Source organism: Gavia stellata, chromosome 2, assembly GCF_030936135.1.
Source record: "Gavia stellata isolate bGavSte3 chromosome 2, bGavSte3.hap2, whole genome shotgun sequence".
Lineage (NCBI taxonomy): Eukaryota > Metazoa > Chordata > Aves > Gaviiformes > Gaviidae > Gavia > Gavia stellata.
The window spans coordinates 23,958,929-24,079,516 of NC_082595.1; the positions used below are offsets into that span (position 1 = coordinate 23,958,929).

At 41.6% G+C, this 120,588-nt stretch overlaps 2 protein-coding genes and 1 long non-coding RNA gene across 3 annotated transcripts; 2 read left to right on the top strand and 1 right to left on the bottom strand.

The window, feature by feature from the left end:
* The first annotated feature begins 6,244 nt into the window (after positions 1–6,244).
* Positions 6,245–47,885, top strand: AHCTF1 (AT-hook containing transcription factor 1). Its single transcript, XM_059828373.1, has 35 exons — positions 6,245–6,365; positions 7,593–7,846; positions 11,853–12,033; positions 12,823–13,030; positions 14,328–14,444; positions 15,462–15,546; positions 20,250–20,400; positions 21,475–21,607; positions 21,695–21,876; positions 22,352–22,413; positions 23,352–23,480; positions 25,512–25,602; positions 25,690–25,779; positions 25,942–26,082; positions 26,864–26,968; positions 27,725–27,818; positions 28,980–29,103; positions 29,273–29,329; positions 30,271–30,417; positions 31,175–31,362; positions 31,535–31,679; positions 31,775–31,906; positions 32,236–32,383; positions 32,470–32,620; positions 33,127–33,234; positions 35,006–35,201; positions 36,018–36,215; positions 38,090–38,519; positions 40,394–40,496; positions 41,410–41,516; positions 42,159–42,343; positions 43,489–45,319; positions 46,087–46,220; positions 46,691–46,797; positions 47,439–47,885. The coding sequence occupies exons 1-35, from the start codon at positions 6,245–6,247 to the stop codon at positions 47,629–47,631; spliced, it is 6,828 nt and encodes a 2,275-aa protein (XP_059684356.1). The 3' UTR covers positions 47,632–47,885.
* Positions 47,886–74,582: 26,697 nt separating this feature from the next.
* Positions 74,583–76,150, top strand: LOC132319131 (uncharacterized). Its single transcript, XR_009484448.1, has 3 exons — positions 74,583–74,652; positions 75,127–75,188; positions 76,113–76,150. It is a non-coding gene; the product is annotated as an uncharacterized LOC132319131 (long non-coding RNA).
* Positions 76,151–79,942: 3,792 nt separating this feature from the next.
* On the bottom strand, positions 79,943–91,437 carry SCCPDH (saccharopine dehydrogenase (putative)). The gene is made up of 12 exons (XM_059832755.1): positions 91,207–91,437; positions 90,836–90,948; positions 89,852–89,932; positions 89,254–89,383; positions 87,604–87,653; positions 85,944–86,074; positions 85,296–85,413; positions 84,007–84,126; positions 83,838–83,894; positions 83,202–83,313; positions 81,563–81,644; positions 79,943–81,097 (listed from the first exon to the last, which is right to left on the bottom strand). The coding sequence occupies exons 1-12, from the start codon at positions 91,406–91,408 to the stop codon at positions 80,992–80,994; spliced, it is 1,302 nt and encodes a 433-aa protein (XP_059688738.1). The 5' UTR covers positions 91,409–91,437; the 3' UTR covers positions 79,943–80,991.
* Positions 91,438–120,588: the final 29,151 nt, after the last annotated feature.

The following is a 120,588-nucleotide window of genomic DNA, read 5'->3' on the forward strand; positions in this document are numbered from 1 at the left end:
CTGTGGGGAATGCTGAACCCCGCGTGGCGTGTGTGGCTAAATGTGGTAGTTCAAGTGCCTTCTTAGTCTGGACGGTTGTATCAGTCTTGGCTGGCAGCTGCCACAGGCGTTTGGGCACACAGGACTGTATCCTGTTCTGCTGAGGACAGCTCCTCGTTCACTGACTGCACCAACTCGTTTTCCTGCATTGATTTGCCTGGGGTTTGCTTTCTTAGGACAGTGAAATGAACTTAATCAGGCATCTATTAACTTTGTTTCCTGTACCTAGTAAGCTGTCAGGTACGGTTTTAGAGAAATAACGGTGACAAGGCTTTGCTGGTGTGGTAGTGTTTTCCTTATGTGGTGGAGAGAATGCTTAAATCGGTAGGAGAGAGTCACCAAAAACCGGGGCCTGTTGCACGTGTTGCAAATGCTTTTGCAGTTCAGCTTGTCAGGTTGCTGCTCGTAAAAGTACGTTTCAGAATGAGCTATTCAAAAGCCATGTGGGCACGGTGCTGGGCAGCCTGCTCTAGGTGACCCTGCTTGAGCAGGGGGGTTGGGCCACATGGGTTCCAGGGATTGGAATCCTCTTTGTTGTGATTCCGTGATTCCGGAACTTGTGCTGAGAGGGGCAAGCGGTGTGGTACGCTGGAAATGCCTTGTTAACTCCTGTCTCCCTGTGCTGGAAGGCTGCGTGTGTGTTGTGTACGGAGACACTTGGCACCTCCATCCGTCTGTCCAGGTAGACCAAGCAATGTGAAAAAGAGCGCAATTTCAGAACTGGCTTTAGGAACTTTTGCTAGCTTAGCCACGTTAGGCAGGGACTGCAACTCTTGAATGGCAGTATAGTTGTGTTAGAGAATAACCATAGGAGGTAGCTGGGTAAACTGGCTCTAGTGTCAAATTCCGATCTGTGTTGGTTTGGTTTGCTTTCTCATTTAAAGGGAAATCAAGGCTGGGGTCTGCATCAGATACAGGATCTTAGCTGTTGGGGGCTGTTGGGCTAGAGGGCTGAAATTCTTTCTTCTTCTCACCTTCTGCTGTAGATCCGTGCTTCTCGGAGAGCTTGTGGAGCATCCGCACAACCTCTGCAAGACAATGTGTAGGCTGCACTTGAGTGCAATAAGCCTGACTCTAGAATTCTGATACAGACGGTCTCTGTTGTGCTAGTGGCTTTTGAGACTAAAACTTTGGTTTTGGATTAAATGTAGGGGTTTTGCCTGAAACATTTGGGGGAGATTTTCTGCCTAAGTGGGAAGAAATGATCCAGTGGTACTCACCAAATCACCTGCTAACTCGCTCACAAAATCCTCTTTCTGTAGGAGTAAAATCCGCAAAGTGCAAATGCACTGAACCTGAATACTAAGTTGCAGAAAGTGTCTTTGCCATCTACTGCTACCCCAGTGCTTGTGAGTTGCTTCCTCGTTTTCTGGGGAAAATGTCATTGAACCAGTCGTCAATAATAATAATAATTCAAAAAATTTTATCATTGTCATCTTTACCTGTTATTCAACAAAGTGGATGTTGCTTTTCTCAAAAGAACTTTGTTTTTCTTCCATTTCTTCTTCTTCTTTGGCTTCTTCCCATTCTTTGTCCTCTTTCCTTAGAAAGTGTGATCTGAATAGTGTCACACAATGTTGTCTGTTCTCTGATCACCAAGTAACACTTCCCTGAAATCGCTTTAGCTTCCACATCTGGCTGAATGAAAGAATGACGCCTGTCAGCTGCAGCCTTTCTCAGTGAGATAGTAGGTCTCTACGTGCAAGAGGGAGTTAAAAGATGTCTGAGTGTGTCTTGGGTGCTGTTCTTTCTAAAAGTAAAGGGTTTTTTTAGCTCTCCTTGCAAACAAAGGGTGTAGTTTCACACATGTATGAGCTAGCATAACAGCATACTGCCACAAAATGGAGACGGAAGAATTCTCTCTCCTTCTTCCCAAAGCATTGTCCTGCCTCCTTCCTTGTGCCAACTTTTAGGCTTGCTAGTTCTCTCTGCAAGCCAGTTTAAGGCTCTAACCTGGTGGAAAACGATCTACTTTTCTGGGTTACTTTCCTGTCTGCTTAGGGTGTTAACTTGGCTCATCAAGTGCTCTAAAAAGTGTTCGAGTCAGTGCAAGGTAAGCCACAGGAATACAGTAGTAGAAAAAAGGAGCAGATGGAGAGATGGGAGGCAGCAGCAAGGCCTCTCTTTTGGTGGCAGTGAAGTCAACATGTTTTGTGAAATCATATCTTCAGCTGTGACTGACCGTATTTTTAGCTTTCTCTTCAGTAAGCCCATAGCATTGTTGGCCTTTGAAACTGATTTTCATGTACTACCGTCAGTCAAAACTGACATCCCAGAACTCTGACTTGGCTGTATATGATTTTGCTTGAATGTGTAATTTCTCTCTTTTTTTTTTTGTTCTGGAGCTTTTTAATCCAAAAATCTATCATCAGTCTATGACTTGTGGCATGTTCCTTTCTTTGGAAATAGTTCATGATGTTTGGCAGTCATAAGTACCTAAGATGAAGAAGAATGGTAATTTTGGCAACCTGTACACAGACCACTTTTGTATAGGATAATGCTGGGAGGTTGGATTCTGGTTTATTCCTGAACATGGAGTAATCCTGTGCTGCTTTACAGTAATCTGATTTCTGACAGACAGAAATAGGTATATGATTGTAGTCATTGTTTCCAAAGACAGCAGAAATGCAGTTAGTGTTGGATGTATCTCTTAAAGGAGAGGCTTCATGCCTTTAACCTATGTCTGTCGAGCTATTTTCCCACTGTTTTGATTTGCCAATAATCCTTTGTTTAATTTAGCAGAATGGTGCAAGTAAACATCCTAATAACCAGATCGCTATATACATTGTTCATAATTTATCATGGAGTTTATCATCCTTGTTCCATATGGCCAAGCCAGATGTCTAGAAAACAAAACGTTTAAAATGCCCATTGGCTTACCAGAGGAAACGTGGGTATGCCTGATGCTCTAGCATTTTCACATGCTTTTATATGTAGTTAATAACTGCAGCATGGTTAACTTTAAAGTTACATGAATGGTCCAGTTGTTGGAGTGTTACTTATTTGATGGGTCTTATTGGTGGTATTGGACTGATAAGCACATTTGACGTGTACTGTAGACAGGACTACGTCGTGTCAAGGTGTGATCGTTCCACCAGGGAAGCGTACTTTCTGATTTGGTGGGGAGTTTGGGGTGGTGAGTGGTTTGTTTTTAAACTCAAATCTCCCCAGCAGAGTATCTTAAAATTTGATTTCCAGTTTGACCACACAAAGTTCTGTACTCTTGACCTGTCCAGGTAGGCAGTGGCAAAGGCAGCGTGACTCAGGGTGACTCTTGGAGAGCATGCAGATAAGAAGTTTTCTTGAATGCTATGACCTGCCCTACTGGAAGATACTTTTTCACTCTTTTTCTTAAAACTATCTTGCTACTAGTATATTATATTAGTAATCATGAAGTACTTACCACACAGATTTGTTTTTCAGACATCTCTGTGCTTATTTACAAAAGAGATTTATTTCTTTTTTCACTACGATGATATATCCTCTTTCTGGAATTTTGTGCTGTTTTCTAAAATTCCTTAATATATGTTGTCATAGTCAGTGCTCTCTCTTAAAGCCAGATTGACCAACAGAATATTTTAAAAGAGGCTACTTTTGGGGGGGAAAGGGTGTGTGTTGATTGTTCAATGTTTTCATTAATGATCTGGATGATGGGGCAGAGCATACCCTCAGCAAGCTGGCTGATGATACAAAACTGGGAAGAGTGGCGATACACCAGTGGGTTGTGCTGCCATCCAGAGGGACTTTGACAGGCTGGAGAAATGGGCTGACAGGAACCTCATGCGGTTCAACAAGGGGGAGTGCAAAGTCCTGCACCTGGGGAGGATCAATCCCATGCACCAGCATATGTTGGGGGCTGCCCAGCTGGAAAGCACCACCCTGGGTGTCGCGGTGGACACCAAGTTGACCGTGAGCCAGCAATGTGCCCTTGCGGCAAAGGCGGATGACAGTACCCTGGGCTGCATGAGGAGGAGGGTTGCCAGCAGGTGGAGGGAGGTGATCCTTCCTCTAATCAGCACTGGTGAGGCCACACCTGGAGTGCTGTGCCCAGGCCTGGGCTCTCCAGTCTCACAAGAGAGATATGGCGGTACTGGAGAGAGTGCAGCAAAGGGCCACAAAGATGGTTAGAGCGGACTGGAGCACCTCTCCTGTGATGAAAGGTTGAGAAAGCTGGGACTGTTCAGCCTGGAGAAGAGAAGGATCAGGGGAATCTCCTCAATGCATATAAATATCTGAAGGGAGGGGGTAGAGAAGACGGCGCCAAGTACTTTCCAGTGGTGCCTGGTGACAGGACCAGAGGCAATGTGCACAAACTGAAACATTTGAAAGATGCTATTCACCAACCCAGTATATCTGTATTACTATTTGGTATTCTGGGTTACTCATAAAACATTCATTAAATCATTACAATTAAACTAAGCTGGAATGCTGGTCAAATTGTGGGGCTTTTTACTCTCTGGAGCCCCTGGATGCAGGGCAAAAGTTCATCCCGCTGTCACTTTGAAATGACGACAAGTACCAAAAAGCAAACCCAACAAAACTAGTTGCAAGTAAGTTGTCCCACTTGGAACTTGATCTGTGCTAGTTGTGAACGCTGGCAGAGTGGTCAGCTGGCTGGCTGGCTGCAGCAGTGTCCTGCAATACTGACTTTGCTATCAGCAACACTTTTTTCAAAGTGTTGACTTGTGCTTAGTGCAGGACCCTGACTTAACATCCTGTGTTTCACGCGCTCATTGTTTTCATGCTGGCAGAAGATACTGGAACATATTCTCAGATAGAGTGCTTGTGACTTGAAATGCAGTAGATTGCAATGCCCAGGCTTTAGAGCTTTCTCCACAGAAGTACAATTGACATAAATTGTATTTACTTACAAACATTTCCCTTTAATGACTTTGTGTTGCTCCCAGAGTCTAGTCTTGAAAACCGGCTGTAATCTCCTATGCTGTAAGGAAAATAGCTTATTAGTTTACGCTGGAAGAAACAATCGTAAAACTTTATTTGCAGGAGAACATCTATGGTACAGTTAATGCAATAGGCTTTGTGTGCACATTTAAGTGGCTGGTTGTACTGGGTTGTAGCACAAGGTAAGGGTTCTCTTTGATGCCTGAATTGGTCAGCATGTGTAATGCTCAGGAATAGTGAACTACGTGTGATATCTTCCTTTTGCGACTTCATGAAGAAAGCAGTGCTATTGAACAAGATAATTCAATCTGTCTTGTCTTCCGGAGGCTTTTTCAATAACCCACAGAACTTGCAAAACATAGTTACTTAAAGTAGTTCATATTTCCATGTGTATGGAATATCTCTTATTTAGCCAACTATTTAATCTATTTATCTATTTAAACTATTTAATCTTGTAAATCACTTCAGCTTTTAAGTTTTTCCACAAAAAAGTCTTATCTTGACATACTGAAATGTGAACTCTTTGTCAAGCGCCTACAGAAGTATGGAAACTGTTTGAAAGGCCTAGAAACTTTTGTAAACTACCGTAGAGAAGGGATAAGGCCAGGCAACAGGAAGGAAAGGACTGGAATAAGGAATATGAGGCTTTAGGTAGAGAAAAAATTAGTGTTTTGAAGTGCTGTGCTATGTTTACATCATAAGTGTATGGAAAACTGCTACGTAATTGATGAGCTATGAAAGTCTGTATTGCTTGTGATGTGAAAATACCAATGGTACATTTTGTAGAAGCATTTGAGAATGAAGGTAGTTAACACTTTAGTATTCCTTAATGTTCAAAATAAACATGTAAAAAGTGAATGAGACACAAATCATGTGTGAAATCTACTAGAAGACAACTGACCATAAATAATAATGTACAACATCACGGGAAAGGACAAATGGAAACTTATACCTGTTACTGAGAAGCTTTTTAAATTTGATATTTCTCAGATAGCATCTTACTAACCTATGCGAGCAAGCTTGAACTCAGTGTATTGTTTTTTTTTCCTCTTATTTATCTTGTCAGTACCTCTGTGTCACTATTTGTTGGTGATCCCATAGGCATCAGAAAAGCAAAGGATCCTCCTTTTGCTCTGCTGAGAGTTCAAAAGCTGTCCTGAGTGACATTTTTCTAAGGAAAAGAGCTACAGGAGATGTATAGGAGATAATTCACTGCATACTGATGAAACTTCTGTCAATCTCAAAACTATTTACGGCTGACATGAGTCTATTTTTGCATTTTTTTCTTTATTTACAGTGAAGAATGCGAGACCTAACGGCTCGGGCAACGAGCAGTCTGCTGCTGTTTCCAGAGGTGACTATTCAGGCACTTGGGGAAGATGGCATAACCCTAGATTCTGTGCTGTGCGGGAAGCTTTCTGGAGGTGAGCATTTTCCCCTAAATTTGGTGGTGGTATAAAGCTGTTATGGCCTGGAGGTTACCTGAAGCATAGGGTCATAGTATCAACTGTGTCAGGTTGGCGCTGTTAAGATGCATCAAGTTTGGAGAGAACAAAAAGGATGTTGTAACGATTGAAAATGCTAATATGAAAACACTAGTATAGTTAAACTTTGAAATTACAACCCCGTGCACCGGTCTTGTGCTATTAGAATAATTTACTTAAACCTGCTGAGTCAGTGAGCCCTCCTCAATTTCTACTTAAATACAAGGCAGGTTTCCAAAAAGTAATAGTGTTGGTTTGGGCCGTATTTATTTGCACCAGCTCAAGCTCTATGACCGTCATAACATCACACGCAGAAATAGTTCTCCCACAATGTTACAGCGGCAAAAGCCCTTGCTTTTTCTTTTCTAGTCTGAATAAAAACAGAAGGAAGAGGGCAGCACTGTTAAGCGCTGCAGCCGTATTTCCAAAGTATTTAATAGGATGCAGATGAGTAGCCAGCGAGAGCTGCTGGAAGTGGCTAAGCAGATTAGGTAGGTGACTTTCCAGGTGATCTGAAAGCAGAGCTGGGTGCCGAGCTGGATGTCGAGGCTTCTGTCAAGACCAGGTAGAATCTATCTGCCTAACTGTCAATGCAGTAATGGAGTTAATACTTCCTTGGAGTTTGAAGCAGTTCAGTGGAGCAAACGCCTTAAATTCTTTCTGTGATCGGCACGTGTAAAAGTTTAAATTTACTAACGCAGTGCCTGTTTTAAGACAATTTCTTGCTGAAGTCCAAATCCCTGCCCAAAGGAGGCACGCGTCAAGTGACATTTGTAAACTGGAAATGAATTGGCTTAGATTTGTTATATTTGAAGTATGCTTTAAGACTTGTATTCCCGTCGGTATTTAGATGATTTCTAACAAAACCAAGCCAACTATGGTACAAAGACTATAGATCAATATATTGTGATCTTTATCCCAAACGATCAAAATTCTTCAGTGTGGGAACGACAAGTACAAATGCAAAATAAAAAGGTGGTTAATGTTAAGATGTATTGCTTGAGGATTTCAATGGGTGATTTTAGAGAACTGACCAGAATTAGGGAAGTCGGTCTTCCTCCGTTAGGGCCTTTTATTGAAGGAAAGGGGCAGTGACTGTGACTTTTTTCAGTTGTTTTGAGTCTTGTGTTGGAACGTTGCTTTCGTCGGCTTTCTTTTCTCTTACAGGGAGAAATGGCCTAGCATGGTTGGCGTGTGGTCCTCAACTGGAGGTAGTGAACTCTGTGACAGGAGAGAGGCTCTCTGCATATCGTTTCAGTGGAGTAAATGAACAGCGTCCCACTGTTCGTGTGGTAAAGGAGTTCTACTGGCAGAAGAGAACTGGACTACTGGTTGGGTTGGAAGAAGCAGCGGGAAGTGTTCTCTGTCTGTACGACCTTGGAATATCGAGAGTGGTTAAAGCAGTTGTTCTTCCAGGAAGGGTACGTACTTTTTAAGCGGCGAAAGGAAGCTTTTATGTTGTTAGGTGCTGCATAATCCTGCTTCAGGAAAAGCTTTGGAGCACCTCTTAGTAGGAGGTGTTTTGTTCTGTATTGCATTAACGTACTGTCACTTCAGAGAATCCAGTCGAGAGACCCTTAATGTAAAATCTTGGGCTTAACGGTACCATTATCTCTGAGTCTACTGAGAGTAAACCAAATTTCCTGGTTTTATTGTAGAGCACATAGTTACCTAATTCTCCGCTTCCACAAAAAGGCATTGCAAAATACCTTTTCCTGGCCAGCGTGAGAAAGGGAAAAAACCCACTCTTTCAAGCGTCCGTAGCATGCATTTCCTAAACGGTTAATTTCTGTCAGAAATAGTGTCTTTAAAATAACCTCAAACTTCCACAGTTGTGCTGTAAATGACTGAGACCCATTCCCATGAATCTCAGGCTAGCAAGCAGGTCTGACTTTAGAGCAGAACACATTTTTGTGTTGACTTAAGTAGGAAAAACGAGCCTTGAGTGAGGTATCTGACAGACTGTTGAAAGAGTGACTTTCAGTCTGAAGCCCTTGAATCTCTGCTCATTGAATATTGTGTTTGTGTAGGTGGGATGCACTGGTGTGATGTTACTCATTTTTTTCTGTCTTCTGTAACCCATAAACTCAAGTGTCATAATGTCCCCTAGCCTCATTGTCTTAATGTAAACAAGAATCAGCGTCAGTTAATAGAAAACTCAGATTCCCTGTATTTTTCTCACCTTAGAATCTGCCACAAATAAATACTTATCTATTACTCAGCTTTCCGTAACGTGATTTGGTTTGACTTGCTAGAATACAGCTGGAGGGAGTTTGGTTTGTTTGTAGTGCTACAGCGTGATTACTAGCAGTAAGCATTTGTATTGTGGTGATTTCTAAAGATATGAGTTGGGTTGGTGCTCCGCTGTGTTAGTTTGCCTATCATCTTGATAAATCTTAGAGTTTGAGATGGAAGGACAAGCTGTGTGCTGACATCAGTGTATAATCAGTAAGTAAACTATGTTTGTGAAAAAGGTCATAGCTTTGTTAAGTTTTTTTTCTTTGACCTACGTAAGCAGGGAATAGGAAAAGGAAAGGTTAAGAAGGATCATGTCACATACCGAATCTGTGTCTACCCAAGTGATTTGAAATAGAGCGTAGTTAGACCTGCCAGTTGTATTGGGGAGTTCTTCTATACCGCAAGACAATGGTTCAGGAGAAAATACGAAGAAGCCTCGGGGGGAAAAGTTGGCTGTTGTGTGATAAAGGTTATGGATTTTGGAATAAAGCCAAAGCTTACCTGAAGTTCTGCTCTTATGCCCTCAACGCTCTTGATGACAAGCATGTTTGGCCTGTTGCTTTCATTTTGCTTCCTATCTTTTTGCTATTAGCTTGGTTAGATCAGCATAGACAGGCCACAGGTATTGCTAGTCGGACTGTTAACTTCTAAGTTGTGAGTGGGAGTAAGGGTTAGCAAGAACAAGTAGATAAAACTTGCCCCTGGCCACTGTCCCTATGCTTTGAATTTATTCTGTAAGTCATACTTCCAAATTATACATTATGTAACATGTGTTTTTAATCTGCCTGAACCTTTCTCTGACTTTCGTAATGATGATTTTTAAACCTAAATTGCAGATCTAGTCTCAACATCACGTTCTGCAGTTTTTGTTGTTACTGTTTTAAGGCTTTGATGAGCACCTTAATTTCTGGACTGTTTTCCGTGTGGGTATATCTTCAGTGGACAACTAAGTTCTACAGGTTAAGCCTAACTTTGAGCAACTCTGGTCCAAGGTGTCAAGCCGTTAGTGTATTAATACGGGGTATTTATAGTGACTGTATGACTGCCTTTTAGTGTAAGAGTAGATGTGTAGTCATTCAGAGAGCAAAGGAATGAGTTAAAAAACCCAAACTCACAAGCTGAGGAAGAATTTAGGCATAATTTTTTTTGTTTTTTTCTTTCTTTTTTTTTTCTTTTTTTTTTTTCTGGAGAACAAGTCTTATGAGGAGCAGCTGAGGGACGTGGGGTTGTTTAGTCTGGAGAAGAGGAGGCTGAGAGGAGACCTTATCACTCTCTACAACTACCTGAAAGGAGGTTGCAGAGAGGTGGGTGTTGGCCTGTTCTCCCATGTATCTAGCGATAGAATGAGAGGAAATGGCCTTGAGTTGCGCCGGGGGAGGTTTAGACTGGATATTAGGAAAAATTTTGTTACTGAGAGAGTGGTCAAACATTGGAAGAGGCTATGCAGGGAGGTGGTGGAGTGCCCATCACTGGAGGTGTTCAAAAAACGTGTAGACGTGGCACTTTGGGACATGGTTTAGTGGGCATGGTGGTGTTGGGTTGATGGTTGGACTTGATGATCTCACAGGTCTTTTCCAACCTTAATGGTTCTGTGATTCTGTGCTCTCTAACTGCCCTCTGGATATACAGGTGAAATGCCGCATGAAAGAGTTAATGGAGTATTATTTGAACTGGATTCTAGTAAAAGCAAATCTGAATTTAAAACATTCATTATATTGAATTGGTTTCTAATGGTTGTATGTTTCAGAAGTATGGAAGGGTTCAAATTTCGCTGGTTTGTATGAGGCAGAAGGGTAGCATTCAGATTCAGTGAGCTGAGAAAAGCATCCTTTCTTCTTTCCCAGAATGAGTTGGCAGTAGTCTGGGAGAATATGAAAAGCCAGTGCATAGCGCAGTGGAAAAATATGCAGTTTCAGGAGCTTCTATGTGGAAAACTGAAGTGTTAAAACCAGGCAACATTTTTGGAAGACCGTATGCAAAAATGGAAGAGATTCCTTTGGGGCCAGTTGTACAATGAAAGAAATCTTTAAGAAAAAGAAGTTAGAAAGAACACTTGACCTTTGGCTAATTCTGCAGCAAGATATGTACAGTATTTTGAAGACTGGAAATTGCATTAGCTTTCCTATAAATCTGACAGAAACCCAAGTTGTCCAAATTACTGTAGGTACTTCTAAGATTAGAATTCTCGTGACCAAGATGAAAGGTAAATTCTGTGGTAGATTTCCAGGCAGTGTAGTCCCAGCAAGTGCTTGATATGGGAGAGGAGAAAACTTTGGGGCTTAGGGGTTTGGTTATTTTTCCCCACCTCTTGGGGGGTGGGGGGTGGGGTGGGGGAAATGTATTAAAAAATGGACTACCTTGTGATGCTCACTTCTTTGTTTTATTTTCCTGTCAAACTGTGCTGTTGATGTAAAGGTTCCTGGTTTTCTTGTGCTGCTTTTTGTAAGAAGGCTGAACCATAGCCTGTGTTCTTTTGTTGTATAGCTTTAGTGCCGGAGTCTTTGTGCGCTTGTATCTCTGCTCTAGCAGTCAGTATTGTCCTGGGACGTGTTGCAGGTGCTGAAAGGTCTGTCTTCCCCTTGTAATAAAGCTGCGTGCAGACTGCTCCGCATGTTCAAGAGCAGTGTGCGCTTCTTCCTTAGCTGGTGTTAGCTCTTTCTCTAACAAGCTGCTGTTCTTTTTGCCGTTGTTTTAGGCTGGCTTTTAAAATTTCTGTTAACATTCCTAAAAGTGCTGGTGTGCATTTACACCTTTTCTTACTTTATCTGGCGGTTATTTTTATTCTAAATGAGGACTTGTGTAAATTTTGCTAAGCTACTATCTCCCTTCAACACTTTCCAAAAATGTTTCATTCCCATGGAAAATGGTGTGTCTACCATGCAGCTTGACCGCTGCCTCATCTGACTTACAGCCATGATCTCTCCGAATACCTGTTTGGCAAAGAAGGCGTAGACTGTATCGCAGTGCTGATGGGCTGTGAGCAGTGGGAGAACTAGGTGTAGCTTTGTCTTTCTAACTGAAGTCCCTTAAATAGGATGAAGTTTCTTGCCTATAACTGGTTTTCTGTGTTTAATTCTTAGAGTTAATTATGTCTAAGTAGGGAGTGGCAATTGGTAAGCTGTAATATTAGAATGGACCTTTTCAGCTGAAGTTAATTCAGTTAAATATTAACCTGTTGCTTTCCTGCAGGTAAGTGCCATAGAACCCATAACTAATCAGGGAGGAGCCAGCGCGAGCACTCGGCACCTACATCAGAGTCTGCGATGGTTCTTCGGAGTGGCAGCCGTGGCTACAGATGTTGGTCATCTACTTCTGGTTGACCTTTGTTTGGATGATTTTTCTTGCACTCAGAATGAAAGAGAAGCATCGGGTAAGCTTGCCGTTTTTAAGCTTGAATTTAAAAGTCAGAAATCTTGTGTCTTTTAAAGAAACTATATGCATCCCGCTTTGAAGATACTCGTGTGCAGACATTCATGGCTACTGGTTACAGGTGTCGGTTTGACATCGTGTAGTGCTGAAGTGATTAAAAATGGGAGTGGCTTAATACGCCTTCTAATGTTATAAATGCCCCCCTCCCACCAAGATCCCTATGGCACTATGATTCTTGCCAGTGAGGTGTAGGAATTTTCCCATCTGAGTCAGTGCAGCTGCCTGATAGGAAGTTGTGTCAGAGGTGCCCTATTTCTTGGGGATGTTCTTCTGCTTCTGTTAATTGACTTGGGGCAAATTTTAGGCTTGTTTTTTGAAATCAATCCGACTTATCAAAAGTCATGCGTTTGGATGAACGAAATCTCTGATTGGTGTATTCAGACTGCATGGACTGTTTTGGCTATTACAACAGTGGCTTCAGGAGCTGATGTCACTTCAAATAGCTTCGCCATGAGGCCCAAACTCCTGATTTACAGAGTCCAAGAAGAATTTGGCTATGAAGGCTACACTTTTACCTGGTTTTGAACGACGAGTGAGAACAACTTTCCGATCAGAGAGTTGTTGCGTTCTTTGAAAACGTACAAAATGGAGATAGCAAAAAACAGTGTTGCATAAAGGGGTATTTTGCCTGGGATGGTGGAATTAGGTTATACACCTTGTCACGTCAGTGTTTAAAATGCAACCTAAATGGAATAACAAATTCATTTATTGCGTGGTGTTGTGTGTGTAGATCTGGAAGTTGTCACTAGAATTCCTGCTGAAGTTGCACAAAGAAGAGAAACTGTGACCAGAGAAGGGAGACATCTCTGTTTGCAATTACAAAATCCTTCAGGAACAGCAATATCAACCCTGTGCTACATAAGCAGAAGCAATCAGCTCGCTGTGGGTTTTTCAGACGGCTACCTGTCACTATGGAATATGAAAACTTTGCAGAGGGAGTAAGTAGGCCTTTACACTTGGCCGTGCCTGGAGGTGCAGGGCTCTCAATTTTTTGCTTAAGGAAGTATGTTAATTTAAAGAGAACTTTTTTGGGGACTGAAATTCTGAGTATAGTCTGGGAAGGTTTAGAAATCCTCTTCTGAAATAACTGTTAAGTCATATATGGACTAAATGGGACCGCCTTCTCCCCAATGGACTAGGATTGTTTTCCGTATTGTGCCTGTGGATTGAGGAATTGTGGAAAGCACGCTTCTTTGGGTTATGCCAAGCAGTGAGGATGTGATAGAGCTGGTTTCCGTAAGACGGTTTGTTCTATCAGTAGTATTCAGTGAAAGCAGGAAATGTGTGTATTTCGATGAAACAGATTTTAAAAATTATTTTTCAGAAGAAGTTCCTGCAATTAGGGCATACGTTGAAAGGCTTAAGTACGTTAATAATGTGATTTTGCTGATACTATTCCTTGAAGTGTCCAGGACGCAACTAGTGAGACATGAAAAATTAGTAGCTGATCTGTGGCTGAAAATATATTCTTTCCTATATTTCAGCCTTGACCGACATAAGGGATCAACCCGTTCCAAGGCAGTGATGCATGTGAATGAAAGTTTGCTTGGAACCCCTGGAGATGAGAATAAGGGATGTGTACATTTATACGCAACAGAAAAATTAAGAGATGATTTTAAATCTGCCAAAGACCAATCCCTCTTTAAATATTTGACGAAATTCGGATAGGGATTCACTTAGGCAAGTCTGCAGTGACTTCCCAGAAATGTATTGGATGCTTAAATAGAGAGTGGAGGAATAATGAGGTGGCAAGAATAGATTGTGAAGGTACAAATAAGGTTGAGGAGTCTGGAAGAAAAACGTTTTACATAGTCTAAGTAAAGAAACGAGAAACTACTTTTGTTTGGTCCTGTTTTAAATTTTTTCAGAAGATATGCTGCATTTTAAGTTCGATACTGAAGTAGGCTACAACAGTAGGAACAATGTTTTGCCTAGCACCTGAAGTAGTCCTTTATGTTCCTCCTCCTCCAGCACAGGAGGACATAAACCCCGGTTATTGCATTTGATGAACAGTAATTTCCTCACCTCTTGACCGTTGCATAAAAAGTAGTCGCTTCCTTGACTCACTTGTTTGAGATGGATGTATGACCTTCTGTACTTTGAGGATAAGCATGTAAGGTGCTCTTTTCTCAGAAGATGCTTCTACCCTTCTACGAACAGTTAGGGCCAGTAGGCTCACTTTTTTTCTTTTTGTTTTACTTTTCCCATTTTTTTTTTCCTTTTTTAAACCTGTAGGCACCACTCTCAGCTTGAAGGAGGAAGGATTCCTGTCTACGCTGTTACTTTTCAAGAGCCTGAGAATGATCCTCGCAATTGTTGCTACTTGTGGGCTGTTCAGTCTACACAAGAAAGGTGAAGAAAAACTTACTGTCAGCCACTGAATTAATTTTTTTTTATATACATGTATTTGTTCACATACAGTTAATACCTGTATATTTGTTTTGTTTGTTTAGCTGTGCGGGAGATTCTCTCAGGTAGGGAAGGTGTTAAGCTTACAATGCAATTTTTACAGAATTCAACAGACGTGAAGGAGGGACCTAGGAGTTCCTCTCTTCTGAAAGAAGGCAAAGCAACAGTGGCTGTATTTTTGTGCTTGCATTCTTAAATGATTTCCTTTGTTGCTTGATGACTACTTCGTGCTTTGTCCGATATTCACACCATGGTATTAACACAGTAGTTGAGGCTGCAGACCTAGAACACTAACCGTGCCGACATAACAGCCTGCTGCCCCTAAAGGAGGGAGGTGATGGTATTGCCCATTACCTTGTGCCAACTTTAGCAGTCTCTGGAGCCTTCATGAGCCAGTTCAGCTCACCTGGCAGAGAACGATCATTGTTCAGCAGAAAAGTCAATGGCTTCCTGCTGGGCTAATGGATGAAATCGGTATGTGGAAGGGTGCAGCGTATGCAAGAGAGGGACTGGAACTTTGGTGGTGAGGGAAGGGGAGAAAGATCTCTCTCTCTCTCTCTCTCTCTCTCTCTCTCTCTCTCTCTCTCTCTCAGCATCAGCAAGCTATTTGATCAGCTCAGCTGTTCACAGGGTGGCAATCTTTTTAAGTTTGACTTTAAAGCAGTTTTGATTGAGAACTCTTCCCTGTGAAGAACTATTTCCGACAACTTTTAGCCCGTACAACACAGTAAAGCTTTCAAAGGGCATGGTTAGCATTTGCCCCTGAAGCGGTTAGTGTCAAAATGTCCTCCTTTCTGTTTCAGCGGCCAAATGTGACCAATTATCATGTCTTGGGAAGTGCTGTTTGTCTCTTCAGCAAGAGCGCGCTATTAAGAAAACTTCAGTCTAGATCTAATAAAATGGTAATGAGGACTATAAAGCAGCTTTGTAATCAAATTTCATAATTTATACCTTTTTCAGTGAAGGTGATCTTGTGAGTTTACATCTGTTGCAGTTAGCATTTGGTGACCGAAAACGCTTGGCATCAGGACAGGTCATGTATGAGGTAAGACGTGCATGTATGTGAAAGGATGAAAATGGTAGTTTTCTCTAAGTGAGGATCAGTTAAGTTGGCAGGGGTAATATTTACCATCAAAATTCAGAGGTGACTAAAAAACCGTAATCTTTGGCTGCGTCTTCTTGGGCTTGGCCTTTGTCCATACTTTTTGACAACAACTCACGGCATTTCATACTGCGGCGTCGTGTGTTCCAACTAGATTCATCTGCAAAGAGCCCGTATACATTCAGTTGCTGAGGAGGAAGCAGCTTTTACAAATAAAATTAGTCTTCATTTAAACACCAGATTAATGGCATGTCAGAAGAGAAGATAGGGCTTTGAATAGCTTTGTTTAACCAAACTGCAAGCTTCTGTCTGTCTCCCTTTCTTAAAGTAAGGTCATGCAGCTTCATTCTTTTCTGATCTTTGGGTATATATTTTCTTGTTTTTCTTTTGAGCTCTGTCAGCAGGACTTCAAATGAAATGTGTCTGCAGTGTCTCTCTTAAGTGTTGCTCCTGAAATGTAAGCGCTCCAAAGATATCTCCTTCTACTTTTTGGCTGGGTTACCTATGAAATCTACTCTTAAAGCCAGCCAAATACGTCAATACAGGAACCGGTGGTATGATTTGGTCAAAAGAGTAGACGTAAATTGTTAGAACTGGCTCCAAAGATGATGTTGTGTTTAAAATAGAGATGAGGTATCATTATATCTCAGAGATGTAACAGGTAGGAGACGCATCTGTATAATGTATAATTCTATTCGGTAGTATGCTTGAAACTCTCCCAAAATCTTTTTGAGGGGGAAGCGATCTTAATTCCGAGCAATTCTTTCCTCCTCTTTTGATACTTTCTCTTGCATGTTCTCAATAGGTATGCAATGAAATAGGGGTGATTCTTGCATCGTGGTACTCCGTTTCAATAGGGACGGGGCGTTTTGATTTTTTTTAATAAGTTTAAATGTTGACCTTTTTCCTTATATATGGGAAAGCTCCTTCCTCATCTGTAAATGTTGCTGTTGAACAGATGAAGGTTAGGCGTTTGGAAAATGCATTACCAGTCCTGGTGACAAGGTATAAATATCTCCAAGTCATTCAGCGTGGTCTAAATATGGATGTCACCTCCTTATCTTTATGTGCATTTTTTTTATGACACCATCGTACGATGCTCTAGAGGAACAGAGCACCCGGATTGGTGGTGTTTTTTTTTATAATTTTAAAAGAGCTTTCATTGGTGTTCACTTCTGCATCTCTTGTAGTGCTCTAAGGACTGTGGCAGGTTGACAGGAGAAAGTTTCTTTAATCTTTCTCCAGTTTCATTTTTGAACTTCTGCTTTATCCTCTTCTAAAAGTTACTTGTAGGTTTAGTGTTAGCAGTGGCAATGATAATACCTTGCATTGTGGGCTGCTTTGGAAAAATACCCAGTTGTCTATATCCATTTCTCTCGTGGCTACTTTGTTGTGTCTCAATATTTTAATGTTCATATGTGGGGCTTTTTAGTATTTGGCAATTCCTTGTCTTGGCCATCTTATTTTCTTGAATAAGAGGTGATGCATGTCAGTTTTCACCTCAGAAGGTTGAAATGTCTAGCAGCTTTTGAATATGGCTCTTATAGAAATTCCAGTTGACACTTTTGAAGAAGTGCATCAAGTGATTAAATCATGTTGTTGTGATTGTGACCTGAGAAAGCTGTGATGTAGTTAATGTAAGACCCTGTATAGACAATGCAACCAGTCTCTTGATTTGAGATGTGTTACTCCCTTGCCATTTCTGCTTCCCTGTGATGAGTGTTGTGGAAGATTGAAACAGGAACCAATCTTACAAGGCAGTTGAAGAGAGAACTGAAGAGCTGGACTTTCTTGGGGAGAGAAGACAGGTTCTTCAGCTACCTTCCAGATGAGCCACTTACACATGTAGCTTCATACCAAGACCTGGTAACACCTACTGCCAAAAAAAACCCCAAAACAAGTTCCAGACCCCTCAAAACCCCAAAAGTTGCATTAGGACAGTATCTGTGCTCTACAGGGGACACTTTTGGTCTCAGAATACTTCCTTGTAGTCACAGATTGCTCAGTACTCCATGGCTGTCTGCCTGCATGACTGAGTCAAGTTGGTTGTCCATCTTCCAGGGCAGAAAATGTAAGAGTTGCTCCCGAATGCCAGGTCAAGTTTGAGTAAACAAGGGGGAATCTACTGTTGATCCTTTGTTCATTGAATCACATCTGTCTGGTGCACAGGGCTTATGAGGAGCGGCTGAGGGAAGTGGGGTTGTTTAGTCTGGAGAAGAGGAGGCTGAGGGGAGACCTTATCACTCTCTACAACTACCTGAAAGGAGGTTGCAGAGAGGTGGGTGTTGGCCTGTTCTCCCAAGTGATGAGTGACAGGACAAGAGGAAATGGCCTCAAGTTGCGCCAGGGGAGGTTTGGATTGCATATTAGGAAAAACTTCTTCACTGAAAGGGTTTTCAGACATTGGAAGAGGCTGCCCAGGGAAGTGGTTGAGTCACCATCCCTGGAGGTATTTCAAAGACCTGTGGATGAGGCGCTTAGGGACATGGTTTAGTGGTGGACTTGGCAGTGTTAAGTTTACAGTAGGACTTGATGATCTTAAAGGTCTTTTCCAACATAAACAAGTCTGTGATTCTGTGACTTGTGTACTATAGCAGTGCTTTACTTTCTAGGAATCAGACTTGATGCTATGAAACAGCACATCTTTGCCTTTGTCTCGTGGTAAAAAGTCACAAAGGGGACTTGTGGAACATGTGGCACTGTCTTTTTATAAATCAGCGTCAACCTTCGGTCTCCATTGCCTTCAAGGCTGGTTTAAGTCTGTGCTAAAGTAAGGAACCTAAGGGTATGTTTAAGTTAAGCTTTCAAAGATTGTTTTTACACAATCTCAGCAGTTGCTAAATCTCGTGCATCCAGTCATGGTGGCGGAGCACATCTTTACCTTTGTCCTACACAATGCTTGCGGGTGGACAGAGACTATAGTCTCTAATTTAATATCAGAGTCTGACCAGTGCATCTCATCTGAAAAGTGTCTTCATATTTTACTGGTCAATAAAGTTGTTACTTAACATCTTCCATACAGTGGAGTTCCTTAACTTATATTTGCTTGCCCCCGTGTGGAAAATATAAAACATGCTGTTTTGCTTCAGAAGTGGTCTTAGCCAGGAATTGTTTGATATTATTTTCCCCTGCTCCTCTGCCCCATCTTTGGGTGGGACTGGCTCTTCATATGTGAGTAAAAGTTGAAATGTCTAGCAGGTAAAATTCATCTCTGATTGGTTTATGGAGTTTCTGTGCTTTATCTGATGAAACAATCCTTTGGAATGGTGGACTTCTTGTTTAAAGAACATCTTTCATTAAACTTGGTTTTAGTGATTATTCCTTCTGCAATAAAAATGACGTTCTTTGCGTAGGCTTCGTGCTAGTTTTTCAAGGAGATGGTTTAGATTTTTCTTATCTACTCTGCACGTCTTGTTATTTCCACCGTTATTTGATAAAATAGAATGAACTGTGCCTGCTTCAGAGCAAATGTTAGCATTTTTCTGTTCAGTAATGAAACATTTTAAAAAAAAAAAAGCCAACCTTGGTATTTATTAGAAGTATTTCCTCAACCCATTAAGAGAAAACCTGTTTCTTCTCAGATTAGGTGAATTAGACTTATCATATGAGAATGTATTGTGTTGTGCCAGTTCGTTTTAGAGCTCTGAAAGTGTAGGGAACTTAAGTAGGATGTGGTATGATCGATTTTTGGGTTGGTTTGTGTTTGGTGGTGGGTTTTTGTTGTTGTTGTTTTTTTGTTTGGTGGTTTGTTTGGTTTTTTCTGAATTGTAGAGGAGCTGTTTGTCCACAATACACACATTCATGTGTTGCATTGTAGACAGTTTGAAGGAATGCTGTATTTGAAGAGGCAGTATTTCAGTTAATGCTTGCTTAGAAAGTGGCGGTATCAGAGGTTCAACACAATCCTGCTGGAGTTTCTGTATATCCCAAAGTGGTTTGCTGACTCTGTAGGAATTGGTGATCCTAAACGCATTGCCCATGTGCATCCCACGTGCTCTCTGTTTTCGCCTTTTGCTGTTGGGTGTGCTCGGTGAAGGAACTGAGGGATATTTCACCCATTAGTCTCTGACCAGATTAGAGGAGGAGCTGGTAAGAGCTTACGTGGTTTGAAAGGAGATTGTTAAGCAGTAAGAAGTTCTCATAGCTACTAGAGAGAGAGATGCCTTTTCACTCTAGTGGTGAGCCTATAGAGAACACCTCTCAAAAGAGCTTTAGCTGCTGTAATGCCATGACTTCTCTACCTCCCTCAGTTCTGTACTCAAGACACGGAGCAGAGAGCTTTGCATGCATATGACGTGTTGCGTTATTTCGGATATCTCTTTGTAGATATATATTTAGGTTCGTAAAGAAACCTTGATGTTGCAAGGCATTCTGCAGAACGTGTTTAGAAATGAATAATGTTAGGGAAATGCTAACTTTTGAAAGCGTGCAAAGCCTTTGCAGCCAAGCTTACCCGTTATGATTTGGCACTTAATTCTCTTGCATGTCAGCTGTAGTTTCTATTTGCCATCAGAAATAAGCGTGTGGGAAATATAAGCTAGAATATGCATATTATATTAGAGATATATGTTCTTTCGTATTTAGGTATAATGTACGTTTTTTTATCTCCAAATGACCTTTTCTCTCTCCTTCCATTTTTTCCCCAGGGTTTGGAATACTGTGACGAAAGGTACAGTTTAGATCTCACGGACGGAGTCTTTCCCCTGAGAGGGCAGGCCAGCAATACCAAATTACTCAGCTGTCAGACTGTAGAAAAATTTCGCAACCATTTTGACAGAGAGGATAGCGTTAACGAAGGTTTGTTCTGATGTCCGCGTTTGGCTATTCTAAAATAAATGGGTTTGGAATCTAAGCGATGAATGCTGCTCTGTACCCACAGTCTGCAAGTCGTAAATATCTGTATAGACTAGCTTGTTGGGCTTATTTAAAAAGAAAAACTGGGTGCTTAAGTTATGTGGGACTCCTTTAAAGGAAAAAACAGCCTTTATTTTATGCTTGCTGCCATGCCATAGCGATGTATGGTGGGGTCATGTCAGTGTTTTATTCTTCCAGCTGTTGCCTTTGAACAGTAAGATCATTCTCTCCCTTGCTTAGGAATGTTACCTTTCTGTCTCCTTTTCATGAAGTATGAGGCATGGAGAAATACCTGTGGTTTTTCTGATGGTTTCTAATGAGCTTTTTTCCAGAATCTGTTCAAGTTAAGTTCTAGGCACACATGAGCTTCTGCTGGATGTGGGTTGAGGCTGGCAATGAAGCTGTCTTCTGAATGATGAAAATAATTGTTATCTTCAAAGGCAGTTTCAGGGGCTAACAAAACTGAAATGGCACAGAAGTTCACAATGCAACATAGTAAAGTGTGTGAGGATCCCTAAACGGTCATGATGAATTCAAGAGAGAACCATTTTGCCAAACAAAGTGTCGTCTTGTTCCTTGCCCCATTAGGGTAAACGATCTACCACATACTTTGCTTACATCTGGAGAATGCGTTCTCCCCAGAGAAGAAAGACCATTCCACTTACTGAGACAACTGGAGTGCAGCATTGTGAATGTTTTATGTTACAGTCTTTATTCCGCTTCCCTGTTTGTTGGATTTGGGTTCTTTTTGTATTTATTTTTGTGTGCTAGTTGTGTTCTTTCATTCTGAATATGCTGGAGAGGAGCTATTCTTACTGCTGGAGAGGCAGTACGACTCAAACCTGTCACAGGGATGTTTGCTACTCCGTACATCCCTTTTTTTTTTTTTTCTTATTAGTAAGTGGTGTGTTTCAGGAGTGATAGAACAGAATTAAGCCAAAATAGAAAGTGGTGTTTTAGAAATATCAGCTGTATCATATTTTCTACAAATAAGAAACAATGTCTTGTCTTTTGCAGTAATATCTCCTGACACCAGTGTATCAATCTTCAGTTGGCAAGTGACTACATATGGTCAGGGAAAACCATCTACTTATTTGGGTGTATTTGACATTAATCGCTGGTATCATGCTCAAATGCCAGATTCGCTAAGGTAGATTTTCATTAAGTTGTTCTCAACGTCCCTGCAAATAATTCATTTGAAAGTCGGCGTTCAGCTTATGCACTTGTTTTCTTTAAGGCCAGAAGAGTTCCTTCATGATTGCCCCTATTTTGCACTGTGGTCACTGGATACTGTAATAAGTATGACTTCGCCAAACCTCATTTTGGATATTCTGGTACATGAGCGGAGTCTGAGTCGGGGACTTCCTCCTTCTTATCCACCACCGGAGCAGTTTTTTAATCCAAGCACCTATAATTTTGGTAGGTATTTCACCGCTTTTAACAGCGAGAAGCTTGAATTGGGGTCCAACGCCATTTACTGGTTCTCTTGTTCGTTGTTTTTCACTCAACAACCAAACCAAACCAAAAAAACCCCAACCCCCCACAAACCCAACTCTGATTACATTGTACCAGCAAGGTATTTCATGTTGTGAAATGCATCTGACATTCTGCTGAGTTTTGGGGTTTGGTGCTTTTGTCACGTAGCCTGTGAAGTGGTGATGGTTACAAAATGAAATGACTTTGAACTGAAGCTCAAAGCACAGCACCTTGATAGCACTAGAGATGAAATTTCTACACGCAGTAATAATTTTTTAAAAAAGGTTTGCCTGCGATCTGACGAAGAAAATGGGTACTCAGTTATATCTTTCCAGATATTGCTGTTTAAAAAAAGTAAAGTGGTCCTAACATAACTGTGAGAGCGTGGAATGTTGTCAAACGTTCCTTGTTTCTGCAGATGGTTCGTGCTTGCTGAACTCCGGAGTCGTTCATATGACTTGCACCGGCTTACAGAAGGAGGTGATCTTTTACTGTATCTTTATTGAGACTGTCAGGAGATGTACCTTTTCTAAGTTTTCTCTTGCACTGCTTTCAGTGTCAGAGACCATTCTATGCTCATCCTGCCCATCCACACGCAGAATCGCAATTGTACCCTGCCAGTTTTATGCCAATGGTAACGTTTTCGGTCCACTCTTGGGACTGTAAAACTACCGTTGTCCCCTGTTGAAGCACGATCAGGGATTGAGTGTCTAGAACGGAATACAACGTTGCTGTAGGAGCAAGAACAAAAATGTTGTGGAAGGCGGCGAAAGCTGTTACTTCTTTATTACCCATCAGTGGAACTGCCTGCTTAGGCTTGAGTTAGGGTTTGGATCCCTGATTAACCTGAAAAAGGAGGACAGAATGGAGAAAATGAAAAATTATTTGACTGTTTAAGAAGCAATGAATTCTTTGTTCTCCCAAACTTGGCCAAATCATAACTTCTGAGCCACTGCACAGATTGTAACAAATAATTTTGAATTAAGTTTGAGCTCACTAAACATTTCCAACGTAAACCAGCTTCTGCACAAACAAGCATAGCAAGGGTCTTCCACAGTGTGATTTAAAGTTGTGTGTCAGTTTTGGCTTCGATAGAATGCATTTTGCGTCAGTGTTCGGGGAAAAAGAAAGGCCTGTGCATTGACAGAGAAGCTAGAAAATACTTAATTAAGCATTGCAAGGGCTGATATTTTGTTTTACAGGACTTTTTTTATAAACTGTAACTGTTAGTTTGGCTGCCGTCTTTAAGACTCTACATAGTAATGCTTACTGAGATGGCTAACCTAAAGTGTATTACTGACGCAAGCTTTCTGACAGTTTCAGTGAACATTTATGTTACTTCGCGTAGTGGTTATCCAGAACCTTAGTGCCTGAATAATAACGCTGTCTTAATCTGTAGTTTTTGATTGATGTTTCAGACCTTGAATTTTTTGAAGAAATCTGGTCCTTTGATAAGTGAAGCCATTCACGATAGCTACAATAGGTGTCTTGCAGCTGGCTTGCTGTCTCCAAGACTAGTCGATGTCCAGCCATCCAGTTTGAGTCAGGTGAGCGCACATCAGGGAATCAAGGGGGAAACACACCCATCATGTCTGACGGGGCTCCAGAGGCTACAAGACACGATAATCTGATTTTCCTATTATTTGCAAGTTGCACTGAAATGCAGGTGGTTACTTACTTTAGTGAGCAGAAGTAATAGCAGTCCTAGATCCAAGCTACTGAGTTTGACTGGGAACAGCCCTAATAGCTCTGTCTTTAGAGACCCATCTATTAATTCTGTGCCACAGCTACGCACAAGGAAGCATCTTTCCCTCAGAACAACCTTTATCCCTGTCAGTTTCTCAAAGCATTAGGTTCAGTGCAGTAGCTGACGATGGGGGTGTCTCGCTGGGATGTGAGCTGTTGCAAACATCAGCTTGCTGCACTATACCCGATCATTTGCTTCCAAGGAAGTGGGCTGTGGTAAACGATTACTGTTGTCAGCTCTACCTGACAATTTCCTCACCGCTTCCCTTCATTTTCCCATCATCAGTCGGCCGCTTTTCTGCGGCCTCTCAAAGCAGATCTTCGCCTCTGTAGCCTTTGCCTTGCGCTCCAGTAGCCCAATTTCCCCCGCTTAGACGGCCCTCTTGTTGCTTCAACACCTTAGCCACCTTTATCTCATGACGCCCTCTCCCTTCGATCCTCTTTATCCCACCATGGTGACTTCAGCCCCCTCTTTCCCAGGTTTTCCATTTGCAGTGCACCACCCCTGCTCTCTCATCTCAAGAGTTTCATGAGAGATGGAGCCTTTGTGATGAACAGCCCATCCTCAGCCAGGCAGCATCTAAGCGAAATAATCAGCTGGCTAGTCATCATACAGTGGAGCAATTAGTAGGAAGGGGAGAGCGGTCTTCCCACTGCCCTCATCTTCCTGTCTACCGGATTCTTTGCCAGATTTGTGGAAGTGTCTTAGGGCAAATAACACTTCTGCGCAGTGTGGTAGCTAAAATAAATTTCTTGGCCAGCTGACCTAGCCCAGAGACTGCTTATTTTGCAAGCCTGATGTAGACTCTTACATTCAAATTAGATGTTCTGCTGTCAGCTCCAGTTTGGGAATAACTTGGGAAATCGAGGCATTTTTTAATAACCTTTGCTGCATTGTGACTGTGTCGTTCAGAGACTTGTTAGGCATTTGAGCAGGGTTTTCTTTTGAATGTTAGTAAGGCAAATTTCAGAATTAGGGTCAGGAAGCCTGGTCTGGAGTTTTGTTTGCCACCCTACGTAGTATTTGGTGTGTTTCCTTGTCTGAAAGCAGCTTTCAGAAACAGAAGGAAGTATCACATGTGTATTCTAATGTGTAGAAATCACTTTGAATGCAATGATTTTACCCAGAAGGGAAAGAGACTTTTGAATTACGGTTCAAACAAAGAAACAAACAAAACCCAACCAGTGAAATTTTATGAAGGATCATTTCAGCTGAAAGAAGTATCAACACCAGCTGAAATAAACTACTCCTTAATATTGCATGCCTGTGCGTACCTGTGCATTATCCTTCTGAAGGATTACCAGCACGTTAGAATACAGTATTTGAACAGCCTAAAATTTAAAATGGTTCACTTCTTTTCTGTCATTTGAGAAAAGTATAACTTCATGTTCTGGGTGTCAGTACTGCTTCATGTCTTCGTAGTCTAGAAAGCTGCTTGACCTGAGCTTCACTGTTCCCATGCAAAGAGGGTATTTGTTCTGTCCCCTTCATGCTTTCCTGATGGCGAGCTCATGCGCACAAAATGCGTAATGGGTATTAGCAGAGGATGTTACTGAAAGTAGTTAACTGGAACTCGGGAAATTGAGACTATAATGCAGAGGCATGCAAATAAATGTGAAATGTCAGAGGAAAAGTTTAATGTGTTCCTCAGACCAAGCAGCAGTCCAGCCTGTGGCTAGAATTCAGAAGAAGAATGTGGAATTAGTTGCAGGTGTACTACTTGACTTGTGCTGTCTGCATGAGTATACCGGTAGAAGCAACCATTTGCTGTTGATGGTTCAGCTATTGAAAGTATGTAAGATTCTCATTTTACTTTGTCTGTTACATTTAGAAGGAGCAGTTAGAAGCGGTATTGTCAGCTGCTGTCCAGACAGGTTCTTTAGAACTTCTGACTGGGTGCATTAAACAGTGGGCATCTGAAGGTAATACTTCTTTACATTGTTTTTATGTTATATATTGGTTAGTTTGAAGTTGTTGATTTGTTTCTTTTTTGTTCTCTCTTTTTAAAGAGCAGCCAAGTTCTGCTGCTAATTTACGGTTTGTTCTTGAGTGGACATGGAACAAAGTGATCTATACAAAAGAAGAATTGGACCAAATATGTGAGTACTAGTGTAGTCATTCCACAAACATAAAATCATTCCTTCTAATTGAGCTTATCCAGTAATCTGCTGGTATATGGCATTGCACGCGGTTCTTTAAGTGTGCTTTGAAACTCTGAAATTGCTCTGTAGGCTAATGCTTTAATGTTTATTCTTGAAAAGGTGTTCCGCTCTTTGATGGCTCTTGCAACTTCATTGACCCACAGACGTTACAGTCTCTTCAGCACTGCCAGTTGCTTTTGAGCAACCTTAGCACAGTCTTAAACTGTTTTCTAACAGAAGCACAAGAGCTGACTGAAAAAGGTTTGTCATAGTATTACTAAATCTTTGGTATGCTTTCTTAAGGTTTGGAATTATACTTGGGTTGTAATTGTGGGAACGTGAGCTTTTGTTGGGTTTGGTGATTGGAAGACGGTTAAATTTAGCTGGGCGAAGGGCCTTAAATCTGAGAAGCTGGGACGACCACTCAATATGCGTTGAGTTCAGGGTAACAGTTTGTTGTGGAGTTCATGCAAGCGGCTAGGGGAGGCTACGCTCAGCAAGAAGCTATGTAAGCACCTGGGTTGAAATTGCAGCACCTGAATGTGGTAATGCTCAACATGATTCTTTTTAATTCTTAGCCAGCAATTCAGAATTGCATGCAAATATTGTATTGCAAATTACTAAAAAAGATAAAGGAAGCGCAAATGAGTGACTTGTGAAGTAAGTTACTTGAGTTTTTATAGCTTTTTAGATCATAAGTTGTTCTTGGCATATTGAGAAAAAGACAGACTGTCCCTTTGCTCTAGTAAAAATCTCTGCTACTTGAAAACCAGGTGTCGTCTTCCTGCGTGTATTTAATAGTTCAGGCTTAATTTTGTTTTATGTTAACCTTTAGTGAATCTGGTTCTTTGGAGGGGTTGCTTTCTCTTTTGGTGGTGATTGTGGGTTTTTTCTTCAAATAAGAAAGCGATACAGAGTAGAAAATGCAAAGACGCGAGATTTCTACCGTGTCATTTTTGTATTTTCTATGTAGTATGATGAAGGGAGTTTTGTAAAAAGGAAAGGAATTGCATAACAAAAATCATCCTATGCCTTTTTTCAGGTTTTGCAGACTTGACAAACAAGAAGGTGGTAACTAGCCTCATTTCTTTGTATGCACAAGTGGTCATCTGGTTCTGTCGAGCCAGTCTCCTTCCAGAGGGTTTAGGTAAGCATAAACCGTAAGACATTTGTACCAAGGAGACTGTCCAGTAAGTGATTCCTAGGAACACGTGCTTAGCCACGCTTTTGTAAATGTTTTGTCAGCAGCAAGTCGTGTTGGTTCAGTGACAACGTATGCTGCGAAGTTCTGGTGGTGAAATTGAGATTTTACAGGTTTTTCAAATACATAGCGTAGAATAATGCAAGCAGTTTCTTTCCTGGATGTTTTTTAGAAATAGCAATAAGGCTCTGATTCAAGGAGCTGCTTGTGTCCACAGCTTGAAATACTTGTGATTTTCGACAAATTACTATTAGGCAACAAACGCCTGTTGGAATGCTTGTTTGTACAGTAAAAGCACTACCTGCATGTTTTGAACTTTTTATGTATTGCTTGAGGAAAAAATACGCCTTGGAAATGCTTCTTTATTTGGATGGATTATAAGCCCTAATTGTCTTTACAAATGCTCACATGACATGTTTAAAAAGCCATTCCCTTTGAGAACTGGTGTTTTTTATAGTGAACTTCAGCTAACGCTACATGTTCTGAATGCTACATCAACTGCAAGCTTGAAATGGCGCTTGAGACAAGAAGGAATTGAGTTTTGTCTCTTACATCTCTTCTGGCAAAGGCAGAAATGGGCTTGGCTTCTTTCAGAGTTGGAGGCTTCTTGATGCTTACCTTGTGTCTGTCTTTTTGGTCAAAAATTTTAGTCGAAAAACGTGCTATTGTTTCTTTAACTTGCTTTTACGTTATTGCCTGTAGATGATGATATGCATTTGTCTCGAACTTTCTACAACTATCCTCTGATTCAGAGCTATTATGCTGGTCAGCGACAGAAACTTGAGCGTTTGTCAAGGTAAGACTTACTGCAAAACTCTGGAACACTTCCACTGCAAATTCAGAAGTGGAAGGGAACGGCTTTTATCTCAGCCGTTGTATTTGCTGTGCTTAATGCATTTGCCGGCCATACTCGTAACGTCAGTGATGCATGTGTTCTCTTGAGCCCAGGGGTTACTTTCCCGTGGTAAAATCCTTATATATCCCTCGGCTTAGTACCACTTGTTGGTATCTTCGTTTTTTGTAGGGTACTTAATGCATTGGCTAATCTGTATAATTTGTTACTACTGGAAAAGATCACTTGACTAGGCTAGGATCAGTCGTCTCTGGTTCAGGAAAGCACAACATTCACAGAACAATTGTTTTGGACACAGAAGAAAGCATGTTTAAAAAGAAAAAAATCATCTCTTTTATGGGCTAGTAATAGATGGTAATAATTGTATTGGCCTAAAGCTCCTACTCGCAAGTACCTTTGTGTAATTTCGTAAGATAGTCAGAGTTACGTGTAGTTGGCACACCTAGCACTCTATTGGCTAGTGCATAGAAGTCCTTTCCTAACGTAAACTCTCTTTCCTGGACTAGCTTACTAGCATATAGGTGATAGGCCTTGGATTAGACGATAATAGATTTTTCTTTGGAAATGCAACTGGAAACTAAGGAAAGACCTAAACAAGCTTAGGCTATGGCACTGTGAAGAAGAGGCTGCAAGATGAGTTAAGGTGGAAGCTGCAGTGTATTAGGTATTGACTGTAAAGTTCATCTTTCTTAGCTTAATTCTCAAGTAACTTGCACACAGGCTTATGTGATCCTTAGAAGCACACAAGCTCTGGTGTGCTTTTGGCGCTTGCTGTCGTCGGGAAATTAAAGGGTAGCGTCGCAGTCAGCAGAAGGCTGTGATGGACTTGTGACGAATGTAATTGTTAAAAGTTCAGCCATCCGTAATTGTAATTCTATTTTGACCTCCGTTAATAACTGAACATGATCTAACGAACATCTTTCACCTGACTCAGAAATTTCTTTCACGTGCATTTCAAGTCCTAATCGTGCCTTTGTATGTCTGTTACTTTCTTTGACTCCTGGGAGCTTTTTTTGTTTGCTTTTGACTGGAGGAAATCTGTTACACTGCGAGGGTGGAATTTGTGGTTTACTCTGTCCAAATCCTTGCTACCTTCTGTTCCAGAGGAAAATGGGATTCTGACTGCTTGATGATTGATGGAATGGTTTCCCAGTTAGGAGACCAAGTTGAGAAGTTGTGGCGGAGAGATGAAGGAGGAACTGGGAAATATCCACCTGCTAGTTTACATGTGAGTGTTATGTTCACAGAAAACAAGAATGACAACAGCAACAACAACAAACCCTCACCCCCACCCCCCACCCCCCACCCCCCCCCCCCCCGCAAAAAAAACCCCACCCAAAAGGCAGTGATTTATGAAAGACAGGAGTTTTTTAAAAACTTCCAATTTTTCATTTCAGGCACTGCTGGATCTCTATTTGCTAGAAAGCCTTGAAGAAAGCTACAAGCATGCAATTGTATCCTTTCTAGTTATTTTTATTACACCTTCAGTATATGCACGTAAATGTTCTTAAATGCTTGTCACCTACGTGTTTCATAACATTTTCTAATTTATCCTTCAAACACAATGCAAGTGAAAACATTTAGTTTAGAATTAAGTCCTAGACAGAAGCATTGTTTTATTTCTTTGTACTGTGCATTTCTTTTTTCTTTTTTTTTAATGTTTTGTTGCAAAGCTTTTGTTCCGTTAAATGTGCACACACACAGAATAGTAAACAGAGGGAAAAGTCATTGGGCAGGAACTTAATTTCTAAGCTGCGGAAATATCCAGAATTGCTTTTGTTGTTTGTTGCCTAAGCCGAGAGGAGAGCCTAGAGAGCAAGGGGTTTAAAAACTGTTGTACCCCAGAGCTGTCTTATTAGAGTACGTCCCTAAAAACGGCTGTCAGAAAGCAAAGATGACGCTGCCAGTGAGTGATCCACATACTGGTGTAAACCCCAATTTAATCATTCCGAGCTGAGTTGTATTGTAAGGACACCATAATTTACATTGGTTTATATACTCTGGAAATAAGGGAAAAAACCAACTGTAGAATTTGTTTGCTGTAATAACTAAGCGTGGGATGTTCAAATGTTTTGAATGTCCAACTGGTAGCTCCACCGACTAAAGAGGGATCCTGAGTTTCTAACTGAAGCAGTTAAATACGCGAAGTTAACCTTTTTGAATGCCTTACAGAAACTAAAGAGCCTTTCTTTCTGGTTATTTATTCAGAATGCAGTTTTGTGGTTAGGACCCTAGTGTTGTCAGGTTAGAATAGCTTAAAACGGCAAGACTAAGCCATTAGTATTTTCCGCTTCCTACCACTTGCATATCCTTACTTCCTGATGTTTTTCTAAATGTTACGGGATAAATTTTGGTCTTAAAAATTTGTTAGCCTTAATTAGATACGTGATACCAGACAATTTACTTGCTGCTAGATGTCATGCATTCCTTTCCGAACAAAACAGAAACTCTAATCGACTCCTTCCCAACTGCCTTTGCTATCCCTTGGGGTCTTGTTAAGCTTGTTCAAGGTTTCTGGCTTCTAGATCACAATGATTATGAAGTAAGTATGTTACAGTTTAGCGAGACATACATTGCAGTACAAAGCGATAATCTAGAAAGCAATTTTAATAAATCGGTGCTTAGCTAGTAACAGGTGATAAAACATCAGAAGCTTTTTTTGTAATACTGCCACGACATCTTCAGCAATAAGTTATGCTTTGAAATGTTTGTTTCAATTACTTTGACAGGCAGTTGGTGAAAAGAAAGACAAAGTCCACTTTAATAATGCTTGATATTTGACTTTTCAAAGCCATCCATTTAGGCTGTTTTCAGCAGACCAGTTGAGCACTTTCTCCAAAACAGTGGTTTAGGTACTTTAAATATTAAAGCTAAGATCATAGCAGCCAGAGTTGAGACAGAAGACTGCAAAAGTGACTTTTCAACCTAATCCGTGTTCTTTCTGATGCTGAAGGTTGTTCTTTGCCTGTCACAGCATTGATGTAATCGTTTTGTCTGGGAGAAGTGTATTTAGTAGTGTATTTATAAAAAGCGGTGTTTGTATGCAGAGATTTGATGAACCTAGAAAAGTGTGACCTACTCCTTTTAAAACACTCACTTTGTTCTGTATGGCTATCTGAATGCTCTAATGCTTTTTCCTGCAAATACTTGTTATTTACATGTCCCGTATCAGGTATTTCATTGGATAGTCACCTAAGTTTATTTAACACCCGTTCACCCTTCCTTAAGAAATTTTTGAATATTTTTGTTGCCTGTGTGTATGTATGTATCTTAGTAAACATGTTCTCTGACTTCTACAGAATTCACTGGCCCTGCTCTTTCATCCAGCTACAATCAAAACTGTGTCATGGCAACATATGAGAATTCTTCAGTCCCTCATGTGCCAAGGAGAGCATAGGCGAGCCCTCAGATACGTACAGATGATGAAGCCCTCAATGTCAAGCAGTAGTGAAGCGCGGCTTTTCCTCACTGTGTTGTTGTCCAATAGGTAACGAAATATATCCCCCTGTTTTGGCGCTCAAATATTGTGACAGGTGGAGAACAAATAATACAAATCATGGTGCCCTAAATTTCCTTTAAACTTTGAATACCACAACTTTGGGGCGTCTTTTTGGCTATACTATTAATATTCCTTTACGTCTCAAAAAAATTAATTGCAGGTGCATGGTGGAGGCTTGGGGTCTGTTGCAGCAACATACCACTAATTTAAACCCAGAAGAGCTGTTAAAACACATGTTTGAAGTCTGTCAGGAGGTGGGACTAATGGAAGACTTACTGAAGCTACCTTTCACAGGCCCTGAACGAGTAAGTGTGGACAAGAAAAAAAAATCTTAATCGTCTCTTTGAACAGAGAAGAGGCAGATTCATAATGGATTTTTGAAATGTGTTATTTCTCATAGGAGTGTTTGGAGAAGTTTTTACAGACCACTGCTGGTGTTCAGAATCGCGAACTTCTTTTAGTCCACCATCTGCAGTGTGCCAACTATATCCCAGCACTACAGTTGAATCAGACAATGAAGGTTAATCTCATGGTAAGCGTCAAGTGTGCAAGGTTCTTTTCGGTGTTACGAACCGTTTTTGATAGTACTCAGCAATGCTTGGGGTTTCATACCGTTCTTTGAAATACTAGGAATAAGCTTCTACACGTTAAGTTACAGCCGAACCTAAAAGTTGAACAAAATATTCCACTACTCCAAAGCGTGTGCTGATGGGTAGCACTTGCTGCTGTTCTGTGCGGTGGATGCATTTTACTGTATCTGCAGAGGCCGTTTATTCACTCATTAGAAATAGCACAGGCAGTTCTGTGCAACGAACTTGTTGTAATTCGTTAACGTTTTGCTTTACGCTTTTCATTCATCAGAATGATCGTGATCCTCGCTTGAGAGAGAGAGCGCTTGCCAGAAATTCTATATTAGACCAATATGGCAAGATCCTTCCTAGAGTTCAAAGGAAGCTGGCTCTAGAGAGAGCCAAGCCTTACCATTTGCCTTCATCGGTCTTAAGAGAAGGTAATTTTTCGGGGGGGAAATACAGTGGACAGCTAACCATCGCTTGGATTCCACGAGGCTGAGAGTTTTTCCCTCTCGCTTTACAGTCGCAAGACCAAAGCCATTATCAACAGTAACAAAAGAAGCTAATGCAGCAAACGTGCACACAAGAGCAACTTTCATCAGTAACGTATTGTCCAAAATTGGAGAAGTATGGGCAGCAAACGAGCAGAAAACCAGTTTCTCACAGCATGATAGGTAAGCAGCCTTCTAACAAAGTTTAGTCTTGAGCTACATGTTTGGAGAGAGAGAGAAAAATCCATTGGAATTGCGTTAGCGTTTTGGAGGGAAGGTGCGCCTGAACAGAGCTTTGTCTGGCTTTTTTGTGCATACAATATGTAGCATTTAAGAATCAATACACCATAAGTAATATTTGGAGAGAGTGGTTTTCTGCTACGATAATCTTATTTATGCAAACAGATATATTTACATTGCGGTGAATGTGCTTACAGAATTTAGGGTTGCTGAAACTAAAACTGTGATTACCATTAAGATATTGGTGTGATCGAATAGTAATGTTTTACCACTTCCTCTGCAGTTTCTGCCTTTTTTACCTAAAAATAGGCAGAATTATAAAGAGTGGAAAGGAGGCTAGTAGTTGTCAGATGATTTTCCTGCAGGTGGTATGGTCAAATAAACTTGGATTCTGGTATGTTTGGACTTCAGGGGAATGAAAGTCATTTACATTTTCCTTTTAATTCTAGTCCTGGAGTGACAGAACCACCAGTCATAACACATCCTCTCCCTGATGCAGAGTTGTGCAATGCATTTGTTGGGACACCAGTTAGAAAATTTTCAGGAAAATGTTCCAGGTATAGTAGGTCTACAGAATGACTTTCAAAAAGGTGTTGCTTCTCATATCTATATATATATGTATGTGTGTGGGTGTGTACACTTCCTGTGCTTGCAAAGTGTTCTGTTTGCATTTAGTTTTGTGTCTGTTAAAGAAAAGGTCAACTTAGGGACACAACTAAGTGGAGAATTTGAAGTGGTCCCAGCATTGAAATGTGGATGCATTTTCTTCTGACACGAGAATGACATCACTTGTGCAACTTAACATTGGATTACTCTTGCCTCAGAGGCAGTGATTTAGGAAATTAAGTACGAAATGTAAAGTAATAGTTAAAAAAAAAAAAAGTCATAGAATCATAGAGTGGTTTGGGTTGGAAGGAACCTTAAAGTAGTTGTCAGATGATTTTCCTACAGGTGGTATGGTTAAATCAGAATCCACCCTCTTTCAGCTTAAAGCCATGACCCCTTGTCATATCACTACATGCCCTTGTAAAAAGTCCCTCTCCAGTTTTCTTGTAGCAGCCTTCCAGTACCTGAAGGGGACCTATAAGGTCTTCCTAGAGCCTTATCTTCTCCAGGCTGAACAACCCCAACTCCCTCAGCCTGTCTTCACCGGAGAGGTGCTCCAGCCCTCTGATCATCTTTGTGGCTTGCCTCTGGACTCGCTCCAACAGGTCCATGTCCTTCTTATGTTGGGGGCCCCAGAGCTGAATGCGGTACTCCAGGTGGAGTCTCACGAGAGCGGAGCAGAGGGGGAGAATCACCTCCCTTGACCTGCTGGTCATGCTTGTTTTGATGCAGCCCAGGGTACGGTTGGCTTTCTGGACTGCAAGCATGCGCTGCTGGCTCATGTTGAGATTCTCATCAACCAACACCCCCAAGTCCTTCTCCTCAGGGCTGTTCTTAATCCATTCTCTGCACAGCCTGTATTTGTGCTTGGGATTGCCCCGACCAACGTGCAGGATCTTGTACTTGGCCTTGTTGAACTTTGTGATGTTCGCACAGGCCCACCCCTCAATCCTGTCAAGATCCCTCTGGGTGGCATCCTTTCACTCCAGCGTGTTGACCACACCACACAGTTGGTGTCGTCGGCGAACTTTCTGAGTGTGTACTCAATTCCGCTGTCCGTGTCGCTGACAAAGATGTTAAACAGTGCCGGTCCTAGTGCCGATTCCTGAGGAGCACCACTTGTCACTGGTCACCACTTGGACATTTAGCTGCTGACTCTCTGAGTGCGACCATCCAGCCAATTCGGTATCCACCGAGTTTTCCAGTCATCAAATCCATGTCTCTCCAATTTAGAGACAAGGATGTCATGCTGGGATGGTGTCAAATGCTTTTCACAAGTCCGGGTAGATGACATCAGTTGCTCTTCCCATATCCGCCAACGCTGTAACCCTGTTGTAGAAGGCCACCAATTTGTCAGGCACGATTTGCCCTTAGTGAAGCCATGTTGGCTGTCACCGGTCCCCTCCTTGTTTTCCATATGCCTTAGCATAATTTCCAGGAGGATCTGCTCCATGATCTTGCTGGGCAAAGAGATGAGACTGACTTGCCTGTCGTTCCCCAGGTCTTCCTTTTTTCCCTTTATAAAAATGGGGGTTATGTTTCCCCTTTTCCATGCCTGTGACTTGTTCATGGAACTTATACATCACCCCAACAGTGAGGGTTCACATGTATTTCTTGTTCATGGAATGTTTTTGTTATGTACCGTCTCAGATTTCTTGAACGCAGCATGATTCTTTCCATTGATTTATTTCTTTTCGTATTTTAAATTGTGTACCTTAACAGATTGCTGGGTTTGGTGGTTCGTCCTGTTCCTTCGTGTTCTGGAGCACAGCGTGGTAGCTGGCAGTCACCGTGCAGAGCTTCTGCTTCATTTGTGGCATCCAGCCCACTGAAACCAAATACACATGGTTCCATCTCACAAAAGAAGTTTTCAGGAGCATCAGAACTGAATTTACTAGAGACTCCTCTTGTGGTTAAGGTTCGTACTGTAAAAAACCGGTAACAACCAACCAAATGAAAAGCCTGTAAACTTTGTTTAAAATGAAACCACCAGAAAAGTCTTTTAACACAAACACGGTTGGATGCAAATTGTGGAATATTTTCAGTATGCATGTGGTTATTGTGTATGGAGTCATTTTGGAAGCAGTTTGTTGGGAACAGTCTTGAAGAGGGCAAGTTTGGTTCTAATTTAATTGCGGTATGCACGTTGTCCCGTAGCTTCGTGAAAGCCACTTGTTTTTATCACCTGGAACAAAGTAAGTTAATATTGGACTTTTCAATATACTTAGATACTTAAAGATGCATTTTGTAGCTTAACCAACCCATTATTGAAGCGCTCAATAGCTCTGTATAGTTTGACTTGCATACCTACAGGCAACAATGTATATGCTTCAGTTTCTTAATCCAGTTAAGTGAATGACAACTAAGGGATGCCAGTTAAGTGATTTTGGTCTCTGTCACATTCGGTGATGGCTTTTTGCAGTAATTTTAGCTATTAGTTGTTTGTGTTGAACTGTATTTCCATTCATGGCCATCAAACTCCTCTCATGCAAGGAAGTAACATTTGACCTGTCTTCTTGGTGCTGCTCTTTTTGCCTTTGCCTACTTGAACAAAACAGTGGCGATCTTTAAGATTTTGGTACCTTTGGAAAAAGAGCAGTGCAGAGGCTACACTTTGTCCTCTCTGCTGGTACAAACTCAGTTTGTAATTTAAACTAACACTTTTGACTAGGGAAGTCCTCTGTTGTGAAGATTTAACTGGTTATAAATTATACCTTTTTATTTCTTTTCATAGAGAGCTAAAGTTTTGGCCACATCTGCTTCTGGTTTTCCTGGGTTTATCCCTCAGTCTATTCTCAGATCCAGCCTTCGCACTACACCCCTAGCAACTCCTTCTGCATCTCCAGGACGATCAGTTACTCCTCCTCTACGAGCAAAGGAACCTAGGATATCTTTCAGGGAAGAGAACTCAAATGCAAAAGGGACTGTTGGGGTAAGCTGGGCTGTAGTTAGTGATTTTTACAGTTAAAGGCTTTATAGACTGTGATTTGATTTAGATTTTTTTGAAGTTTGCCAAAACTCCTTATATTGAGAATTGGAACTGCAAATCAGAATGGCAGGCTTGGATTTGGTCAAAAAAGGTTGTGTGAGACCTTCTGTAACATCACGTGCCTGCAGGAACATATTCATAGGAAATGCCAGTGACCTTGGGGGTTTTTACTCCAGCCTTGTTAGGAGCTGTGATTTTTCCAAATTGTTCAGCTTCCCGCTATAGCTTTTCAAATGCTAGGCTGATAGGAAGGTAAGGAATGTAGATTGAGCCAGTTGTTTGGGTTTGTTAAGCTTTGTGAATTAAACATCTTTGAAAGCCACAGAAGCCATGAGCTGCATTTACTTTCAGTCTCTCCTTTTGCAAGGCTGGTTTGACTTAAATTATGGTAAAAATAGACTCCTGATGAAGAGAGCTGTACTGCTCTCTAGCGCTAAAGTTCTGGGGTTTGTTTCTTGCCTTGCACCAGGGATAGCACTTGTATAGTTGTCAAATGAAGTTGGTGCCTCTGAAAGTTGCCCCCTTCTGCTCCTCCTCTTGTTCTGTCTGTTGGATTCTCTGATTCAGCTCATCATGCAGTTGTTGAAGTAAATGTCGTGCTTTAACCCCAGCCAGCAACTAAGCACCACACAGCTGCTCGCTCACTCCCCCCTGGTGGGATGGGGGAGAGAATCGAAAGGATAAAAGTGAGAAAACTCGTGGGTTGAGATAAAGACAGTTAAATAGGTAAGGCAGAAGCCACGTACGCAAGCAACGGAAAATAAGGAATTCGTTCACTACTTCCCGTGGGCAGGCAGGTGTTCAGCCATCTCCAGGAAAGCAGGGCTCCATCATGCGTAATGGTTACATGGGAAGACAAATGCCATAATTGCGAACTTCCCACCCTTCCTTCTTCTTCCTCAAGCTTTATATACTGAGCATGACATCATATAGTATGTAATATTCCTTTGGTCTTTTGGGGTCAGCTGCCCCAGCTGTGTCTCCTCCCTATTTCTTGTGCACCCAAAGCCTACTCGCTGGTGGGGTGGTGTGAGAAGCAGAAAAGGCCTTGACTCTGTGTAAGCACTGCTCAGCAGTAACTAAAACATCCGTGTGTTATCAACACTGTTTTCAGCACAAATCCAAAATATAGTCTCATACTAGCTACTGTGAAGAAAATTATCCTACTCAAAACCAGCACAGTAACTTACCAAAATGAGGAGCAGACAGGGGCATGTGCTAGTGTCTACACGTAGGATCTTTCTGTACATGTACTAACAAATTGTCATGCTCTGTTTTTATTGTACCTTTTATTGCCTGTTGTAAAGAGCCTCTCAATAGTAACAAGAGGCGCACTCTCCTACACAAAGTTCTTACTAATAATGCAGTGTGGCTATGCCACAGGCATAGTGAACACTAAAATATTTTTGCATGCATACACGTTGAAAAGGCAAGCATAAAAAAAAGAGAAATCTTGAATTGTGGTTTTAGGTATGCAAAGCTCCCTCTTCTCGAAAACACAGTCATGAATGCAACGAACAGCCTTGAGATGACAGTATAGGCAAGCGCTTACAATACCCACTTTGTCTTAATTCTCCAAGGTCGCGGAAACTCAATAAGCAGTCAGAAGCGGGATTAATTTTTACACTCCGCTTGAGAAACTAAGATAGTGCTAGAATGACAATTAATTCTGTAGTGCCTTGCGTAATGTGACACTTGTAAAGCTTGCAACTATCCGTATAACTTTGTTTGGGTTTTTTTTGTCTTGCTTTGACAAAAAGCGTATGCATGTTACTGATTGTGAACTTTTGCTTTTTTTTTTTTTTTTTTAAAAAAAGGAAACAGAAGATGGTAAAGCACTGCCTGGAGCTTCATCTGAGCAGCATCATGGAGTGGTGGAGGATGCTTGGTCTGAAAGTAGAGATAAAACAACTCTGTTTACTCTGAGCAATCCTGAGGATGATTGTGCTGAAATGGAAGAGTCTTTAGAAAGCATACCTGGAGATGGTTTGGAGAAAATGGATGTCAGCAAAGAAAATAACAACTTCTCTGCCAGGTCAGACCAAACTACTTTGGAGTATCATGATGCAAAATCACCCAGCGATTTTGAAGATGATGTCATCTTTATTGCTGCTAAACCAGCTAATTCTTCCACTGACAAAACTGCTGCTTTTCAAGAATTGGAGAAGGAAGAAGACAGTGAAATGGTTGAAGATAAACCTTTCCAGACAGAACAACCGGATTCATCAGAACTAAGAAAAGAAGCTGGTGTGTTTCATCCTACGATAACCTAAGTTTCTGAATTTTTTCCATTGACTTCAAAAGTTTAAACTATTGATGAGTGCGACAGTTAATGACGAGTGTTCACAAGTTTTCTAGGCGCTTTCTTGTCCATGGCTTTTAAAATTACTGCTGTGTTTTGAGTACTTTTTTAGGTACTGGGGACATTATGAATGTATACTGCTTTTAGCTGGTATTTCTTGTGTGTAATTGCAGCTGAGAGGCAGTAGTGATTTGTGGGAGTTTTGAGAGGGATACAAGTTGAAAACTTAAGCTTCTGGTTATGTTTTAGCGCTACTTCTGTAGGCTGCAGGTTTTTCACTGGAAGTTTAGTGTATGGTGTGTTTTGACTAGTATATGTGTATTTTATTTTTTTTTTAACCACCTCATTAGTGCTCAGTTAAATAGTTTTCGTCTGGAAGCAAGTCTGCTTGTGTATCTGCTTCTCATTACAGCTATGCTTGCTCATTTTGCTGGCTCAACAGCTTATGCAGCTTTTTGCAAACCTGTTTCAGTTGGTCTTTGGTAATTCAGCTCAATTCAACCCATTCAAGCCAGTCCAGCTGCTGAGGGTGTGTTCATAGGAGCGGGTCTGCTAGCAGATTAGAAGAGTTATAGCTCACTAGCTGGTGAGCGGTGATGAAGGGCTGGGAATGAACGTAGTGCAGGAACAGGGAGAAGATGTGTAAACACAGCTACAGTCAGTATTTGACAAAGAGAGCTCAGTGCGTTCAACTTTCTCTGCACAAAGTTTGCTATTCCTGGGACATGTATGCAAGTGTAGGAGTTCTGTGTCTCAGGTCTTGAAACAGTTCGTAGCAGTGAGCGTGTACGCCAGTAGCAGTGAGCATGTACTCCAGTATCAGTGCATCATATGCAGCCTGATTCAGTCCTAAGTCTGAGATGGTTCTGGCGGATCCCGGGGAGTGATACGTGCTATTGAAGTTCCTCAGCTGCTTTTCTTTTGAAAGAACAGGAGTAGCCAGATACGGACTCCACGTACATGGGTAAAAGGGATTCTCCAGATCCGCGTGTTTTGAGTGAGACAGGTCAAAACATTTGCCTGTCCTGTTTTAGATGTCTTGTAGTTGGAGAAGAAATCCAGGGTGCTTTTCCTTAGAAATAATGCTAAGGTCCTAATCATTAAAGAATAACGGTATAAAGAAACTTTGTCGTTGCTGGACTGTGGTACAAAGAGTTCTGTACAATTTCCGTAGTGTGGAAGCATTAGAGGGCAGTCAGTATAGCTCTTGTTTGGCCTGAGCTAGCAAAATTATCCCAGTCCTGCATGCTGTCTGCAAAGATAATTGCTGGATCTGAAGGAAGCAGACAGTAGAAACAAAGAAGAGGAGGATGTTTCTAGAACGGAACCTGTTGAGATAAAAACAGGTTAGCAAGCAGTTGGGTTTCAACGCGACCAGTCAATCTCTAGAGAAAAGAACAAGCAAGGACCTTAGCTGCATTCTTGCAGAAGAGGGGAAATGGAGTCAAGAAAGGAAAGGAGCGTTGCTGGAATGAGACGAGTATCCAAAGAGAAATGAGAAAACTTGCTACCGGATTTTAAGAAGGAGGGGTGTTTTCTGAAGTTTTTATGTGTTAGGTCCGTAACATATCAAGTTTAGTTTGTAAACAGAATATCAATGGCCATTTTGTTTTCTTGACTGAAATTACGCATCAGACTTCTTGTTTTACTGGAAAGAAGACTTCAGACCTCCTGTGCATTTGAAGTCTTGGTAGCATTATTTTGTTAGATCGCTATCGTAGGTGAAATGCGTAAAGGCTCACTTTAAAATCATATGATCGTTTTAAAAGAAGTGATGTTAAGTGCAACAGGGAAGTCATCCATCTGTCTGTTTTTGTAGGATTTGTGGAAGAATCAAATGCTTACTGTCTTACCCTTCCTGAGGATGGTAAATTGGTGTTTAAAGCTGCTGAGGCTGCTCCTTTGGGGACTGCACGTGAAGGGTAAGTTTATAAAACAGATACACTGTTGGGTTCACACAACATGTAACTGCTGGCTTTCCTGTGTTTGAAAACTATGATTGTGAGCCGGTATTGCTTCTTCCCTGTGTTCTGATATACAACGGCTTTTCTATTCCTTTCTGGCTGTGAACAGAACTAATTTGGCATGAACAGAAGTCAAATTGACTAGCTGTCCATTTGAGCCTTTTTTCTGAAATCATTGCAGACCCCCAAGTACGGTGATAAAGACTTCATTCAACAGGCTATACAAACCTTTGAACGGTTTGAGGGTTACTAAGCAGATACTGTGAACAGAAGCCCTGCTTTTGTCTGAAAATGGTGTAGCTAAAAATTACACCTGAGATTCCTGTAACGTTAGTGAGTTTATCTGGGGGCTTTGGATACTTTCTGGCAGTATTTTAGACACTTAATTTCTATTTTCTGTGTGTGCTCCATTAGCATCTCCTTGCTTATGGAAAGGGAAGCAGTTTTCTCACCAGATACTTTAAAAGCTGTAAGTGCTTAGCGAGAAAGACGGACTGTTAGCAATGAAACAACCCTTGATTTCAAGTGGTAACATAACCTGGTATAAACTTTTGTTCGGTTCCTTCTAAACCTCCAATAGAGCCGTTACACTCTTTCTACAGAAGACAAATGGTATCTCGTTCTTTAATATCGCTCTGTTGTTATGTTATTATCTAGTGTTAGATAGCCGGGAAGAATGCTAAGGACTTGATTCATTGCATAAGAATGAGTCACAAATTGAATGCAGATATGTTGCTAAAGGAATTTCTGATTTTTCTTAATTTTTTCTGTTTTGAAACATGAAGATTTTACAGTGAGAAAGCAACTTGTAAAGCTCTTCAGGGTTTGTTTTGAAGCTTACTGACGAATGTCTCTCTCTCTGTTCATGAAGTGAAACACACCACCAGGAGTCCAAAATGTGCTCTGCATCAGAAGAAAAAGCCATACCAGTTGCAACAAACCCACAGCTTTCTGGATCCCCGGAGGCAGACAGTGAATGTGTGTACAGTATGTTGGGGAGATTACGTGAGTTAAGGGAGCTGAACTCCTGAAGTAAAATGTGTGGTTTGCCGTACCACTACAGGGGTGTCAGACTGAAGTAGTACTAGCATGTTGCTGCTAGCTTTCATTAAACTGTAGAGAGAATAGCCTCCTCAAAGAAAGTCCCTGTAGCAAATGCACAGGGCATGTTCCTGTTCGTGATAAAGATACTGAGAAATTGGAAAGAGAGATCAGTATCTATTTTAATGTTGTACACCAGCACTAATTTGTGTGCTATGGGATCTGCTGCTTGAGTTACTATTTTAAAAGATGATGCATCCTCGGTATTCAGGCTGTGAAGAATAATGAGCTCTGTGTGCCTTTCCAGCCACCCTTTTCTCTCTCGTTCTTTTTTCTATGGACTTGACAGCTGATTTTCCCCTTCCCTTCCCTCTTTTTTTTTTTTTTTTTAATATTGTGGGGCTGCCTCCTTTACCAGACAGATAGTTCTGGCTTCTAGTTTTTGGAGAAAGCCCGATATATGTGTCAGGATGGAGAACTGTATTGTTGGCTCCTGCTCCCTCTGTTACTTCCTGTTGTTTAAACCTGTGTCATTTATATAGCACTTACTTAGGTTAAAATTATACAAATCTCTTCCAGCTGTGATAAGTATCCTTGACAGTGAGGATGTGGTCAGTACTCATTCCGAAAATCGCCTTGAGGGGAAGCGTGTGGATTTACCTAAAGAACGTAACCTAGAAGCAGCTGGAGTTGAAGAAAATGTTCCTTTTCCGCAGGAAGAAGCAACTGTTGCTAACGCTCTTCCTAAAACTGAGGAAATTAATGTAAGTAAACTATTTTCCCATTTTCTGCAAAATCAAAAACACTTTGCAAATTGAGGACAGTCCTGTCTTACTGACAATTAGAAGGCACACGAAAAAGTCTCGGTTTCTTTAGCCAACAAGCTAAAACCTCATTACGTGATGGCAGATACGTTTGTCTCCTATGCATTTTCTGTACCTATAACACAGAATAGAACCTGTCAAGACTTGGGCCCTTGAGAGCTGTAGTAGTACAAGGAAAAATGCCTAACTTATTTTTTAAAAAAGCGTGCATTCATTTGGTTTACTAGAACTTAAACATTTCTTATTTGACTGAAAAAATAAATAATGTTAAAGGCAATAAGAAAAGTTGGGGAGTGCAGCTTGTCGATACTGGGGGCCATTTACCGAATGAGGAAACGATGTGGGAAGCGAACTCATTTTCAGAATGATTTACGTGCTTAGATCCTTTACTATTTGTTCCTTATTAACATAAACAGAATTCCCAGTAATGAGTTAATTTCAGTGTCAAGATATTTCCAGCTGCTTAAAACTAATTTTTTTTTTGTAAAAACACGTTTCCCTGACATCTGAACTTTGTAAAATATGAATTTTAAAAAGCTGTTCACATGGGCTGAAAATGAGAACTAGCGATTCTCCAGTGTCCCGGGTTTTTCCCTATTTTTCTTACTTCTGCCAGGGCCGATGAGTTCTTTGGATTCATTGTGGATGTCCTCTAAGTACCATATAGAGTATACTGTCCATTTCCTGTAGGATTATACTCACAGGAATTAATAATAGTTAGAGTGAAGTACAAACTGAAAGGTACCACAAACAGATTGGCCTTGAGGAACGGGAAAAGGTTTTCGGTGTCCCAGACTTCAGATGAAGTTAAATAGGCTGTCAGTTAGTTAGCTCATCTCAGCTTTGGGAGCAGAAATCTCAGAAATGGAGCATGTGATTGCGTACACTGAATACTCTGTTCTCTGTCCCTTAACCGCATAAACTTTTCTCTGTAGGAGAGAGTACATTGTATGTTTCTGACTTTACATTCAGTGGTGATGTGAAAGGAAACGCAGTCTTTCACTGTCCTCAGGTTTGTCTCACTCGGTTGGAAGTTAGTCTGTTTGGTAATTAATAATGCATTAACAGACGTTTTTTAACTCTAGGTCATTGAAGATAGTGCGGGTAAGGCAGAAACCTCAGAAGCAGCACCTGAAGCATCACCATCTAGTGAACTACATCCATCAGGCAATCTTCAATACAGCTATAATACTACAGAGCAACAGTTTCCATGGGATTTGCCTGCTAACCAAGATGGTGAATGTGATGCAGCTGAGGGAGATGGAGAGGAGAGTAATTTTACTTTAGTCTTGGAAGGAGAAGAAGGTGAAGCGGAGATGGGAGACCCTACACTATTAGATGCTTCTAAACCGGCTGGCACAACAACAGGGGAAAAACCTGTGTACAGTTTAGGAAATACTGCAAACCAAGAACATGTTACAAATTCAGTGTCCACTGTAACTAGTGATCAGGAATCTCAAAATATTGCAGAGTCACTCCCATATGTGCCCGAACCCATTAAGGTAGCTATTGCTGAGAACTTACTGGATGTAATCAAAGACACAAGAAGTAAAGAGTTTACATCTGGAGTTGTAGAACAATCTATTCATGAAACCACAGGTAAAAAGGAAACTAGATCCCAGAAGGCAAAAGCTCCCTTAACAACTGTGCCAGAAGGAGTGGAAGTTGAAACCAGCACACGTCAAGTAGAGCATGCCGTCACTCCTAGAAGACGCGCAAGGGGACAACTGACGAGAAGTCAAAGTATTCCATCGGCAGGCCATCAGCAACTACTGAAGACAGCCAAACCCGTTTTGTTAGGGCTGTCTCCTAGGAGAAGTACCAGGCAAACAAAAGAAGCATCTGAGACTTCTAGTCTTCAAACAGAAGAAAATGCTCAAGGGGATGAGCACATACCTGTGATCCCTGTTACTCCTAGGAGAGGTAGGAAGCCTAAACGGGCCAATTCAGAAAAAGGAGAAAGCAGCCATTCTGATGGGCAAACGTCGTCCGTCAGTACGCAGTCCATAGCCGTTACTCCAAGAAGAGGATTAAGGAGAGCAAAGGAAGCCGCATCTGAGCTCTTGGAAGCGGCTAATGAGGAAACTTCTCTTGCTGGAGGTAGCATTATTGCTTCTGCTGCTTCCCAAATGACTAGAGGAGGAAAAAGTTCAGCAGGAGATCAGGGAACTGGCCAGAATGACACTGATCATGAGACAAAAATGGCAGTCAGTCCCAGCAGAAGTGCAAGAAAACGGGAAAACATTCCTTTACAGTTTACTGAAAATATTGTCAAGGATCAAGAGGTGCAGCCTAGTGACCACCTCCTTTTTCCTGTGCCAACTAAGAGAGGCCGAAGAAGAAAGAGGAGTTCATTGGAAGCTTCAGAGAATTCTGACCTTGATCTGTCTAAACCATCGCTGCCTCAAACAGAATTTCAACTTCCTGTCACTCCTAGAAGAAGTGCTCGGAAGAGGGCACACAATCTCTTGGCAGGCACAGGATCTGTCTCTACTCAGGAAGACATACGTTCAGGAGGCAGAGCGGAAATCTGTGATACTCCTAGGAGAAGAACAAGACGAGTTCCACATGCTAAACCAGAAAAAACAGCTACTCATGAGCAAACACCCGCCCGGACGGCTGGGGAATCAAGCACACCCAGGAGTACAGGAGGGACAGGGCGGTGTGGCAGGAAGAGACGTGCAGTACTGGAGGAGAGCACAGGGGAGGCGTCTTTCCCCCAAGGACCTGGTGGCAATCCTTTGCTGCTTGAAGGCATAAACCCATCAGGATGTCATGAAACATCAAGAACTTTAACAGATCGTATTACAAGAACCAGATCCCGTAAAAGTGTCATGCATCAGAAACTGTCTGTTGAGGAAAATGAGTCATTCCTTTTCTCTCCTCCTCTCACAAAGCTGACAAAGAAATTTAAAGGTAGGTGCTTTGTGTTCATACACAAAATACGGCATATTCCTGTGTTGTAAAGTATGTAAAACAAACTGCAAGGATGGCTTTAAGTATTGTCAAGAATGTGACCATTTAAAATAAAAAATTTGGAAAGAGGGAATTCATCTTTTTTCTGAACTCTACATGACTGGCTGACTAGTGGTGGAAACTGATCAGGAGGCTGATCTGAGTAGAGTGAAATGAAATTTAATTTGAATTTTTTTCATGGGCTTAATTTTTATCAATTTTGAAATTACACCTTAGTGTATTTCTAAATAGATGTTAATGGGGAAATAAAGGAGACATGCTTCCAAATCCTGTTCAGTTTTTAACTTAAAATGAGCTGCAACTTGTAACAAACTATACAGCTGTTTAATTATGTGATTGTTTTTCATGTGCATATACTTTGTTAGTGATGTCACTGCACATAGGGTTCTTTTTATTAGACTATGTGATTAAAAAAAATTTTTGAGATGTGTAGGGACTTTTGATGCCTCTTGAGCATAATACCTTTGATTATGTAAGTGCAGGTAAAATGAGTACACTGGCTTTATTTTGTTTCACAATTTACTGTAAAAGAATGGATTCCAAGAGGCAGTTACTAGGGGAAAAATGGCTCCCTATTGAGCATTTATAAACCTGATTGGAACTTTTATTTCAGGAAGGTGTTGTGCTCTTGATTATCAGCTGTAAGTTAACGTCACTGTCCTTTATGTATAATGTATGTGCATGTTAACAAAAATTTGTCATTTTAGCTGGAAAAGCCGACCATCCTGTGCAGCTTAAGGATTTAGACCCGGACTTGTCTTCTCAATTTGTTTTTTCACCCCCTCTTTTGAGGTCAAGGAGAAAAAATATATCTAGCATTTCCCGAATTGTGAAGGAACCAGTAAGTAAAAACTCTAGTTGTCTCATGTTCTTGATTTTTGCTCTGTACTGCTTTTTCAAATCATACTTTGCAATCCCTTGCCTTTTTCCTTGAAAGTGTATCTAAAAAGAGAACTTTAAATTAATCAACAAAAACATTTATTTTTTGTTCCTTCATGAAAACTAGGTAGAAAAATAAATTTATAATCTGTGTAAGTGAAGAACTAATAAGTATTGCTTTGCCTTTAATGAAAGACACAGTGGCTTTCTTTAAACTTACTTGGTGTGTTATCTGTTAATTTCAGAATTTGAACTTAATAGGATGGTACAATAATTTGGGATGGAAGGGCTTTTTTTTTTTTTTCAGAGGTAAATTGTAATGCTTTTGGAAATAACTTTGTCATTACTTTTTCATAAAAGAAACATTCATTTGTATTCTGTAGAAGTGTTAAGAACTGGTGCATGAGTAAAGTTTTTGTTGCTTTAATATAGACACTTCCAACTAAAGAGGATGAGGATACCAAATCCATAGAGTCTGTGGGAAAGCAAAAAGTGAAGAGAGGTAGAACTGCAAAATCAAAAATGAAGAAAGCAAGCAAGTATGAAATTCTTTTTGAACACTGATTGATATGCCTTTATTGCGGTAGTGATTCAGGTGTTATTCACTTAACTTCCTCTTTCTCACTTGGCTGTGCAGTTCTGCTCTGGCTTTACGAGCCTATCCAGCTTGCTGGTCTAATAGGCACCTTGTTCCCCACTTAACGGTTTAGTTTTGTAATGGAAACAGAAGAGGGAGGGGATAGAAAAGGGCAAGTGGATCTATTCTTTGCAATGATGGCGTGCTGTTATATTGTCTTACTCCACCTTATGAAACCACACTTTTCTGGTCTTTAGTTTCCCATACAAGGCAGGGAGGGGTCAGACAGTGAGTAAAGAGAACTTGTTTCTGGACATATTTTGTGGTTCCTTCTGGAAAACTGTTTTGAGGACATTTGTTTCTGAAAAGCTGGGATGGAGGGCTCTAAAATTCATATGAATAGTGATTGAGAATGCTTGGGACAGTCTGGTAAGGAATGAAAGCAAAAGGAAGTTATTTGTATACCTTTTCTGCCTTGATTCTATCTACAAAGAAGCCTATAAGTAATTGTTTGGCACTGATTTTGTAATTACACGGGGTTTTTTTCCTCTACTAAATACTATTGGTAAAAAAAAATAATTTGATACTTCTCTTTCTTTTCAGAAGCACAAGAAAAGAAGGTTCTTGGTCACCTCCACCAGTCGAAATAAAATTCATCTCTCCTTTTGGAAGTCCAGTGGATGGAACAAAAAGCAAACAGAAAGAAACTGCAGACGCGGCAGAGAAGACTCTACGAAAGAACAAAAAAAGACTGTCTAATTTTCCAAAGCCTGTTGTGCGCCGGAAGATGCTGTAACTGTTTTTTAAGTTTATAATGTACACCACTGTTTGTAAAGTCATCAAAATTGTGTGGATTAGTAAAAAGAAAAAAATCATCTAATTTGGAAGAGATAATTTATATAAATTATTGTAAAATTTCATAAACAAATGGTCTTCAATAAGTAACTCCATATGGAGTGTGATTTCCTCAGTCAGTGCAGTTTTCTATTTTATATTAAGACTTCATACGTTTATACAATATGTAAATACAGGTTATTTTAGGAATGTTAAATAAAAATGTATACTTCACAATATGCTTACTGTCTGATAGCTTTTTGAGGGAATAGTGGGTTGAATGGCCTGTATCACTCAAATTTTAATGTTGGTCTGCAAGAGGTGCTGACCCTCAAAAGTGAGGCCAAAAGCTTTTTAAACTTTTTAAAAGTTTGCTTAGAACTCCTATAACAAGTAAACATTTAAAACATACTAGTTTAAATTATATAAATGATGTTTGACCTTCTGGCATAAAAAATTGGGCTCACAATACAAACTGGTAATTCCTTACGTTCATGGTGAAGTTGTACTGTATTGAAGTCAGAATGTAAACAACTGTATTTTAAGCTGTGCAATATTTTTTTGTATTTGTCTTAAATTTTGGTAAAGCTGCTCTTTAGACTAGATCACACCTCAGATATTTCAATATTTTCTACAATTTCTTGTCAGCAAAAAATTAACTGTATAGAGGATGTGATGGTTACAACAGCATATCAAAATTAAAGGGATATTACCCACATACTTTGAAATTTGAGCCAAAAAGACTTTCGTAAGGTTAATGGGAATGTTACTGTAATTGAAGTAATTATTGTCTGTAAACATATTTTGCAATATTTGAAGCCTGCATATCACAGCACTGAAAACCTGATGGTAAAGCTAACATAATAGTCTGAAAAAGGTACAAATATGTACAGAATTCTTAGCTACAAACCATATTTTTGAATAATTATTTCATTAATAATCTTGGGTTATGGAGTAAATTTCCCTATAAAACTTCAATTTGTAAAAATGAATTCAAAAAACTACTCTTTTTTAAAAGCAGACATGGAAGTACTATTTTGATGTCCAGTCTTTTAGACAATGGATTATTTTTATGTGAGTTAATTTATATATGGATGCAACTTTGAAGACTACAGAATGGTGGAACCTGACATTAAACTTTTCAATTAGTAAGAACTACTACAGTTACTCTAAGAAATAATTTATTGGTTAACCTAATACCTTGTACATAATGGTTGAATGTATTAACAACAGACTAAGCCTGTAAAAGAAGTTTCTTCTGGGGCCATGATTTTTCTATCTCAGAACAGGTTATTCTAGAGGAGCAGTTGCATGCACTTGGATATTTTTCTCCTTGGGACTATTCATGACTGAATGAAAGCTTAAAAAAATGCCAGATGTTGACAGAGTGAAAGTGGCAGTTCAAGTGAGACCTTTCAGTCAGGTTAGTAATTATTCACTCTGAATATTTTGTACTTGAACTATGATATAAATATGGTCAAAGAGGAAAGGGGGGCGAAATTCTAGCAAAAGTTTTTAAATTTAATTCACATTGTACAGAAATGCAGTGAATAGCTCAGAAAAAGGGGTAAAAGGTCAAACTTTTAAATCTGGAAAAGAAAATGGATGTCAAATCTGAATAGATGTTTTATATAGTGCACAAGAATATTTACAAAACACTCCGTTTCCTGATCAAGTAGAATTGATGGATGAAATGCTAGTGAAGATTTCTTAATAGGGTTTTAACACGTTTCTGTCACTTACACATACAGTATATTTTTTGGTATGAAAATCAATTAGAACAAATGAAAACACGATCTTAGCTAATTTTATTGATAATCTGTAGTAATTTTTAGCCTCTTTATAACCAGCTCAGCCGAATTATCTTCATTTGGCAGTGCTTTGGAGAAAAAGGAAAGCAATAGTAATAACAAGAAAACTGGCATGAGATTTAATAACTTCCTAAAGGTTTCTAATAGTCTAGTAATTTTTTACTTCACAGGAGTTTTAATCCAATTATATGTTAAAATGTTTTCCTCCATTTTTTTCTCAGTTACTTTGGTTCAGTGCATAGTTCTCGGGTGCTGACCAGTTTCCCCACGGAGCAGTTCAAAAAGAATAGGAGTGTAAGTATAATGCGTAATGAGGAAAGGGTTTTCAAAAAGATTCAAGAACAGGCACTGGGAATTTTTATTTAGAGCCTGAGAAAAGGAAAAGAATCCAGCTAACAGTGTCAAGATGGCAACTCAAGGGTGGGTTTATAATGAAGTAGAGAAAACAGATTTCACTTGAGTTATTTTTGTGTAGGCTTGCTTGCTTACAAGTATGTGAAGGATAGAATGGAAAAGATAATTTCAACATGGGTGAGAGAGATCCAGTGCATGGGCAGTGCTTCTCAACAGTGAGGATGAACTGGGAAGGAGACTGCCTTTTAAAAGATTAAAATGGTTTGGGGGCGAGTGGCTGAGCAGGTTGGGAATCTTAATAAAGAACTGCAGGTGTTTGCATGTGTATATGAGAGGAAGATAGTATTCATGGTGCCAGAGAAGAGCATGAGGGGCATGTGAAATAAAGAGGGGGTGATGGATTGTTGTGGTGGATGCATGCAGAAAGTTCCAGGGGCACACAGCAGCATTTCCCCTGTGAGCAAGGTGAGAATTTCTCAGGAGCTAGTCAGTACAGTTCATCACTAAACACAGCAATTCTGAAGTTTTTCTATAGGAAATTTAATTACTTGGGCGGTGTGTGTTTTTTCTCCCCCTAAAGAAAAGCTAGAATTTCTCAAGAGCATTTTGATGCATCTGCTTTGATCTAATGTCAGATGGATAAAAGCTGAAGCTAAATTGTACGTGTGTAACTTAGGGGCTGTAACCCCAGAGAAGATTCCACTGGAAGGTTCACTGCCTTGGCGTAGCAGACTCTCACATTTCAGAAATAATAAAAATAGGTGTGATGGCAGATTTTATTTCCAGGAAACACATAGTATGAGATGTTATTGAAGGCAGAATGAATATTAATAAGATTAAGGGCTGTTAGATGGGAATTTGTCAAGAAAAATGTTTCCGAAGAAATGGTTCCTTGAGTTAACTCACAGAATTAACACAAATATTCATAAGACTTTCTCTCTTCAAATGTTCAGAAGCCAAGGCTGATGAAAGTATTCATTCCAGGTTATAATATGAAGGAAAATGAAAGCAAATATGTTTTACTTTTGATAGCCATGTGGTGCTTAAAGCACTAACTGATTCATGTTGACTTAGTTTATTTGCCTTAATATTTGTTACATACCCAGTGTGCAAATAAGGACGCAGGTAACTAAGTAGTTTAATCCCCCGTCAGAAGTTCCTCTCATGGAAGTCTGCTCTCAGGGTTGTCAGCGCAATAAATTTATGTGCTGCAATTTCATCAGTTGCCATGTAACTAATCATAAATAGCTTAGTTGTTGATCTCTGGTGGGGAAAAAACAAGCTACAGGCAGAAGCCAATCCATAGTTTCTTGTGAGTTGTTAGGCAATGCTTGTAACCTATTAGCCTAGGCCAAAAGGAAAATACTATGAAAAAACAGAATTTCAAGTAATAAGCTAGCATTTGTTTCTTATTTGGTTTGTACTTTTGTCTTCCGTGCAAAACTTCCAGGTTTCCATTCCAGAAATGCTTTTTTCACCAAAGTAGTCGAGTTAATGAGTCTCTTTGATACGCTTGGCGAGAACTGTACCGTGGTTCCTTTTGAATTAAAGCTGTTCCTAAAAGAAAATGCATTTTCCAGTGCACTGTGCTATGCGGCTGAGCGGTATGTGAGGTAGAGGGAAGAAGGCATGTGATAGTTGCTGATGCGTCCCTTCGTTCAGATCACTTACTCCTTGGCTCTGTTATCACCTGGCATGGTTCAAGAGCAGGCTTATCCCGCAGCAGTCATCGGTGTGGTGTGCGTTGCCGCTGAACTTGGTTTAAATCCAGACTAAACCATTAATTATTAGTGAACGACTGATCGCTTGTCTTGCGATACTACAATTGTAATTTTAACACACAGAGAGAGAAGAATGCAGGGAGTAGGTGCGTGATTTCTGTGAACACCACCAGCACAAGCATATGTGACCCTAGGAATCGAGGGCCCAGGAAAACCTTTACTTTTGATTCTAGCCTATTGGTCTCATAGCGTCTTCCTAAAGGGCAAGAATGGTATGCTCATCTCAGCAGGACCCAACAGTTTACGCCGGCCAGGTAAGATTTTATTGCAAGAACCAACTAAAAGCAGTTGTAGCTAACACACAGTTGTCGACTGGTGGGTTCGTTTATCTCCCATTACTAGCACGCATGTAAGCGTAATGCAAGCGACTGGCACTTGTCAGTTTACTGGTTTGCAGCATTATGTAGGTTTTGTCTACGTTTCTGTCATCCTGGAACTCAGTACCACTTTCAGGTGTGTTTGCAAATCCTGATTCCTGATTTGAACTATTAGTGGGGGCACCCGTAGCAGACAGCAGTGCTCGTGTATGCATTTGCTCGCTCATCTCTGAAGAGGATGCACTTGATGGTTTTTTTCATAGAGAGGTCTTTTGCGATCTTGGTCAAGGAGTGCTGGGGAAAGCCTGGTGGGATTATAATGCTGCTCTGCTGGCATATGGTCAGACCGGCTCAGGGAAGAGCTATTCGATGATCAGATACGGTGCAGACACAGGCCTGGTGCCCGTTGTGTGCAAAGAACTCTCCAAAGGCACCCGGAGTCGGGAAAAGAACAAGCAGTACCAGGTGGGATTAGCACAAAATGTCATTTATTTCCAAGATCTTTCCAGGTTGCACTTTAAAAGACTCGGGTAATTTCAAATTAGCAAAAATAGAAACTGTGACCGTATGGAGCAACTTACAGTACAAGCCATAGTGGAGCCTATGAAATAGTGTTGACTACAAAGTTGATGTAGTACGGGTAGATTTCCAGATAAACCCTAAAAGGATGATTTGCCACCGGTGCAATTAACTGATCCCTAACGTGAGAACCAAAAATGTTACTTTCTAGTAAACCTTTCTTTTTTTGAACAACTGTTCAAACACTGATCTTCCTTTACCTGCCATAAAGTGAGCTGAACTTTAATCTCCGTTATGCTTCCTAACTTCACCCTTGCACAGGGTATTCATGAGAAAGTCTTTCCAGCACCTCGATAAAGAAAAGTAATGCTTTCTTCTGTTCGCCTTTATAGGGTACAGAAGCTTTATAGTGCCATACCTCTCCTATACAGTAGGAGCGACCTTTTTAGCCTTGCAGGACAGCTGTTGGAGCTGCTGGATGCTCCCACTCCATCAGCACCCTTCTGCGCTTGTAGTCGGGTGGATTCTAGCACCGCTGTAAGCAGAAGGCTTCACTCCCCCCGTGCACGAGTGCCTTCTGTCTACAAAAACACCACCCTGATTACTGAAGGCTGCTTGTGACTTACTCCTGTGGTACTGTCGCAAATGAGTGGTTTAGGCCGCTTAAAGAATCACCGTCAAGGGTATTGGCAAAAGCGATTTTACCAGAACTTTATAGAATGCGAGTTAACAGAATTTGATGGCAAGGTCCACTCTGCTACTTACTAAAACATACAAAGGAAAACCAAATAAAAATTGAATGGGAACGATTTAGGCAGAGAGACTGGAGAAACAAAAGGGTAAAGAGGACTCTGCCGTTGAGTCACGAGGTCCAGAATGGACCCCTCTCGCTTTCTAAACTCCTTCTCAGGGAGGAGTCTAGGTGCAGCTGGATCCAGACTTAGTCTCAGACGTGGTCAACGGTCCATGTCTAATGGAAAGGGTATAAGGAATACAGAAATCCTCCCGTGGAGTCACGAGGTTCAGGGAAGACCGGCTAGGTCCACTCCTAGTCCCAGACTTGGTCAATGCTTTATATCTAAAGGATTATATGTAATTAGCAGCAATCTAAGGTTCCTTCACAATTCAGGGTGGATCACAAGATTTTAGCAGCACTTAACCATTTGCAGAGTGCATTAATAGAATTTACTACAATCACAACGGACACTTCATTACAGATTCAAAATGGTAATATTTACACTATGCTTGTGATCGGGGACTCAAATGGATTCACACACGCACGCACACAGGCACAAAGACATATGCGCGCATATATATACACACACACACATATATATGTATGTAGACAGGAATACCTGTTAATAATTCCCCTCGAGTTCCATGGAAGTACTCAGTTCAAATGCCTCCGCGTTTCTCAAAGGGCCAGGGTTGAGCCTCGAGGAGGAGAGGGTTTTAGCCCAGGTCTCGCCGCCAGCTCGGCGCGGTCCTCCAAAATTTCACAAACGGGAGAGTTTGTGAAATTCTGAGAGGTGTCCCACTCAGAGGGAGATGCTGGTCGCAGCCCGCTGCGGTCCAGGAGAGCTCAAAGGGTCTCCCTTGGGACCCGCTGTTTATAGGGTTGCAAGACGATTGGCTTTCGTCATTAGTAAAATGATGGCATTTCGATAACTGTGGTGTCATTCCACGTGGGTTATGATCCTGATAAGGAGCGCTCCAGGGCTGTCAGGGAATGATGGATCATCCCATTCTTTGTGCTCTCATTACCCGGCTCGGTCAGGTGAGAGGAGTGCCTGGAACAGTCAGTGCTGTTCCCTGCCTTAACCATGCAAGAGTTCCTGGCACGGTCCAGGGACGCTTAAGCGCCCAACTCGTTACACAAAGGCCAGGGCCTAGCTGGAATTTCTGAGAGGGCAGAGCGGTGCAGGGGAGAGGGGGAAGGAATGCACCACCACAGTTACTTCCCTTAAGAAAGAGCGCTTTGTTTTCCCCAAGCGGCCTCCCCAGCTCTGTGCCAGCAGAAAAGATGCGGGGATGCCATTTGTGAAGATGCTTCTGTTTTCCTTTGACATCACCCACTGTGCGCCCCTGTGATAAACACAACAGTGAAAACTCATTCCTGCCCATCTCGCTCGCCATATCAACGTGGAAATGCAAAACCCTGTTTGAGGTCAGCTTACTCCTATTATAGACAGTTCTTGTTGCTTGCAGAGAGGAAAAAATCATGTCCTGGGTCTTTATCTTTACTTTTAATTCTTAACCGTAGTCTTACCATGATAGAAGAGGTTTCTTTTGGAAGTTAGTGGATTTATTATTGCAGAGCTTAATGTTTGATGGCAGTGCCCATCAAGGAGCGAAGGGATGTGACAACACCATGGCTGGCTACGCAGGCTGCCAGAGACGGGGCCGTGCCTTTAACACGCCCCATCGAGCACTATGGCAGCTCACCAAAAGCCTCCTCTCCGGCTTGTTGCAGGTTAAGCTCACGAGTGACACCAGAGGCATGCTGTCACTCCGTAGGTTCGCACGCAGAGCCTCGTTTGCAGAGCCCCAGAAGATCAGCACAGCCTCAAGCCCAGCCATCGTCTGTGCCCAGACCCTGGGCTCCCCCCCTCACCTCTGCCTGAGACACCGAGTCTTTCCAGAGATGGGTTTTCCTCCTACTCACTGGCTAGCCCACCCTGAGGTCTGCTAGTGTATTGGGTTTGCGTGGCAAGGTTTTGGTAGCGGGGAGGGGGCTACAGGGGTGGCTTCTGTGAGAAGCTGCTAGAAGCTTCCCCTGTGTCCGACAGAGCCAATGCAGCCGGCTCCAAGACGGACCCGCCGCTGGCCAAGGCCAAGGCCGAGCCAGTCAGCGACGGTGGTAGCGCCTCTGGGATAACAGATTGAAGAAGGGGGAAAAAAGTGAAATGATTTATCGGAACATGTCTGATGATGGAGTCTACCTAGGCAGCAGTAAGGATGACGCTCATAAGGGTAGATTGAAGAACTGCTGGAGAAGAAACCAAGTTGTGATGAAACACTGTGGAGCTGATAAACAACTGCATGAATTAAGCTTATTGTAATGGTTTGGGGTGAAGGGAAGTTGTGATCCGTGTGACCTGTGTGATTTTTACAATGGGATGACACTCCATTAAGTTTCTGGGTTTTTTTCAAATACGTTTCACCTTCCAGTTACTTCTTGTCTTTACTGATGACTTTCGGTATGCTTATTGTAATTTGAAAATCGCCCTCTATGCTCTCTTAACGTGACCCTTCTGGGCATGTTGGCTGAAGCGTGTGGGTGCTCTCTGGACCTAACAGCACCTTTTTGCTGCTTGAGCTGCCCGGCTGCTCTGCCGTACCACTGGCTAAGTTGTTTCATCCCTTGTAGTACTTTTCTTCTTTCTCCCTTCTGTATTGTGCTCCTTTTTGAAGAAAAACAGGGTTAAGAAGAAAGTCAGCATTTTTATTTACTTTCTTTCCCCAGGCTCCTCTTCTTGTTCGTCTCTTATGTTGGCAGACACAGAACTCACTCCTAACTGAAAATGGGTAATCTGTTTCTCTTAAGCCGGGCGGGGATTTGGGAGATGGTATATGTCTCAGAGGGTTGAACGTTTAGCTTTTCTTCTCAGGTTTATACAATTTGCCACTTGTTTGTGAACTGCTTTGCCCTGTACCTTCCTCCTCATTGGTTTTGAGCCATGTGGCCAATTTCAGACCAATTTGATGCAGCGGGCAGCAGAGATCGGAAAAACATGAATGCTCAGGAAAACAAACTTCATTAGTTTTCGCAGCTCATGGAATCAGCTTGTTTAAACTCCTCGTCTAATGACGATAGGAGAAGCAGAGGGAAATACTGCCTTTATCCTGAATTTTGCAAGCACCTTAAGTCTGCAGATGTAAGCTTTCAACGTGAGCGGAATTTACCTGGGAAGTGGAACACTCTGGGAATGAGTTTCTAAACATGGTAAAGCCAGAATAACTACCCCGTGCTCAGCCGTTTGGCGCTCGCACCCTGTCCACCCCTGCTGCTCTCGGAGTGAGGATCGCCAGAGGCAGAGACGTCCTAAACCACTGCCTGTTTGCAGATTGACTCCGTATTGAAGATCCTCTATGTCCCAAATATTACAAGTGGTCTTGGAAAATATCTCACTGGTGCCCCGAAATAACCTACGGTCACTGTTTATCTGTGGTAGCTGCTGCTTGCCCGTTAGCGAAATGCAGAACTCCTGGCCTCGGTACAACAAGCAGCCCTATAGAGAGCAAGCTCATACAGCGCGGCACAAGTGTGGGGCCGTCTGTGGCACCTCCCCGATGAGCGGTATTGCTTAATCCCGAGAGGCGGGAGGTCATTTCTTTTCAGGCACACCTTTGCAGTTCTCATATTTAAAGCAATTCTGCACGTAGAAGATGTTCCAATACCGGTAACTATCCCAAGATATTTCCTCTGAGTTTCTGCAGAGTATCGTTTTCTGTATCTTACTTAATAATGTCTGAGCAATTGATTTGGTAATTGTTCCTGCTGTTGATACCATATTTTAACAGAGTTTTCTCGACTGAAGCAATCACCAAACGGTCAGTTATAAATCTGGTGGGCTTGGCAGGAAGCAAAAGGCAAAAATCCTCAGGACTGGGAAGAGGCAGATTGAAGGAGGGAACATGTGTTCCCTCAAATCTAAGTCTAACCACATTAAGAACTGTCATCAGGGTTTTTTGGTTGGTTTTTTTTTTAATCCTTTCCTGTGAAGTAAAGAATAAATTTCTAGGTATGAAAAAAATCTTCCCTCCATTCAGGATTCTTTGCTGTATGGTTAATAAATGAATAAAGCCTGAGATGTACGTAAGCACAAATATAGTGAAGCATGTACATAAGCATGACTATACTGAAGTTTCTAACCTGGTAGCTTTCGCCCTCCGTGCCCCCCTCCCACACCCCGCACAGCCCCAATTTGATTTTGATAGTTACCCTTCTATCGTTCACATCTTTTCACTTTATTTTCCCTTAGCGCTCTGGCCGAGGTTGCTACGGGAAAGAAGGTGCTGCATATCCCATGCAGGGACTCGGTCCTGAGGAAACAGCAGGGCCCATCATGGTAAACTGATTCTTGAATTTATAACCCAGTTTACCTGTTGAAATAGAATTGCATGGCTCGAACGTTGGTGAAAGTGGGTGTAGCTTCAAACTTAACTGCTTTCTATGCAACATAAAGGTGAGAACCCTTCTGCTGGTCAAAAGTTTCTTGCCACTATTAAACGCACTACTCAAATGGAGAGCACTTCTGTTTTCAGAGCAGAAATGTGGCTGGCACAAAATATCTCCTTCTCTCTTGCTCGCTCGCTCTCTCCCTCTCTCCATTAGAGATACAAACCCCATTTCTTCTGGAAGAGTTTTTGGCATATTTGTAAAAATGTATCTAAATGCAGATAAATCTAGCTAGATAACTCATAAGCACGTGTTTTATATAAAAGCCATGTTCTTTACATAAAACTAGGCAGTATTACGAAACAGCTACTTTGTTTCCTGAATGCTGAGATTATTGATTGTGCTACGCACCAGATATTGCATTCCTAAATCAGATGAAGCTCCCGTAGGTTCTTCTTTGTCTCAGGTGAATTAACTGTACACTCCAGCATCTTTGAAGAGGTATTTTTGTTAAAGAAAGGACTATCAAGCGAAAGATGGAAGGATACAAATAGAAAATGTGCCCATGTGAAAACGTTGACTGTAAATGCTGGTAGTCCTAAAACAGCTTACCTGAGCTTCTTCAAATGCTAACTCCCGTCATTCACCGAAGGCGTTTTGAACAACTTTAAGAACAGATTCTTCAACTGTTACTTGTACAAATACCATCAAAGTGGTTTTGCGAGGTTGGTTTTTTGCGTTGATGCTAGCGTAAGCCAGAGTTACCAGGATTCAAGTGCCTCCAGCATTAATTTTTGCAAAAGCCACCTGTGTCCTCTCATCTTTCTGTCTTTCTGTCTGTCGGTCTGTCTGTCTGTCTTCCTGTCTCATTTCTTGTGAAAGTGTTAAAAAGAGTTAAGTTATAGCCAGATTGCGAAGAGGCTAGGGTTCTGCTTTTATGTTTAAGGTCCTTAATGGTCGATTTTTCCATGTTAATGCTTATTTGATTTTTGGTAGTGTTGACAACTCTTTCAAAACGCCTCCTTCAAAATCTAATGTCAGTTCATACTTTTCATATGCTTACAGATTGCGGACGTGAGTCCAGCAGCCGTCTGTTACGAGGAAACTCTGTCAACTTTACAATATGCTGAAAGGTACACTTCCATAATTTTTCCCTCTGTGGTCTTGGTGCAAATTGCAGCCAGGTGCTGGGCAAAACGACAAAAGATACCAGTTCAAAGTGATTGACAGCTCAGGATGAAGAAAGAGTGAATCTGTCAGTAAGCAAGGGCAGCATATGAAGAGCTTATTCTGTATTCTTATTAACAAACGGCACATATTTTCACAACTACGTTGTATGACAGCGGTAACTCTTTTTCCTGAGAATTCTGGGTCTCTCTCACAGGTGTGACTTAATTCAGCATCTTTCCTTCCCTTTCTCTCCCAGCACCTCTAACACTAAGCTGTAGTTTGGGGTCCCACAGACCAAACATGGCTGAAACATAGAACAGACAGATGATCCCTGCTGCCAGGCTTTTGTCGTCTCTGCTTCCCAATCCCAGATCCCAGCGACAGTGCCACGCAGAGCTATTCCTTCCTGCCCAGGAGCCGCTTGCTTCCCGGCCACTTTCCCAGTCCGTCGTCTCCTTCTGGAGGAGAGGGTTCCCTCTCTCCTCCCCTTTGCTCTGCTCCTGCCCTTTCTGGGGCTCAGCACTGAAAACCGCTCTCTTTGCAGTCCTTTCAGTCAGGCTTTCTCTGGGACTCCAGCACTAATTCCTTCTTATTCCAGCTCCCATAAAAAGAGGTCAGGCACTTACACGTCTCTTATCCCAAAGCGGATGGATCGTGGCTCCGCAAGCTCGTAGCCGCAGCAGCCTGGCTGTTAGGAGCTATCAGGAGCAGAAGATTTGATGTTTCCAGCACCAGTTCAGTCCTGCAAAGAGCTGAATTGCTTTCACGTGCCGATGAACGCAGACCAACAAACTCCCCACGCCTGAGCCAGCTCCATGCCGGGGCAGGTGGACTTGTCTCTGCAGGGGATTTGTCTGCCTACCTGGCGTACCCACAGTTACAGTGGACGAGGGCTGGTTTTCAGGTATCCCATCCCACATTGCCCCACATACTGGAGGCACAGCAGCTATGGCTACGTTGCTGCCGGTTAGGGTTAGCGGGAGAAGAGAAGGTTTTTCCTGGGCTGGCAGGGGCAAAACCAAACCAGGCTGTGATTGCTGGTAACAGTACAGGAGAGGGCATCAGATGCTTCCACCTGAGGAGCAAAGTGGCCGTGAGACCTTTTCACTTGTGAAGTTCCAGAGCTACATGGGATATTTCTGAACAGGGAAAAGAACAAAAGAGGGGGGGGGGGGAAGAAAAAAAAAAGAAGAGTAATTTTTGACAGGAAATCTTGCTGTTTGCTGGGATTATTTGGGTACCAGCTTCTGTTTTGTCTTTTATGTATTTTCATATTTAAAAGGACAAAACAGATGAGGAAGAAAGCAGTGTAAATGCAAGTCCCGGGGAGAAGCTTATAAGAGACCTGAAGGCTGAAAACAACAAAGTGTTGTCCAGTCTGGCTGGGCTCGGGAGCACAGGGCCACCAACAGCCAACGAAACACGTACCTATTTCTGCATAAATAGAGCTACAAATAGCAAGTAGATTTTGACTTCCCCAAACGTTACCAGGAGGCATCTTTGGTAATCTGTAACATCGAAGAAGTGTGGTGGGAATGCAGCTGAGGTAGGTCCACGGGTAAATTTCTTACAAAGTGGGTGGCAGAGAACATTTTGAACCACTGTGAACACGCTGCGCGGCTGCCACGGTGCTGGTCCTCGTCCCTCACGGGGTTTGCTATCTTACACGTAGATACCCTGGTTAAAGCTGTTCAGAAGAGGTGCGGTTTTTGCTGGCTGAGCATGAGCGGCGGATCCGGAGCACACGGGCAACGAGGGAGTCCCGGCTGGAGGAAGCCCGGAAGGAGTGGGAGCACCAGTATGCTGCCGTGGCTCAGGCGAGTTTCCCAGTAACAGGCACTGTAGCCAGATACCTTAACCTGTGGTCTGATGTTTTCCCCTTCTTGTCATCTTTAAGATTTGTTACTCACACACCTCTCTGCCAGCAATGCCCCGACAAGACCTTCCAGGGGCTTTTAAGCCTGGGTAAACTGGCAATAACGTAGCCCTTGGTTAAGGGTCCACAATGTAATATCAAATCTCTCATGAGTTCAGCTGACAGAATATGCTGTCTACTTCTAACTACATTATAGTTTGTGGTCTTCATTTTGTCGTTACAAGAAATTATTACGGAAATAAGAGATGCCACTGAATGCACCGAGCCATGTCGAAGCAGCTCAGGCTTGTGTCTTTTCAAAGTCCTTGACAGGGAGAACCAAAGATATTCCTTGTAAAACCAGTCATGAGATAAACACCCTAGAACATGGGGCAGACGCGTTCTTTGTTCTTTTTCTTAAAAAAGGGTAATACTGCTTTTAATTTGGGGCATGTTTCTGAAAGCAACCGATCTCAACGTGACTTATTTAGCCAGACAGAAGCATTTCAGTAGGAGGCTGTGGCGTGTAAGAGCCAAGGAGTGCCTGATGGGAAAAGTGCGTGCTCTGGGAAAGAAGGGGTCTGATGGTGACTTGCTTAATAAATCGTTCAAGGCACACCTTCACTGAAAGGCCGTATGCTGCTCCCCTCCCAGGTGCTCTTCGCGAACCGTTTCTTTGCTTCAACATGGGTAACTGCCAAAGGGAGGCGTCAGGGAATTCACTATCTGCGTAGAGCGGCGGTCGCGGCAAGCGGGCTGGGTTTAATGGGGAGAGCACAGCTTTACAGGAATCCAGCGCGTTTTGTGGGGGTCTCTTGATTTTTGCACAAAGCACGCAGCAAAGTTGCTGCCTTAAACAAAAGTGCTTGCCTTCTTCCTTAATGAAGGAAGGTAACTCTGGGTCTGGAGCTTCTGCCAATGGAAAGAAGCGTGGTGTCAGTCTTTCAGGTCTAATAATTGCTTCCTGATTGTGCTTGGTAAACTGATGGGAAATTTAGGGACTTAATTCTGTGGGGAATGCTGAACCCCGCGTGGCGTGTGTGGCTAAATGTGGTAGTTCAAGTGCCTTCTTAGTCTGGACGGTTGTATCAGTCTTGGCTGGCAGCTGCCACAGGCGTTGGGCACACAGGACTGTATCCTGTTCTGCTGAGGACAGCTCCTCGTTCACTGACTGCACCAACTCGTTTTCCTGCATTGATTTGCCTGGGGTTTGCTTTCTTAGGACAGTGAAATGAACTTAATCAGGCATCTATTAACTTTGTTTCCTCTACCTAGTAAGCTGTCAGGTACGGTTTTAGAGAAATAACGGTGACAAGGCTTTGCTGGTGTGGTAGTGTTTTCCTTATGTGGTGGAGAGAACGCTTAAATCGGTAGGAGAGAGTCACCAAAAACCGGGGCCTGTTGCACGTGTTGCAAATGCTTTTGCAGTTCAGCTTGTCAGGTTGCTGCTCGTAAAAGTACGTTTCAGAATGAGCTATTCAAAAGCCATGTGGGCACGGTGCTGGGCAGCCTGCTCTAGGTGACCCTGCTTGAGCAGGGGGGTTGGGCCACATGGGTTCCAGGGATTGGAATCCTCTTTGTTCTGATTCTATGATTCCGGAACTTGTGCTGAGAGGGGCAAGCGGTGTGGTACGCTGGAAATGCCTTGTTAACTCCTGTCTCCCTGTGCTGGAAGGCTGCGTGTGTGGTCTGTACGGAGACACTTGGCACCTCCATCCGTCTGTCCAGGTAGACCAAGCAATGTGAAAAAGAGCGCAATTTCAGAACTGGCTTTAGGAACTTTTGCTAGCTTAGCCACGTTAGGCAGGGACTGCAACTCTTGAATGGCAGTATAGTTGTGTTAGAGAATAACCATCGGAGGTAGCTGGGTAAACTGGCTCTAGTGTCAAATTCCGATCTGTGTTGGTTTGGTTTGCTTTCTCATTTAAAGGGAAATCAAGGCTGGGGTCTGCATCAGATACAGGATCTTAGCTGTTGGGGGCTGTTGGGCTAGAGGGCTGAAATTCTTTCTTCTTCTCACCTTCTGCTGTAGATCCGTGCTTCTCGGAGAGCTTGTGGAGCATCCGCACAACCTCTGCAAGACAATGTGTAGGCTGCACTTGAGTGCAATAAGCCTGACTCCAGAATTCTGATACAGACGGTCTCTGTTGTGCTAGTGGCTTTTGAGACTAAAACTTTGGTTTTGGATTAAATGTAGGGGTTTTGCCTAAAACATTTGGGGGAGGTTTTCTGCCTAAGTGGGAAAGAAATGACCCCGTGGTACTCACCAAATCACCTGCTAACTCGCTCACGAAATCCTCTTTCTGCAGGAGTAAAATATGGCAAACGTCTGTCAAGCTCAAAACTCTTTATGGCTGACATGAGTCTATTTTTGCATTGTTTTCTTTATTTACAGCGAAGAATGGGAGAGCTAACGGCTCGGGCAACGAGCAGTCTGCTGCAGTTTCCAGAGGTGACTATTCAGGCACTTGGGGAGGATGGCATAACCCTAGATTCTGTGCTGTGCGGGAAGCTTTCTAGAGGTGAGCATTTTCACCTAAATTTGGTGGTGGTATAAAGCTGTTATGGCCTGGAGGTTACCTGAAGCATAGGGTCATAGTATCAACTGTGTCAGGTTGGCGCTGTTAAGATGCATCAAGTTTGGAGAGAACAAAAAGGATGTTGTAACGATTGAAAATGCTAATATGAAAACACTAGTATAGTTAAACTTTGAAATTACAACCCCGTGCACTGGTCTTGTGCTATTAGAATAATTTACTTAAACCTGCTGAGTCAGTGAGCCCTCCTCAATTTCTACTTAAATACAAGGCAGTTTTGCAAAAAGTAATAGTGTTGGTTTGGGCCGTATTTATTTGCACCAGCTCAAGCTCTATGACCGTCATAACATCACACGCAGAAATAGTTCTCCCACAATGTTACAGCGGCAAAAGCCCTTGCTTTTTCTTTTCTAGTCTGAATAAAAACAGAAGGAAGAGGGCAGCACTGTTAAGCGCTGCAGCTGTATTTCCAAAGTATTTAATAGGATGCAGATGAGTAGCCAGCGAGAGCTGCTGGAAGTGGCTAAGCAGATTAGGTAGGTGACTTTCCAGGTGATCTGAAAGCAGAGCTGGGTGCCGAGCTGGATGTCGAGGCTTCTGTCAAGACCAGGTAGAATCTATCTGCCTAACTGTCAATGCAGTAATGGAGTTAATACTTCCTTCGAGTTTGAAGCAGTTCAGTGGAGCAAACGCCTTAAATTCTTTCTGTGATCGGCACGTGTAAAAGGTTAAATTTACTAACGCAGTGCCCGTTTTAAGACAATTTCTTGCTGAAGTCCAAATCCCTGCCCAAAGGAGGCACGCGTCAAGTGACATTTGTAAACTAGAAATGAATTGGCTTAGATTTGTTATATTTGAAGTATGCTTTAAGACTTGTATTCCCGCCTGTATTTAGATGATTTCTAGCAAAACCAAGCCGACTATGGTACAAAGACTATAGATCAATATATTGTAATCTTTATCCCAAACGATCAAAATTCTTCAGTGCGGGAATGACAAGTACAAATGCAAAATAAAAAGGTGGTTAATGTTAAGATGTATTGCTTGAGGCTTTCAATGGGTGATTTTAGAGAACTGACCAGAATTAGGGAAGTCGGTCTTCCTCCGTTAGGGCCTTTTATTGAAGGAAAGGGGCAGTGACTATGACTTTTTTCAGTTGTTTTGAGTCTTGTGTTGGAAAGTTGCTTTAGTTGGCTTTCTTTTCTCTTACAGGGAGAAATGGCCTAGCATGGTTGGCGTGTGGTCCTCAACTGGAGGTAGTGAACTCTGTGACAGGAGAGCGGCGCTCTGCATATCGTTTCAGTGGAGTAAATGAACGGCGTCCCACTGTTCGTGTGGTAAAGGAGTTCTCCTGGCAGAAGAGAACTGGACTACTGGTTGGGCTGGAAGAAGCAGCGGGAAGTGTTCTCTGTCTGTACGACCTTGGAATATCGAGAGTGGTTAAAGCAGTTGTTCTTCCAGGAAGGGTACGTACTTTTTAAGTGGCGAAAGGAAGCTTTTATGTTGTTAGGTGCTGCATAATCCTGCTTCAGGAAAAGCTTTGGAGCGCCTCTTTGTAGGAGGTGTTTTGTTCTGTATTGCATTAATGTACTGTCTTAATGTAAACAAGAATCAGTGTCAGTTAATAGAAAACCCAGATTCCCTGTATTTTTCTCACCTTAGAATCTGCCACAAATAAATACTTATCTATTACTCAGCTTTCCATAACGTGATTTGGTTTGACTTGCTAGAATACAGCTGGAGGGAGTTTGGTTTGTTTGTAGTGCTACAGCGTGATTACTAGCAGTAAGCATTTGTATTGTGGTGATTTCTAAAGATATGAGTTGGGTTGGTGCTCCGCTGTGTTAGTTTGCCTATCATCTTGATAAATCTTAGAGTTTGAGATGGAAGGACAAGCTGTGTGCTGACATCAGCGTATAATCAGTAAGTAAACTATGTTGGTGAAAAAGGTCATAGCTTTGTTAAGTTTTGATCTACATAAGCAGGGAATAGGAAAAAGGAAAGGTTAAGAAGGATCACGTCACATACCGAATCTGTGTCTACCAAAGTGATTTGAAATAGAACGTAGTTAGACCTGCCAGTTGTATTGGGGAGTTCTTCTATACCGCAAGACAATGGTTCAGGAGAAAATACGAAGAAGCCTCGGGGGGAAAAGTTGGCTGTTGTGTGATAAAGGTTATGAATTTTGGAATAAAGCCAAAGCTTACCTGAAGTTCTGCTCTTATGCCCTCAACGCTCTTGATGACAAGCATGTTTGGCCTGTTGCTTTCATTTTGCTTCCTATCTTTTTGCTGTTAGCTTGGTTAGATCAGCATAGACAGGCCACAAGTGTTGCTAGTCGGACTGTTAACTTCTAAGTTGTGAGTGGGAGTAAGGGTTAGCAAGAACAAGTAGATAAAACTTGCCCCTGGCCACTGTCCCTATGCTTTGAATTTATTCTGTAACTCATACTTCCAAGTTATACATTACGTAACATGTGTTTTTAATCTGCTGGAATGTTTCTCTGATTTTCGTAATGATTATTTTTAAACCTAAATTGCAGATCTAGTCTCAACATCACATTCTGCAGTTTTTGTTGTTACTGTTTTAAGGCTTTGATGAGCACCTTAATTTCTGGACTGTTTTCCGTGTGGGTATATCTTCAGTGGACAACTAAGTTCTACAGGTTAAGCCTAACTTTGAGCAACTCTGGTCCAAGGTGTCAAGCCATTAGTGTATTAATACGGGGTATTTATAGTGACTGTATGACTGCCTTTTAGTGTAAGAGTAGATGTGTAGTCATTCAGAGAGCAAAGGAATGAGTTAAAAAACCCAAACTCACAAGCTGAGGAAGAATTTAGGCATAATTTTTTTATTTTTTTCTTTTTTGTTGTTTTTTTTTTCCTTTTTTCCTTTTTTTCCTTTTTTCCTTTTTTTTTTCCTTTTTTTTTTTTTTTTCTTTTTTTTTTTTTTGGGAGCACAAGTCTTATGAGGAGCAGCTGAGGGACGTGGGGTTGTTCAGTCTGGAGAAGAGGAGGCTGAGGGGAGACCTTATCGCTCTCTACAATTACCTGAAAGGGGGTTGCAGAGAGGTGAGTGTTGGTCTCTTCTCCCATGTATCTAGCAATAGAACGAGAGGAAACGGCCTCGAGTTGCGCCAGGGGAGGTTTAGACAGGATATTAGGAAAAAATTTGTTACTGAGAGAGTGGTCAAACATTGGAAGAGGCTTTGCAGGGAGGTGGTGGAGTGACCATCACTGGAGGTGTTCAAAAAACGTGTAGACGTGGCACTTTGGGACATGGTTTAGTGGGCATGGTGGTGTTGGGTTGATGGTTGGACTTGATGATCTCACAGGTCTTTTCCAACCTTAATGGTTCTGTGATTCTGTGCTCTCTAACTGCCCTCTGGATATACAGGTGAAATGCTGCAGACAACTGAAAGAGTTAATGGAGTATTATTTGAACTGGATTCTAGTAAAAGCAAATCTGAATTTAAAACATTCATTATATTGAATTGGTTTCTAATGGTTGTATGTTTCAGAAGTATGGAAGGGTTCAAATTTCGCTGGTTTGTATGAGGCAGAAGGGTAGCATTCAGATTCAGTGAGTTGAGAAAAGCATCCTTTCTTCATTCCCAGAATGAGTTGGCGGTACTCTGGGAGAATATGAAAAGCCAGTGCATAGCGCAGTGGAAAAATATGCAGTTTCATGAGCTTGATATGGGAGACGAGAAAACTTTGGGGCTTAGGGGTTTGGTTATTTTTCCCCACCTCTTGGGGGGTGGGGGGGTGGGGTGGGGGAAATGTACTAAAAAATGGACTACCTTGTGATACTCACTTCTTTGTTTTATTTTCCTGTCAAACTGTGCTGTTGATGTAAAGGTTCCTGGTTTTGTTGTGCTGCTTTTTGTAAGAAGGCTGAACCATAGCCTGTGTTCTTTTGTTGTATAGCTTTAGTGCCGGAGTCTTTGTGCGCTTGTATCTCTGCTCTAGCAGTCAGTATTGTCCTGGGACGTGTTGCAGGTGCTGAAAGGTCTGTCTTCCCCTTGTAATAAAGCTGCGTGCAGACTGCTCCGCATGTTCAAGAGCAGTGTGCGCTTCTTCCTTAGCTGGTGTTAGCTCTTTCTCTAACACGCTGCTGTTCTTTTTGCCGTTGTTTTAGGCTGGCTTTTAAAATTTCTGTTAACATTCCTAAAAGTGCTGGTGTGCATTTACACCTTTTCTTACTTTATCTGGCGGTTATTTTTATTCTAAATGAGCACTCGTATAAATTTTGCTAAGCTACTATCTCCCTTCAACACTTCCCAAAAATGTTTCATTCCCATGGAAAATGGTGTGTCTACCATGCAGCTTGACCGCTGCCTCATCTGACTTACAGCCATGATCTCTCCGAATACCTGTTTGGCAAAGAAGGCGTAGACTGTATCGCAGTGCTGATGGGCTGTGAGCAGTGGGAGAACTAGGTGTAGCTTTGTCTTTCTAACTGAAGTCCCTTGAATAGGATGAAGTTTCTTGCATATAACTGGTTTTCTGTGTTTAATTCTTAGAGTTAATTATGTCTAAGTAGGGAGTGGCAATTGGTAAGCTGTAATAATAGAATGGACCTTTTCAGCTGAAGTTAATTCAGTTAAATATTAACCTGTTGCTTTCCTGCAGGTAAGTGCCATAGAACCCATAACTAATCACGGAGGAGCCAGCGCGAACACTCAGCACCTACATCAGACTCTGCAATGGTTCTTCGGAGTGGCAGCCGTGGCTACAGATGTTGGTCATCTACTTCTGGTTGACCTTTGTTTGGATGATTTTTCTTGCACTCAGAATGAAAGAGAAGCATCGGGTAAGCTTGCCGTTTTTAAGCTTGAATTTAAAAGTCAGAAATCTTGTGTCTTTTAAAGAAACTATAAGCATCCCGCTTTGAAGATACTCGTGTGCAGACATTCATGGCTACTGGTTACAGGTGTCGGTTTGACATCGTGTAGTGCTGAAGTGATTAAAAATGGGAGTGGCTTAATACGCCTTCTAATGTTATAAATGCCCCCCTCCCACCAAGATCCCTATGGCACTATGATTCTTGCCAGTGAGGTGTAGGAATTTTCCCATCTGAGTCAGTGCAGCTGCCTGATAGGAAGTTGTGTCAGAGGTGCCCTATTTCTTGGGGATGTTCTTCTGCTTCTGTTAATTGACTTGGGGCAAATTTTAGGCTTGTTTTTTGAAATCAATCCGACTTATCAAAAGTCATGCGTTTGGATGAACGAAATCTCTGATTGGTGTATTCAGACTGCATGGACTGTTTTGGCTATTACAACAGTGGCTTCAGGAGCTGATGTCACTTCAAATAGCTTCGCCATGAGGCCCAAACTCCTGATTTACAGAGTCCAAGAAGAATTTGGCTATGAAGGCTACACTTTTACCTGGTTTTGAACGACGAGTGAGAACAACTTTCCGATCAGAGAGTTGTTGCGTTCTTTGAAAACGTACAAAATGGAGATAGCAAAAAACAGTGTTGCATAAAGGGGTATTTTGCCTGGGATGGTGGAATTAGGTTATACACCTTGTCACGTCAGTGTTTAAAATGCAACCTCAGTGGCATAACGCATGCATTTATTGCGTGGTGTTGGGTGTCTAGGTCTGGAAGCTGTCACTGGCATTCCTGCTGAAGTTGCACAAAGAAGAGAAACTGTGGCCGGAGAAGGGAGACATCTCTGTTGGCAATTACAAAATCCTTCAGGAACAGCAATATCAACCCTGTGCTACATAAGCAGAAGCAATCAGCTCGCTGTGGGTTTTTCAGACGGCTACCTGTCACTATGGAATATGAAAACTTTGCAGAGGGAGTAAGCAGGCCTTTACACTTGGCCGTGCCTGGAGGTGCAGGGCTCTCAATTTTTTGCTTAAGGAAGTATGTTAATTTAAAGAGAACTTTTTTGGGGACTGAAATTCTGAGTATAGTCTTGGAAGGTTTAGAAATCCTCTTCTGAAATAACTGTTAATAATAATACATGGACTAAATGGGACCGCCTTCTCCCCAATGGACTAGGATTGTTTTCCCTATTGTGCCTGTGGATTGAGGAATTGTGGAAAGCACGCTTCTTTGGGTTATGCCAAGCAGTGAGGATGTGATAGAGCTGGTTTCCGTAAGACGGTTTGTTCTATCAGTAGTATTCAGTGAAAGCAGGAAATGTGTGTATTTCGACGAAACAGATTTTAAAAATTATTTTTCAGAAGAAGTTCCTGCAATTAGGGCATATGTTGAAAGGCTTAAGTATGTTAATGTGTTTTAACCTGTAGGCACCACTCTCAGCTTGAAGGAGGAAGGATTCCTGTCTACGCTGTTACTTTTCAAGAGCCTGAGAATGATCCTCGCAATTGTTGCTACTTGTGGGCTGTTCAGTCTACACAAGAAAGGTGAAGAAAAACTTACTGTCAGCCACTGAATTAATTTTTTTTTTATATACATATATTTGTTCACATACAGTTAATACCTGTATATTTGTTTTGTTTGTTTAGCTGTGCGGGAGATTCTCTCAGGTAGGGAAGGTGTTAAGCTTACAATGCAATTTTTACAGAATTCAACAGACGTGAAGGAGGGACCTAGGAGTTCCTCTCTTCTGAAAGAAGGCAAAGCAGCAGTGGCTGTATTTTTGTGCTTGCATTCTTAAATGATTTCCTTTGTTGCTTGACGGCTACTTCACGCTTTGTCCGATATTCACACCATGGTATTAACACAGTAGTTGAGGCTGCAGACCTAGAACACTAACCGTGCCGACAGAACAGCCTGCTGCCCCTAAAGGAGGGAGGTGACGGTATTGCCCATTACCTTGTGCCAACTTTAGCAGTCTCTGGAGCCTTCATGAGCCAGTTCAGCTCACCTGGCAGAGAACGATCACTGTTCAGCAGAAAAGTCAATGGCTTCCTGCTGGGCTAATGGATGAAATCGGTATGTGGAAGGGTGCAGCGTTTGCAAGAGAGGGACTGGAACTTTGGTGGTGAGGGAAGGGGAGAAAGATCTCTCTCTCTCTCTCTCTCTCTCTCTCTCTCTCTCTCTCAGCATCAGCAAGCTATTTGATCAGCTCAGCTGTTCACAGGGTGGCAATCTTTTTAAGTTTGACTTTAAAGCAGTTTTGATTGAGAACTCTTCCATGTGAAGAACTATTTCCGACAACTTTTAGCCCGTACAACACAGTAAAGCTTTCAAAGGGTATGGTTAGCATTTGCCCCTAAAGCGGTTAGTGTCAAAATGTCCTCCTTTCTGTTTCAGCGGCCAAATGTGACCAATTATCATGTCTTGGGAAGTGCTGTTTGTCTCTTCAGCAAGAGCGCGCTATTAAGAAAACTTCAGTCTAGATCTAATAAAATGGTAATGAGGACTATAAAGCAGCTTTGTAATCAAATTTCATAATTTACACCTTTTTCAGTGAAGGTGATCTTGTGAATTTACATCTGTTGCAGTTAGCATTTGGTGACCGAAAACGCTTGGCATCAGGACAGGTCATGTATGAGGTAAGACGTGCACGTATGTGAAAGGATGAAAATGGTAGTTTTCTCTAAGTGAGGATCAGTTAAGTTGGCAGGGGTAATATTTACCATCAAAATTCAGAGGTGACTAAAAAACCGTAATCTTTGGCTGCGTCTTCTTGGGCATGGCCTTTGTCCATACTTTCTGACAACAACTCACGCCATTTCATACTGCGGCGTCATGTTGTCCAACTAGATTCATCTGCAAAGAGCCCGTATACATTCAGTTGCTGAGGAGGAAGCAGCTTTTACAAATAAAATTAGTCTTCATTTAAACACCAGATTAATGGCCTGTCAGAAGAGAAGATAGGGCTTTGAATAGCTTTGTTTAACCAAACTGCAAGCTTCTGTCTGTCTCCCTTTCTTAAAGTAAGGTCATGCAGCTTCATTCTTTTCTGATCTTTGGGTTTATATATTCTTGTTTTTCTTCTGAGCTCTGTCAGCAGGACTTCAAATGAAATGTGTCTGCAGTGCCTCTCTTAAGTGTTGCTCCTGAAATGTAGGAGCTCCAAAGATATCTCCTTCTACTTTTTGGCTGGGTTACCTATGAAATCTACTCTTAAAGCCAGCCAAATACGTCAATACAGGAACCGGTGGTATGATTTGGTCAAAAGAGTAGACGTAAATTGTTAGAACTGGCTCCAAAGATGATGTTGTGTTTGAAATAGAGATGAGGTATCATTATATCTCAGAGACGTAACAGATAGGAGACACACCTGTATAATGTATAATTCTATTCAGTAGTATGCTTGAAACTCTTCCAAAATCTTTTTGAGGGGGAAGCGATCTAATTCCGAGCGATTCTTTCCTCCTCTTTTGATATTTTCTCTTGCCTGTTCTCAATACGTATGCAATGAAATAGGGGTGATTCTTGCATTGTGGTACTCCGTTTCAATAAGGACGGGGCGTTTTGATTTTTTTGAATAAGTTTAAATGTTAACCATTTTCCTTATATATGGGAAAGCTCCTTCCTCATCTGTAAATGTTGCTGTTGAATAGATGAAGGTTAGGTGTTTGGAAAAGGTGGTGTTTCTTTAAAATGCATTACCAGTCCTGGTGACAAGGTATAAATACCTCCAAGTCGTTCAGCGTGGTCTAAATATGGATGTCACCTCCTTATCTTTACGTGCATTTTTTTAATGACACAAACGTACGATGCTCTAGAGGAACAGAGCACCCTGATTGTTTTTTTTCCTAATTTTAAATGAAAATTTAATTTGGTGGGATTTTGTTGTTGTTGTTTTTTTGTTTGGTGGTTTGTTTGGTTTTTTTCTGAATTGTAGAGGAGCTGTTTGTCCACAATACACACATTCATGTGTTGCATTGTAGACAGTTTGAAGGAATGCTGTATTTGGAGAGGCAGTATTTCAGTTAATGCTTGCTTAGAAAGTGGCGGTATCAGAGGTTCAACACAATCCTGCTGGAGTTTCTGTATATCCCAAAGTGGTTTGCTGACTCTGTAGGAATTGGTGATCCTAAACGCATTGCCCATGTGCATCCCACGTGCTCTCTGTTTTCCCCTTTTGCTGTTGGGTGTGCTCGGTGAAGGAACTGAGGGATATTTCACCCATTAGTCTCTGACCAGATTAGAGGAGGAGCTGGTAAGAGCTTACGTGGTTTGAAAGGAGATTGTTAAGCAGTAAGAAGTTCTCATAGCTACTAGAGAGAGAGATGCCTTTTCACTCTAGTGGTGAGCCTATAGAGAACACCTCTCAAAAGAGCTTTAGCTGCTGTAATGCCATGACTTCTCTACCTCCCTCAGTTCTGTACTCAAGACACGGAGCAGAGAGCTTTGCATGCATATGACGTGTTGCATTATTTCGGATATCTCTTTGTAGATATATATTTAGGTTTGTAAAGAAACCTTGATGTTGCAAGGCATTCTGCAGAACGTGTTTAGAAATGAGTAATGTTAGGGAAATGCTAACTTTTGAAAGTGTGCAAAGCCTTTGCAGCCAAGCTTACCCGTTACGATTTAGCACTTAATTCTCTTGCATGTCAGCTGTAGTTTCTATTTGCCATCAGAAAAAGGCGCGTGGGAAATCTACACTAGAATATGCATATTATATTAGAGATATACGTTCTTTCGTATTTAGGTATAATGTATGTTTTTTTTATCCCCAAAGGACCTTTTCTCTCTCCTTCCATTTTTTCCCCAGGGTTTGGAATACTGTGACGAAAGGTACAGTTTAGATCTCACGGATGGAGCCATTCCCCTGAGAGGGGAGGCCAGCAATACCAAATTACTCAGCTGTCAGACTGTAGAAAAATTTCCCAACCATGCTGACGGAGGGGATAGCGTTAACGAAGGTTTGTTCTGATGTCCGCGTTTGGCTATTCTAAAATAAATGGGTTTGGAATCTAAGCGATGAATGCTGCTCTGTACCCACAGTCTGCAATATCCCCACAGTCGTAAATATCTGTATAGACTAGCTTGTTGGGCTTATTTAAAAAGAAAAACTGGGTGCTTAAGTTATGTGGGACTCCTTTAAAGGAAAAAACAGCCTTTATTTTATGCTTGCTGCCATGCCATAGCGATGTATGGTGGGGTCATGTCAGTGTTTTATTCTTCCAGCTGTTGCCTTTGAACAGTAAGATCATGCTCTCCCTTGCTTAGGAATGTTACCTTTCTGTCTCCTTTTTATGAAGTATGAGGCATGGAGAAATACCTGTGATTTTTCTGATGGTTTCTAATGAGCTTTTTTCCAGAATCTGTTCAAGTTAAGTTCTAGGCACACATGAGCTTCTGCTGGATGTGGGTTGAGGCTGGCAATGAAGCTGTCTTCTGAATGGGGAAAATAATTGTTATCTTCAAAGGCAGTTTCAGGGGCTAACAAAACTGAAATGGCACAGAAGTTCACAATGCAACATAGTAAAGTGTGTGAGGATCCCTAAACGGTCATGATGAATTCAAGAGAGAACCATTTTGCCAAACAAAGTGTCGTCTTGTTCCTTGCCCCATTAGGGTAAACGATCTACCACATACTTTGCTTACATCTGGAGAATGCGTTCTCCCCAGAAAACAAAGACCATTCCACTTACTGAGAGAACTGGAGTGCAGCATTGTGAATGTTTTCTGTTACAGTCTTTATTCCGCTTCCCTGTTTGTTGGGTTTGGGTTCTTTTTGTATTTATTTTTGTGTGCTAGTTGTGTTCTTTCATTCTGAATATGCTGGGGAGGAGCTATTCTTAACACTTGTAATTGACTCAAATCTGGAAATTAATAATGCCAGCCGAGCAATACAAGTGTATACAATAAGTATTTGTCTGCTTTCTGAAAGTAGCAATGTATGTGTTGCTAGCCCATCTTTTTTTGCTAAACTCTTCATCTAGCTAAATGTCTTGATCAACTCTTCATGTATGGAAAACCGAATTAGCTAATAAGCGTGTATTTGATTTGGCTTAGAGCTGATACAGTTTGAATGAGAGAAAGGGGCAGTATGACTGAAACCTATCACAGGGATGTTTGCTACTCCGTACATAATTTTTTTTATTATTCTTAGCAAGTGGTGTGTTTCAGGAGTGATAGAACAGAATTAAGCCAAAGTAGAAAGTGGTGTTTTAAAAATATCAGCTGTACCATACTGTCCACAAATAAGAAACAATGTCTTGTCTTTTGCAGTAATATCTCCTGACACCAGCGTATCAATCTTCAGTTGGCAAGTGACTACATATGGTCAGAGAAAACCATCTACTTATTTGGGTGTATTTGACATTAATCGCTGGTATCATGCTCAAATGCCAGATTCGCTAAGGTAGATTTTCATTAAGTTGTTCTCAACGTCCCTGCAAATAATTCATTTGAAAGTCGGCGTTCAGCTTATGCACTTGTTTTCTTTAAGGCCAGAAGAGTTCCTTCATGATTGCCCCTATTTTGCACTGTGGTCACTGGATACTGTAATAAGTATGACTTCGCCAAACCTCATTTTGGATATTCTGGTCCGTGAGCGGAGTCTGAGTCGGGGACTTCCTCCTTCTTATCCACCACCGGAGCAGTTTTTTCATCCAAGCACCTATAATTTTGGTAGGTATTTCACCGCTTTTAACAGCGAGAAGCTTGAATTGGGGTCCAACGCCATTTACTGGTTCTCTTGTTCGTTGTTTTTCACTCAACAACCAAACCAAACCAAAAAACCCCAACCCCCCACAAACCCAACTCTGATTACATTGTACCAGCAAGGTATTTCATGTTGTGAAATGCATCTGACATTCTGCTGAGTTTTGGGGTTTGGTGCTTTTGTCACGTAGCCTGTGAAGTGGTGATGGTTACAAAATGAAATGACTTTGAACTGAAGCTCAAAGCACAGCACCTCGATAGCACTAGAGATGAAATTTCTACACGCAGTAATAATTTTTTAAAAAAGGTTTGCCTGCGATCTGACAAAGAAAATGGGTACTCAGTTATATCTTTCCAGATATTGCTGTTTAAAAAAAGTGAAGTGGTCCTAACATAACTGTGAGAGCATGGAATGTTGTCAAATGTTCCTTGTTTCTGCAGATGGTTCGTGCTTGCTGAACTCCGGAGTCGTTCATATGACTTGCACCGGCTTGCAGAAGGAGGTGATCTTTTACTGTATCTTTATTGAGACTGTCAGGAGATGTACCTTTTCTAAGTTTTCTCTTGCACTGCTTTCAGTGTCAGAGCCCATTCTATGCTCATCCTGCCCATCCACACGCAGAATCGCAATTGTACCCTGCCAGTTTTATGCCAATGGTAACGTTTTCGGTCCACTCTTGGGACTGTAAAACTACCATTGTCTCCTGTTGAAGCACGATCAGGGATTGAGTGTCTAGAACGTTGCTGTAGGAGCAAGAACAAAAATGTCGTGGAAGGCGGCGAAAGCTGTTACTTCTTTATTACCCATCAGTCGAACTGCCTGCTTAGGCTTGAGTTAGGGTTTGGATCCCTGATTAACCTGAAAAAGGAGGACAGAGTGGAGAAAATGAAAAATTATTTGACTGTTTAAGAAGCAATGAATTCTTTGTTCTCCCAAACTTGGCCAAATCATAACTTCTGAGCCACTGCACAGATTGTAACAAATAATTTTGAATTAAGTTTGAGCTCACTAAACATTTCCAACGTAAACCAGCTTCTGCACAAACAAGCATAGCAAGGGTCTTCCACAGTGTGATTTAAACTTGTGTGTCAGTTTTGGCTTCGATAGAATGCATTTTGCGTCAGTGTTCGGCGAAAAAGAAAGGCCTGTGTATTGACAGAGAAGCTAGAAAATAATTAAGCATTGCAAGGGCTGATATTTTGTTTTACAGGACTTTTTTTATAAACTGTAACTGTTAGTTTGGCTGCCGTCTTTAAGACTCTACATAGTAATGCTTACTGAGATGGCTAACCTAAAGTGTATTACTGACGGAAGCTTTCTGACAGTTTCAGTGAACATTTATGTTACTTCGCGTAGTGGTTATCCAGAACCTTAGTGCCTGAATAATAACGCTGTCTTAATCTGTAGTTTTTGATTGATGTTTCAGACCTTGAATTTTTTGAAGAAATCTGGTCCTTTGATAAGTGAAGCCATTCACGATAGCTACAATAGGTGTCTTGCAGCTGGCTTGCTGTCTCCAAGACTAGTCGATGTCCAGCCATCCAGTTTGAGTCAGGTGAGCACATATCAGGGAATCAAGGGGGAAACACACCCATCTTGTCTGACGGGGCTCCAGAGGCTACAAGACACGATAATCTGATTTTCCTATTATTTGCAAGTTGCACTGAAATGCAGGTGGTGACTTTAGTGAGCAGAAGTAATAGCAGTCCTAGATCCAAGCTACTGAGTTTGACTGGGAACAGCCCTAATAGCTCTGTCTTTAGAGACCCATCTATTAATTCTGTGCCACAGCTGTGCACAAGGAAGCATCTTTCCCTCAGAACAACCTTTATCCCTGTCAGTTTCTCAAAGCATTAGGTTCATTGCAGTAGCTGACGATGGGGGTGTCTCGCTGGGATGTGAGCTGTTGCAAGCATCAGCTTGCTGCACTATACCCGATCATTTGCTTCCAAGGAAGTGGGCCGTGGTAAACGATTACTGTTGTCAGCTCTACCTGACAATTTCCTCACCGCTTCCCTTCATTTTCCCATCATCAGTCGGCCGCTTTTCTGCGGCCTCTCAAAGCAGATCTTCGCCTCTGTAGCCTTTGCCTTGCGCTCCAGTAGCCCAATTTCCCCCGCTTAGACGGCCCTCTTGTTGCTGCAACACCTTAGCCGCCTTTATCTCATGACGCCCTCTCCCTTCGATCCTCTTTATCCCACCATGGTGACTTCAGCCCCCTCTTTCCCAGGTTTTCCATTTGCAGTGCACCACCCCTGCTCTCTCATCTCAAGAGTTTCATGAGAGATGGAGCCTTTGTGATGAACAGCCCATCCTCAGCCAGGCAGCATCTAAGCGAAATGATCAGCTGGCTAGTCATCATACAGTGGAGCAATTAGTAGGAAGGGGAGAGCGGTCTTCCCACTGCCCTCATCTTCCTGTCTACCGGATTCTTTGCCAGATTTGTGGAAGTGTCTTAGGGCAAATAACACTTCTGCGCAGTGTGGTAGCTAAAATAAATTTCTTGGCCAGCTGACCTAGCCCAGAGACTGCTTATTTTGCAAGCCTGATGTAGACTCTTACATTCAAATTAGATGTTCTGCTGTCAGCTCCAGTTTGGGAATAACTTGGGAAATCAAGGCATTTTTTAATAACCTTTGCTGCATTGTGACTGTATCCCAGCACTAGAGTTGAATCAGACAATGAAGGTTAATCGCATGGTACGCGTCAAGTGTGCAAGGTTCTCTTAGGTGTTACGAACCGTTTTTGATAGTACTCAGCAATGCTTGGGGTTTCATACCGTTCTTTGAAATACTAGGAATAAGCTTCTACACCTTAAGTTACAGCCGAACCTAAAAGTTGAACAAAATATTCCACTACTCCAAAGCGTGTGCTGATGGGTAGCACTTGCTGCTGTTCTGTGCGGTGGATGCATTTTACTGTATCTGCAGAGGACGTTTATTCACTCATTAGAAATAGCACAGGCAGTTCTGTGCAACGAACTTCTTGTAATTCGTCAACGTTCTGCTTTACGCTTTTCATTCAACAGAATGATCGTGATCCTCGCTTGAGAGAGAGAGCGCTTGCCAGAAATTCTGTATTAGACCAATATGGCAAGATCCTTCCTAGAGAAAGGAAGCTGCATGTAGAGAGAGCCAAGCCTTACCATTTGCCTTCATCGGTCTTAAGAGAAGGTAATTTTTCGGGGGGGAAATACAGTGGACAGCTAACCATCGCTTGGATTCCATGAGGCTGAGAGTTTTTCCCTCTCGCTTTACAGTCACAAGACCAAAGCCATTATCAACAGTAACAAAAGAAGCTAATGCAGGAAACGTGCACCCAAGAGCAACTTGCATCAGTAATGTATTGTCCAAAATTGGAGAAGTATGGGCAGCAAACGAGCAGAAAACCAGTTTCTCACAGCATGATAGGTAAGCAGCCTTCTAACAAAGTTTAGTCTTGAGCTACATGTTTGGAGAGAGAGAAAAATCCATTGGAATTGCGTTAGCGTTTTAGAGGGAAGGTGGGCCTGAATAGAGCTTTGTCTGGCTTTTTTGCGCATACAATATGTAGCATTTAAGAATCAATACACCGTAAGTAATATTTGGAGAGTGAGTTTTTCTGCTATGATAATAGCTAGCAGTTGTCAGATGATTTTCCTGCAGGTGGTATGGTCAAATAAACTTGGATTCTGGTATGTTTGGACTTCAGGGGAATGAAAGTCATTTACATTTTCCTTTTAATTCTAGTCCTGGAGTGACAGAAGCACCACTCATAACACATCCTCTCCCTGATGCAGAGTCGCACAATGCATTTGTTGCGGCAGGAGTTAGAAAATTTTTAGGAAAATGTTCCAGGTATAGTAGATCTACAGACTATTTCAAAAAGGTGTTGCTTCTCATATATATGTGTGTATGTGTGTGGGTGTGTACACTTCCTGTGCTTGCAAAGTGTTCTCTTTGCATTTAGTTTTGTGTCTGTTAAAGAAAAGGCCAACTTAGGGACTCAACTAAGTGGAGAATTTGAAGTGGTCCCAGCATTGAAATGTGGATGCATTTTCTTCTGACACGAGAATGACATCACTTGTGCAACTTAACATTGGATTACTCTTGCCTCAGAGGCAGTGATTTAGGAAATGAAGTACGAAATGTGACAGAATAATTGAAAAGAAGAAAATGCCTCTGACTTGTTGGTGGGCCTGAGACATCACCCCAACAGCGAGGGTTCACCTGTATTTCTTGTTCATGGAATGTTTTTGTTACGTACCGTCTCAGATTTCTTGAACGCAGCATGATTCTTTCCACTGATTTATTTCTTTTCGTATTTTAAATTGTGTACCTTAACAGATTGCTGGGTTTGGTGGCTCGTCCTGTTCCTTCACACTCTGCAGCACGGGGTGGTAGCTCACATTCGCCATGCAGAGCTTCTACTTCATTCATGCCATCCAGCCCACTGAAACCAAATACGCATGGTTCCGTCTCACAAAAGAAGTTTTCAGGAGCATCAGAGCTGAATTTACTAGAGACTCCTCTTGTGGTTAAGGTTCGTACTGTAAAAAACCGGTACCAACCAACCAAAAGAAAAGCCTGTAAACTTTGTTTAAAATGAAACCACCAGAAAAGTCTTTAAAAACAAACACTGATTGGTCTTGAGGAACGGAAGAAGGTTTTCGGTGTCCCAGACTTCAGATGAAGTTAAATAGGCTGTCAGTTAGTTAGCTCGTCTCGGCTTTGGGAGCAGAAATCTCAGAAATGGAGCATGTGATTGCGTACACTGAATACTCTGGTCTCTGTCCCTTAACCGCATGAACTTTTCTCTGTAGGAGAGAGTACATTGTATGTTTCTGACTTTACATTCAGCGGTGATGTGAAAGGAAACGCAGTCTTTCACTGTCCTCGGTTTTGTCTCGCTCGGTTGGAAGTTAAGTCTGTTTGGTAATTAATAATGCATTAACAGACGTTTTTTAACTCTAGGTCATTGAAGGTAGTGCGGGTAAGGCACAAACCTCAGAAGCAGCACCTGAAGCATCACCATCTAGTGAACTACATCCATCAGGCAATCTTCAATACAGCTATAATACTACAGAGCAACAGTTTCCATGGGATTTTCCTGCTAATCAAGATGGTGAATGTGATGCTGCTGAGGGAGACTGAGATACAAAAAGCTCTCTGAGTAATCTTTAGACTTTTTAGAAGGTCTACTAATACAACAAATAAAAGCCTCTGCACAGGAACAGAATTTAATGTATTTATTATTCCCAAAAGTCATGAAGCCATCCTTTCAAGTATTTCTGTGACTCAATGTTTCCGTTCCCTGTAATACATACCCAGAAACCAGACAGCATGAGAAGCTTATAAGAGACTCCTGTAACTATTATGCTACCAGCAATAATGTGCTGGTTTTGGCTGGGGTAGAGTTAATTTTCTTCATAGTAGCTAGTATGGGGCTGTGCTTTGGATTTGTGCTGGAAACAGTGTTGATAAAGCTGGGATGTTTTAGTTAACGCTGAGCAGTGCTTACACTGAGGCCCCGCCCACCACCAGCTTGTAGGGCCACTTGGGTGCCGCGTCGTCAGCCACCACGGGGAGAGGAACTGCCACACTGCCACTCATGGTCATATTGACAAACGCTACTCTTTGTGATTTCTCGTCTCTCCTTTACCACATCTACTACATGCAAGCTAGTAAGGATGAAAGTCAACATACCTTAAGACAACAGTATGGAGTCAGTTGATCTTTATAGTAACGCAGGGAAAAAAAAAGACAAAACTATTCCTTAAACTCTGAGAAATGACAACTCCTCTTTTATTTCGCTATGGGTACTAAGGCTTTGAAAGTAAAAACACCACAAAGTAGTAGCATCTATCCCAAACAGGCATGAGGAGTAACTAGCGGCTTCATCTGCTTAGGCACTCGTTATCTGGGGCCTGCCTGCTTTTAATAGTTGGGGAACACGGTGAAGTGAGAAGGCTGTGGTTAATTGTGAAGCAGATGCTATAGCGGTTCCATTAAGTAGTAACTTACAACTTAGATTAAAGAAATTAAAAGAGATTGTAGCGCTAGTAGCCAGTAAGTCACTAATTTCATTTGCTTGTGAATTAAAACTCAATACCCTTTATGAGTTTGCTCACTATAGCAAACAGTATTATAACTTTTAACTCAATTTTTCTTCTGTTTCTGCTGTAAACAATAGCACAGTGAAACTATTTTATGATTAGGCTTTTACAGCCATATGAGTTTTATTGGAGTTAGACCCAGGAAAGGTGTTAGTTCATACAGTTACTTAGGTGTTAGACCCAGGAAAGGTGTTACTTCGTACAGTTGACTTCAGACTTCAGGCTTGCTAATAACAGAGAACTCAACACCACGTTTGTTGAGGCGATCAATCAGCTTTGTTTTGGAGAAGGCAGCTCCCGGAGAATATACACCACCCCTGTTAATGAAAATCAAAAGAGAAAAGTGTTAGTGGTACAGTGATTGAGTGACACCTTTTTTTAAAGTCAAAGATGTGTTTCCCTGCCTAAGAAAGAAAAAGCCACTTTATCCCACAGAGCATATGAGGAATTTGGCAAGCTGGTTACATTCATAGGTTCATTTCTGCATCCAGCAAACTCAACAGAAACCATTCCATTAACTGAAAATACAGACAGACACTGATGCAACAGATGCTGCAAAAGCATTACTAAAAACCTATGACTACATCCTTTCAAATTGAAAGGCAGATGAAGAGTTAAGTGGCCTTAAATCAGCTTGTGGTGAAGTATCTCCCTTGCATAGCCATTTGGGCGAGGTAACACAGAAATCCACAGGGTTATGAGAGCTGTATTTTCAAAGAGAAACATAATGCATACAAGAGTTTTAAGGGAGATCAAGGTGTTCTGCATGGGAAAGTACTTACTGTTTAGGCAGAGAAGCGGCATCTTCCAGAACAGATACAGCTGCTTGAACCATTACAATTGGTGTAGCAACATAGCCAGGCTCTGACAAAAAAAAGGAAAAAAAAGTAAAACCACCCACAACAAATGATGTACAGTGTGTTGAAATGTAGAATGTAATCTTGCTCTTACCTACAGCATGCTGAAGAATAATCTCTTTGGCAATGAAACAGCCTTCCCCATTTAATAACAGCTTTTTTACCTGGTAATCATGCCAAGTAGCTGGTGAAGTCCTTAAGATCTAATCTGGACAAATACTGCCTCCAGTACAGGCAACAACCACGAGCGATCACCTCATGGTGACAGAGGGCTCTCCATTACAGCAAAAGCATTCCCCATCCTGTGCTTAAATTCAGACTTCTGCTGTGAGACTGTCGCATTTGGCTACATCTCTAGTTATTCAAAGAAGCTAAGCTTCATTAACTCCTTTCTGAACATACATTCTTGCTGCCTCCAAACTTCACTTACGGTGTCATCACCCCTCAAAGAAATTATCTGAACGCAAGTATGTTATAGCTAGAAATGACACCATGCCAGACCTGTTTCAGTTCACTCACAGAGGACTGGAAATAAACAAATAGTAAGTCCAGGCTGTTGTAGTGGCTGACGATGACCCCCTACCGACGGCCCCTCCCCCTTTCCGCAGAAACATGTGAACATTGCAGGTACAAACCACAATTACCCCTAAGTAGCCAGTACAGAAGACGCAGTCAGCAGCAAAGGCAGTCGGCCTGTGTTTTTTGTGGTTTGATTTCAGATCTTAGCTGCAAGTAATTGCGTGTAGGTAAAGCAACCTTTCATACAAAAGCTGACCTTAGGATAGAATTAGCTGGGGAACTCACTAGCGCAGTGATATCCTCCTGGCCAAGGACGCTTGATCGTATGACACCGCCAGTCTCCGTAATTGCAACTGTAAGTTTGATTTGTATAGCCAATAAGGTACTTGTGTATCTTTATCAATAAGTATTTGGATAGAGTTACATCTTGCATAATTTCTATTCGTGAATATAGAGATGATGAATAAATTGTATACAAGTTGGCCATGTCCATGTTTGATCAATTTACTTCTCTTCCTCTGGGGGCCCAGCAGACACTTTTATCTCTTATTCGCAAACATCATTCTGTGGACGCTGGTTTGGTATTGCACATGCACCTATTTTAGAGAGCTGGGCAGAAGTAAGGCAGCCAAGGAGGAGACCGGGTATGTGACTGTGGTTATAGATGAATACCCAAATCTGCCTCCGCAGCAGCCTGAACCTTAATCAATGCATAACCCCTCAGAATAGTCAGGTTATGACAGCTGCAACAACTGAAAACTATCCTTAAATCACTCCCCCTTTAACTGCTCTACTCTGCAAAAATGCAAATTGGAACGGGGAAAGTCAGAAGGAAAGAGAATGACAAGAACACAAATGAATTGGCCATTTCAAAAAACAGGTCACAATGAACACTAGTATCCAAGATAATACTGTGTAATGGCTGTTGACTTTGTCCATATTGCAAGTGCTCCTCAAGGGTGAAAGAAATAGCAGTGGAACCATAAACCTATGTTAGAGTAGGGAATGTGAGGCAAAAGCAGTTAGCTGCTACTAACGTACATACCTGGTCCTTTCACTTCGGTGCAGATCTTTACATTCGGTTTGCCATTCTGGGGATCTTGCCCCTCACTATAACCCTCGCCAAAAAAAGTCATTGTAAAGGAGGTTCCATCCATCTGTAGTGGACAAGTGTGGTCACCAATACAGTAACTCACTTAGATCAGGCAAGCACAAGTAGTAAATATAAGTATCTATTATGCCAAATACATCTAAACATGAGAGTAGTTATTTTGAGTTATTGCTTAAAAGGTACAATCTCATCTAAATTTTCAATCGCTTCCACTTTGTTGGAACTGTTACTGTTCTAAAGTCCATTTATTCTCCCAGTGCTTTCAGTCCTGGGTTTTTGCTACCCAGTCTCCCTCTCTCATCACCTTTGACAGACTGAGTGCTGTGAGCCATCCATGTAAATACATGAGAGCCAGCAACATGATCCATTTTTTCTCATACAAGTTCCACATACTTTGATGTCTAACAGCAGAAGGCATGATTATTTAAATAGTCAAAGCTATCTGAACAAGCACACACAATGTGCATTTAGAAACTGTTTCTTTGAGACTAAGCAGTTAACTCCAGATTACTATTCCACCATTACCATGACAAATTTATTCAGTAATTGTGATGGGAAACAGTCAGTTACCTGTTTCCGGGTTGGTCCTTTCTTTGTGAAGTGTCCAGCAGAGAAAAATTCTGGGTACTATACAATAAGAGGGGAAAGGAAAAAAAAAAAAAAAAAGATAAGACCAACAATAAACTAGAGGGGAAAAAAATCTCAAAACACTTAGTTCTTTTGTGTTTTGAACACTTACTTTTGTCAGAAGTTTTCTTCCAAAGCTAAACTTCACAAGAAGAAGAAATAAAATGCCACAAAACATCAGCTTGATAACAGAGCCAAGGCCACCTATGTTCACATAGGCGCCATACTGCACCTGAGGCAAAAAAATATTTTCAGTGATAAAATTTACATTAAAATTTTTGCATCAATTCATTTGTAAAAATAAATCTACCCCCAAATTAGGATGCAATTGTTCGATACAATAGATAGGTGTTTAAATAGGGTCTTAAACAACTGTCTTAGTTCAAAACAACTCTTTAAATAATGCTTCACTTTTTAATTCACTACGAGAAGATGATATGACTACAGAATGGCAAGTGAGCAAGCATGGTAAACAAAAGTGGAAAACTCTAAATAAAGATGTGTTTTGGTCTCTGATTTCAGGCTTCTTTCCTGAGAGCTTCTTTCCTCCTCTTTGTGCTTTAGTTTAAGAGAATCTGAGGCCTTACTTTAGAATTCTGGAATAGCAATGGCAAGCCTTTCTCATTAGTACTTTCCAAGTATATTTTTAAAGCACTATCTCACCTTCATCTCTTAACTGGTGCCTGTGACTCTGCACAGCTATTATACAGATTGTTGGTGCTGGTCTCCTCTCAGGAAACCACAGAAAACAAAAACTAAACATCTTTTCCACCACCACCACTTCACACTGCCTTTACTCTGCACACCAGAGACCCAAGTGTCAAAGAAGTCTCCAGATAAAGAATTCACATGCTGCTCATTTGTATCAGAATGTTTACTACACTATACTGACCTGACTATAGTTACGCAGACTACAATTATAGTACTTTTAGAAGCTCTACTGATATAACAAATAAAAGCCTCTGCACAGGAACGGAATTTAATGTATTTATCATTCCCAAAAATCATGAAGCCTTCCTTTCAAATATTTCTGTGACTCAACGTTTCCATTCCCTACAAATACATACCCAGAAATCAGACAGCATGAGAACCCCAGAAGAGACTCCCGTAACTATTATGCTAGCAGCAATAAGCAAGCTCATCAAGCAGCATATCAAGTAGTATGAGACAGGCCAGTGCACCCACAATAACCTGGACCACATCAAGTCAAGCAGCTTTCAAAGGTGATCAACAGAACAAGCCTCCTTGTTTAAACAAGCAAAAGCACATCACAGTTCATTACTATTTACCTAACTACAGAAAACCTGCTACACAGATCTGCACTAAGAACAGTTATTACATAAAGAAAAGATTCTTTGAAAACGGTAATAAAGACAGAGTATACCAATAACAGTAACTTACAGGTGTTTCCTGCAACTCTGTGTGCAAATAGCGCTGAGACCGTTTCACAACAGAACCATCAGACCCCATGAATGTAATGGAGTACTCTTTGAATTCCCGATTGTAAAACACAAATCCTCTGCAAATGGAAAAAAATAAAAGTCAGAAAAAATGTTCAAATGTTCATGAAACTGAAAAAAATTGATCATAATGGCCCGACTAACACTGCCTTTTTTTCAAGCATTTTTATGACATCTTTTCACTGAAAGCAAGCCATTCAAAAATTTATCCCTGGCTCAACTCAAAATTCCATGCACTAGAGCAAGGATGAATTTGATAATCAAAATAATATTCCCCCAACATTTCTTTTTTCCCTTCTACTGATCACTTCTGCAATCAAACTCAAAAGTTTACCATGTCACTAGTATTTTTTTAGAACAAGTTAACTCTGAGACCCAGTAAATGCTGGAACATGTTCTTTTCTCATTAAAATACAAACAAATCAGTAAAATTGAATTTATCTTCAATTCTACTAGACAAGCATCTGTATTCATATTATACTAAAGTCCTAAATGGATCTTTTTAGTATTTAATAATATGTTAACAATCTATGTAATAAATACTGGAACTGTTCGAAGACAGATGTTTCACATCTTAGGTTTCTTATACCTTCTTTTAAGTTTTGCACCAACTACTGGAACAGGGGCATATCCTATCTTTTTTCGAAGCTTCCTCAAGTTGTCTTGATCCGCAAGGCCATAAACAGCTGATTTCCAGGTCCCATCATGTGCACAAGGACCCTGGTGACATACCATGAAACAGTAATTAATTTAGTATCTAAAGGTTTCATGTATTATTTTAATAATGACCTTAGAATTATTACATATATTACACATTATTACAATTAATGCATATAATAATAATACATATATGTAGTAAAGTATATTGAGATGTGGTGGGTTGACCTTGGCTGAACACCAGGAGCCCACCAAGCCGCTCTATCACTCCCCTCCTCAGTAGAACACGGAGGAGAGAAAATAAGATGAAAAAAAACCCTCAAGGGTCAAGATAAAGTCAGTTTAATAAAGCAAAAGCAAAGGCTGCACGCAGAAGCAAAGGAAAACAAAAGACTTATTCTCTACTTCCCATCAGCAGGCAATGTCCAGCCACTTCCCGGGAAGCAGGGCTTCAGTACACGTAGCGGTTGCTCCGGAAGACAAACACCGCAGTAACGGATGTCCCTCACCCCTCCTCCTTTCTCTTAACTTTTATTGTTGAGCAGACATTATACGGTATGGAATATCCCTTTGGTCAGTTTGGGTCAGCTGTCCTGGCTATGTACCCTCCCAGGATCTTGCCCACCCCCAGCCTACCGGGTGAGGGGGCAATGTTGGAGACACAGCCCGGACACTGTGTGAGCACTGCTCAGCAGTAGCCAAAACACTAGTGTGTTATCAACACCTTTCTAACTGCCATTACAAAGCACAGCACTATGAGGGCTGCTATGGGGAAAATTAACTCCATCTCAGCCAGACCCAATGCATTTTCCACCCCTTATTCCATATGATTTGCGTCATGCTCAGGTCCCACATTACTTAATACATATATCTAGCTATCGATCTTCTAACCATCCCATTGTATTTAATTCTCATTACCGAAATCCCTTCTTACCAACACTTACAACTTACACTACATACTTAAATCATCTTTATACCCAACATACACATTTAGATATTCTCATTAACCACTATCCCCTGCCCTTTAACAGATAGATATTATTCTCCCATTCCATGGGCTTCCTCCACTCCTCCAGACAATCATAAGACCAGGCTATGACTTGGGCCCCATCTGTAAAGATGGATGCTCAGGACAGAAGCAGCATGTTGGATCGTTCGGCACCAACACTGGCTTGGTTTGGGTCATCGTTGCATTATTTTAATAACAACCTTAGAATTATTACATATATTACACATTATGATTATATGCATTAAAGTAGATTGAAACAGTACCCCCCAAACAAAAACAAACCACACGGCCAAACACTAGGATTACTGGCAACACACTGTACATCTGTTATTGTTTACTTGTGTATGAATCCTTCCCACATCTCTGCAAAAACTATTTCTTCAAACAGCTTAACACAACAAACTTTAGGTAGACAGCCTGCGCAAATGAACCTTACAAAAGGGTGTTTGCTCGGGATATTTTTATTAGCTCCTAGAGTTCTTAGACATCGAAGAACTGTCAGCTTGTTCCAGTTATTCTAATGGGCTACAGTGATGTTATCACAAATACCTCTGAGATTCCAAGAAGGTATAAGCCAACTAACCTCAGGTCCAGATTTCACTGTCAGGAAGCTTTCAACAGCAGTTAAGGTACCTTTAAGGGAAGGGAAAACATTACTTGGCATATAGAACAGAATAGACTATTTCAGTTGGAATGGACCTCCAACAATCATCTAGTCCAACTGCCAATATACAGTCATTAGTTCACAAAGCCAGAGTACACTCTCGTAGACTCAAACAGCAGGCCACTGACATTATTAGTTGGAAAGGCAGAGTCACATTTTTATCTCAAAGTAAAATAAACTAAGATTAAGTTCCACAGCTATTTTAGTTAGGAAGTATCAAATTTCTTAGGTAAAGTACTTCAATAAGGGTTGCTAATATTATCTTTACTGATTACATTTTTCATTTGTCTCACCTAGTTAATGAGATAATGTAAATATCTTCATGTAAATAAAAAAAAGGAAAATAATGTTAATAGACATATTTAGTTTACCCCCAAGTTTCAAAATAAAGGATGACGTAGGCTGTGAAAACCAAGATGGACTTAGGGATTTTGGTAGACCTTAACTACCAAAAAAAAAAAAAAATTTCAAACCCGCAGAAAAACCCCAAACACACAAGATATCCTAAAACATTTAATTTCAGCATAGCTTGTGTTTTGCTAAGAACGCTTAGTTGTGATGAACAGCAAAACAAAAGAACTCCTCCAAATTCTGCTTTGTTTTCCTTTGCTCAGTTCCTTCTAAGATTGTAAAACTCTGCTTCTATGGGCAAATTTCAATATAGCAAGCAACTGGATAGACAGGTGATAATACCATAAAGTCAAAATAGGAAGAGGTGAAAGACATCTTTATTCAAAACAAGTATCAAACATCAAATTATAACCCCATGAGCAACCAGAAACCCATTTCCATGCCTCTCCTCTCCAACCAGAGCCAGATTGAGTTTTCTTAAACTGAAAGATGATACACTCCAATGTAAAGCAATCCCACTTCATAGCAGTTTTAATAGTACATAAAAGCGAAACATTCGGATCCTCTTATCGGCCATGCCAATTGAAAGTCAGACCTGATGAATGAAGTATCCTCATTTGAGATTAGGATCAAGTACTATGTGCATAGAATTAAATCACTTCACATCTTCTCTCAAATATATTTATCCTCTTTCTGTTACTGTCTAGCTGCTCTTAAAGAAAAAGGCATTGTATGGCACTGTCTATCTACTTACACTCATGCAACAGCTTCTAAGTGCTTGCGGTAGAAGAAGAAAACTTACAAAACCTGATCACCCACTAATTTGCGATCCCTTTCCCCCAGCCTTCCTGTCCCCACTGTCTCTTCCCTACAAAGATTCTCACTGCACAAGCAGCAAGTGGGCTGAGGCTTGTCTAGGGACGTCCACACGCTGGCTGAACAGCCCGCTACTGACAACTGAAGGTTCTATTCTCTCTATGAGCAACATTACCTTGAATCCCTCCTCTACCAAATGACCAATTTTCTCCAATCTACTGGGAAAAAAACGTAGAAGTAAATCATATGACCTACCAGATTTGTTTGAAAGTGGTCAGCTGGTAAAGGCAGGAAAAAGAGAGACCGAAAGAGTTTCCACGTAAGCATTGCTGCTTTAGGAAACAAGATGAAAGCATCATCTGCATTTCTTTTTCAGCATAAGGTCACACTTAACTAAGTCACCTTTCAACTTGTCTCTGGTGAACAGTACTCCCATATCGGCTGGTATAGAGTCAAAGCCACAGCTTCCAATGACATATACTCCCTTTTCCGCAGCTTTTTCATTGTATTTCAGGTACATTCCTTCCAGAAACTAAAACAAAGTCAGAACAAATATTTTAAGCAGAACTCCATATTTGGCCATACCCAATATTGGCCATCAGTGCTCTACTGTCATATCATAGCACCCTACGTACTTCAAACTCCTTACAAGCATCTTTAAGACAGATACAGAGCATTCCTGTTTTATGGTACGGAAGTGTCACAGCAGTGAAAAGAAATGTGGTCTACACAAAATTCCTACGTAGAATCACAACCGAGACTTAAATCAGAATTGAAATTTTGCATTTCCAGAGAGAACCTGAGAGGTTCTTGTCTTAAAGTAAGAAAACTATACAACTAATATACATTAATGTACTTTAAAACAATTAATGCATCTTAAAATTGTAGATCAGGAGGCAGAATTTGTTTTCATGTTCAAAAACATTAGCAGAAACATACTAAACAAATACTCCTTTAACAGATCCTTGATACGAGGCAGCATTTTTCTACTGTTACATACCTGGGGTTCTCCACTGATGTCAATGCAGCTTGCACCATTTTCAACACAAGCTTCTACCACAGGCTCTCCAAAGAATCTATACTATAGAAGCAAAGAAGACCGCACGTAACAAAAGTAAAACCCACACACCACCCCTCCCCCAGCGTGCTTTATCTAACATACGTATCTACAATAAAAGTAAACACTTGCTGGCTATTGATTTTTCTAAGCCGGGCAAAATATGTAATAGCACTTGTACTTTTTGAGGGCTGGGGAGAAGGAACAGCATAACAAACTTCATCCCTAATAACGGAGTTTGCTGCACAGGCTACTCCACTGTATTTCTCTCATAAGACAAATTCACCAAGGCCAATTTGATGTCTCTAATCTCCATTTATGCTTTTTGCACTCATATTATCAGCATATTCTCTACCCAAATACTCTTAATTTCAAAGACCTTGTCATGACCCAACTTCCAGCCCTCGTACTTTGATCCCCTCTGAATGCACTGGAAATACTGCTGCTGAAAGTTTTAAAGGGGCCAAGAACTTAAAACAGCGAGTCTACGGGCTTCTTTTCCAGCTCTATTTTCAACCCTAGCACCACCTACTTAAAACATTTTGGCCCAACCCAAAACTCCTCCCCTCTTCACAACCGCTTTCTTATGCTGCCTGTGAAAGACTCACTTAAAAAAAAAAAAAAAAAAAAAAAAAACAACAAACCAACCCCACCAACCCTGCTGTATTTCAGTGAGAACTGTCCGTGAATACACAAGCCATTACAGTACGCGGTTGCACTCCTGGTCCAATTTCAGAAAGCTGCATTTCATCCGCACGGCTCCTGAAGTTCCGGAGCCCAGCGGCACCTCTCCCGGTAGCCGTCGCAGCTCTCCCTGCCCCACGCAGCCGAGGAGCGACGGCGGAGAGGCATACACCGCCCTGGGCTCTGCCGGGAGCCGCGCCCGGCGGATGCCGTGGGAGCACCGGCCCGCATCACCGCACTCACCGGGCCCACGCAGTTGAGCACCAGCCGGGTCTGCCTCGCCATGGCGGCCAGCGAGGCCGCGTCGCCCACATCGCACAGCAGCACGCCGACCTCCGCCCCGAGCGCCGCCTTCCCTGCGCACCGGAGACGGCCGTCACCCACACCGCCCGCCGCGCCGACGAGCGCGTCTCCTCCCTCGCCGGGCCGAGCCGCCACCTCCCCGGCGCAGCCCCGACACGGAGGGGTTTGCCCCCGTTCGCCCCTCAGCCCTTCCCCTCACGCCCGCCCGTGGACGGTTCCCAACGGACAGGGCATTAACATCGGGGCTGCGCGAACCGCGCCGTCCCCGGACGACAGCGCTGCGCTACACGACCCCCAGCCGCGGCCCATACCCAGCCTCTCGGCCGCCCGCTCCAGAACCGCCTGCAGCTTCTCCCGGCTCCGCCCGGCCACCGCCCAGCGCAAGGCACCGCGTAGCTCCCCGCCGGCCGCCGCCCGCGCCACCTCCTCCACCACGAACTGGCCGGTGAAGCCTGAAGCCCCAAACACCACCAGCTCGTAGGGCCGCTTGAGCGACCCGCCGCCGGCCGCCATGGGCACAAGAGCCACTGTAGCCGCCGCACTGCCGGTCAGCGTCAGGCAGCGGCCGGTATCACTCGGCCCCTCCCAGGCCCCGCCCCTCGCCGGGAGGGCAGTGCGCGAGGCCCGCTCGCGGGGCGGGCGTTACGGCCGTTGCGGCCTTCGGAGCTCGCGGTGCGGAGGAGCGCGCGCGGCGCTGTGCCTGCTGGAACGCGGCGGTTGCAAAGATCCGCCCCGCTCCCAACGCAGGCCCCCAGGCGCTGCCGCATACCGCCAGTGGCTGCGGCGGCTCAGCCCTTGGCCCCTGCCGGGGTAGAAATAACCTTTGCTGTCATTCCAGCAGCTAGGAAGGAGGGAGAGCTGCTATCTTTCTGGGGCTCTGGGGATTTTTAAAATACCGTGAACAAATAAAAGTATACCAAGATACGGCCAAGAGGTTTTGGAGCCCATCAGTTTAAGCAACAACGTTTGCAGAGAGAGGCCATCATTACTGGTGCCACAGCAGCCATTATCTCTCCTGACGAGCACGGCTCATTACTACAAGTTACTGCCACAAGCATTTCAGCACAGGTAATACAGATGAACTGAGGACTGTTACTAATCAAAAAGAAAACCTTAATTACCTAGAAGTAAAATGAAATGCTCTGTTTCCCCCACAACTACAGCAAATTTTTATGTTGTGCTCAACAACAAAAGCAGAACAATGTAAAACTTCTAAGTTCCCGTTGCGGTGGGGAGAGGCGTTGACCCTGCAAAGCCACGGTGGTAAGGACATTTGTGGCTGCATGGTGCGGTGAGGTGTGGTCATGTTTTCCGTGGTTTTCATGGCCAGGTTGCTGACCCAGATTCCAGAGGCTAGCAGCAAGTCACACAGGAAGCAACCTGGTGAATCCTGCTCCTTGGCCCTTTCTCCCAGGGAGCATCTGCCATATCTAAACTGTTCCTGAGAGATGCCTGTCTAACCTGTTTTAAAACCTCTAGTGATAGACACTTTCACACTGTTCCCCAGGCAATCTCCTCCTGCACTTCGTTATACATGTGGCTGGAGACAAGAAGCTAGATCTCCACGTTCCAGCAACATACTATTTCTCCTGTTTCTAGAGGACATTGGTAAAAGACTTAATCCCTGAGGAGTATATAAAAAAGATTCTGCAAAGCTGGAAACTTCCATGCATCCCCTCAGTCTTCCCTAGATTAAAAAGCGCTAATTCTTTTGATCTTTCCTCACAGGCCATGTCATGCATACGTTTTTCCTGTTCTTCTCTGAACTCTCGCCAGCTGGTTTACATTTTTCTTGAAATGTAGTGTCCTTTACTAGGCCCCATACTCACATTGTCAGTGCTAAATTGATTGAGAAGGTTATGTGATGTGCCAGAATTTACCCCTGTTTCTACATGGCTGAAATATTTGTGGGGTTTTTTTTGCAAGCGTCACATTATTGATGCACCTGCAGCTCACGATCTGTTCCACCTCAGAGGCTTTTTCAAATCACTGCTGCCTAGCCATTTTTTTCCCATCTCAGATTTGTACTGAAGATTAATGTCCTTTCTGAATACATTCTAACATCTCATCTCCAAGGCAGCAGGAGATCCTCACCTCTAAGCATCAGCATCAACTACTTTAGTAGTGCTGATGCAGTTGTTTGTAGGCCTACACTGTCAGCTGTATCAGTGAAACAACTTGGTCTAACAAAAAACAAAGAATGGGGGAGGGAAGGACAAAGACAGTTTTTGTGTTCTTTTTTAATCCAGATCATTTTGTTGATCTGATTTACATAGCAACTCTGCAAAACCAGTTTCTTGTGTTTGAGGTCACTGAACATCTCATTAGTCAAGCTGGTCTCATACTACCTTCCTGTCCTTCCTACCTACTGGGATAATTTCCAGATATGCTCATAATACTGTTGAACTCCTCTAAGCTACCTTCCCTTTACGCTCAATTTTTCTCTTCTGTCACCAACTGTCAAAGTCAAGTCTGTTTTCTTTGAGGCCACTGTCTTTGGTCTTCCACTGTCCTATCTCCTTTGCAAAAGCTTTGAAAAAATGTCGCAACAATAAGCAATAGATGTTTTTTCCCCCAACTTGAAGTTAACAAAAATTGTTATTTCTTCAGACTTTGCATTAACATTTAAAATTGTTCAGTGACAGGAGACTGTAAGGAGCCTGCAGATTGCAGAGGGATTCTGACATAGCCTGCAGGGCTGGCTGGGATCCTCAGCCTGCTTTCTTCATCCCTTTGCTCCAGAAGCTTGCCTTTCTTGTCTTCTCTCCCTCTTCCATATTATCCCCTTTTCACAACTAAGCCTCTGTCACTCCCAGAAAACAAGGCAATTTATAAACCTATGACTCTGACTCAACCATTTGTAAAGAATCAGGACTGCACAAGCTTCCTCAGGCCATACGTAGATGATAAGACCTGCATATTGCTGTTAGGCAGTGGCTTGGCAAGCACAAGCTTGTATGCAGTGCTGAGAAGACCGTCTCCTCTCAGTGACTGAAACTTTACACCAGATTGGGCAGACTTACCCTGTTTATCAATCCACAACCCTCAAGATTTCATCTACTCTTTCAATGACAGCTATATTTCTTTAAAACACACCTGATGGAGCAAGATAATTCATGTAAATTGCAGCTTACACAAGCAAGAAATCAGGCTTTCAGAGCTGCAGAGTGACACCTGAAAACCCACTAGAGGGGCACCAAAACACAAGGCAAACCTGGATTTTTTTTGCTTACATAAAATGTCATTATGGTAGCTCCAGTTAATTTTTTCTCGAGAGAGACCTGTGGTTGGCAAGTGGAAGAGTTCTGTTTGCAGACATCTCTAGTTTCATTCCAGCTCACTGGGTTAAAAAAAAAAAAAAACAAAACATGACATCTGTAAGCCAGTTTACATTCCTGCCTGTGAAACTAACAAGTAGGTAGGTTTCAAAATAGCAAACATCAAGGCAATGTCAAGGCTCTCATTTTAAATTGAAGGCTTACAGCAGTCTTCACTAAAGGCAAAGGTTAACCTGTCCCCCTAGTTAGTGTTGCCAACGCAGGATTGCAAAAAGTATTCTGTGGGAAAGCAGTAGGATGATGTACAGTTTTTCCTTGTCCAATAGGAAGACAAGAAATGCCAGATCTGCTGCCAAGTGCAGTTCTGCAAAGGAGGTTCCCACCTGAATCAGCTTTAGAAGCTCACAAAAAGAGATACTGCCGTTTCTTTTAAAATCTTGGTTTTCAGATTTGAAGGTGCTTGGTTTTTTCCATATGTGTCTGCATACAGATACTTAAAGATTTCAGTACTTCATTTAAAGCTTTGTTTAGCTAGACTGTCTCAGTCTAAAATAACTTTAATTACTAGAAGTCCCTGCCAATTTCTTTGGGACAGAGAAGCACACGAGCACATGCGCGCACACACACACAAGCCATATCTTTTCAAATTCCTTAAACAAAAAGGGGCATGCCTTCCTTTGCTAGCTTTTCCTTTTCTACCTGGAGCCTCTGGCAGGATCTGAGGAATCTGTGTAAGCATTTATAAGAGCACTTGTATGTCCCTTCATTTTGTACAGTAGGTGTTCTGAGAAAATCCTTCCTATCAATATTTATATATTTCTTGGACACCAATCTTTGTGGTAAAGTTTTTTATACTAATTTATAACTTTAGGATACTTTTTGTTTATTAGGGTGGAAATGCAGATGTTGTTCCATGACTACTTTTTAATTGAAATAATAATAAAGTAGCAGAAAGAGTGCAATATGATGTCAATTGCACAATGCTGTATGAAGGCAATTTTTTTAAACACAACATGGTAATTGTCTTGTACCCGAAAGGATGAAATAAGATCACTGGCTTGCATCATTGCAAAAGTTACTACAGAACACAAAAAAAATAGAGCATAAGAGTAGGCAGAGGTGTTGGGAAATAAGGTTGATTAACAATGCACGGATAATTCACTGCAGGGTATAAAGAATTAAGTGGGTGAGTATATAAGGGATTAAAAAAAAAAAGGGCAGGCATCTATGTACCTGCTACAGTTACTCAGTACTATAAGACCGTGAGAACAAATGTTTCTGGAACAAAGCCCACAGTTCTTAGTGCCATTGTGTATCTTATCCTTAATTTATGCAGAATATTACTTTATAATCAATATGCAATAGGCTCCAAAAAGCCACCCCATACAGAACTTGAGAACTTGTAATAAACCAAACCATTTAGACTGGGACAAAAAAGAGGAGCTCGAAATTAAAAACTGGAAAGAATCCAACAGAGAGTTACTTGCCACATGTGGCAGTTCAGTAATGCTTTATTTATTTTATTTTTATTTTATTTTAAAATTAAAATATCACCTAACCTTTTTGGAAAAAAAATTAAAATCATAGAATCACAGAATCATTTAGGTTGGAAAAGACCCTTAAGATCATCGAACCCAACCGTAAACCTAACACTGCCAAGTCCACCATTAAACCATGTCCCTAAGCACCATGTCTCCACATCTTGGAAATACCTCCAGGGATGGTGACTCAACCACTTCCCTGGGCCGCCTGTTCCAATGCTTTATAACCCTTTCAATGAATAATTTTTTCCTAATATACAATATATACCTCTCCTGGCGCAACCTGAGGCTGTTTCCTCTCCTCCTATCACTGGTTACCTGAGGGAAGAGACCAACACACCCACCTCACCACAACCTCCTTTCAAGCAGTTGTAGAAAGAGATGAGGTCTCCCCTCAGCCTCCTCTTCTCCAGACTGAACAACCCCAGTTCCCTCAGCCGCTCCTCATAAGACTTGTGCTTCAGACCCCTCACCAGCTTCGTCGCCCTTCTCTGGACACACTCCAGCACCTCAGTGTCCTTCTTGTAGTGAGGGGCCCAAAACTGAACACAGTATTCGAGGTGCGGCCTCACCAGCGCCGAGTACAGGGGCACGATCACCTCCCTGCTCCCGCTGGCCACACTATTTCTGATACAGGCCAGGATGCCGTTGGCCTTCTTGGCCACCTGGGCACACTGCTGGCTCATCTTCAGGCAGCTGTCGACCAAGTCCCAAAGGTCCTTTTCAGCTGGGCAGCTTTCCAGCCACTCGTCCCCCAGCCTGTAGCGTTGCATGGGGTTGTTGTGACCCAAGTGCAGGACCATCTTAATATATATCTGTATACATACACGTATTTAATATGTATATTGTATACATATATGTGTTAAATGAAATATATATTCAGCCAAATAAAAGCAATAAATGAACTAAGTTATTTCCACCTATTTTGCTTATTTCTAAATTGGGAGATTACAAAACAACACATGGCAGCCTATGACACCTGCAGATCCCACCCTTTTATTTTTTAATAAGCTGTATACACATTCCCATTCATACACAACTCTAAACAATCCTTAAAAGAAGAAATGAAGGCACTATTGACCCATGGAAGTATAGCAGAGGTTAAAGCTTTTGATTGCCACTGGACTTCAGGCTCTTCATTCAATATTTACTGCAGTTGTCACTTCTCACACTGAACTTGAAACACTTACAGGTGTGAAAAGGCTGATAAATGTACAGTTTTTTCAGTAGATGGAGACCAAACAAGAAAGTGTAGGGGAAGAGCACGTTTTTCTGATGACACTGAGTAATAACCAATGTTGCATTAGAATGCTCTATAATAAAAGTGTCCGCATAGTAAATTAAGACATAAAGAGTTAAACGCCAGAGTGCTCTTGCTGGGTACTGCAGGGCTCTGCCCTACCTCACAGCTCAGCAGTCATTTTGATGACAACAATTAAAGATTTGAAACTTTCTCCCATAGTTGCAGAGAAATAATTTAAAGGCAGCTAAGAAATTAAAAGTGAAAGGGTTCAGAAAATGCAAACTAATCTATACTGGAGAAATTAAAACTTGGAATACAGGTATGCTAAAAGAAGCGGGGATAAATGTTTTGCCCAGTGGATGGTAAATGCAGGAGATATTAGCAATGTAGAAGCATCGGATTGCATAGAAGGAAATAAAAATCTGTCTCTATTTAAAGTCTCATTTAAAACATTGCATGCTGGTTCAGCCACTTCACTACAATGAATAGACTGACAAATTGCAGACAGTTCCAAGAAAATCATCCAGAAAATAATGAATTATCCAGTAGTAGGAATGGAGACACCTTCCAGGAAAAGTGCAAAGTTCAAGGTATATATTATTAAGCTAAAAATAACTACAGAGACACGATAATGTTTTGCAAATATCTGAGGATGTAACTTCTAGGGATGGAGGGTGAAGGACTTGGAATACAAAAAGAGGTGCGCACCTGAGAAAACGTGGCTGACAGAGTGACCAGCATGACCCATTCCTCACAGCAAGGGAGGTGTTGATAGGAGAATGAGACCAGTGATTTGATGAGTGCCAACGAACGGGACATCTGAAACCAAGTGTGTAAGTAGGTGGGACAAAGCACCAGATGTTAACTATGAGGAAGCCATATGATGCAGCAAGAGTAAGCAGATGGCTAGATAGATCGCCTGTTCTTTACTGTCTGCAGTCTTCAGTATTAGACCGAATTGTAAAATTCTCTAGCCACCTTTCCCTCAATTACATTGTGAATATAACAACAGAGTCTAATAGTTCTTAAAATATTCCTTGTATCTTATTTAAGCAAGGTCATTATAAAGGAAAAATATTTGTATGCTCTAATTAGCTAAAACTGCTTGCAGGCAAAACCATACAGTTCCTCAATGTTACTTTCTGTACTCTACTGACTTTAGTTGCCTACAGAACTTCTTGGGGGCCAGTCAAAGCCTGGCCCCACATCCAGGTGCCTCTCTTCAGTGCATTTGAATGCTCTGTCAATATTCCTGCAGAGTATCAAGTACTTTTCTTCTTTCAGGTTGTGTAGTGTCTGTTCACACACAAAGACGACTCTCAGATTGTTACTGAAAATCGTAACCAAGAAAACTCTCCAAACCAAATGATAGTTTAGAAAGCTGACATTGGTTTATTGCAGCGCTGGGTGCATGGGGGATCTTTCCTCCTAGCATGTACACCCAGTTGAAATCATGACAGGTATTTAAACAGTTAACAAAGTTAGTTACGCCTACTGGTCCCACCCTTTAGCTAACTATTGGTTAGGATCTTTCTTACTGCATCTTAAAGATACAGTTCTCTTTTAATTCACTACGCATGCCCAGAGAGTAGGGGGCTTATTTGGGTTGGGGGCTTTTCTAGCTAGGAGGTGTGGTTTTTAGCATTATAATGAGGTAGGTCAGCCTTAGGGCACCCATTTGGGGCATTTCACTGACTTTGCTGTTCGGCCAAGTCTCAAGTTTGCATATCAGCCATTATCAGGAGACCCAGAGGCTGTATCAGGTGCTAGATCTCAGTATACTTTTTGTCTCCAGGTAGACAACATTACCATAACCCAATAGAGCTAATCGCCACAGCCAGCCTGTTTCCAGGAAAACTAATGCATATTTCAGTTTGTGTGATGCAGTATCGTCTTAACTCATCTGTACAAAGTTTGCACAAAGGGGTCTGCTTTTGTCTGCTAACTAATTTGTTTAAGTCTTTGGTATCAAGATGGTCCAGTTTTACACATTGGCAAAACCACAACTGTTCATTTTTGTCACATTTATAAATCACAGCTGAACTACACAGGTATTAGTGTTCTCAAAAGCCTTGTATCTGTCTTTGAATTGATAATATATTCCATCTTTTGACCTCCAAAGACTTGTTTTTCCCAGTACTATCTTGAACAGCTCCTGTGTGAGGCTATCTATCCACTGCACATGTTTCCTTTACATTAAGGGTTAGGAAGGGTGCTCCTTCACAAAACTCTGATCTTCATGCGAGAAACTATAGCAGTTCAGTGCAAACCCTCCCCTCCCCGCCATTGTGCAAGCAGAGCACATAGCCATTCTTTCTAACCCAAGAGCAGTTTTAACATCTTCCCTTGAAGCCACCCTCTCTCACTAATACTACATCCTCACGAACTGCCAGAGACTGAAGGGAAGGGAATTCCCCATAAGGGGAGAAGAAACGGTGCAGTGGTGGAGCTCTTCTCCCTCTTGCTTGTGTGAAAGAAAGTGGGACAAGAGAGCACACTATTTAGTTTTGTGCAGCTGCTCTTCCTCTCTGTGGATGTTTTGTGCAGAATTGCTGCAGAGTTTTGGGGGTGAAAGCAGAATGCCAAATGTCCTGTGCTCTCAGCCACCATACCCTGCAGAGGTATTTGTATGCTGAAATACAGGTGAGAAGCAACACTTCAAAGCTGCTGCTTCTGTGTCTCCCATGTAGCTACTATTCAATAGCCCCTAATGGAGCTTCTCACAGGATAGCCGCAATTGAATTTAGATCTGTCTGTAATACGGACAAAGGCAAGATATCTTCCATCTTCCTCATAGGAAAGATCCTAACAGATCTCTAGTGTCTGTAATGTTGGAATGGGGCACATTTTCCAAAATCTGCTGCTGACAAATACATCCCATGAAGGAGGTTTTCTGAGAATTGCCACAAGAATGATCAACTATATCCTTTTGTTCGTTCTGTAGAAAGCAGAAGCTTAGCTTTCGGACCGCTGTCTTGCCTCAGGACTGAGTTTAGAGCTAAGCAGTCAGCACATGTAGCATTTAATATGAAGATGGAAAGAACAAAAACTCAGAATGTAATGCAGAGGCAGCAATTTCCCCTCATTTTATAGATCTGGCCTGCTCAGCAGCGTGCAGGGCCAGTAACTGAACTTTGAGAAATACTAAAGAACCAAATGGTCCTACAATGTGGGGAATATCTGCAGTGCAGCACATTTTGCCATGTTCTTGACATACAACGCCCCTGGTGACTCTTTGCAAGGCCTGTGTAGAGAACCCTGCATTGGTTTGTGTCAGCACAGAGCCTCACTTACCAACACAGAGACAATTCTCTCCCACTTTTCTGAATTTCTGGGATAGCATCAAGGTGTCTAACCTGGACTGAGAATCAGTTACTTAAGGCTTTTCTTTAGTAACACCATCTTACTTGTCACCTACCAAAGCTTGCTTGACTCATACAAAATAATGACTTGACCTTATTAACCATTTTCACCATGTCGCTGAACATATGCAGGGTGATAAGGGTAAAAGGCACCACTGGAATCTTCTCTGACCTCCTCCGGTAGCACCTTCTCTTTAGCAGAGTGCCTAAGACTGTCCTAAGTGGTTTGGGTGGTTTTTCTAACTCATACTACTATTTTAGTGTTCTCTAGCAAAAAGGCTCCCAAGGTGTGGCACACAAACTTTTTTACAAGTGTTTTTTAAAGGAAAAATCAGCTTACGTGGCAGCAGTAGTGGATTCCAAGTCTGCTGTGTGCTGACTCTTGTCTGAACAAGGACAAATACCTCCATGTTAACAGCGACTGCGTGATGTGGGAAGGACTGCCTGATGGCAGATAACTACCTGACCACAAGGGAAGCACATTTATAAAGGTCTTTACTCATTAATCACTTCCTGAATATTAGATAAACACTTTCACAACAGCAAGTACAGCTAGTCAACAGAATTTCACTGCTGTACATAGTACATTCAACGGCTCCTCTCAAAATGCCTCCAGCAGCAACCCAGGTGGTATCTGAACCTGCACTTGCAGCTCAGGATGGTGGAACAAGGAAAGATAAGGGGAAAGAATAAGATAAAGCACAGGGTATTGGTGAAACCTAATGAGCTTTAGGTAGGCGAGTGGATTAGGTCAGGGGCATCAGTAGATGGGCAGAGGCGAAAGGTTGGGATCTGAGTGAGGTGCGTTACCCAGACAGGAAAGTAGAGCGTCTGAGGGTAGATACACCAGTTTGTAGGAGCAGGACATGCAGCAGAAGGATGTCAATACATGGATCTAAGGATCTAATGAAGGGAAAAGAATGCACTAGGAGGGAAGAGACAGACAGGAGGGGAAACAAACTTCTGACCCATTTATATGGTCTGGAAAACAGTATTCTGATAATATCTACCAACGCTGACAAATTAAGTTTGAGACCTCCATGCCCCAGTTCACTATTGATTTGCAAATTATGTGCAATTGAAAGCTCAGTGTACTTTTCATAATGCAGGCTATGTAGTTGCCTACATAGAAACTGTAAGTGAAGCAATGGGAGAGAGTTACGGGCAAAACACAGGGCAAGTAACAGGGTGAGGTATAGTAGCTCCTTGCTAGGCTCAGAAACTGTGTCTGAGCTCCCTCTAGTGAATTGTTTTGGTTTTCTACGCTCAAAGATCACTACCAGCTACCATATACATATTGATTGAATAACTAAATTCAAACCCAAATACTTTTAAAACAAATAAACAGGCAAAGGATCTTTGTACCTGTCCTGTAACAGTACACATCAATTCTGCTTCACAAAGCTAAGTTCTTCTTTTCAGAAGTTTCCAGAAAAGTAAAAAAGAACAAATGCAGTTTTAATGGTGTTAGAGACAAATTGAAGACTTGCAAAACAAAAGCAGCAGGCTTGTGTACCTTCCTACTGCAGGTAACATAAATATTTTCTAAAACACAGAAGGGAGTGTGGTAGAGGGCTTTTGCCATCATAAATGCAAAACAACTGTCAGAAATAAGTCTGGCACACAGATCAGTTCACTTGATATGGAATAAGCAAATGGGTGAATCACTAACTTCTTTTAAAATTCAGACTGCTCAGTTTTCTGCATGACAAATGAACTCTAAAACGTGGCCACTGTAAGCCTAAAAAGGAGATTGTACAATTCATTTAAGTGTCAGGATTTGGGGTCCTCCCCCAAACCGTCCCCTTTGCAAACTTTAAAAAATGTTTAAAATTGTTCCATTTTTAAACAGACATAAAAAACCACCATCTGGCCTGCGGCTATGAAAACACAAAAGAGGCATATAACCAAGTTAATGGTAGCATGCCAGGGCCTCGTTAAAAAAACAACACATCACTAAGACAAAGTAAGTGCTGATGGAGCACCATCAAAGCTCTTTAATGGGCCTGGAGACAGAGTGGCCTTACATTTCATTATATACCTAACAGCCATACCTGCCCCCACAGAAGAAAGGTTATTTCTAATGATCACTCTCTTATGTCTTACAATGGCTCCACACCTGTGGTAAGTATTAAGAGCTCTAGTTGTCCTTCTTGCCTCTTAATGTTTTTATAGAACACACTGGAATTTGACTTGTTATGAAAAATGACCCATCTTCTTTATAGGGATAAATAACAAGATCCAGCAGGTGAAGCTGAAACTGAAACTAGGCCATTTTAGCTTAAAAATAACTCATTAGGATTTAAGCATGTAAGTGCCCTGAAAACAGGCCATAGATGCTCATCAGAATTACCAGCTAAAAACAGATGCTAAACCTGCACGTCTGGTTCAGAGAACATTACAAATAACCTGAAATTTACTCCCAAGCATTAATGAGATAAATTGACCATCACATGGTTGTGCACCGAAATCAGCCAAGGCAGAGAAATCACCGAGCATTGCTTAGATCTGAGGAACTGGCTTGTGCTGTCAGCAGCCATTACAGCCACCCGATGTGGACGGTTTTTCCTCTCGTTAACGCGTCAATGCTTTCCCGTATTTCTATGTATGTGAGCGATTCGTAACACACGCAGGCAGAAACAAGGACTATCGTTGCTTCAAGGAGTTTTGCTTCAGCTGCAGCCATCAGTCTGCATCGCTGAACACAAGACATCTCTTCTCGCTCGCACGGCCCCCCTGCGCAATGATCCGGGGGGACGCGGCCGCGGCGCCCCATGGATGAGCCCCGCTGCCGCCGAGCCAGCAGGCGGCACCGCTGGCTTCCGCCATTGACCCTTTACATGCTCGGCTGACGCTGGTGCGGGGACCGCACGTACGTGCTCTGTCCTGTTACAGAATCACAGAATCACTACGGTTGGAAAAGACCTGTAAGATCATCAAGTCCAACCTGGGGAAAAAAAAAAAAAATTAAAAAAAAAAAATTATCTATATTATCCTGTTGAGGATAGCTTTCCGTCTTTAGCGTCAGGACTGCAGAGCTGTTGTTACCTCTTGTGATGTAGGTAGGAAGGGAATAGGAAAAATCCAAAGAAGGGCAAAGTGTGTAAAAAGTTCTCTTTTTGAAGCAGCAGTCTGGAAAGTACTTAACAGAATCACAGAATCATTAAGGTTCGAAAAGACCTATAAGATCATCAAGTACAGAGGTCAACATTTGTTTTGAAATAAAAATCTGGATGCTCGTTTGGTTTTGAGGTGTCAGCTTAAAACCAAGTGCTGGCGTTTTACTCCTTATCGGTGTTCTCAGAGACTACAGTTAACTTTCTTTTGTAGGAGTTGTCAGTACTCTCTGCTCTCAAATCATCAGCCCCCACACATGCCCTGTTTTCTGTCTCTTGAAGGGACAGCAGAGAAGAGGGAAGGAATGAAAGTGAAAATAATAATTTCTGCCAAAAAGAAGACTGAAGGTGTACACACAACTAGACTAAACGCAATGAGAAGGCACTGTTATATCTAGCCTCTTCCTTAAACAAGATTGTCTCTACCTTTTCCCTCTGTCTTCCTCCAGTTCCTGGAAGCCATTGAGCTGTGCCCAGAGCTCACTCTCTCTGTCTCCATCCTCCACTTGTGTCCCCTTCTAATTTGCTTCCTCTTTGCATTCTGTCTGGTGCACCTGAAAGTGCCACATTTGCAGACAGAACATGGAACACATGACCTCACACAGTTACCCACATTTTACTGATGGACAAGGAGGGACAGGACATCTCCTCAGTTTGACGTGGCAACATATTACCAAGAATTCGTTTTGATTCTGCACAAGTGTCTTTCAAAAATGGGACGCACAAATTTTTGCTTGCAAATAACTAAAAAGTCCTCATGTGTGCATGGCAGTTGTCTTCCTCAGATAGCACTTGGAGGATCTCCCAAGGACTTTGGGGTTAGGGTTTGATGGAAGACATCTTAATAACCTCTTAATCTTTGCCGTATATGTTTTGCTGGCTGATTGATTTAACACTATTTTATAGATATAAACAAGTAATATCTGTGTACATTGTAATGGACAATAAATACTGACCCTGGAATATTCTAATACAATGAATAGGTAGTAAAAACAATCAAACTAATGTAGTGAAATGAGGCTTTTTATATTTAACTTGTAGTTTCTGAGTCTTCAAGCTTATTAAAGTATTTGTTTCTCCATAGCCACAAGGGAAAGAAATTTTTCTATTAAAAATTCAGATTCTTGTAAGAATATACACCCATTAGTCGAGACTAACCCAGCCAAATGTACTGAGGGAGCTGGCGGAGGAGCTTGCCAAGCCACTCTCCATCATCTATCAACAGTCCTGGTTAACAGGGGAGGTCCCAGATGACTGGAGGCTTGACAGTGTGACACCCACCTACAAGGGGGGCTGGAAGGAGGATCCAGGAACTACAGGCCTGTCAGCCTGACCTCGGTGCCGGGGAAGATTAGGGAGCGGTTCATCTTGAGGGCGCTCACAGGGCATGTGCGGGACAACCAAGGGATCAGGCCCAGCCAGCACGGGTTCATGAGAGGCAGGTCCTGCTTGACCAACCTGATCTCCTTCTATGACCAGGTGACCCGACTAGTGGATGAGGGAAAAGCTATGGGTGTTGTCTACCTGGACTTTAGTAAAGTCTTCGACGCTGTTTCCCACAGTATTCTCCTGGAGAAGATGGTGACTCGTGGCTTAGACAGGTGCACTCTTCACTGGGTTAAAAACTGGCTGGACGGCCAAGCCCAAAGAGTTGTGGTGAATGGAGTCAAATCCAGTTGGCGGCCGGTCACAAGCAGAGTCCCCCAGGGCTCAGTTTTGGGGTCGGTCTCATTTAATGTCTTTATCGATGATCTGGATGAGGGGATTGAGTGCACCCTCAGCAAGTTTGCAGACGACACCAAGTTGGGCGGGAGTGTTGGTCTGCTCGAGGATAGGAAGGCTCTGCAGAGGGATCTGGACAGGCTGGATCGATGGGCTGAGGCCAATTGTATGAGGTTCAACAAGGCCAAGTGCCAGGTCCTGCACTTTGGCCACAACAACCCCAGGCAACACTACGGCTTGGGGAAGACTGGTTGGAAAGCTGCCCTGCAGAAAAGGACCTGTGGGACTTAGTCGAGGTCCGACTGAATATGAGCCAGCAGTGTGCCCAGGTGGCCAAGAAGGCCAACGGCATCCTGGCCTGTATCAGAAATGGTGTGGCCAGCAGGAGCAGGGAGGTGATCGTGCCCCTGTACTCGGCACTGGTGAGGCCGCACCTCGAATACTGTGTTCAGTTTTGGGCCCCTCACTACAAGAAAGACATTGAGGTGCTGGAGCGTGTCCAGAGAAGGGCGATGAAGCTGGTGAGGGGTCTGGAACACAAGTCTTATGAGGAGCGGCTGAGGGAACTGGGGTTGTTCAGCCTGGAGGAGAGGAGGCTGAGGGGAGACCTCATCGCTCTCTACAATTGCCTGAAAGGGGGTTGCAGAGAGGTGGGTGTTGGTCTCTTCTCCCAAGTGACTAGTGATAGGACAGGAAGAAATGGCCTCAAGTTGTGCCAGGGGGGGTTCAGGCTGGATATTAGGAAAAATTTCTTTACTGAGAGAGTGGTCAGGCATTGGAACGGGCTGCCCAGGGAGATGGTGGAGTCAACCTCACTGGAGGTGTTCAAGGAACGTGTGGACATGGCATTGCGGGACATGGTTTAGTGGGCGTGGTGGTGTTGGGTTGATGGTTGAAGTTGATGATCATACAGGTCTTTTCCAACCTTAATGATTCTGTGATTCTGTGACTACAAAAATACTGTTGGATCTGGGATAAAACATGAAGAGTTGGAAATACAACACACACAGGAGGCCTTCAGCTCTGATTATCTGTCTCCTAGAAGCAAATGATTGCATAAAATGCCTGAAAACTCAACTAACATATTGTGTAATTGCTGAGCAGCAGGTAAGGATTCTGGACTGCAAAAAGGATGTCCCTAAATGACCTTTACAAATATGGCCCACGAAGAGTTTCTCTCTCATTTAAATCCAAAAGCCGTAGCTGCAACGTTTTATTCCCTCCCATTCCCCTGGGCCCTTTTGCTTTCTCCCAGGCTGAGCTAGCTTCACTATTAAACACAGCTGCCTCTCTCCCACACTCACATAGCTCCCTACAGCAGCCAAACAGAATGGCAAAGGACTCTGGTGCATATGGATGGCACAGAGGTCTCCATAGACTGTTTCTAAAAACATGCTTAGAAGGGAAAACAGCAGAAACATTTGTAATGAACACGTTATCACCGAGCAGCTCCAGGAATGTTGCTCTGTGGATCTTGCCACCCTAGAAACCTCCCAGAGGCACTTAGGGAATTTGTCCAAGATTCCACTAAACTTCTGGCCAAGCAGCGATACCTTGGACCTGCATCCAAATCTCAAGCATAGTCAAAAGAAGTTGAATTTACCTTAAGTCCACTGGAATATATAACTAGTTAGAATTTTGTTTTCCTTACCTACACTAGAGGTTTATGCTGGCTTAGCTGTCCAGGAAATTAGTCATGCATTGATGGAACTGGGGCAAATTCCCATTATAGGTGGAATCAAAAAAGTCATAGCCATCACCCCTCACAGCTGCAACCTCTTGTCCAAGGTCAGTTGGATCCAGCTCCTCCCCAAAACCTGTCAGAAGTTGGACAAATTGCCAGGAAGCTTTGAGAGAACTAATTGCTCCTCCCAGGGCTGCCAAAATGAGAACAAGCAAGCAAGAATCAGTCACCTAGAGGGGATGGCAGGACAGGCAGGGAGCTAGCAAGAATCACTCAGATAACCTGCTTTTCTGTCGTCTTCCACTTTTAAAAAGGGACACTCATTCTGCATAGTGTAGCAGAACCAATTACACAACATAGGTTTCAAACCTCTAATTACAGTGGATGCTTTTGCCTCAGTATTGCTGGAGGGAAATATTCATGCAATGAAGCCATGGTATCTGTGACAACATCATATGCCATGTTGATCAAATACTAGTTCATGGCTAAATTTTAGTGTCACCCTTTCTGTTTGTAGTTACACTGTATAATTAAAAAAGAATCAAACAAAATGTTTTCATATGAAACAAGAAACTCAATAAGCAAAATATTGTAATAGTTATTAATGATCTATAGTGTATATATCTTCAAAAACTCTAATTATTTTAAGGGCCAAAGGATGAAACTTCTGATAATGAATAGTCTAATCTTTCATAAGTGGAACTAGGTCAACAACAAATTAAATTACCCAGCCAGCATGAAAAAGATGAATTGCAGGAAAATTAAAAACTCCTATTAAAATACATTTCCAACCTCTCTTGCTAACCCACCTGGAAGGGAAAAAACAGTAATATCAGGATGTCAGTGTCATGAAAAGGAACTAGGCAGCGTCATACTGCTTTCCAGTTTCTGAACTGCAGTGTTACAAGAATCGAAGAGATAAAATTTACGCCAGGATAGTAAGATACAGAAATAACATGAAAGTTATAGCAGCCATTTAGGGAATTCTTTCAGTATGTCTTTTGTTGAAAAAATATGAGATATATAGATTGACATTAATTCATGTTGGTGTCAAATCATAACAGTAAGGCCTTTTTCTTTTTTTTAGCACTTTTTGGTTTTTTTAAGTCAAGAGTGTCTCAAAGCATTTTACTAGTTTTAGGTAGGTGTCAAATCTGTTGGAAATGAAATTCCTCTACAGGTCTGCACTGCAATGGTGGGAGGGAAATTAAGCACCCTTAAGCCCTGTCAAAGTATGGGTCAGAAGTGCAGCGCTTGGGGAGCAGGGCTGCTTTTATGCTGGTATTCCCTGTAGGTAAGAACAACGTACCTGGGAGGTGGAAGAAGGGGGAGCAAGGTCTGTCTGTGTACTCAGTATTCAGTGGCTCTGGTTTATGGAGATGTGGACATATACTATAAGTAAAGCATATCCAGAAGCCTCATGATATCAGGACCTGTGCACTGCCAAGTAGTATGTCACCTCATGTGCTTTAAACACTAATTATAATAGTAACAAAATGGATACCTCCAGGATTAGAAGATCAATAACAGATCCGCACAAGAATCTCTGTGCAAGAACAGTTGTGAGAATATAAAATCTGGCTTTTCTCTAGCTGGAGATGTTGTTGCAAGGCTATCAAAAGGCTTTTTCACATTTTGCTATGATTTTGTTTTGGAAGAAAATAGCCTAATACTCAAAGTGTTCTGTTTTTGATGGAGCTGCATATTTTAAGGTAATGCAACTCCGTTGCTGCTTCTCTGAAGAGTACTATTTATTAAGATTGTAAAGTCAATGCCTCAAATCCCAGAAATAAGGCTGCTTGTACTTTGTGATTTAGGCTTTTAGTTACCTATGTATTATGAAGTTGTCTTTAATTACATTAACATATCCTGTTGTTTCCAAGGATTCCTGTTTATGCAGTCACTGGAAAGCTATCCACTGTTCTTTTTGCCTTTCTTACTCAATGAGCGGATTCAGGTCTTAGTTAAAATGCCTCCTCCCCATCAGGTTCTGCTTATGAAACTATTCAATTGAAGTGACAGATTAGCAGTAATTTAACTACAGTGTTTGAAGGCTTTCTTGTAAATATTGAGGTATTACTTTAAAAAGATGGAAGACTTGATCTCTGCCAACAAGTTTGCGTAATTTGAGAGAAGGCTGCTCTACAATTCACATTAAATTAGTGCAAGTTGGGCCAAGTACAGATATCATGTATGGGCCATTTGTTGGTTTGGAGACGATTTTGAAATTCAAATGTAGCTACACTGGAAATTTGCAGTACACCTAAATAAAATTCTTCTTCCTAAGGAAGAAAACTCAGAAGGAAGCAAATAACTTCTCTTAACGATAATATGCAGTCCTGGTGACATTTCAAGCCCAGTCTATCAGTAATTTACTTTAAAAAGCAATGCTTCTCACAGTAACAGGAGCAGCAGCAGCAGGAGTCTGTGACTTTTTTGTAGAATGAGATATTTGAGGTCAAGAGACAATGGGAAACAAGAAATAGCCTGAAGAAAGGACAATATGGTTACATCCCTTCCCCCTCTCTCCCTCCCCAATTTGAATAAATTGGCAGCAACGAGTATTTCATCACAAGGAAAATCCCTTATATGACCTATTTTCATCTAATTACATGACCTACCCTTCCCCTCCCCCTACTAAAGGGTTTTTTTCACCATTTACTCACATGTGCCTTGGAAATCATGACACGTGCTGAAAAGCAGTACCTCAGTGAGATATGCTGAGATAAGTACCTCAGCTCATGAAGATCTAACAATTAATTTTAATAGGGGCTGATAGGATTATTCATCTAACGTCCATTTCTGGTTTTCCTGTGAGACATAGGGGTAGGCAGAATTAAATGGTGGCTTCTCTGTATTTAGTACTCCCAGCATCACTGAAAAGAATAGGACATACATGGGTCCAAAAAATGGGTGCACAGAAATGTAACAATAGCAGCAAAAAATGGGTGCTACCTGCTGGGACCATATTCTTTTTCTATTTCAGTAAAAGATTACGATGGCATCACTCTTCTCTGCTACCACCTGGGTACATATTTGGAAGGAAATGGGCAAAAGTTATAACCTCTACCTTCTGCACAAAAACCCACAAGGAAGTCATTTATAAAAAAGGAAAAAACACAGAACCAGCAGGCAAGATGCCTGAATCTTTCTGCAGTTAAGGACAGTTTCCACAGCTAATATCTATGACAGAAGGGTCCTTCTGGAGGTGGCTGCACTAGGGAATTGATTGTGTTTGGACCAGAAGCCGGACCTTAATTTGGCTCATTTTTTCCTTTATGTCAGCCTCCCCACGTTGTTTTCAAGATTTCCAGTGAATAGCTTATGATGGGCAATTTCTCAGGGGACCTCAGAATATGAATCACTAAATCTGTCTAAATCACTAAATCCCCACTAATCCTGTCACTACACTGAGTCACACAGTAGCAAAAAGCTTAATTGCTATAAATGCTAATAGTATGGGGGACAGCCTTTCAGATTCTCTCTCAAAGCTTCTAGTATGAACACTTTAAAAACCAACCTGGTCATATTTTCCACTCTCTGTTCCTGAACCATTCCCCCTGCGCCACCCCCCCCCACCCCCGCCCCGTAGCCTCTGGTAATACTAAGACCATTAAAAGCTCTGCTCCACTGCAGATAGCATAAAGTGGGAAGAACTAACAAGCCTATATACTGCAGATACCAGATACTGGCATCCATCAAGCAACTGGGTTTACCCCTCACTCGCATAGGGAAATGCTAAGATGCAAAAGCAGTTTATAGCTCTACCGGTAGCTTAAAATAGCTGTAAAATCTCACCGTACAGTCATTATGGTGCTAAAAAAAAATCACAAAAAATAAACCCAGATGCCATTTCTTCACCTGATGGCACAGCACAAAAAACAGCAGGAACACTAAAGTGTATTTTCCTATTTTTCAATACTTCTTTCCTACAGCCCCTCTGAAACAGCTATCATGCTCATAGAAAACTCAAAAAAGAAAGTGAAAAACAAGAAGGGTTTTCTTCCCTTCTTTTTTCAGATGTTTTTCAGGGTTCATTGCAATTACTTGTGACAATGCAGGGTAACCATTTCAGACAAAGTGTGACTACCAAGTTGCTGATACTGCTTGAAATGTTTTTCTTCTGAGATTACCATGACCTCACTCACTATAAGGAACATTAGAATGTATATTGCTACATCACCACAGGAGCATAAGGAGAATTGTCCCAGTTACATAGGCAGGGTACTGAAACACAGGAGAATTAAGTGGTGTGCTTAAGACCACGTTGGAGATTTGTGGGAGAGCAGGCAATTAAATCAAACCCTCCTAAGTTCTGGTTTTGTGTTATCACTTAATCAACTCTCCCAACTACTTCAAACCATGTCACAGCACAGCCTTTTTCAGCCACAGCTGTTTTTTTTTTTTCTGGCCATGTCAAAAAAATACTGAGCCAGTTGGTTAAAAGGGATGTCATTCAGAGGCAGGAATGAAGGTTAGAGGAAAATAAAATAGAAAAGAATATAAGGGCAGAACTGAAAAGCAAGTGGTCTGCTATTTAACAGTGCAGTTCAGAACAATAGCCAGAAAATAATTAATTTTAAACTTGCCCTATCTCTATCCTAGTGTAACCTGTTAAACCATATTTGAATTAATGATTGTGATGCTAAATGTTCTGCAATGTAAGTGCCACAGAGTGTAGCCTTTTTTCCTTAAGAAACTATTTGAAGTCTGCCCTTCTTGTTCATATTTGAGTGATCTTGAAATCCTGAGGCAGCCTCAGCAGCACTGCTTCCATTCAAAACTTTCTGCAAGTATTTTTATGGTTTCTGTGATGCCTTTGTTGCAGAATCCTAAAGCCTTCAGTCCCTCATACTACATATTTCTACCTAGGGAAGATCAGCAGGTTTAGATTCTTAAAACATTTTTGGGAGTGCTCAGGATAGCAATTGCTTTTAAATACTTCTGAAAGGACCACAGGACATACTGTGCAGTCTTTTCTTTGCTGGACTGTAGGCAACACAATCTCAGGTTCAGTCCTGAAGGACACTGCTTGATCTCCTGCTAGCAGAATATTTGACTTGCAGTCATGGCTGCTGCTCTCCTACAGAGGGAATTATGGGGCAAAGAGCATCTCCTCCAGACTTGCATGGATATGGACTCATTACAGGCACCTACCACCTGCCTCATCTCTAGTTGCGGGGAGAGTATGAAAAGCCAGGCTGTTTTGGAGTTTCATGACTGAAACTCTAGGCGTCTTTATAGACAACTCATGGCTGTTCTGTTTGATTTTGAGACCTGCAGCTGCTGGTCATCTCAGCGGTCAAAGGAGCAGAAGGAAGAATACTTGCCTCCCTGGCTGCTCTCTACTGGGAAATCATAGCTGTGAAAGGTCCCAGTACAAAGATGAACAAAGTGCCAGGCTGAGCTGTCAGTGTGGGTGGGCTGTGGAAGGCTTGCTCCGCATTGCAAAATTCAGCCAGTTCACTGAAAGTATTGTTTCATCATTCTACTGCGTAAGTCGATAGAGATGGTTCCTTTTAATGGGGCTGTTTTATAATATGTGAGTCACTTATTGCTAATGGCCATCTATTTTGCCTTTGTAGGTAAACCATGGGCTATTACCCAGCAGTGAATTGGCTCAGAAAAGTAATGCCCTATTTATAGAAAAATATGAGAGACAGTACATGCCAAAATAAAAAAAAATATATATATATATTTACCATTGCTTAATTTTCCTCTTTGCCTTCAACTAAGGGAAAGCTTCAATAATACAACTGAAAGGAAAAACAGGTTATTAAGTCATTTTGAGGGATGCCAAGAACATTTGAAATTATTTTCATCTTTCACATTTGCAGACAGTGACGACAACATCCACTTTATGGTCAAAACATTTCTGTGTCTCACAAGAACTTCATTTCTGCTGGGAGGCAGAATCTGGTGACTGCTACTTCTTTCCACATCGCTTTGTTTCCTCACTTTTAGCACAACGATAGGTATTGTGTGAAGCCCAGCAGAGCTGCAAGATTGTGGCTTTATTTTTTTTAAATAGGATTCTCAATAGGACCTGCTCTGCTGAGCATTGTTACTTTCCTGGTAGTTAACAGGGCATAAGTAGAAAGGGTGAAACACAAAGTGACTGCAGACAGCTTGAGCCTCATTTCCTGATGATAGCAGTTGCTATTATACTATATGTTCCCATGTGGTCTGTTGATACAACTTACTTTAATACATGTAAATAGCAACCAGCTACCATGGTTATGATGATATCAAGTACTAAAAATATGCTAAAATGGCATTTGGACTTAGTGCTGCATACTAGAAAGGAAATCCATCTCGAATCAATTTTATTCCTTAAATTCACCACAAAATTTATGAGAATATAAAAAAATCTTTAAATAAAGTCTTCAAAGGTCATGTCAACATGTGAAGTCAAAGGTAATGTCAACAACAGGGTACTCATTTATCTTCCCTAATCTGTGTTGTCTTAGTGGGAACTGGGACCAGATAAAAGATCAGAAGACAGGATTTATAAGCTCTGGCCCTGCTTTGCTTCTTCGTGCTACGTGACCTTGTACAAACCACTTAAATTCCTCCTAAGGAGTTCTACAAAGAATTCAGCAGTATTTTAACCATTAGTCCCTCTCCTCCCTGATGTCATTAAAGTATTGTGTATTTTTTTTCTGTTTCTATAAAATCTGTTTGGAAAAATCCCCGCCATCATTGATAGATATCATTATCAGAAATATTTATCATCCTTTACCAATAAAATTTTTTTATCATCTTCAGTCAAAGGTCTTTATTACATTCTTTCTGCAGCCCTTTTGCCCCTAATATACTCAGTCTTTACGTTTGTACAATCTTGAGAAGTTGTTTGCCCTTATTTCATTTACTAACTTGTACATAAAGCCTCAGCTCTTCGAATGGTCACTGAGAAACCTCAGCATATAATTTTTTTCTTTGTAACTCTTTTAAAATATACTCTTGTCTACTAATTATGGTGGGCCTTTTTGGAGCAACACTGCTGGTTTCTATGAGGGTAGATACTGACATTTTGTCTTGCTGAAATTGACAGTGATTCAAACCTTCTGCTCTCTTCTTTTCTGGGAGTTCTTTCTATAATGCACTGAATTCAGCTAGCTCAGGAAAAGTAGTGTGAAAATATTCTCGCTACTCTCTTAGCCTCAGAGACTATCTGACAATTTTGTTAGAAATTCTGGCAGAAAAGCCAGAAGTATTAAGCCGTACAAGCATGAGGATTCTCGGCATCACATACGAGTGGCAAGATTCATGTTATCTCTGGCAAAAAGCATCAATTCCAGTTCCTGGAGAAGAAGCGGAAGAATTGGCTTAATGCTGTTTCTCTCTAATAAAAAGTTGTCAAGGAAAACTGATGAATCGTTCCTACATGAAAGTGAAAAAATGTACATTTTTAGGTGTAAGGTTTATGCGGAAGTAACAACATCCTCATGTTGCTCAACTTCTAGTGCATACATGCTTTCACTGCCACTTCTGATGCAACCATTACCTTCTCATGCAGGGCTACCAGTTCAGAAGAACAGAATGACTACTGACCAGCTGAGGTGCACTACAGGAAACACTGCGTTGGCACTGCTTCCATGCATTACAAACAGCAATTGTGGAATCTCATCATGTTTTGGCAAAACTGTGAAAACCAGTGAAGTTTTCTCATTCCAGTACTCGGTCCTGGCACTTTCTGAAAAAAAAACCCTATAGCTCTCATTCTGAAAGTTGGTTTTGGTAACAGCTTTAAAGTTGATCAGTCTATGAAAGCACAATAGTGGGGCTTAAACTCATTTTCAATGCCAGGCAATGAAATGGGACACAATCAATTAACTGTCATTTGACAGAAGTGTTACTGGAAACTTCCCCAACAACCTAACAAATGAGTTCTACACCAGGGGCCCATTTTGGCTAAGAGATTACACTTTGCCAGACAGTTTCTTGGCAAAAACCAAAAGGAGAGAGCTGACTGATCTATTGTCATGTGAAGCTGGATTCAAACTTGTTTTCAAGAAAGGGCAGCTCAACAATTTTAGATTAACAGAGGACTTTGGTCTGGTATTAGACATGCCTTTGAAATTTTGGGTGCGCTTCAGTGCTGTCTCTAAATTTTTTATTTTAGCCTGTTTGCCATTAAAAAAAATCTCAGGATGAATCCCAACTGCAGAATCAGACCTTTGGTTGAAATTCATCGATATTGATTCTGTAACATCTTAGCTGTCACAGAGCAGCTCTGTAAAACAGCATGCATCTACTGCCCATCGTCATTTTCTTCAAGAGATGACCACAATTTTTGGACATTACCGAATGCAGTAAACCCTAAGCTCATGTTATGCCACAGAAGAATTACCATGACATTTAATTCAAAATAATATAAATCACCAACAATATAAAGGAGCCTCAAAGAAGCAACATCTAAAAAATTCATGTTTTAAAAAAGGACTTTATAGTTAAATACTTTAGGCTTCCTTGGGTAGCTATTTTAAAGAAAAATATTTAGATTATTTCACTAAGGCATGTGGAAGTCAGCATGTGATACTTCAAACAGCAGCTGAGTAGTACAAGAATCAGCATAAGTCTTGAAATCACTGCTACACACTAATGAATCAGTGAGAGTCATTGATAGATTGATAGTTTTTAATGTAATAGTAGTTGTCATTGCTATTTCAGTTTTGCCTGTGGCCAATCTTGATATTGAATTTGAGAGTGTAAGGTGGAAGAGGAAAGGGAGCATACAGGATCCCTATTCTAATAGGAGAATGTTAGATCCCTATTGGGAAGGAAGATGCTGTGGACAAGAAAGTGAGAAGAAGGATCAGAAGGACACTGCTAGAAAACACAGTGTTTAACCTGGGGAAGAGATGGCTTTGTGGGACCTAGTAGTAGTCTTCCAGTAACTGTAAGGATGTTACTAAGAAGCTCTTCACAGCAGTGCACATCAGGAGGATGAGAGACGACAAACTGAAAGAGAGATTCAGACTGGGTATGAAGAAGAACTTTTTCACCCTGACAGCCAAGCAGTGGAATATGCCCAGGGAGGTTGTGCAGTCTCCATCATTGGAGGGTTTCAAGACCGACTGGATAAAGCCCTGAGCAATTGGGTCTGATCTCAGTTGACCTTGCCTTGAGCAGAAGGTTGGACTAGAGACTTTCTGAAGTCCCTAACTCAATTACCATATGATCCTATGATTGATAGAACACATGCTATTTCATATTGGGAAATAAATGGTAAAGGGGGAGGGAGACAGAAGGAATAAAAGGGCACTCACTGGGAAGAAGACATGGATACAGACTGCAGCAGCTCCTCATAAAGGCAGGGATAGAAGACTGTTCACAAGAAGGTTGTTGAGGAGAATCAAGGAGTGAAAGCAGTGACTGACAGATGCAGTGAACTCAGTCTGTAGTAGTACTGAATCAGCACAGCTGTGTCTACAAAGCCGAAGCCTAAGGCTTTCGGACAAAAGAGTTTACTGACCAGTTCTGGAAGGCCATCCAGGTTCCTCAAGATTACCAATGCTTCTGGTCAGGAGTCAGATCAAGACACAGAAGCAGAAGATCAGCTGCTTGTCTTCCTGAAACCAGATGTCAGTCTTTACGGAACTATTTACGGCAGCGATTTACTTCTACAGATGAAGACCCCTCTTAGGCCACACTTCCAGGTTGCCAGATACTATGTATTATTTAGTTTGGTGCTGCTAGATTTTATCTCGCAAGTTTCAATTAAGTTATATGAAAATCTCATCTTTTTTCTCCTTTTTCATTGTAGTTCTCACTTTCTCTGACTGTGAAGAACAACTTGAAAACAACACAAAGATAACAAAACCAAATGAAAATATATAAACCAGCCTCATTTTCTCTTAAGATTTCACTACTTTTTTAGCAGTCTAAAACTCTGGTTGACATCATTCCGTGGCTTTTGGGGGAAGAGCCAAGGGGGGGGAATGTTGCAAAACATAGTGTTGGCATGCTTCTGTTCAAATCAGAGGCTGCTGGGTTGGGTTGAGCTGGAATTGCTTTTTTTTTTTTAATTTATTTAATTGAAGTCAAAGAGCAGACTGGCCTGTGACCACTATCCAGGTCACACACTCAGTTACTAGGAATTCTGAAACTTACCGCCTATCAATTTGTTTTCAGACCGATGCAGTAAGGCAACATTTTAGTACCTTAAACCCACCTGTCTAGAGGAACCAGGCTCTGTGAGGAAGCTGGGTTTTCGTTTAGCTACTAAAGCAAAGCCAAACCAACCCATCCAAGAAAACTACATTACACTAAAAGCCAAACCAAACCTTATGCATTTTATCCTCATTTTCCATTCTGGTTTGGGTTTGACCATGAGATTCTTACTGGACATACTGCTCATTTACTTGAACTTCACAAAAGATCCTCTCAGTCTGTTTAAACATTTAGAAATCACAGTACCCCAAAAGGTTCATATATTTTCTTTGGGACAGTTTTTATTTTTTTTTGCTACAGTATTTAAATTACAAGCTTGGGTAACAGTTTCAAACACAATTATTTACTCCTTTTGCTAAAGGAAGCTTAAGTTAAATTTGTTACAAATAGTTATTAGTCCTTTCAGATGGTCTTGGCTTTACATTACAGTACAAAGTAGGCAAACATGTTTTCTTAGGAAGGTAACATCCCTTTAGGTTACTGAGTGGAATAGTACCCAGTCACACAAGATTCAGGACTTCCAATCTACTTTGCTTATTTGATAGTTCAAGCTTGCCCTTTACTCCCGAAAACCCTAAACAAGAATTTCCCTTTTCGTTACACTACTGCCTACTGCTTGTCACCAGCGCTATGCATTTTCCAAGTATGAAAGCAGAAATACTGGAAAAATTTTAAAACACGGGCTATGTCTAGATTACAAACTTCTGCTGGCATATCTGGGCTGTGGAATACCTGCTTCCTTACTGACAGTTTTGAAAACAAGCTTGTAATATAGTGTGGTATAGCTACAGCACAGTGCTTTTCTTGGTGTAGTCTATGCTATTTGGGGTGAGGGTGTTAATTATGTCCTCAGAAAGCTCTTTTTGGCAGCGTATGCTGAAGTTACATCAAAAGTCTTGTTAGTTTTGCTCTATCGCGATAATCCCTTCAAAATAATTACACTCAAAAAATAAACTGGAAGGCAGGGGTTTCTAGTAGAGTGCTGCAGGTGATTAAGTGGTCACAGCTACTTTCAAGGTACGCTATCAGCCTGAAATCCAGCCATATTTTAAGAAATGACTTTTAACTACTGTCAAGTACTGAACCATTTCCTGAATTTTCCTACCAACTACAAATGGTTTTACGCTGGCATAGTATGTTTCCCCTGCTGCCAAGCCATAAAGACAGTGGCAGGGAAGGAAACAGAATAAATAAAAACTTATACACAAAGGGCTTTAAAATGCATAAAGGGGGGGAAAAAGAGAAGCGCCTTTTTCCTCTGTTTTCTTCCTCCTTATAACAATCTTAGCTGTTGCTCAATATTATTTTACCTCAAAATACTCAGACAAGAGGAATAACTGTTCAAATCAACTATTTCTTTTACCTTGGATTTACCTGACTGTAAGATCCTAACCCCTCAGGTCATCCAGGTGGAAGCAATGTCACCAGCAATCTAAAGAGAACACAGTATATAGGAAGGCCAACATCAGGCCTACCCACACACTCATTGGAGTTCAACACAAAGCAAATTTTGTTACGTTGGTAGCTGCAAGTTTGATAATGTACTACAGACCATGCAAACTATTTGCACTAACAGAATTGTCACACAAAGCAAGAATTAGTACCATCAGCTTTTTATAAAAGAATGCCAACAGAAATTAGATCCAGATTCAACCACTTCGTTGCAACTGAGTGAACAGCTCAGATCAGGAGCTGGGCAGCCTGTGCGTACATGCCCCTTCCGCTCCCTCAAATCCTGAGAGACTTTGCAGGTTGGTACCCTGGCATAGGTTGGGAAGGCTGGAGAGATGCTGCAAATTACAACACAAGTGTAAGGTAGCTGAGTTACACAGAACACCTGGCCACTCATTTTTCATCAGGTACGTGTTGGTAAAGTGGTGCCCAGCCTCTTCATGATCTTCTTGTAGGCAGTTCTGCTGATACTAGTGAGTCTTTGCACTGGAAATATAGCACAAAACAGACATACCAGGATTTGGACCACTGATTTTAAACTGAACTGCTTCTTAAAAATTGCTTTGACTTTAAATAGCTTTACAGTTTTAAATAAAATAATTCTTTTAAAATAGTCTTAATTAAATGAACCTAGAAGTAGAGGATCTTTGACCTCCGTATCTGATATACTTTTGAATAAATAATTCTATATATACCTCTTGATCTTTTTGGTGATGAAGTGCACAAAAACTTAAAAATACTTTTTTAAGCTGAAATCAACAGTTATCTCTTCAGGAATAAACTTAATATCCTGAAACACCCAATGCAAAGTTACAGAAACCCAAAATATATTCTAACTACATAGTCACTATAAATACATATTTTAACTGAATGCATACTTTCTAATTACTCTGTGAGTAAATCACTAAAAAAGAAGATTAAGGTTATCTTTAAAAGAAAAACTAAATAAATAAACAAATCCAGACTTCAAATAATAAACTGAACCAGCCAGTAACACTTTAAAATACAAAAGTGTCTTTCCCTTTCTCCTTTAGATTAGCCCAGAATTATAATACTCTGAGGACAATAAACAAAAAATATACCAAACTACCATTCTCAAGTTTCATTCTGAAAGCAAGTTTTCATTAATTTGGGCATTTTAAATTTGCTAGTTTAATATAAAGCTGCACGTGAGGCTCCCTAAGGTATAAATAAACTAAGCCTCCGCAGTGAAAACAAAAAGAGAAATCATACATGCAATTTATTCTAGGAAAAAATGTGATTTTAACTTTCACTTTAAAAACCTGTTAAGTATAACAGTGCGTTAGGAACAATCAGGCTCACTAGAGGGACAATTTGCTTGCAAATGCCAGAAAGCGTGATCATTTGAAGTTATAATTCTGAGCAGTATCTTGAAGATTTCAATTCATAGTATTTTACAAAATAATATTCTAAACCTGAACACACTGCATCGTACAATGTTAGTAAGCAGGATATCACAGAGTGGAGTGAAGTGGACCCCTCAAAAATGCTGTTTCTTGAGGTGTAAAGGAATCATTTCACACTAACACCTTCAGCAGAGGTAGGCCATTATGCTCCGTGCAAGAACAGTTGCTACGTTTTGACAAGAGTGTGGGCCAAAGGCCTGTGTATCTAATTCTCGCCTTCACAGTCATGTCAGTGTTTCTCATGCATATCGCCCAGGGAGAGCTGAGCACCAGGTGATAGAAATACCCATTTAAAATGACTCTCTGTACTAATTTAAATTTGCGTATAGCTGGTAGAAAAAGAACAGGTTTTACAATACAGGTCTCGGAACTGCAGGGCAAATAGATGCAAATGTGCTTTATCTGCTGGGAGGAGCGCCCCAGACTACTAACATGCCACGGATCTGCAGTGAGCCTCTGAATCTCTTCTGTTGGATTAGTCCCACTTTACATAAGCATTCACTCATTGAGAGAGACTGCAGCCACCCAGTTCAGTGATACTGTGTACTCATCTGGGATGAATCAGACATGAGCCCTAATTGCAATAAATATTCACAAAGGCAAGGATCATTATTCCCCATTTATGGAGGAGAAACTGAGGCACAAAGTGATTACTGCAAGTCAGTGACATAACTGGACAGAAAACCCAGTTA

Bases quoted from the DNA above. Each gene is read 5' to 3' on its own strand.
- AHCTF1 (XM_059828373.1), top strand. From the start codon at position 6,245: ATGCGAGACCTAACGGCTCGGGCAACGAGCAGTCTGCTGCTGTTTCCA. The intron at 36,216-38,089 runs GTAAGCTGGGCT...TTTTAAAAAAAG, and splicing joins ATGCAAAAGGGACTGTTGGG to GAAACAGAAGATGGTAAAGC. The intron at 45,320-46,086 runs GTAGGTGCTTTG...TTGTCATTTTAG, and splicing joins GCTGACAAAGAAATTTAAAG to CTGGAAAAGCCGACCATCCT.
- SCCPDH (XM_059832755.1), bottom strand. From the start codon at position 91,408: ATGGCGGCCGGCGGCGGGTCGCTCAAGCGGCCCTACGAGCTGGTGGTG. The intron at 85,414-85,943 runs GTATAAGAAACC...TTCCATTTGCAG, and splicing joins GGTGCAAAACTTAAAAGAAG to AGGATTTGTGTTTTACAATC. The intron at 83,314-83,837 runs GTAACTGACTGT...TGTCCACTACAG, and splicing joins AAGGACCAACCCGGAAACAG to ATGGATGGAACCTCCTTTAC.